This window comes from Bufo bufo, chromosome 8, assembly GCF_905171765.1.
Source record: "Bufo bufo chromosome 8, aBufBuf1.1, whole genome shotgun sequence".
Classification (NCBI taxonomy): domain Eukaryota; kingdom Metazoa; phylum Chordata; class Amphibia; order Anura; family Bufonidae; genus Bufo; species Bufo bufo.
Window position 1 is genome coordinate 80,834,068 of NC_053396.1, and position 144,179 is coordinate 80,978,246.

At 46.1% G+C, this 144,179-nt stretch overlaps 1 protein-coding gene across 1 annotated transcript; it reads left to right on the top strand.

The window, feature by feature from the left end:
* The first annotated feature begins 40,714 nt into the window (after positions 1 to 40,714).
* STEEP1 (STING1 ER exit protein 1) lies at positions 40,715 to 107,869 on the top strand. Its single transcript, XM_040405759.1, has 7 exons — positions 40,715 to 40,910; positions 71,925 to 72,042; positions 76,384 to 76,425; positions 78,594 to 78,732; positions 79,676 to 79,765; positions 79,876 to 79,968; positions 107,109 to 107,869. The coding sequence occupies exons 1-7, from the start codon at positions 40,787 to 40,789 to the stop codon at positions 107,169 to 107,171; spliced, it is 669 nt and encodes a 222-aa protein (XP_040261693.1). The 5' UTR covers positions 40,715 to 40,786; the 3' UTR covers positions 107,172 to 107,869.
* The last annotated feature ends 36,310 nt before the right edge of the window (positions 107,870 to 144,179 follow it).

The following is a 144,179-nucleotide window of genomic DNA, read 5'->3' on the forward strand; positions in this document are numbered from 1 at the left end:
AGCTCTGCTACATGCAGGTTACAAATACAGCTCTGCTACATGCAGGTTACACATACAGCTCTGCAACACAGTACACAGCACTGCTACATGCAGGTTACACATACAGCTCTGCTACATGCAGGTTACACATACAGCTCTGCTACACAGTACACAGCTCTGCTACATGCAGGATACACATACAGCTCTGCTACATGCAGGTTACACATACAGCTCTGCTACATGCAGGTTACACATACAGCTCTGCTACACAGTACACAGCCCTGCTACATGCAGGTTACACATACAGCTCTGCTACACAGTACACAGCACTGCTACATGCAGGTTACACATACAGCTCTGCTACACAGTACACAGTTTTGCTACATGCAGGTTACACATACAGCTCTGCTACATGCAGGTTACAAATACAGCTCTGCTACACAGTACACAGCTGTGCTACATGCAGGTTACAAATATAGCTCTGCTACACAGTACACAGCTCTGCTACATGCAGGGTACACATACAGCTCTGCTACACAGTACACAGCTCTGCTACATACAAGTTACACATACAGCTCTGCTACACAGTACACAGCACTGCTACATGCAGGTTACACATACAGCTCTGCTACACAGTACACAGCTCTGCTACATGCAGTTTACACATACAGCTCTGCTACACAGTACACCGCTCTGCGACATGCAGGTCACACATACAGCCCTGCTACACAATACACAACACTGCTACATGCAGGTTACACACACATCTCTAGTACAGAGCTCTATTTGATGGCTACAGTTCTGTACACTCTACCAGCTGCTGTGCACATCTGACCCCTCCCACACACGTGACTCGTCACATGGTCATGACATCATCACAGGTCCTTTGCCTTTCCAGCAGCTAGCAGCTCTGTCAGGTGAAGAGTGTGTGTAGTAGGGCATATTTTGAGTTAGGGAGGACGGAGTTTTGTCTGATGTCTGACGGAGTTTTGTCTGATGTCTGACGGAGTTTTGGCTGATGTCTGATGGAGTTTTGGCTGATGTCTGACGGAGTTTTGGCTGATGTCTGACGGAGTTTTGGCTGATGTCTGACAGAGTTTTGGCTGATGTCTGACGGAGTTTTGGCTGATGTCTGATGGAGTTTTGGCTGATGTCTGATGGAGTTTTGGCTGATGTCTGATGGAGTTTTGGCTGATGTCTGACGGAGTTTTGGCTGATGTCTGACTGAGTTTTGTCTGATGTCTGACGGAGTTTTGGCTGATGTCTGACGGAGTTTTGGCTGATGTCTGACGGAGTTTTGGCTGATGTCTGACGGAGTTTTGGCTGATGTCTGACGGAGTTTTGGCTGATGTCTGACGGAGTTTTGGCTGATGTCTGATGGAGTTTCGGCTGAGGGACGACGGAGTTTTGGCTGATGTCTGACGGAGTTTTGGCTGAGGGACGACGGAGTTTTGGCTGAGGGACGACGGAGTTTTGGCTGAGGGACGACTGAGTTTTGGATGAGGGACGACGGAGTTTTGGATGAGGGACGACGGAGTTTTGGATGAGGGACGATAGAGTTTTGGCTGATGTCTGAGGTCTGATGGAGTTTTGGCTGATGTCTGAGGGACGACGGAGTTTTGGATGAGGGACGACGGAGTTTTGGCTGATGTCTGACGGAGTTTTGGCTGATGTCTGACGGAGTTTTGGCTGATGTCTGACGGAGTTTTGGCTGATGTCTGACGGAGTTTTGGCTGATGTCTGATGGAGTTTTGGCTGATGTCTGATGGAGTTTTGGCTGATGTCTGAGGGAGGACGGAGTTTTGTCTGAGGTCTGATGGAGTTTTGCTTGACGGAGGATGGAGTTGTGGATGATGTCTGATGATGTCCTAATATGTATGCCGTACTCTTTAATATGTGTCACCAACGCATGTGTCTTCACTCCAGTGTCCACCTGTGATGTGATACGCATATAAATAGAGATGTCATTGTGTACATACATGACGTGTATATCTGTATATATCGGGTGTACTGGGCTTTGGTAGACTGATGGTTTACATTGAAGGTGTTTTCTGTGTTGTCATCTGCGTTGCCCTTTGTGACCGACAGCCCAGTACTGACTGCTAACATAACCCCTGGCTATTTCACTACTCCTTCAGGTAATGACTGCAGTCACTGTCCATTGGGGTGATTTACAGGGGTAGGAGAACTTCATATTTGAAGTCAGCTTCCTCATGTAGTGCTATTTTGGGGGTGGAGAGTGACATCACCACAGAATAACCCCCCCCCCCCCCAATACCAGTTGTCACTTCTAGCCCATGTGGAGCCCTGTCCTCTTCTTTAAAATCTCCCAAAGAAGACTTCCTCCACAAATTATCCTAATAGGATTTTACCCCAGTTAGATGGATCGTAAGAGGCTTCCCTACACTTCCACACACCGCCCCATACAGTATAATGTCTCCTTGTGGCCCACCGCCCCATATATTAAAACGTCTCCTTGTGGCTGCCCCATACAGTGTAACGTCTCCTTGTGTCTGCCCCATACAGTGTAAGGTCTCCTTGTGTCTGCCCCATACAGTGTAACGTCTCCTTGTGTCTGCCCCATACAGTGTAACGTCTCCTTGTGTCTGCCCCATACAGTGTAACGTCTCCTTGTGGCTGCCCCATACAGTGTAACGTCTCCTTGTGTCTGCCCCATACAGTGTAACGTCTTCTTGTGGCTGCCCCATACAGTGTAACGTCTCCTTGTGGCTGCCCCATACAGTGTAACGTTTCCTTGTGGCTGCCCCAATACAGTGCAACGTCTCCTTGTGGCTGCCCCAATACAGTGCAACGTCTCCTTGTGGTTGCCCCATACAGTGCAACGTCTCCTTGTGGCTGCCCCATAGAGTATAATGTCTCCTTTATCGCAATAAATTTCTTAATATCGTTATAGTGGGAATATTTTTGTACGTATTTTATTTTATTTTATGTCATTTGACTACTTTGTCTATTACATTTTCGGGTGAAATTCACAAATTTTTGGGTGTGATGTACCTCTGCTATACCTAGTAGACAGGTTAAAAAATTTTACTAATTTTTTTTACATTTTCGGGTGACATTAAACACTTTTTTTTCTGTCATAGACCCCTGCTGTACCAAGTAGACAGGTTAATAAATTTCACAAATTTTTCTGTTACATTCTTGGGTTGACATTTTACAATTTTGGACGTGAGAATAAACCCTTAGTCTGCATAGGTGACAGGGGATAAAATTTCAGAAATTCTTCTTTAATTGATGCGCGCCACCTCCTTTCATTCAATGCTTAAACTTTAATAATTTGTCCCACATTTGCGCTTCAATAACTTTTCCCATATTTCCGCTCAATCCAATTTTTTTTTTATCCATTTATCTCCCTTGGATGTGGTCTCTCTTTCTCATGCTCCCTCTCTGGTGTGGAACCCCGATTCGCCGATAACCGCAATCAACATGGTAGGCTCAGAAAAGAACATCGAAAGTTGATAGAGAAGATATCCAAATGGATGGTGGACGTCACAGGGACGTGCGATCAGGCAGAAGTTATCTAGAGTCAACAAAGCGGCAGCAGGGCCTCTCCTGGCTAACGTTTCCAAATCCAAAATACCACAGTGACCGTCCCTATAATTTTTTATTAATTATTCCAATAACAGGGCATCTTAAAAGTACTGTATTGTTATTTATCATCACTACCTCCCCGAGTCGGGAGTGGGTAATTGCCGCGCGCCCCCTCCTTTCCTTCAATTATTCCGTTTTAATAGCTTCTCCCACATTTTCGCTCAGTCAAAATTAAATTTCATGCATTGATCTCCCTTGGATGTGGTCTCTCTTTCTCACGCTCCCTCTCCGGGGTGCAACCCTGATTCGCCGATAACCGTGATCAACATGGTAGGCGCAGAAAAGAACATCGAAAGTTGATAGAGCAGATATCCAATTGGTTCGTGAACATAATGGGGACATGCGACATGGTGGGGCAGTATGTTTGCACATGCCTACACGAACGTACTGATGGTTCTGCCCCCTGCAACTTCTGGGTCTCCAAATTGGGCACATGGCCTGAACTTGCCCTTTACGCCTTGGAGGTGCTGGCCTGCCCGGCAGCCAGAATATTGTCTGTACATGTGTTTAGCACGACTGGAGGGGGTTATCACAGGTTATATTTCCCAATGTTTTGGGGGTGTAGCCGAATTAAAAAAAAGGAAAATAAATTTAAAACCAAAAAGCAGTGTAGGCTACCTCCTCCTCCGACAGCACCACTTCCACCTACAACACCACATCCACCGCCTCCTCAACCTCCTACTCCATATGGACCTCGTCCTCCTAGATCAAGATTATTAGTTTTAATTTGTACATATTTTAGGTTATTTGAAGTCATTTCCCTATCCACATTTGGTTGAAGAGCACTTGCCATGGTCTTAACCACATTTTGTTAGCATTTGCAGCCCTCTAGCCCTTTCCGTGACATTTTTAGAGCCATTTTAGTGCTCAAAAGTTCGGGTCCCAATTGACTTCAATGGGATTCGGGGTCACGTTCGGGTCAAGTTCGGGTCCCGAACTCGAACTTTTTTGTGAAGTTCGGTCGAGCCCGAACATCAAGGTGTCCGCTTAACTCTAGTCACCTTCTGTTTTATTTTTTGGTACCAATAATTCTGAGCAAGCTCTTTTTCAGACTTTGTGGAGAATTTAAATCGTAACGGTATCGGTCTAAAATTCACATATGAGTCCAGTACAGATACCCTTCCCTTTCTGGATATATCCATTTCAAGAAAGGGGTCGGACAAACTCTCAACCACAATTTTCAGAAAACCCACTTCCACCAACTCCATCCTACAGGGAGTGCAGAATTATTAGGCAAGTTGTATTTTTGAGGATTAATTTTATTATTGAACAACAACCATGTTCTCAATGAACCCAAAAAACTCATTAATATCAAAGCTGAATATTTTTGGAAGTAGTTTTTAGTTTGTTTTTAGTTTTAGCTATTTTAGGGGGATATCTGTGTGTGCAGGTGACTATTACTGTGCATGATTATTAGGCAACTTAACAAAAAACAAATATATACCCATTTCAATTATTTATTTTTACCAGTGAAACCAATATAACATCTCAACATTCACAAATATACATTTCTGACATTCAAAAACAAAACAAAAACAAATCAGTGACCAATATAGCCACCTTTCTTTGCAAGGACACTCAAAAGCCTGCCATCCATGGATTCTGTCAGTGTTTTGATCTGTTCACCATCAACATTGCGTGCAGCAGCAACCACAGCCTCCCAGACACTGTTCAGAGAGGTGTACTGTTTTCCCTCCTTGTAAATCTCACATTTGATGATGGACCACAGGTTCTCAATGGGGTTCAGATCAGGTGAACAAGGAGGCCATGTCATTAGATTTTCTTCTTTTATACCCTTTCTTGCCACACCACGCTGTGGAGTACTTGGACGCGTGTGATGGAGCATTGTCCTGCATGAAAATCATGTTTTTCTTGAAGGATGCAGACTTCTTCCTGTACCACTGCTTGAAGAAGGTGTCTTCCAGAAACTGGCAGTAGGACTAGGAGTTGAGCTTGACTCCATCCTCAACCCGAAAAGGCCCCACAAGCTCATCTTTGATGATACCAGCCCAAACCAGTACTCCACCTCCACCTTGCTGGCGTCTGAGTCGGACTGGAGCTCTCTGCTCTTTACCAATCCAGCCACGGGCCCATCCATCTGGCCCATCAAGACTCACTCTCATTTCATCAGTCCATAAAACCTTAGAAAAATCAGTCTTGAGATATTTCTTGGCCCAGTCTTGACGTTTCAGCTTGTGTGTCTTGTTCAGTGGTGGTCGTCTTTCAGCCTTTCTTACCTTGGCCATGTCTCTGAGTATTGCACACCTTGCGCTTTTGGGCACTCCAGTGATGTTGCAGCTCTGAAATATGGCCAAACTGGTGGCAAGTGGCATCTTGGCAGCTGCACGCTTGACTTTTCTCAGTTCATGGGCAGTTATTTTGCGCCTTGGTTTTTCCACACGCTTCTTGCGACCCTGTTGACTATTTTGAATGAAACGCTTGATTGTTCGATGATCACGCTTCAGAAGCTTTGCAATTTTAAGAGTGCTGCATCCCTCTGCAAGATATCTCACTATTTTTGACTTTTCTGAGCCTGTCAAGTCCTTCTTTTGACCCATTTTGCCAAAGGAAAGGAAGTTGCCTAATAATTATGCACACCTAATATAGGGTGTTGATGTCATTAGACCACACCCCTTCTCATTACAGAGATGCACATCACCTAATATGCTTAATTGGTAGTAGGCTTTCGAGCCTATACAGCTTGGAGTAAGACAACATGCATAAAGAGGATGATGTGGTCAAAATACTCATTTGCCTAATAATTCTGCACGCAGTGTACATTGGAGCAGTAGCCACCCCACCCCTCTTAAGAGGGGTATTCCATGTGGCCAGTACTTGCGCCTAAGGCGCAACTGCTCTAAGAGGACGGAGTTTAGGAAGCAAGCGGATGACCTCAGGGCTAGGTTTCTTGGGAGGGGGTACCCGGATGAAGTGCTTAAGAATGCCTATCACAGGGCCTCTATGACAGCTCGCTCTGAATTATTGGTACCAAAAATAAAACAGAAGGTGACCAAAAAATCCGGCTGATTGCTACGTATGACGGCTGTGCTGATCATACAAGGGGGATCCTTAAGAAGCATTGACCCATTCTTTTAATGGACCCGGACATCAGAGAGATGATACATGAGTATCCAGAGATCACATTTAGAAGGGGTAATAGTTTGAGAGACCTCCTCGTTCACAGCCACTACACCCCTGTTCTCCAGCAGGGAACTTGGCTAGACCGTAGACCTGTTGGCTGATTCAAGTGTAGTAGCTGTATAGCTTGCAACATCGTACAAACTGGCAGGACGTTTTACAGTAATAACCTACAATGAACATTCCCTATTAGGGATTTTATCAACTGCAGAATTCAGGGTGTGATTTAAAAGATTACCTGTGAGTGTAATAGGGAATACATAGGTAAGACTAGATGGGAATTACGCAGGCGACTGGGTGAGCACCTTGGTGACATCGAGAACAGAAGGGACACGGCGGTGTCCAGACATGTTCACGAATGTCACCAGGGTGATCCAAGATGTATTAAGGCCAAGGGAATTGAAAAGGTTGGACGCCCTATTCGCTGCGGGGACTGGGACCGTATTTTACTACAATGTGAAGCTCGCTGGACATACACATTACGTACAGTCTCACCCAAAGTCCTGAATGAGCAGCTTAATTTCAGCTGCTTAATCTAAATTACATGGATCCTGCTCTCATTATAATCCCCCCCCCGATGCCTGCCTGTCTGCTCTCCTGTCTGCTCTCCCTCTCGTGCGCGCGCTCCCCTATCTTCAGGCTCCAAGTGCCCCACGTGATCACTGTAGACTTGCCGCAGATGGCAAGTCTACAGTGATCACGTGGGGCACTTGGAGCCTGAAGATAGGGGAGCGCGCGCACGGGAGGGAGAGCAGACAGGCAGGCATCGCGTACGGCGCATGCGCGATTCTGTTACAGGATCGCGCTTGTGTCCGCAAGAAAGACGGGCGGCGAATGAGGAGGACGGCGCATGTGCAGGATTCACAAGCGCGGTCCCGGCGACTGAGCCAGCTGTCAATTGCAGAGCATAGAGGCGGGGTTAGGGCAGGGGAGGTACAGCCAGAGGTGAGGGAAGGGCTACCCCCTTGACTTGTTGCGTGACTGTTGGAGCAGGAAATGTGAACTTTATAAGACGATTTTTTCAAGAATAAACAGCGCAGGAAAGCGGCACTAACATGTATAAGAACACACTGAAGATAATCTATAAGGTACTGTTGCTAGTTTATAAAGTGAAAATGAGGTGAAAGGTTCGCTTTAAGGGTGAGATACTTGCTCGACTTGGGAGTAAACATGCATGTGCGTGCAGGCCGTGTGCCCAACTGGACTTTCTCAGAGAGCTTGCCACCCCGTTCACAGATGCGCAATCTGATTCATCTTGTGAGGAAATGACTGCAGCCTGAGGAAAGTACCCCAGGTCAAATTGTAGAGAAAGTTTTCCTGGATAAGTTTATCAGGTCAGTACCCCCCAAGATCCAGCGCTAGGTTGGACAAGGAGGACCTACAACTGCTGACCAATTGGTGAGTCTCGTGGAGCAGTACAGTGCAACAGAGGACCTACTCCAAGCATCTTCCAGGTATGCTAGCCCGAGGGACAACAGGTCACCGAAGTCTACTGGTAAGACTGTACCAACTGCTAGAGAGGTGAGAAATGCTTTAAGGGGAGATGGCTCAAAGGGGGAGCCATCTGGGCCACGTTCTGCTGGGACCTGGAGGTCCAAGCCAGGGTACCAAAGTGGGGAACAGGGCCGTATACAGTGCTGGCGGGGTCATGAATTTGAACATGTGGTTGCTAATTGCCCCCTCACAACTGAGCCAATGGACTGCAATATGTCCAGACGTATTTCTCTGTTTGCACAACCCGTGTATTCTGCAGAAACTGTGTCTAAGTTAGAACCTCAAATGTGTACTGTGTCCATAGGAGGTTGTACAGCTGAGGCGCTGTTGGACTCTGGGAGCTTGGTGACCTTGGTACACGGTTCTCTGGTAAACCCTGGGACATACAGCGGACATACTGTTGGGGTACTATGCATACATGGAGTAACCAGAGAGTACCCAACTGCTCGGGTCACAATATAAACTCCATGTGGTGTATCATGTCATGAAGTGGGTGTGGTTAAATCACTAATGCATAGTGTGATACTGGGAAAAGACTTTTCCCTATTCTGGGAATTATGGCAGAGCAGAAATGTAACCTGTGGAAAAAATCTGACTGATAATGTGTGTACTGAGGTTACCCCTGAACCATATGACCCAGATTCTGAGGTTCCCGCAGTAGGGGTGACCACTGACAAAGTTGATAATTTTCTTCTAGCCGTTCTAGCTGGTGATACTGAAGATGTGGGGGAGGTTCCTGATATGCCTAATTTAGAGGTATCTCGTGACAATTTTGGGACTGGTCAGCTCAGAGACCCCACTTTGACAGGATCAAGGGAAAATATGAAGGTGTTAAATGGTGTACCACAGTATCCAGGTGCTGATCTTGAGTTTCCCCATATGGCTGTTAACCAGGATCTATTATACCGGGTAGATAAAATACATGGGATAATTGTTGAGCATCTGGTGGTGCCTCAACCGTATCGCAGACTGGTATTGGATCTAGCACACACGCATGTGCTGGGAGGTCACCTGGGGTCTGAAAAGACCAGAGAACACATCCTCCAGCGGTTTTTTTGGCCAGGGATTTTTTCTGAGGTACAGAGGTTTTGTGAATCCTGCCCAGAGTGTCAACTAACCTCTCCTGTGTCACATTTAGGAAGTCCTTTGGTACCCTTGCCCATTATAGAAGTACCATTTGAAAGGGTGGCCATGGATTTGGTAGGCCCTGTTGTAAAGTCTGCACGGGGACATCAACATATACTTGTAGTGTTAGATTACGCCACACGTTATCCTGAAGCAGTGCCTTTACGAAACACCTCTGCTAAGCTTATTGCCAAAGAGCTCTTTTACATGTTTTCTCGCACAGGCATACCATAAGAGATGCTTACGGATCAGGGGACTCCTTTCATGTCCAAGGTCACTAAAGAAATGTGTAAGCTCTTGAAGATTAAACACCATCGTACTTCCGTGTATCACCCTGAAACTGATGGCCTAGTTAAAGGATTTAACAAGACATTGAAGGGCATGTTAAAAAAAAAAGTGGTTAGCAAGGATGGAAAGGACTGGGATTATTTATTACCTTATTTGATGTTTGCAGTTCGGGAAGTACCGCAGTCCTCAACAGGTTTCTGCCCATTTAAGCTCTTATATGGCAGACACCCACATGGTCTCCTTGACATTGCTAAGGAAACTTGTGAACAGGAACCCACCCCTTACCGAAGTGTAATAGAGCATATTGCTCTCATGCAAGACAGAATAGCTGCTGTCATGCCCATCGTCAAAGAACACTTAGAGCAGGCTCAAGAGGCACAGAGTTGTGTCTACAACCAGTCAGCTAAAGTTAGAACCTTTAACCCCGGTGACAGAGTGTTGGTGCTAGTGCCCACTGTAGAAAGTAAATTCCTGGCTAAGTGGCAAGGGCCATACGAGGGAATAGAAAAAGTGGGAGAGGTAAATTACAAAGTTTTCCAGCCTGGTAAAAGAAAACCTGAACAATTATATCATATAAATTTGCTCAAACCTTGGAAGGACAGAGAGACTCTGTCAGCAGTGAGTTCCCCTGGCAGTGTTGCCCCAGAGTTGTTGGCAAATAAGATAAACAACTCTTGTAATAATACTGTAGGTGTGCATATTTCAGAGTCCTTGTCCAAGTTTCAAATGCAGGAGACAAAAGAATTTGTCTCAAGAAACACTGATGTGTTCTCAGATTTGCCTGGGCGCACTTCAGTTATCAAACATGACGAGTCACTGAGCCGCAGGTACGAGTTCACTTGAAACTATATAGGGTACCTGAAGCTCGGAGACCAGTTATATCTGAAGAAGTAAAAAAGATGTTAGAACTTGGGGTGATTGAAGAGTCGCAAAGTGAGTGGTCCAATCCCATAGTCCTAATCCCAAAGCCAGATGGTACAGTGATATTCTGTAATAATTTCCGAAAATTAAATGAAGTGTCAAAGTTTGACGCATACCCAATGCCGAGAGTGGATGAATTAATTGAGAGACTTGGCCATGCAAGGTATTTCTCTACTCTTGACCTAACCAAGGGGTACTGGCAAGTGCCCCTTACTGACAGTACTAAATAAAAAACGGCTTTTGTCGTTCCAGAAGGCCTTTTTCAGTATGTCACCATGCCCTTCGAGTTACATGGGGCTCCAGCAACCTTCCAAAAGTTAATGGATGTCATCCTTAAACCCCATCGTAGATATGCTTCTGCTTATCTAGATAATATCATCATTTTTAGTGATGACTGGGAAAGTCATTTACCAAAAGTGCAGGCGGTGTTGGATTCCCTCCGGGCAGCCGGGTTAACAGCAAACCCTAAGAAGTGTGCTTTAGGTCTTGAGGAAGCACGTTATCTAGGGTATATAATTGGGAGAGGTGTAATAAAACCTCAAGTGAATAAGGTAGAAGCCATTCAAGATTGGCCCCGGCCCATAACCAAAAAACAAGCGAGAGCCTTTTTGGGAATTGTGGGGTATTACCGTAGGTTTATCCCAAACTTTGCTAGTGTAGCAGTACCCTTGACAGACCTCACCAAGGGAAGTAAGTCGGCCATGGATAAATGGAGCACAGAAGTTAAGAGTGCATTTCAGGAGTTAAAGTCTGCCCTTTGTAGACAACCAGTGTTAATGACCCCAGATTTCAAAAAGGTGTTTACTGTACAGACTGATGCCTCTGATGTTGGTTTAGGGGGAGTCCTGTCACAGGAGGTTTGGGGAGAAGAACACCCCGTTACATACCTGAGTAGTAAACCTACTCCTGTGGAGAAAAATTATAGTATTGTCGAATGGGAATGTCTGGCAATTAAATGGGCTCTAGAGACTCTAAGATATTACTTGTTGGGTCGACAGTTCAGGTTGGTAACAGATCACTCCCCCCTTACATGGATGAGTCAGACCAAGGAGAGAAACACGAGAGTAACATAGTAACATATTAACATAGTACACAAGGCCGAAAAAAGACATTTGTCCACCCAGTTCGGCCTGTCATCCTGAAAGTTGATCCAGAGGAAGGCAAAAAAAAAACTGAGGTAGAAGCCAATTTTCCCCATTTTAGGGGAATAAAAAATTCCTTCCCGACTCCAATCAGGCAATCAGAATAACTCCCTGGATCAATGACCCCTCTCTAGTAGCTATAGCCTGTAATATTATTACACTCCAGAAATACATCCAGGCCCCTCTTGAATTCCTTTATTGTACTCACCATCACCACCTCCTCAGGCAGAGAGTTCCATAGTCTCACTGCTCTTACCGTAAAGAATCCTTTTCTATGTTTGTGTACAAACCTTCTTTCCTCTAGACGCAGAGGATGTTCCCTCGTCACAGTTACAGTCCTGGGGATAAATAGATGATGGGATAGATCTCTGTACTGATCCATGATATATTTATACATAGTAATTAGATCTCCTTTCAGTCGTCTTTTTTCTAAAGTGAATAACCCTAATTTTGATTATCTTTCAGGGTACTGTAGTTGCCCCATTCCAGTTATTACTTTAGTTGCCCTCCTCTGGAACCTCTCTAGCTCTGCTATGTCTGCCTTGTTCACAGGAGCCCAGAATTGTACACAGTACTCCATGTGTGGTCTGACTAATGATTTGTAAAGTGGTAGGACTATGTTCTCATCACGGGCATCGATGCCCCTTTTGATGCAACCCATTATCTTATTGGCCTTGGCAGCACCTGCCTGACACTGGTTTTTGCAGCTTAGTTTGCTGTTTATTAAAATTCCTAAATCCTTTTCCATGTCAGTGTTACCGAGTGTTTTACCATTTAGTATGTACGGGTGACTTGCATTATTCCTTCCCATGTGCATAACTTTACATTTGTCAGTGTTAAACCTCATCTGCCACTTATCTGCCCAAGCCTCCAATCTATCCAGATCCCTCTGTAGTAGTATACTGTCCTCTTCAGTGTTAATTACTTTACACAGTTTAGTGTCATCTGCGAAAATTGATATTCTACTATGCAAGCCTTCTACAAGATCATTAATAAATATATTGAAGAGAATAGGGCCCAATACTGACCCCTGAGGTACTCCACTAGTGACAGTGACCCAATCTGAGTATGTACCGTTAATAACCACCCTGTTTTCTATCCCTCAGCCAGTTACTTACCCACATACAGACGTTTTCTCCCAGTCTGAGTATTCTCATTTTATATACTAACCTTTTATGTGGTACAGTGTCAAATGCTTTGGAGAAGTCCAGATATACGACATCCATTGATTCGCCGCTGTCAAGTCTAGAACTTACCTCCTCATAGAAACTGATTAAATTAGTTTGGCATGACCGATCCCTCATGAAGCCATGCTGATATGGCGTTATTTGCTTATTTCCGTTGAGATGCTCTAACATAGCATCTCTCAGAAAACCTTCAAACAGTTTACCCACAACAGATGTTAAACTTACCGGCCTATAGTTTCCAGGCTCTGTTTTTGGACCCTTTTTAAATATTGGCACCACATTTGCTATGCGCCAATCCTGTGGGACATTCCCTGTCAGTATAGAGTCTGCAAATATCAGAAATAAGGGTCTGGCTATGACATTACTTAATTCCCTTAGGATACGGGGGTGTATGCCACCCGGTCCTGGCGATTTGTCTATTTTAATCTTTTTATGTCGCTGTTGTACTTCTTCCTGGGTCAGACAGGACACTTTTAATGGGGAATTTATTTTTACATTCAGCATTTCATCTGACAGTTTATTTTCCTCAGTGGAGAAAAAAATATTTAACAGCTTTGCTTTCTCCTCGTCGCTCTCTGCGACTCCCCCCTCATTACTCTTTAAAGGGCCGACACCTTCAGATTTATACTTTTTCACAAGTTGGTTTCTGACTTTACAAAACTTTGAATTTTTGGTTGAGCACAGGTCAGGCAAACTGCAAGGGAATGCCGATGATCTATCCAGAGCACACTGTTTGGTGAGTAAAAGTGTTCGGCCCCACAGGTTCGAACAAAGGGGGAGGGTATGTGAGACAGTGACTGGAAAAGTAGTAGAGAATCGTTATATTTCACCTAGGTTTCTTTCATATACCTTGTACTAGGCTACAGGAGGTGGATATCTCAACTAGGAAACCTGGGTGAGATATCAGAAATCCAGGAAAAGATGGTCTGTCTTAGCAAAACATAGTTTGCTGAGGACTTTGGTAAATAGAGTTGTCGGGCCTGGATTTTAATGGAATTAGGATGCAGGTTGGTAGCGGGGCTCCTCATTCCCTTCCTGTCCAGAACAGGTTTCATATAGAGCTCTCAGCCAGGTGATGGAGCTCAGCTCATTTCTGGGCTATAAAGGTTTGCACTATGAGCATGTCTGGGTGGGGGACTGGTTCAACTGACTGGATTTCACCATTGCTGCTGAAGTCTGCAAAAGCAACAAAAAGGACACTGAGTCGTGTGGCTGGTAGTAGGCCGCTCGTATAGAAAGGGTAATTTTATGTTAGTTAGTGCTCAGCCGAGCAGGAATTTATTTTGTATCTTGAACTGAATGTAAAGGCCTTATATTTTGCTTGTGAACGAGAATAAAGAAAACAGGCAAATCCCTGTGTCAACTGTGCCATTGTGTCACTGTCTCTGACTGCTGTGCCTACCACTATTGAGCTGACCCCCACAATTATATATATATATATATATATATATATATATATAAACAAAATGGCTGCACACCATTCTACATACAAACGATAGAGGTAAGAAATGGGGGTCATTCTAAGTAAAAGTGCTACAATATCTACTATAAATGAGTTAATGGAAGCTCTTAGAGCACATATTTGATCAAACGTGTGTCGGGCCCATCTACCAGGCATCAAGGTGGCTTCCGCAGATCGGTCCCTAACACCAGTGTACTGCCTCTCTTTGGACTTGGATTGGTACTATTTTGGCGTACATGCGACTTTTTTGATCACTTTTATTACCTTTTTTGGGAAGTAAGGTAGGCAAAATTTCAATTTTCTCATAGTTTTTATTTTTATGGCGTTCACCATGCGGGGAAAGTAACATGACCGTTTTATAGATCAGGTAGTTACGGACGCGGCAATACCTAATATGTGTAGTGTATTTTTTATTTTTTTATTTTATTCAGTGATAAATGTTTTTTTTTTTTATTAACTTTTTTCACTTTTTTTTAAACTTTTTTTTGACCCAGACCCACTTGGTTCTTGAATATCCAGTGGGTCTGATGTCTGTATAATACAGTACAGTACCCTATATAGGGTTCTGTACTGTATTTTACTTACACTGAACAGATCTCTGCTTTTAGCATAGATCTGTTCAGCACCATGGACAGCAGGACGCCTGAGAAGGCGTCCTGTTGCCATGGGAACCTTCCCCGTCTGCCACAACTTCGCAGACGGGGAAGGGCTGCGGGGGGCTGTCGGGGGGCTCTCTCCCTCTCCATCGGGGGGCTGCAAAGGCACAGCAGCCCCCCGATGGGAGAGGGAGGGAGCTCCCTGACCGATGACAGTTAACCTTTTCCATACCGCGGTCCGTACGGACCGCGGTATGGAAAGGGTTAAACGGCTGACATCTGCACAGATGTCAGCCGTTTATACCAGGGTGTCAGCAATGTGCTGACACCCTGGTATAACCACTAGAAGCCAACGAATTTTCAAGGGGAGGCGGGCAGGGGATCGCGATCCCGCCTGCCGCACCGCCCGCCTCTTGCAACGCCCGCACCGCCTGCGACACCCCCCCCCTGCACCTCCCACCCACATAAATCATGCAGGGGTGCAGGGGGGGCGCAAATCGGCATTTTGGGCATTTTAAAAGTTTCTGATCCCCGCGGTCAGGGACCGCGGGGAACAGAAACGGCAGAAATCGCAGCAAACCGCAGGTCTGAATTGACCTGCGGTTTGCGGCGATCACCGATACGGGGTGTCACATGACCCCCCCGGTGTTGTGACAGAATGCCGGCTGAATTATTTCAGCCGGCATCCCGTTGCGATTAACCCCCGCGGCGCCGGAATGCCTATTTAAAGTTAGGACGTACCGGTACGCCCTGAGTCCTTAAGGACTCGGGAAATAGGGCGTACCGGTATGCCCTGCGTCCTTAAGGGGTTAAACAGTTCTTTAGCCCAATAAAACAGTCAAACAAATAGGGCTCATTCACATAAGGCACAGAGGATATTGATCCTGTTTGTGATGCCAATTTTATACAACATGTCAGTCCACAGGGGTAGAACACGTGAGGTTCACGTTGGGCCGGAATGTACAAACATTTCATCGGTAACTCACGCTTTAGCAGACGCCTCCCTGGGCCAGCAGTGCAGTGAAGGGGAGAACGGCACTGGATTCTCCGGGGCACACTCTATTACAGGGGACACCGGCCAGGTGGTGATTGAGGTGCCCTTGATGGTGATTGGATTTCTGAGTGCTTGTGCGGCTGGGCCCCTGACTTAGGTAGTGTCGTGACGCCAGCACCTTGATGGTGCAAAATGTTGAGTGGTAGTAGGATGACGTTAGAAGAATGAACTTTACTATAACCAGGTCCTTGATAACAATTTACATCCAGTAATAAAACAGTCTCTGCTACACATGCTAATTGGATATGATGAATCTTAGTAACAGTCTGTACATGCAGTTATGTCTCAGGCCATCATAGGTAGTTATGTACTCACTGATATTCAGCTCTTTGCCTGGTTCTGTTTCTCCAGCTTATTAATGGTGAGGCTGCTGGAAGCTAATAGATACTTCACCTTGAATCCAAAGGTCCTTAAAGCCTGGTAAAAGGGCTGTTGTCCTTTGTGTCTTCATCCACTCTCTCACCTGAACTAACTTCCACTAAACACAGCAAACAGCTGCACTCTCACTCCTTCAAGTCCTACTCCTTCTCTCTCTACAACTAGGCCTGAACTGAGGTATATATATATATATATATATATATATATTTATATATACATACACACACACACACACCAGTGCTATCCCCATCTAGTGGTGGAATGTGTGTAGTGCACCTGACAGCCTGGTAACAGGGATTTCCCATAAGAAAGCAATACAGTATGCTATAACATGTGACACAATAAGCTTTTGCAGTGCCCACGTACACTAGTGGGACGCTGCAGACAGAAAGTAAAAAATGCAAATGTGATCGCACACTACATCCAGCACTCTGCCCTCCATGCTGGACGAGACATTGGTTTATATTTTGGCCAAAGCATAGTAAGCCACTCACCGCGTCAAGGTTGTCTCATGAGTGATGCCATGGACCAGGAGTTCTGTACGGATATGGACACATGGCACAGCCAGGCTGCATTTGGACATGGCCATGTACTCTGCAGCGCGATTATATTAACTGATTAGAAATCGTTTTTTTATTTGTTGTTCATTGTTACTGGCCACGTAGAAATCTGCAAAACCAAATCAGTTAGCATATGGGCATATGATGTGGCAGCTGAGTACTGTACATCCATACAAGCTGCAGAGGGAACATATTAACTGATTAGAAACAAGTAACTTACTTGCCGTTCACTATTAATGGTTGTGCAGTTTTGGGAGTTACCTGGCAGCCATTAAAGGGGTTTTCAGAGACTTTTATACTGATCATCAGTATCTGATTGGTGGGGGTCTGACACGGGAAACCCACTGATCAGCACCGATGCCTTCTCACAGCTCACCAAGCACAGAGCCGTCCATTGTATAGTGGCTATACTTCAATAGGGCTAAGCTGCACCTAGGCCATGTGACCAATTTATGTCACATGGCCTAGAGAAACCTGTGAGAAGGCCCCGACGCCACTGCGAGGAACGGTGCCTTCATAAACAGCTGATAATTGGTGGTCTCGGGTGACAGACCCCCACCAATCAGATACTGATGACCCTATCCAGATAGGCCATCAGTTAATAAATCTTAGAAAACCTCTTTAATCCCTTCCTGACCAGTCTCTTACTAGTACGGCGCTGGCAGGATCTTTAAAGATGGTTCCTGCTCCTGAGCGGAGTGGGCTCCATAGCCGCAGGTTGTCTGCTGTTTTATACTGGCATTATCCTGATAATGGCATCTGAGCACATGCAAACCCAGAAGTGCCCGGATCCAGGTATGTTCCGGCTCCCTCCAGCGGCGATCGGAGGAGCCGGAGAGTGTTTGCAGCTGTCATGGTCTTACCTGCTTGCTGCTCTCCTTCGTTTGACATGTGCTGGCGGCCATCTTGGTTTCTGGGTTTCTTGTAGCCTTCCACCCTGCGGTTCCTCCTTCCCCTGGGAGGAGCTGGATGCCTAGCTCATATATATAGGAGGTCTGTGGCTTCAGTTCCTTGCTTGGTCCCAGTGGCGTACCAAGGGGGGGGCCCCGGGTGCCACTCACAAGGGGGGTGCCAGCCGCGACTGAGGATAAAAAAAAAAAAAAAAAAAAAAAAAAAATGTGGCGAGTGGGCCGGCCCAGGCGTGGCGCTGTGATAGGGGCAGGGCTCCAGATGGTCTCTCCCTCCCCCTGTGCTGCTGCCGCCGCGGCCAATAAGAAGAGGGACAGGGCCGGGGGAGGGGCTGTGGCCACTGCGCCACCAATGAAGATAACTGAGCTGTTAATACAAATACAGGAGGCGGGTGCTGGAATCACATAGCGGCACCCGACCTCTGTGACAGGGAGCTGCGATCAGCTGCAGTTAACCGCTCAGGTGCCGCTCCCTGTCATAGAGGTCGGGTGCAGGCTATGTGATTCCAGCACCCGCCTCCTGTATTTGTATTAACAGCTCAGTTATCTTCAGAGTGCCCCCCCCCAGTATAATAAACATTGAGGGCGCCCCCCCCCCAGTATAATAAACATTGATTGCGGCGCCCCCCCCCAGTATAATAAACATTGAGTGCGGCGCCCCCCCCAGTATAATAAACATTGATTGTGGCGCCCCCCCCCCCCCAGTATAATAAACATTGAGTGCGCCCCCCCCCCCCCAGTATAATAAACATTGGTGGGCAGTGGGCAGTGGCAATGAGGGTTAAAAAATAAAAAATTAACTCACCTCCTCCAATTGATCGCGTAGCTGCTGCCGGTCTCCTTGTAATTTCTTCAGGACCTGTGGTGACGTCACTGAGCTCCAGCCTCTATCACATGGTCCATTACCATGGTGATGGATCATGTGATGTATCATGTGATGAGCTCAGTGACATCACCACAGGTCCTGCGTCCTGAAGAAAGTACATGAGACCGGCTGCTACGTGATCAATTGGAGGTGGTGAGTTAATTTTTATTTATTTTTTTTAACCCTCATTGGCACTGCCCACCAATGTTTATTATGTTGGGGGGGGGGGGGGCGCACTATGCCACCAATGTTTATTATACTGGGGTGTTGGGGGGGGGGGCACTGCACCACCAATGTTTATATGTTTATTATGCTAGGGAGGGGGGGCGCACTGCCCACCAATGTTTATTATGTTGGGGGGGCACACTGCGCCACCAATGTTTATTATGTTGGGGGGGCACACTGCGCCACCAATGTTTATTATGTTGGGGGGGCACACTGCGCCACCAATGTTTATTATACTGGGGTGTTGGGGGGGGGGGCGCACTGCACCACCAATGTTTATATGTTTATTATGCTAGGGAGGGGGGGCGCACTGCCCACCAATATTTATTATGTTGGGGGGGGCACACTGCGCCACCAATGTTTATTATACTAGGGTGTTGGGGGGGCGCACTGCACCACCAATGTTTATATGTTTATTATACTAGGGAGGGGGGGCGCACTGCGTCACCAATGTTTATTATACTGGGGTTTAAGGGGGTGCAGGTTTTTATTTTATTAAGGAAGGGTTAAGGGGTCTATTAAGGGGTGGTTAATGGGTTTTATTAAGGGGGGTTAATGGGTTTATTTCGTTAAGGGTGTGTGCAGAGGTTTATTTTATTAAGGGGTTTTATTTTTATTTATAAATATTATTGAAAACATTGAAAAAAGTTTGTGCATGTTTTCTTAACTTTCTTGGGGGGGGTGCCAAACAAAGGGTTCGCCCCGGGTGCCAAATGCTCTAGGTACGCCCCTGCTTGGTCCTCTTGTGTTCACATGCTTCTAAGACTGCTGCTGCTTCTGGTTCCTGATCCTGGCTTCGTCTGACTACCCTGCTGGTTCCTGATCCTGGCTTCGTCTGACTACCCTCCTGGTTCCTGATCCTGGCTTCGTCTGACTACCCTGCTGGTTCCTGATCCTGGCGTTGTCTGACTACCCTGCTGGTTCCTGATCCTGGCTTCGTCTGACTACCCTTCTGGTTCCTGACCTCTGGCTTCGCAAAGACTCTGCTCGGTTTCACCATCCGTTTGGACTTTTGCTTTACAGCTTTATTTTCAATAAAGCCTTCTTATTTTCACTTATCTCTTGTTGTACGTCTGGTTCATGGTTCCGTGACATTAGGACCAAGCCATGAATTCTGACGGTACAGGGCCATCCTCGCTACCCACGCTGGTTGCCAGACTTGATCAGCAGGATCACCTGTTGGGTCGGTTCGCTGTGGCGTTGCAAACCCTGCTTGAACGCACGGCTCATTTCGCTCCCGTTGCCGATGGGTCGGTTGTCGCTCCTGGGCTCGCTCCTACTGCCGCTCCAGTTGTTGCGCCAGAGTCTACCCCGACACCTGTTGTTGCGCCTGCGGTGTTTCGGGGTATGACCGGTTCTGCCCCTCTTCCACAGCGCTTTGGGGGAGAGCCAACTCAGTGCCGAGGTTTCCTTAACCAGGTGGGCATTTATTTCGAGTTGCTGCCACATGCCTTTCCTACTGAGAGATCAAAGGTGGGCTTCTTGATCTCGCTGCTCTCGGACAAGGCCTTGGCCTGGGCCAGCCCTTTATGGGAGAACAACAATCCGGTGGTTGCCGAGTTTTCCGGTTTTGTTGCTTCTCTTCGGAAGGTATTCGATGTGCCGGCTCGTGCTGCCTCTGCTGCGAAGCTCCTTATGTCCATCAGACAGGGTTCACGATCCGTAGCTGAATACGCCATTGAGTTTCGTACCCTGGCAGCAGAGGTGGGCTGGAATAATGAGGCTCTGGTCGCTGCTTTCTCTCATGGTCTCTCGGATGCCTTGAAGGATGAGGTTGCAGCTAAGGAGTCTCTTATTTCTTTCCTGATTTTGATTGACACCAGACTCAGGGAGAGACCTTCCTTTAAGGAGAACCTGCGGAGGTCTTCTAACAGATTGGTGCCTACGTTTGCTGTCCCACCCGTGCCTCCCTCTCCTCCCACGCCTCCTGGGGATGAATTGTCTGGGGGTGAACCCATGCAGCTGGGGTTTGCTCGCCTGTCCGAGGGGGAGAGGGCACTCCGGAGACGCGAGGGCCGATGCATGTACTGTGGTCTCGGTGGGCATTTTCGGTTGGCATGTCCGAACCGTCCGGGAAACGCTCGTACCCTGAGATCCTGTCGGGGGCAGATCTTGGGTGGAGTCTCCTCGTCCCCGGTTTCCCGTGTTGACAAACCACTGATCACTGTTGTCCTCTCCTGGGTCGGGGGCTCGGTGACGACCCAGGCGTTGGTGGACTCTGGTGCTGGTGGTTTGTTCATTGATAGTGTGTTCGCTGCCGCCAATTCCATTCCTCTGCAGGCTCGAGGTTCCCCACTGGCTCTTGAGGCGATAGACGGCAGACCCCTTCTGCCGCCACACGTGACTCATGAGACCCTTCCAGTGGGGATAGCCATTGGTGCCGTTCACAGAGAGTCGGTCTGCCTCCAGGTTATTTCGTCTCCACACTACTCGGTGGTCTTGGGGTACCCCTGGCTCCAGAAGCATAATCCGACTTTCGATTGGAGATCGGTCGAGATCCTCTCGTGGTCACCGCAGTGTGGGGCTAGTTGCATCCATAGGTCTGTCAAGTTGCTGTGTACTTCCTCAGACTCTCTGTTGCCTCCTGAATACGAGGAGTACCGGGATGTATTCGATAAGGTGCGCGCGGTTGCCCTACCTCCGCACCGCCCATACGATTGTGCCATAGAGTTACAATCTGGTGCCGTTCCTCCTCGTGGCAAAGTCTATCCACTGTCGGTAGCGGAGAATGAGGCCATGGAGGAGTACGTGAGGGAGGCGCTTTCACGCGGACACATTCGCAAATCTTCGTCCCCGGCAGGGGCTGGATTTTTCTTTGGGAAAAAGAAGGGCGGTGAGTTGAGGCCTTGCATCGATTACAGGGGTCTCAATCGCATCACGATCAAGAACGCTTACCCGATACCCTTGATTTCCGAGCTGTTCGATCGCCTTAAAGGGGCCACGGTCTTTACCAAACTTGACCTGAGGGCGGCATATAACCTGGTAAGGATCAAGGCAGGCGATGAGTGGAAGACCGCGTTTAACACCAGGACCGGTCATTACGAATCCTTGGTTATGCCCTTTGGGTTGTGCAATGCGCCCGCAGTCTTTCAGGAATTCATCAACGATGTTTTCCGTGACCTGTTGCAGCAGTGTGTGGTAGTCTATTTGGATGACATCTTGGTATATTCTGAATCCATGGAGGCCCACATTCTGGATGTCAGACGAGTGTTGCAACGGTTACGAGAGAACAAGCTGTTCGGTAAGCTTGAGAAATGCGAATTTCACCGATCCCAGGTAACCTTCTTAGGTTACATCATTTCCGCTGAGGGGTTCTCCATGGATCCTGAGAAGGTTTCGGCTGTCTTACAGTGGCCCCAGCCCAGTGGTCTTCGTTCCCTGCAGCGCTTTTTGGGCTTCGCCAATTATTATCGGAAGTTCATCAGGGACTTTTCCATGCTGGCCAAGCCTCTCACGGATCTGACCAGGAAGGGCAGTAATTCCCAGGTCTGGCCGCTCGAGGCCATCCGAGCTTTTGAGGCCCTAAAGTCCGCCTTTGTGTCGGCTCCGATTCTGTCGCATCCCAACCCTGGGTTGCCCTTTGTCCTCGAGGTGGACGCGTCTGAGACGGGAGTAGGCGCCCTTCTGTCTCAGCGTAGAACACCAGAGGGTCCTCTGCTTCCTTGTGGGTTTTACTCCCGGAAACTGTCTTCCGCGGAGTGCAACTATCAGATTGGTGACAGGGAGTTATTGGCCATCGTGCAGGCCCTTAAAGAATGGAGGCACTTGCTCGAGGGTTCGGTGGTTCCGGTTCTCATCCTGACGGACCACAAGAATCTGACCTACCTTTCTGAGGCCAAGAGATTGACACCACGTCAGGCCAGATGGGCTCTGTTCTTGTCACGTTTTAATTACGTGGTCTCCTACCTACCCGGTTCCAAGAACATCAGGGCGGATGCCTTATCACGGCAGTACTCCGAGCTGTCCAGGGAGGAGTCGATTCCGACTTCGGTCATACCTCCGAATCAGATCCTGGCCGCCATTCGCACCAGCCTGACCTCTCCCCTGGGTGAGCAGATTTTGGCGGCTCAATCTGGTGCTCCCTCTGGGAGACCCAACGGCAGATGTTTTGTGCCTGAGGAGTTGCGCACTCGGTTGTTGCGAACCTACCATAACTCCAAGACCGCAGGGCATCCTGGAAAGAATCAGCTGTCCTGGGCTGTTTCACGTCTGTTCTGGTGGCCTTCCCTACGTTCCGACATCGCCGCATATGTAGCGGCATGCTCCGTTTGTGCCCAGAGTAAGTCCCCTCGGCACCTTCCGTTGGGCCTTCTGCAACCCATAGCCACCGGGGAGCGCCCATGGTCACACCTGGGGATGGATTTCATTGTGGACCTCCCTGCATCCCGAGGCCATACGGTCATTCTCATGATTGTGGATCGGTTTTCCAAAATGTGCCACTGTGTTCCTCTCAAGAAGTTACCCTCTGCACAAGAGTTGGCCACGATTTTTGCCAGGGAGGTCTTCCGGTTGCACGGTTTGCCTAAGGAGATTGTGTCGGATCGGGGGAGTCAGTTTGTGTCCAGGTTCTGGCGCGCCTTTTGCTCCCAGTTGGGGATTCATCTCTCCTTCTCCTCGGCCTACCACCCTCAGTCCAATGGGGCCGCAGAACGATCCAATCAGGCCTTGGAGCAATTCCTTCGTTGCTATGTCTCCGATCACCAAGACAATTGGGTTGACCTCCTGCCTTGGGCTGAGTTTGCCAGGAACACGGCGGTGAACTCTTCCTCTGGGACGTCTCCCTTCATGGCCAATTATGGGTTCCAACCTGCCGTGTTACCGGAGGTATTCTCTCCCCAGGATATTCCGGCTGTGGAGGATCACCTTTCCGTCCTACGTGCTTCTTGGGTACAGATCCAGAAGTCCCTTGAGGTCTCTGCGCAGCGCCAGAGACTCCAGGCGGCTGATCGCAGACGAGCGCCTGCTCCTCCCTACCAGGTCGGAGACCGTGTATGGTTGTCCACCCGCAACCTCAACCTTCGAGTGCCCACTCCCAAGCTGGCGCCTCGCTTTGTTGGTCCCTTCCGAGTGCTTCGCAGGGTAAACCCGGTAGCCTATGCCCTTGCGCTTCCTCCTGGCATGCGGATCTCCAATGTGTTTCATGTCTCCCTGTTGAAGCCACTGGTGTGTAATCGTTTCACTTCCTCGGTTCCTCGGCCTCGTCCGGTCCAAGTGGGCAATCGTGAGGAATATGAGGTGAGCAATATCCTGGACTCACGCCTGGTCCGCGGTCGGTTGCAGTTTTTGGTCCATTGGCGTGGTTATGGTCCAGAGGAGCGTTCCTGGGTTCCCTCCGCAGATGTCCATGCTCCTGCCTTGCTCCGAGCCTTCCACGCACGCTTCCCTCAGAAACCGTTTTGTGCTCCGCGGAGGAGGGGCCCTTGAGGGGGAGGTACTGTCATGGTCTTACCTGCTTGCTGCTCTCCTTCGTTTGACATGTGCTGGCGGCCATCTTGGTTTCTGGGTTTCTTGTAGCCTTCCACCCTGCGGCTCCTCCTTCCCCTGGGAGGAGCTGGATGCCTAGCTCATATATATAGGAGGTCTGTGGCTTCAGTTCCTTGCTTGGTCCTCTTGTGTTCACATGCTTCTAAGACTGCTGCTGCTTCTGGTTCCTGATCCTGGCTTCGTCTGACTACCCTGCTGGTTCCTGATCCTGGCTTCGTCTGACTACCCTGCTGGTTCCTGATCCTGGCTTCGTCTGACTACCCTGCTGGTTCCTGATCCTGGCTTCGTCTGACTACCCTTCTGGTTCCTGACCTCTGGCTTCGCAAAGACTCTGCTCGGTTTCACCATCCGTTTGGACTTTTGCTTTACAGCTTTATTTTCAATAAAGCCTTCTTATTTTCACTTATCTCTTGTTGTACGTCTGGTTCATGGTTCCGTGACAGCAGCAGCACCTGTCATTGGAATGACACGGGGCTGCTGCATAGTGTTTCCCATGGAGCCCCTGTCTGTAATGCATTGAAGCCTGTGTGAATAGAAATCTAATGAGTGATGGTTATTATTCCCTATGGGAACAAAAAAAATTCAAATCACCCCCCTTTCCCCAAAGTAAAAAATAAATAAAATAAATGCACATCAAGGGATTCACCACGTGCGAAAATGCCCATACTATAAAAATATTTCCCCCATATGGCGGAATGGAAAAAAAAATAATTTCAAAATGGCCAATTTGCCGTTTTTGGTTGCTTCATTTCCCACAAAAAATTCAATAAAATGTGATAAAAAACAAAACAAAAAACATACAAACCCCAGAATAGTATCAATAAAAAGGACTGATCACACCGCAAAAAATGAACACTCACACAGCTCCATACACATAACTGTAAAAAAGTTATAGGGGTCAGAATATGGCGACTAAAAAAAATAAAACAGATTTTTCAATCAGTGTCAAAACGCAACAAGAACTATACATATAAGGTATGACCGGATTCGTACTGACCTGTAGAATGTAAGTCACTGGTCAGTTTTATCAAACATGGAACGTCGTAAATAAAAAACCCGTAAAACTGTGGTGGAATTGTCTTTTTTTTCCAATTCCACCCCACTTGAATTTTTTTTCCTGCTTTCCCCGCTACATCATATGCAATATAAGGGTCCATTCACACGTCCGTTTTTTCTTTCCTGATCTGTTCCGTTTTTTGCGGAACAGATCTGGACCCATTCATTTTCAATGGGTCCTGGAAAAAATCGGACAGCACAATGTGTGCTGTCCGTTTCCGTTGTTCCGTTCCGCATGTCCGTTTAAATATAAAACATGTCCTATTCTTTTCCGCAAAATTCGGATCCTGGTACAATACAAATTCAATGGATCCGCAAAAAACGGAAGACATTCGGATGTCATTACGTATGTCATCCGTTTTATGCGGATTCCGTTCCTGGAAATTACATTTAAAAATTTTATTTTTTCAAAGAAATCCAAACAACTTTATTTGCTTATTGAAATTTATACATGTTTCCGTTTTTTGCGGATCCGCAAAAAACGGATGACATACGGAAACATTTTCAGGAACAACGGATCCGCAAAAAACGCACCGAAAATCGGGATATAGAAAAATACTGACGTGTGAATGTAGCCTTGAATGGTGGCGTTGGAGAACTTGTCCCGCAAAAAACAAGTCCTCAAAAAACAAGCCCTATGTGAACAGGAAAATAAAAAAAAGTTATGGCTCTGGGAAGGCAGGGAGCGCAAAACGAAAACGCTAAAATAAAAAAGCCTCCAGGGTAGATTGGGTTAACAATAAACACTGAATAAACAAGTTGGTTTCAATCAGTTAAAACGACCTCGCTGTGGCTTGCAAGCCTGCACCATACTCCGCAACACTGCGGATGCGCAGTAGCAGAATGGGTGTTTTTGTATCTTTAAGACTGGGTTCACATATAGGGGGTGTGGGGATTCGCTCTGGTAGTTGGGATAAGCGGGTGCAGTACAGAGGCAAAGTACAAGTTCATAATTCAAATGTTCGTGTTTATTCACACATAAGGTCAAACAAAAACACTCTTTGCAAGGTTGGTGTTTGTTCACACCAAGTAGAAAGTTTGTGCATAACAAATAAACCTCACCTTGTCAGCGGTTCTGCTTCCAGCAGTAAAAAATGCAGGCTTTAGGTGGCCTGCTCTCCCAACACACAGGTCTTTTCAGCCCAGCACAGGGCTCAGTTCCCACACCAGCGATTGCCAGAAGTCTTCTGTCAGAGAGAGGAAATCACTCACAGCTGACACTACTGGATGTTTTTTTTTTTTTATAGGCCAGTCAAGACCCGGCCTGGAACGTGGGGAGTAGTCACTCATAGAGATGGCCCGAATAGTTCGCCGGCGAATAGTTCCCGGCAAACATAGCTTGTTCGCGTTCGCCGCGGCGGGCGAACATATGCGAAATTCGGTCCGCCCCCTATACATCATCATTGAGTAAACTTTGACCCTGTACCTTACAGCCAGCAGACACATTCCAGCCAATCAGCAGCAGACCCTCCCACCTCCCGGACAGCATCCATTTTAGATTAATTCGGAATCTGCATTCTCAGTAAGAGGAGGGAAAGTGCTGCTGCTGCTGATTCAATAGGGAAAGCGTTAGCTAGGGCAGTGTTCTGTGTCCACAGACTCATCTGCTGTAAGGACAGCATCCTGACAGCACCCCAAAAAGCCCTTTTCAGGGCTGGTACATCAGTCTGCTTTTTTATATATATATATATATATATATATATATATATATACAGTACAGACCAAAAGTTTGGACACACCTTCTCATTCAAAGAGTTTTCTTTATTTTCATGACTATGAAGGCATCGCAACTATGAATTAACACATGTGGAATTATCAACATAACAAACAAATGTGAAACAAATTAAAATATGTCATATTCTAGGTTCTTCAAAGTAGCCACCTTTTGCTTTGATTACTGCTTTGCACACTCTTGGCCTTCTCTTGGTGACCTTCAAGAGGTAGTTCCCTGAAATGGTCTTCCAACAGTCTTGAAGGAGTTCCCAGAGATGCTTAGCACTTGTTGGCCCTTTTGTCTTCACTCTGTGGTCCAGCTCACCCCAAACCATCTCGATTGGGTTCAGGTCCGGTGACTGTGGAGGCCAGGTCATCTGGCGCAGCACCCCATCACTCTCCTTCATGGTCAAATAGCCCTTACTTTTAAAGTTTTCCCAATTTGTCGGCTGACTGACTGACCTTCATTTCTTAAAGTAATGATGGCCACTCATTTTTCTTTACTTAGCTGCTTTTTTCTTGCCATAATACAAATTCTAACAGTCTATTCAGTAGGACTATCAGCTGTGTATCCACCTGACTTCTCCTCAACGCCACTGATGGTCCCAACCCCATTTATAAGGCAAGAAATCCCACTTATTAAACCTGACATGGCACACCTGTGAAGTGAAAACCATTTCAGGGGACTACCTCTTGAAGCTCATCAAGAGAATGCCAAGAGTGTGCAAAGCAGTAATCAAAGCAAAAAGTGGCTACTTTGGAGAACCTAGAATATGACATATTTTCAGTTGTTTCACACTTGTTTGTTATGTATATAATTCCACATGTGTTAATTCATAGTTTTGATGCCTTCAGTGTGAATCTACAATTTTCATAGTCATGAAAATAAAGAAAACTCTTTGAATGAGAAGGTGTGTCCAAACTTTTGGTCTGTACTGTATATATATATATTGCAGTTGTCTGCCCGTGTGTGAGAGGCTGCAGGCTCAGTCACATACAGTACTGTGTGCACACCATTCATACAGGGTGTGACAGAAAATACCTCGCAGATAAAAAAAATTCTATTTAATATTTTTCTGTGATCTAATCCCATTTGCAAGCCCGTGTGTGTCAGGCCCACACAGACTGTATTGTGGCCACTGGCTAGTGGCTAGACCTCCACTTATACCGTTACAGGGTGTCATTTACTCACAAATACCTCGCAGACAAAAAAAAATTCAATTGAATTTTTTTCTGTGATATAATCACAGTTGCAAGCCAGTGTGTGTCAGGCCCACACAGACTGTACTGTGCCCACTGCCCACCACTTATATAGGGTGGCACAGTACCTTGCACGCATAGTAACACTTATCTAATAAAAAATGACAGGCAGAGGCAGGCCACGCCGCAGGGGCCGTCGTGTTCGTGGTGCTGTGATTTCCACTGGCCCTGAAATAATAATGGCCAGTGTTCAGAGGCCACGTACCCTGAACCCAAAAAATTCTGAGAAAATAGTTGACTGGCTTACACAGGACACCCAATCTTCAACAGCTTCCGCTAAGAACCTTGACGCACCATCCTCCTCCAGCTCAGCTTTGGTCACCTGCTCTCAAGTTACCACTCTCCCGCCCGCCGCCACCACCACCACTACCACCACAGCCACCACAGCCGCTTCACTTGATCCCTCAGAGGAGTTATTTACACATCATTTGGATGAAATTAGTGATGCGCAACCATTATTGCCAGAGGATGGAGATAACAGGGATATGTCTCAGTCAGGCAGCATTACACACATGGACGTACAGTGTGATGATGATGATGATGATGTTGTACCCGCTGCTGCTTCCTTTGCTGAGGTGTCAGATACAAGTAAAGTGGTTGATGATGACGATGTGTCCGTAGATGCCACGTGGGTGCCTGCTCGAAGAGAAGAAGAAGAGGGGGAAAGTTCAGAAGGGGAGACAGAGAGAAGGAGGAGACGAGTTGGAAGCAGGGGAGGTCGTCGCAAGGAGCTAGTGGCACAGTCAGACAGCATGTATTGGCACCCGGGGTCAGCCAGCCAGCACGCCAATCAACACATGCTGCTGCCACCACCAGAATGCCGTCATTGCAAAGCTCAGCAGTGTGGCATTTTTTTTGTGTGTCTGCCTCTGACAACAGCGATGCCATTTGCAACCTGTGCCAAAAGAAACTGAGTCGTGGGAAATCCAACACCCACCTAGGTACAACTGCTTTGCGAAGGCACATGATCGCACATCACAAACGCCTATGGGATCAACACATGATGACGAGTAGAAGCAGCACACAACCTCAAAGCCACCATCCTCCTCCTGGTCCAGCATCTTCAGCCACGTCAACCACTGTTGTCCTCCTTGCCCCCTCTCAACCACCCGCCACTCCGCCTCTCACCTTCAGCAGTTCCATCTCATCTGCCCACAGTCAGGTGTCTGTAAAGGAAATGTTTGAGCGTAGGAAGCCAATGTCCCAGAGTCACCCCCTTGCCCGGCGTCTGACAGCTGGCTTGACGGAACTCTTAGCCCGCCAGCTTTTACCATACCAGCTGGTGGAGTCTGAGGCCTTCAAAAAATTTGTCGCTATTGGGACACCACAGTGGAAGGTACCCGGACGAATTATTTTTTCAAAAAAGGCAATCCCAAACCTCTATTCAGTGATTGAAAAGGAAGTCATGGCATCTCTGGCATACAGTGTTGGGGCAAGGGTCCATCTGACCACTGATACCTGGTCTTCAAAGCACGGTCAGGGCAGGTATATCACCTACACTGCGCATTGGGTCAACCTGCTGACGGCTGACAAGCATGGAATGCGTGACTCTGCAGCGGAGTTGGTGACACCACCACGACTTGCAGGCAGGCCTACTGCCACCTCCTCTACTCCTCCTACTCCATCCTCTTCCATAACCTCCTCGGCTGAGTCCTCTTCTGCTCCGGCGTCTGGCTGCACATCAACTGAATCCCCCCAGCTCCCCAGGGGCTATTCCACATCCCGGATACGACAGTGTCACGCTGTCTTGGGGTTGACTTGCCTGAAAGCAGAGAGCCACACCGGACCAGCACTCATGTCCGCCCTGAACGTACAGGTGGATCAGTGGCTGACCCTGCACCAACTGGAGATCGGCAAAGTGGTGTGTGACAATGGAAGCAATTTGTTGGCGGCATTGAATTTGGGCAAGTTGTCACATGTGCCGTGCATGGCACACGTGTTGAATCTCATCGTACAATGCTTTGTGTCTAAGTGCCCAGGCTTACAGGACGTCCTCAAGCAGGCAAGGAAGGTGTGTGGCCATTTCAGGCGTTCCTACACGGCCATGGCGCACTTTTCAGGCATTCAGTGCCGAAACAACATGCCAGTGAGGCGCTTGATTTGCGACAGGCCGACACGTTGGAATTCAACACTCCTAATGTTCGACCACCTGCTCCAACAAGAAAAAGCCGTAAACGAGTATTTGTATGACCGGGGTGCTAGGACAGCCTCTGCGGAGCTGGGAATTTTTTTGCCACGTTACTGGACGCTCATGCGCAATGCCTGTAGGCTCATGCGTCCTTTTGAGGAGGTGACAAACCTAGTCAGTCGCACCGAAGGCACCATCAGCAACCTCATCCCATTTGTTTTCTTCCTGGAGCGTGCCCTGCGAAGAGTGCTGGATCAGGCCGTAGATGAGCGTGAAGAGGAAGAGTTGTGGTCACCATCACCACCAGAAACAGCCTTGTCATCATCGCTTGCTGGACCTGTGGCAACGCTGGAAGAGGAGTGTGAGGAAGAGGAGTCAGAGGGGGAATGTGGCTTTGAGGAGGAGGAAGAATAACCACAGCAGGCATCCCAGGGTGCTCGTTGTTGTCACCTATCTGGGACCCGTGGTGTTGTACGTGGCTGGGGTGAAGAACAGACCGTCAATGACATCAGTGAGGACGAGGAACGGGAAATGAGTAGCTCGGCATCCAACCTTGTGCAAATGGGGTCTTTCATGCTGTCATGTCTGTTGAGAGACCCTCGTATAAAAAGGATGAAGGAGAACAACCTGTACTGGGTGGCCACGCTACTAGACCCCAGGTATAAGCAGAAAGTGGCGGAAATGTTACCAACTTACCGAAAGTCAGAAAGGATGCAGCAGTTCAAAACAAAACAAAAAAATATGCTTTACACAGCTTATAAGGGGGATGTCACAGCACAACGGGAATCTAACAGGGGAAGAGGTAAAAGTAATCCTCCTCCTATCACGACCACAGCGGCAAGGATAGGACGCTTTACAGATGTGTTGTTGATGGAGGACATGTAGAGCTTTTTCAGTCCTACACATCGCCACAGCCCTTCGGGATCCAGCCTTAAAGAATGACTCGACTGACAGGTAGCAGACTACCTCGCCTTAACTGCAGATATCGACACTCTGAGGAGCGATGAACCCCTTGACTACTGGGTGTGCAGGCTTGACCTGTGGCCTGAGGTATCCCAGTTTGCGATAGAACTTCTGGCCTGCTCCGCTTCAAGTGTCCTGTCAGAAAGGACCTTCAGTGCAGCAGGAGGCATTGTCACTGACAAAAGAAGTCGCCTCGGTCAAAAAAGTGTTGATTACCTCACCTTCATTAAGATGAATGAGGCATGGATCCCGAAGGGACTGACAGTGGGGGATACGTTTGACTAACAAAGGGCCTGATGACATGCCTTGGCCTCAAAATGGTCCCCACGCTGCTGTATTTAATGTCTGCATACCGGATGACTTTCGTGAATTCTCCGCCCCCAACTAGGGTTCAAGCCGCAATGTTTTAGTCACCTTTCTGCCTTGAAAACATCCATTTTTCCGGCCGCTGCTACAACAGCGGCTGCAACAATAACATTATTTATCTGGCCTCTGGTGCTGCACTGTGGCTGCAAAAACAAAACAAAAAAAATAGGCACATACAAGTGTCAATTCCCCTTCGTGATCATTACCTTGTTGTGGTGAAGAGGCTTGCATATCACAATGAAGCGATCATCACCTCTATGAGTGGGTTGGCAATGTTGCCACACCCCAGATGATAAGGCCGTTGCTTCATTATGATCAGACCAAAAGCGATCGGCTGGATAATTTTTCATAGAAAAAACATACATTTTTTTCTATTTTTTTTTTAAGTTGTATGGGTGGGTTTTTAATACATAAAATAAAAAAATCATAATAAAGTCTCTTAATAGTTTATTAGAAATAATGCAGACAATTTAAAAAATCCCAATCAATTCCAATACAAAGCAAGTACAAAGCTCAGAACTAAATTATTTAGTCGTAATGGTTCGTTAATTCGACAATGGTAATCAATTCGACACACGTCCCCGGATAGGGGACGTAACAGGGATTAAACTGATAGGAATAGTACTAGTTAAGACACCACTCATATAGGGTGTCACAGCACATTGCTCCGTGCACGCGCAGTGCCCCAACTTGGGAATGAGTAAGAGGACCGACCAAGCTGGTTTTTCCATCTCCCGGTTCCTAAAATCAATTCATTTTGGTGTATCAGAGTTTGGTTTGTCACTGTAAAGGCAGTTTAAGGTACCCGGCCTAAATTTTTTTTCACAAAAGGCAATCTCACCCTGATATGGGACGTAACAGGGATTAAACTGATGAGAATAGTACTACAGAAAATACCACTCATATCGGGTGGGGCAGTAAATTGCACGGTGCAGACGCAGTGACCGTGGCGTGGATTCAAACAAAGGGGAGGGAGCCAGCATTTTTTTAACCATCTCCCCGTTCGAAAAATCTATTTAATAATTTGACCCCAGATTGGGGACGTAACAGGGATTAAATTGATGAGAATAGTACTACAGAAAATACCACTCATATCCGGTGGGGCGGTAAATTGCACGGTGCAGACGCAGTGACCGTGGCGTGGATTCAAACAAAGGGGAGGGAGCCAGCATTTTTTTAACCATCTCCCCGTTCGAAAAATCTATTTAATAATTTGTCCCCAGATTGGGGACTTAACAGGGATTAAACTGCTGAGAATAGTACTACAGAAAATACCACTCATATCCGGTGGGGCAGTAAATTGCACGGTGCAGACACAGTGACCGTGGCGTGGATTCAAACAAAGGGGAGGGAGCCAGCATTTTTTTAACCATCTCCCTGTTCGAAAAAGCTATTTAAAAATTTGACCCCAGATTGGGGACGTAACAGGGATTAAACTGATGAGAATAGTACTACAGAAAATACCACTCATATCGGGTGGGGCAGTAAATTGCACGGCACAGACGCAGTGACCGTGGATTCAAACAAAGGGGAGGGAGCCAGCGTTTTTTTAACCATCTCCCTGTTCGAAAAATTTAATTCACCTTTCGGGGACCCTTGGTGTTGTACGTGGCTGGGTGGAGGAAGAAACCTTCAATGACATCAACGGGACTTGGCTAGCTTGGTATCCAACCTTGAACAAATGGGGAGTTTGCGGTTGGGCAAATGGACTGTTTCCCGTATGTTTGCGGTGCATTAAAAGGGGAGTTTGGTCTGTCAATGTCTGTGAAGCGGGCGTAACCCTTACACTACCTGATCGATACAACATCATACCTGATCGTATACACACACTGGATGTTTTAAACCACGTTGTTCAAAAAAAATTGGATTGTTAGGTGATTTATGCCCTTTATGGATTAAAATCCAACTCTGCGTCAACTACATAATTTTCCATGGGAGTTTTGCCATGGATCCCCCTCCGGCATGCCACAGTCCAGGTGTTAGTCCCCTTGAAACAACTTTTCCATCACTACTGTGGCTAGAAAGAGTCCCTGTGGGTTTTAAAATTCGCCTGCCTATTGAAGTCTATGGCGGTTCGCCCGGTTCGCCCGTTCGCGAACATTTGCAGAAATTCGCGTTCGGCGTTCGCAAACGGAAAATTTTATGTTCGCGACATCACTACCCACCCATCACTTTTACTACTCCAAATAAGAGCCGTCCCGGATCAGCTATACAGCCCTACTAAAATAACAAAGTGTCAATCAGCATTAGCTGCTGCTGACACCTGAAAATACCAGCTCTTAGGCCTCTTTCACACTTGCGTTGTCCGGATCCGGCGTGTACTCCACTTGCCGGAATTACACTCCGGATCCGGAAAAACGCAAGTGTACTGAAAGCATTTGAAGACGGAACCGTTTTCCAAATGCTTTCAGTGTTACTATGGCACCCAGGACGCTATTAAAGTCCTGGTTGCCATAGTAGGAGCGGGGAGCGGGGGAGCGGTATACTTACAGTCCGTGCGGCTCCCGGGGCGCTCCAGAATGACGTCAGAGCGCCCTATGCGCATGGATGACGTGATCCATGCGATCACATGATCCATGTGCTTGGGGCGCCCTGACGTCACTCTGGAGCGCCCCGGGAGCCGCACGGACGGTAAGTATACTGCTCCCCCGCTCCCCGCTACACTTTACCATGGCTGCCAGGACTTTAGCGTCCCGGCAGCCATGGTAACCACTCTGAAAAAGCTAAATGTCGGCTCCGGCAATGCGCCGAGACGACGTTTAGCTTAAGGCCGGATCCGGATCAATGCCTTTCAATGGGCATTAATTCCGGATCCGGCCTTGCGGCAAGTGTTCCGGATTTTTGGCCGGAGCAAAAAGCGCAGCATGCTGCAGTATTTTCTCCGGCCAAAAAACGTTCCGTTCCGGAACTGAAGACATCCTGATGCATCCTGAACGGATTTCTCTCCATTCAGAATGTATTAGGATAATCCTGATCAGGATTCTTCCGGCATAGAGCCCCGACGACGGAACTCTATGCCGGAAGACAAGAACGCAAGTGTGAAAGAGCCCTTACTTCACCGAGGCCAGGAACCTTAGAGACACATACCTTCAGTCAACGACGGACCCTTGCGCCTTCCTACATACCTTCCCCCTTTTTTTTACCCTGTGGGGTGAACACTTGCCAAACAGTGTACCTGGGACAGGGTATCTGCGTTTCCCTGTAAGCGGCCTGCCCTGTGTTCCACTAAGAACTAGAAGTTCTGTAATGACAAGAACCATCTGGTGACCTGAGCTTTTCTCTCTTTGGCCTGGCTCATCCACTTGAGAGGGGAGTGGTCGGTCACCAGACAGAACTTTCTCCCGAACAGATAACAGCAGAGAGACTCGAGTGCCCATTTGATGGCCAGGCACTTTCTCTCCACTATACTGTACCTAGTCTCGGCTGGGGTGAGTTTGAGGCTCAGGAAAACAGCGGGATGTTCCTCCCCATTGATTTCCTGAGAGAGTACAGCTCCGAGGCCTACTTCAGAGGCATCGGTCTGTACCACAAACTCCCTCTTGAAGTCAGGCATCATCAAAACCGGTGACCCGCACAGGACCGACTTCAACGAAGAAAAAGCCTCTTCCGCCTGGTCATTCCAACGGACCATCACGGACTTCCATCCCTTCAAGAGCCCTGTCAACGGAGCCGCTAAATTGGCAAAATGGGGAACGAACCTCATATAATAGGCCACAATTCCCAGGAACGACTTTACTTGCCTAGTGGTGACAGGTTAGGGCCAATTCCGAAACGCCTCTATTTTATTCACTTGGGATTGGATAACTCCACGTCCAATCTACACCCGGCGCAGGCGCATTGAGGATGGAGTGGCCGCCTCTCAGTGTGCCTGCGCAGATTGAAGATAGGTACGGCCGCGGCGCAGGCGCCAGATATTGAATGAAAACAGGCAGGGCCAGCACAGAACGATTCCGTTCCCTGGCCCTGTCAATCAACAAGCGGAGGGGGCGTCATTACGATCGGAGGATGCGGCTGCTACCAGCAAGTAGCCGCCCTACTTGCTGGTAGCAAGGTAATTTACATATTATAAAAATCGATTTTTAGCAAATTCTACTGAACGAAAATCATTAATTAGCTTATGTATGCTGAGATCGCAGTGTAGGGATTATTAGTAAAGAAAAAAAAAAAAAAAACGGTTTAATGGGGTGACAGAAGCCCTTTAAAGTTCCGGACCCGAGCCTGCCGATTATAGACCCTACTCTGGGCTCGCTGCGCTGCCTCCATATGCTCCCTGACCAGAGGCAACACTGTCTCTATTCGTCCTTGCATCTGGGTGACGTACTCAATAACACTTTTGTGCGGTGTGGGTTGCTGTTCCCATGCTTCTTTGGCTATGTCTAACAGACTGCGAGGGTGTCTGCCATATAGCAGTTCAAAGGGCAAGAAGCCAGTAGAGGCACCTCTCGCACTGCGAACATGAGAGAGGGCAGAAGGACCCAGTCTCTCCCATCCTTAGACACCTGCCATGCCCTGCTCTGACGATGTGCGGAGGTCGGCCAGAATAGCAGCACGTGTTTAGTTTTGTTTTGGAGTCGTGCTGGACCCGCCTCCCATCAGGTGCACTGGGTGGGGTCATTGGTTTAAATATCACTCTAGTCCAGTGTTCTGAGCGGGTTATAGAAATCAGTCTGGCCTTGGAAGCAAGCAAGGAAGGAAGGTTGTCTGTTCCAGCTCAGAAAAGATAAGTGTGGTTTCAGTTTTTGTTGATTGCTGTCTAGGTTGTGTTTGTGTCATCTTTCCCATCCAGGTTCTGTGTGAGCAGGCTGCTCCTTTTCCCCTTTTCACCATCTCAGGGAATCTAGGGTGTTTTAGCCCAGGCACGAGGACACATCATTCCTACCTTCAAGGTCTGAATGTGGGCTGAGCAGTGCAGGGAAAGAGGTCAGGGTTTAGCTAGGAGGTGACCCTTCCCCTGCTTCTTGCCTAGAGCCTGGTTGTTTGTTTATCTGTGTGTCTGAGTTCCCCGTCCGCCGTGACAGCACCACTCTTTTTAACATTTTTTTTAACGTTTCATTAAATTTCTCTACCAGGCCATCCATTTGCGGATGATACACGGACGTCCGAATTTGTTGTATTTGGAGCAATTTACAGACTTCCCTCATGACCTTGACCATAAAAGGGGTCCCTTGGTCAGTCAGAACCTCTTTAGGTAGTCCCTCTCGGGAAAACATCTCCATTAACTCCTTAGCTATGAGTTTGGCTGATGTATGTCGCAGTGGCACCGCCTCCGCGTACCGAGTGACGTAGTCGAGGACGACCAAGATGTGTTGGTGCCCTCTAGCGGACTTCAGTACTGGGCCTATGAGATCCATAGTGATTCGCTCGAACGGGACCTCGATAATCGGGAGAGGTACCAGGGGAGTCCGGAAATGTGGCTGAGTGCTATTTATGTGGCAGGTTGGGCAAGATTTACAAAACTCTTCTACCCCTCTGAACACACTGGGCCAGTAAAACCGCTGTAGTATCCGGTCCTGTGTTTTCTGCCATCCCAAGTGACCCCCAAGAACATGTTGGTGGACAAGCTTTAATACGAGCTTGCGATATGCCTTTGGCACCACCAGCTGTTCAACATGCTCACCCCGTATTTGGTTTACCCGATACATCATTACCTGGTGAACGACAAAACGGGGAAACATCGAGTCGGCCCCAGGTTTTTGTGGTTCAACATCAATTATTACAACATTCTCCCAGGCCCAGGATAAGGTTGGGTCCCGGTGTTGTGCAGTTCCGATATTTTCACAGGAGACATTGAGGTCTGCCAATTCAGGACCCGACAGCAAGTCCTCAACGTCTCCTACCAACACACTCAGCGGGGTTGTCTCCCCCTCTTCCACCGAAGTGGCGATCACCCCTACTGCGGGCCCTTCGGCCTCGAGTTCCCAGGGTTCTGGCCTCCCGCCCGAGCCAGGCAACTCTGCTGGAGTTACCCCTGACTCAAGGGCATCAATAACTCTCACTGCCTGCCACAAAGCCAGGAAGCCCGGAAAGTCTCTCCCTATTATTAGTTCATAAGGTAAAGTGGTGGCAACGGCCACCTCGTGGGTCCACCTGCCACCTCCCGTGGATACAGACACCAGGGCGGTGGGATAGTCCTTTAAATCTCCATGTATGCACACAACCCCGATTTTTCGGCCAGTATACTCGTTGGGCTGCACCAGGGTAGCTCTTACCAGGGACACCAGACTCCCTGAGTCCAACAAAGCCACTGCCAAAGTGTCTCCCACTTCTACGTGGCACAGGTGGTTTTTGTCTATAGTCTCTGAAATACCTGATGCACACAGCCTCCTTGCGTACAATGAGTTACGGTATCCATAGTTAGTCTCCATAGGTTCCCCCCGATGGGGACAGTCGGCCCTTACGTGGCCAGGCTTCTGACACCGCCAGCATACTATTGGAGCCGGGTCTACGGTGGGTACACCCCGGGTGGGCTTGGTTGGCACAAGTCTCTGGGTCTGGGTTGGAGATTGCTGGAGTTTGGCTGCCCCCCTGCCAAATTAACCCCCTTTCAAATTCCTGGTAGCCTCATAGCGTTCCACCAGGTCCACCATCTCAAGGGCATTACCAGTAGACACCTGGCCGATCCAGTGCTGGAGGGGGTACGGCAAAGCCCTCCAGAACACATCAGCCAACAGACGGTCCAAGGGTATAATACTGGGGCCTCGCGGGCTCAGCCGGTTTAAACTCCCACTGATGCACCCGCTGTGCCCGTAATAATACATTCACCCCCAGTCTCGCCAGGATCTCACCCTTTACTGTCGGGTAATCAGCCGCTTTATCATCCGGTAAGTCAAAATACACCTGCTAGGGTTCAGACGCCAGGAACGGAGCGACGACCTCAGGTAGCTTCTCTCTCACGGCTACCTTCTCGAAGATCACCAAATAGGTCTCGACGTTGTCTGCGGGGGTCATCTTGGGGATCGCCGCACAGACCGCTTTCCGGGCATAGTGGACGCTCTGGGATGCTCCTGCTGCTTGTAAAGCCATCACATGTTGTAACAGCAGCTGGTTTGTTTCCTGTTGTTGCTTATTGGCCTCCCGCTGTTGCAGGTTAGTTTCCACGAGGGCTTTCACGACAGCTTCCATTTTGTCGAGGGACATGGGTTGTAATCTCGCTGGTTTGATGTAAGACATACAACCGTGCCCAGAAAAAGAAAAATATTTTGGCCTTCACGCCAGCCTCACTGCAATTCCCACATCCTCCACCAATTGTGGGGATTCGCTCTGGTAGTTGGGATAAGCGGGTACAAAGGCAAAGTACAAGTTCATAATTCAAATGTCCATGTTTATTCACAGTAGTCACCCACCCATCACTTTGACTACTCCCAGTAAGAGCAGTCCCGGATCAGCTATACAGCCATATTAAAATAGCAAATTGTCAATCAGCATTAGCTGCCGCTGACACCTGAAAATACCGGCTCTTACTTCACCGAGGCCAGAAACCTCGGTGACTCATACCTTCCGCCAACGACGGACCCTTGCGCCTTACTACAGGGATCATTTATCAAACTGGTGTAAAGAAGAACCGGCTCAGTTGCCCATAGCAACCAATCAGATTCCTCCTTTCATTTAGCAAACGAGCGGTGAAAAATGAAAGGTGGAATCTAATTGGTTGCTATGGGCAACTAAGCCAGTTCTACTTTACACCAGTTTGATAAATGACCCCCATAGTTTTTATGGTGATTTTGCTGCATTTCTAGGCATGCATCTTGTTGTGTTTTACTGTACTTAAACTCCAGCTGCTAGGTATGAGGACAAGCATACATATTAAATAGCTGTCGACCAGACGATCTTTCAGCCCGGCTCCTGTACACAAAGCACATATGGCTTGGCCAAACATGTATCTGTATTCAATCAAAAAAGGGGAGAAAGTGCTGCCGACTAAACTTGGATCAGGTGAAAATATTCCCTTCTCCCGATCCTCCTTTCCCTTGATATTGTCTGTCGGGGGAGAGTTGGGAGCCCACCGCACCCATTAGGGTACTTTCACACTAGCGTTATTATTTTCCGGTATTGAAATCCGGTAAGGAAAAAACGCATCAGTTTTGTCCTAATGCATTCTGAATGGAAAGCAATCCGTTCAGTATGCATCACGATGCCTTCCTTTCCGTCCCTTGTACGGTATGTGACCGGACAAAATACCATAGCAATACCGCACTTGTTGACTTGTTGGTTCTGGCATTAATTTCTATACAGATGTATTAATACCGGATCCGGTACCAAGTGTTCCGGAAATTCCCGCATCGCCTTCTCCGGTTTTCCGGTCTGCGCAGGCGCCAGGCTTTGGATCTTTGAAAAATTTAAATACCGGATCCGTTATTCCGGATGAATCCGTCTAACGGATACGGAAAAAAAGCCCTTGTACACGGCTTGCCTGATTCAGCAGGTAGTTCCGGAATCAAAAAACGCTAGTGTAAAAATACCCTTAGACTGTCGGCTGTGTCCAGGGGCCATAAGTCTACGGGAATTAGGGAACATTGTGTAAGCGTAACTTCTTTTATCAATTGACCATTATTATCATGCTGCAATTCTTTTCATATACTGTATACTAAGAAAACACTTCTTCTGCTTCCAGTGATATATGCTTACATAACATATCATGTCTCCATTTTTACAACTTTTTCCTGATTGTTTTCTGCTTCACATTTGTTATTTCTATATCACAACAAAATACACGCACACAAATACAGACCTAGACACCACTTAATGTTATTTTTTTGTGGTGTCAATAAAGTTGTAAGAGCGCGTCAGGGGTGACGTCATATCTCAGCGACTATTGTGAGACGGCTCTATCCTGGCTGTAGCTGGTTCGGTCACTGGGCTAGGAAGCAGTTTCTTGTCCCGCGATGCCTAAGGTGGTGTCGCGGTCGGTGGTTTGCTCGGACACACGTGACCGGGAGGAGTATGACGATGGAGAGAAACCATTACACGTGTATTACTGCCTGTGTGGGCAGATGGTGCTTGTGTTGGGTGAGTTGGCCTGGCTGGAGCTCAGAGCCAGATGGTCAGTGGATACTGAAGCTTTAGTAGTAGTTTTCTGTGCATGATGACCGCTTATAATAACAGCGGGTAGAAACACCAGATCAAGGATCAGCAACCTCAGGCAGGTGTTCCGAAACTGCAACTCCCACAGTGCTCCTTTCACTCTATGGCAGTTAGAAGAACAGCCGAGAATGTTTGCATGCTGGGAGTTGTAGTTTCACAGCAGCTGGAGTGGTGAAGGTTGCTGACCCCTGTGCTAGGGTCTTGGCTATTATATGCTCAGGTGCCGGCTTGGCGTGCGCAGGCCAGGTGCCGGCTTGGGGTGCGCTGACCAGGTGCCGGCTTGGGGTGCGCTGACCAGGTGCCGGCTTGGGGTGCGCTGACCAGGTGCCGGCTTGGGGTGCGCTGACCAGGTGCCGGCTTGGGGTGCGCTGACCAGGTGCCGGCTTGGGGTGCGCTGACCAGGTGCCGGCTTGGGGTGCGCTGACCAGGTGCCGGCTTGGGGTGCGCTGACCAGGTGCCGGCTTGGGGTGCGCTGACCAGGTGCCGGCTTGGCGTGCGCTGACCAGGTGCCGGCTTGGCGTGCGCTGACCAGGTGCCGGCTTGGCGTGCGCAGGCCAGGTGCCGGCTTGCAGGTAACATAGCAGCCCGAAAAAAATAAGCTCAAGGACATCAACATGCCCAGCAGTGCCAGGTACTTATATTGTAATGTCAGGACCAGTGAAAGTCTCATGAAAAAAAAAAGACCAAGAAGAATGTTGTAGAGCCCACTGTATTTTTTTGCACAATGGACATGCAGAGGGGGACACACAAGGGACAGTGGTTGCATGTTAGGGGCAAAGTTTTTTTTTTTTTTTTTTAGAGCCCATTGTATTTTGTCACACAGTGGGCTTTATTGCTAGTTTATTAATATTGTATTTTTTGGATTATAAGATGCATCTAGGATTTGGAGGAGGAAATATATTATTATATACTTAAGGAGGACCTTGGGTCCTAACATTGTAAAATAACTATCTGGACATGTAGAGCGGCGCCCAGGGATCTCACTGCACTTACTATTATCCCTGGGCGCCGCTCCGTTCGCCCGCTGTGGCCCCGTTACCTTCTCTCGCGCTGTATGGTAATTGCTACTATCGGTAAGCCAAGGCGGAATCTGCCCTGTTTCTCCCTGGGAACGCCCAGGGAGAAACAGGGCAGATTCCTCCTTGGTTTACCGATAGTAGCAATTACCATACAGGGCGGGAGAAGGTAACGGAGCCACAGCGGGCGAACGGAGCGGCGCCCAGGGATCTCACTGCACTTACTATTATCCCTGGGCGCCGCTCAGTTCGCCCGCTGTGGCTCCGTTACCTTCTCCCGCCCTGTATGGTAATTGCTACTAACGGAGCCACAGCGGGCGAACGGAGCGGCGCCCAGAGTGAGATCCCTGGGCGACGCTCTACATGTCCAGATAGTTATTTTACAATGTTTGGACCCATGAAAGGTCCTCTTTAATAATAATCTTTATACAGTGCCATCACATTCCATAGCGCTTTACAATTCAGAGGGTTCATGTGCAAAACAAGACATCACAGAATTACTGGCTAATATACAACTGAAACACTAGGAGTCAGGGCCCTGCTTGCAAGAGCTTACAATCTATGAGGAAGTGGAGGTGACACAAAAGATAGTTGATTGTTAAATTAAGTAGTCTAGCGATCTTTGTACTGAAATGTAGGGTGTAGGCCGAACTGCATGTGCTAGTGCTTTGGGTGTAGGACTGTCAGAAGATCGAGTTCAGGTCTAAAGAGTTTAGGGGAGAGGAAGGGGGTTTACTTGGGTAACAGTCAGTTTAAGAATCTCGATAAGCCTGCCTGAAAAGATATGTTTTTAAGGCACGTTTGAAGGTAGGGAAGTTGGGATTTGACCGGATATTCCGGGGCAGAGTATTCCAGAGAGTAGGTGCAGCTCGAGAAGGGTCATTAGAATTTGAATTCAAGCGGTCCTTAGAATTTAGACTATAAGACGCACTGACACTTTTCCGTCACTTTTGGTAGGAAAAAAGTGTGTCTTTTAGTCAGAAAAATACGTTAATTACCAAATTGCCACTGCAGCCAAAAATACCATAATTCTACATTTCTCTAACCTCGGTATGTTAGATTCCTAACACATCTTGGTGTGTTAGGAATCTGTCACAAACTTTGTGAAAAATTGGAGATAAAGTAGTGCTGCACTATTTTGACTGGTAAAATGGCAGGTCCTATGATAAAAGTCCAATGGACCCAATTGGGTACCATTTATTACGGAACAGCGGATGTGAACCCACTGTGCCACTGACTCGCAATACTCCAGAGGAGCGTGACTAAGCAATTACCCGGATTTCACTAGAGCCTCAGATGGTGAAGATAGGCTTGACCGTCGGTAGTTGCCAGGGGCTACTATTGAGCGTAAACTTGTCAGTAACAGCTGGTTCAGGAGGTACCTGCGAAGGTACAGACGTAGTAAACCAGGCAGGGTCATGACCAGGAACAACAAGACAGGAAGCGGAGGATGATGCAGAGATGTAATCAAGATGAGCAAAGGGTCAAGGCAGGCGGCACAGGAGCAAGGTCAGACCATCCGAGTCGGCAACAGGAGAGGCGATGCAAGCAGGCTGGGATAGGACATAAACCAAGTTAGGAACACGAGTGGTAAGCAAGCTCTTTAGCACAAGATTAGGACCTTGACACTAAGGCATCTGGCTAGAGGGCTGAGCTACTAAAGTACCTGCAGGATAGGTTAACAAGATCACCTGACACAACTCAGCCCCGCCCCTGCCACAACCGAAGCCGAGTTCAAGCAGTGTTCAGGTTGAATGGAAGTTGTGGAGCGGAATCTTCAAAGGTAATACTAACCACACAGGCAGAACCCAAAGCTGCAGCAGAGACAGGGAAGCACAGACCACGATCACAGATGAGCACGGTGCCCGGAACCGCGACTGTAAGCAGGGGTACAGCGTCGCACAGAGGACGCTGTTGCATCATTCGTGTCCTGCGATTCCATTATTTCTGTTCTGCTCTCAGTAGTGAATGTGCTCTGTACAACGGTTAATTTTTACATTAAATGGGGTTATGACCAGTATTAACCCCATAAGGACCTGCTCTGTACATGTACGGAGGGCTGTTTGGGCGGGTGCAGGAGCTGCGCCCGCCTGATCAACCATAGGGATCTGGCAGTCACTGATAGCCGGACTGCTGCTGTATGTGAAAACACAGATGCCAGCTCATTTAACCCTTGCACGTGCAAGATCCTGCCGGGTTGCGGTGGGGCCATCAGGCCCCTACGCTGATGTGACGGGGACCCGATGGCAGGGAAGGCAGCCCGATGCCTTCTGTGACAGCCCGTGAGATCCAGGGGGCAGGCTGTAAGTGTATTACAGTGTGTAATGCACTTAATTTGAGTGCCGCGGTTCTATATATTATACATTAAGTAAATAGTTGTTTATTTATCCATCCAGAAAAATGGGCTAAGGCCAACGTTTCGGTCTCATCCCGAGACCTTGTTCACGGCCTAAAGTAAGACAATAATTGTAGTACATATATTCTATAAGGTTGTACACAATCCTGGATATATAGAGATTTACGTCAGAGTATATTAATATAAATATCCATAAAGCGTGTAGTAATATAACAAAATAATAATATGTAGAGATAAAGATAATAAAATAAGGATGCAAAATACACAAATATGTAATAATACTTGAACATCATATACCAGAGAAGACCATTAGAAATAGAGGTCAGATGCAGAGTGACACAAAGGTCAGGAGATTCCTAGTATACAGTTGGAACCTGTAAAAAGAATTTATATCTCTATATTAATATAGGTTAGTCTTAAGGGGGACACTATATGTGTATATGCATATATATATATCGATATTCACATGCTAGTTGTGGGCCACTGTAGTATAGAAATGTTGTTATTCTATTAAAGCATTGTCCAGAAAAGTATAGTCCAAAGAAGTGCCACAATATCAAATGCCAAAATATGTCTGTGGTCGTTCCTGGATGTCACCGCACTGCGCCTATTATACAGACCAAAGGGGGGGCCCAAAGCAAAGAATAAGGCACATCTATAGTCACATACCTGAAGAAAAAGAACGTCTGGTGTGGAGGATGGCTTGTATCAAATGAGCCGCAACCTATGAAATCAAATAGCTGCGCTCGGTGTGGATCGCCGTACGCCTGGCGTAATCGCGGCGATGCACGTGAAGTCACGGGACGTCTCGCGTCATCGCGCATGCGCAGTAGCGCAGATGAAGCGATTAAGGGCATGGGCACTCGGTACTATTACTAGAATAGAGACATCAGCAAAAAAGGGGGTCAAACATGTAAATATTGATTGCCACTTGTGATAATAAGCTATAGGGGGACTAGTATATAGTAATTTGGCACTATTAGAGCAAAAATTCATAAAAAAATGTAAAGCTTTATTTGTAGAGGGCGCCTTATCTGCATAGACTTGAAAGTGGTATATTGGAGAAAGAAGGTCCCGGAGACAAATAGAGTTCCTCTATCAGCTTTCCTTTAATATTCACATAAAGTTGACAGACGTCACCACCCTCCACATGACATAATATTAATAATATTATGTCATGTGGAGGGTGGTGACGTCTGTCAACTTTATGTGAATATTAAAGGAAAGCTGATAGAGGAACTCTATTTGTCTCCGGGACCTTCTTTCTCCTTACCTGCAGCCTGCTACGGGAACACTCCCCTAGGGCCACTGGAGCCGGGACCATATATTCTACTACGGAGGTGAGCTGGATCATATGTTTATCCAAAGTGGTATATTGGCCTGCTCTAGGACTGTCAACATAGCTACGTATGATTTTTCCCCTTGTATTCCTCAATCATGTTTTTTTTTTCCCCTCCCTTAAAGGAGAATGGACAATTGATACTTTGGACTTGACCCCTTGGATTCGTTGAATAATCTACCATAAAAGCACTAATAGGGTTGGTTAAGCTAAAGTGATAAGAAGGAGAAAAGGGGGAAGAGGGGAAAAAAAAAGTTAATTTCTCCTTAATTCCTCATCTTTCTTTGGCCCTTTTAAGCTTTTTCTAATCACATATGTCAATGGGTATCTTGCTATGGACTTTTTGTTTTTGAGATTCTAGAGATCATGGACATTACGCCTTTTGCTTAATTTACGGATAAAATTAATTGATATTGTGTTTAATATTTCAAATTGGCCCAAAAAATTAGAAGGTGGAGGTGTTTGGGTTTCAAGTGGAATTTAAAAAAAGAAAAGGGAAGGAAGTAGGAAACAAAAAAGAAAAAGGGGAGGAAGAGAAAAGGAGGAAAAAAAGGGGAGGAGGGAAGAATAAAAGAAAGGAAAATTAAATAAACAACATAAAGAAAAAATAGAGATGGCAAAACAATTAGGAGGTTAAAGAGGGAAACCCCAAATAAATCTGGAGAACCCCCATTTCCCCAGGAGCAAATAAGCCTGGTCGCACTAAACAACAACTAATAACCAACATGAACATGAATAAACAACGGAGTTCCCCCAAAAATGCAAAACATAAGAGGGATATTGAAGCCCAAGATAGGGAGGGGTCCTTTTTACACTTAGAAGAACATAATTGTTCCAATGGCTCAAATAAAGAGAAGGGAGAGATTTCCCTGAGTGGAGAGAGAGGCTCCAGGGTAAACACGGAAAAAGGAGAGGTCTGTAGGACTGTGGAGGATAAATCGCCCAATCTGGAGGAAATAAGTATAGGTGACAAGAAAAATAAAATAAAAATAATCCTAGAAAATAAAGCGATAAAGAGCAAATTAGTAGATATGGAAAACAGATCCATGAGAGTAAATTTAAGGTGCTTGGGTTTCCCAGAGGGAGTAGGACAAGATGTAGCCCCTTTTATGCAGAATTGGTTCACAGGAAAAGTTGGGGAAAGACATCTCAAGATGCATAGATTTTGTCGAACGAGCCCATAGTGTCCACAAAAAGCCGCCAATAATGGTCAAACTATTAACAGCTAGAGATTGAGATGAGATACTCCGCAGGGCAAGGAAGAATTATACAAAAGAGACACAGCAAGAAAAGAATAGATTTATAAAAGTAAAAATAGAACTATGTAAGAAGGGTATCTCAAGTGGAGAGAAAAAAAACTTTTTTTTAATACTTCGGATGAAGTAAGAGTGGATGGGGAAAAGCGTATACTGAAGAATTGTGCTGGGCTTGTCGTCAGGGAGGGAGTTGACTGCTTGGTAAGGTAGCCAGGTGTATGTTTAGCCCACTGGTTCAATTGGGAGGAGGGGGGGGGTAGGCTTTTTAAAAAAAAAATTGGTGCAGTGGTGGACTCTTACCCGGATCCCCGTTTATGTCTCCTAGTGGAGAGAACACTCTCTCACACAATATTAAGCCCTATTAGTACCTAAATTATGCGTGTAGTTTCATGGAATATTAGAGGCCTTGGCACAGGGTTGAAAAGAATTGCAGTATTTAATGTGATTTAATAAGTTTTTACCAGGAATAATATTCCTGAAAGAGACGCACCTAACTAAAGAAAATAGTATAGGTTTAACCGCTTTACGTCCGCCCATAGGATATAAACGTCCTATGGGTGGACGTCTATTTCTGAAAGCACGTTTTAGAACGTCCTTTCAGAAATAGCAGCTGCACGCTAATCGTGCAGCTGCTGATCGGGTTGCCCGCTGTCAGTGACAGCAGGGCAACCCTAAGACAAGGCAGGGACAGTTCCCAGGTGTCCCTGCCTTCTAGATCGCTGCAGACACAGCGCTCACCGAGCGCTGTGTCTGCAGAGAAGGAAGCGCTGTGCGCTTCCTGTTCCGGCCCGGCGGTCATGTGACCGCCGGGACCGGAGCGTGCAGGAGCTGTGTGAGGTCTCTCAGAGACCTCGATCAGCCCTGCTCTGAGGCTGTACAGCGCTGGATTGCTGCTGTATAGCCTCTCTAGGGGTGCATTTGTCCTGTAACTGGGGCTACATTGTCAGCCCCAGTTACAGGAGAAATCAACAGTGAAAAAAAAAAAAAAAAAAAGTGAAGTAAATGTCCCCCAGAGGTCTTGTATGACCTTATGGGGGACGAAAAGTGTAAAATAAAAAAAATAAAAATAAAGGGTTGAAAATAAAAAAATAAAAAAAAGTTTAAAAAGTCCCCAAGTAAGGAATGAAAAAAAAAAAAAAAGTATACATATTAGGTATTGCCGCGTCCGTAAAAACCAGCTCTATAAAAATATCACATGACCTAACCCCTCGGGTGAACGCCGTAAAAAAAAAAAAAAAAAAAAACTGTGTCAAAACAAGCAATTTTTGTCACCTTGCATCACAAAAGGTGCAACACCAAGTGATCAAAAACGCGTATGTCCCACAAAATGGTACCAATAAAACCGTCACCTCATCCCGCAAAAAATGAGCCCCTACATAAGAAAATCTCTCAAAAAATAAAAAAAATATAGCTCTCAGAACATGGACACATTAAAACATAATTTTTTTGTTTCAAAAATGCTATTATTGTGTAAAACTTTAATAAATGAGAAAAAGTATACATATTAGGTATCGCCACGTCCGTAATGATCTGCTCTATAAAAATGTCACTTGACTGAACCCCTCAGGTGAACGCTGTAAAAATAAATAAATAGAAACTGTGCTAAAACAACCAATTTTTTGGTCACCTTGCCCCATAAAGTGTTATAATGAATGATCAAAAAATCATATGTACCCAAAAATAGTACTAATAAAACTGGCACCTTATCCCCTAGTTTCCAAAATGGGGTCACTTCTTGGGAGTTTCTACTGTAAGGGGCTTCAAATGGGACATGGCATCTAAAAACCATGTGGAGTTCCTTTTCTTCTGCGCCCTGCTGTGTGCCCATACAGCAGTTTATGACCACATGTGGGGTGTTTCTGTAAACCGCAGAATCTGGGTAATAAATATTGAGTTTTGTTTGGCTGTTAACCATCGATGTGTTAAAGAAAAAAATTGATTAAAATGGAAAATCTGCCAAAAAAATGAAATTTAAAAATTTGATCTCCATTTTCCTTTAATTCTTGTGGAACGCCTAAAGGGTTAACAAAGTTTGTAAAATTTGTTTTGAATACCTTGAGGGGTGTAGTTTCTACAATGGGGTCATTTATGGGTATCCACTATGTAAGCCCCACAAAGTGACTTCAGACCTGAACTGGTCCTTATAAAGTGGGTTTTGGCAATTTTCTTATAAATTTGAAGAATTGCTTCTAAACTTCTAAGCCTTCTAACGTCCTAAAAAAAATAAAATGACATTTCCAAAATGATGCCAACAAAAAGTAGACATATGGGGAATGTTAAATAATAAATATTTTATGAGGTATCACTTTCTGTTTTAAATGCAGAGAAATTGAAATTTAGAAAATTGCGAATTTTTCTAATTTTTGGGTAAATTTGGGATTTTTTCATAAATAAAGGTGAAATATTTTGACTCAAATTTATGATTATCATGAAGTACAATGTGTCACGAGAAAACAATCTCTGAATGACTTGGATAAATAAAGGCGTTCCAAAGTTATTACCACATAAAGTGAGATATGTCAGTTTTGCAAAATTTGGCCTGGTCAGGAAGGGGGCAAATGGCCCAGATGGCAGGTGGTTAAGTAAGCCATGGGTACAAAAGGCATTCCATTCAGTGTTCTCTTCATACTCCAGAGGAGTAAGCATTTTCGTTCACAAAGATGTTAAAGGGAACCTGTCACCTGGATTTTGTGTATAGAGCTGAGGACATGGGTTGCTAGATGGCCGCTAGCACATCTGCAATACCCAGTCCCCATAGCTCTGTGTGCTTTTATTGTGTAAAAAAAACGATTTGATACATATGCAAATTAACCTGAGATGAGTCCTGTCCCTGACTCATCTCACGTACAGGACTCATCTCAGGTTAATTTGCATATGTATCAAATCGTCTTTTTTAAACACTAAAATCACACATTGCTATGGGGACTGGGTATTACAGATGTGCTAGCGGCCATCTAGCAACCCATGTCCTCAGCTCTATACACAAAATCCCGGTGACAGGTTCCCTTTAAAATAAAAATTGAAGAGATAGTAATGGATATAGAGGGCTGATATGTGATAATGGTCTGTTCATTGGAGAACAAACCTTGGATAATAGCAAATGTATACATGCCTCCCCCTTTCACAATGGAAATCTTAATAAAAATTCAAGGTTTTTCGATAAATAGAGGTAATAGGGTACTATTGTTAGTAGGTGACTTTAATATGGTTATGGATGAGAGAATAGATAGATGTAGATTAGAAAATAATAAGGAATTTGGTATAAATTCAAGATTAAAAACACACTAGAAAACTGGAATGGGTTGACATATGGAGACTACAAAATCCTAGGGTCAAGAAATACTCTTGCTTCTCCAAAACCCATAAAGTCTTATCAGAAATTGACATGGCTATAGTTAATAAAAAAGCAATGTATGATATTACAAAGGTCAAATATGCACAACGAGGAGTATCTGATCACAATCTACTAACGGTTTGTATTAGGGAGGAGAAGGAAGGGAGTATTGGGTGGACTAAAGTCAAACTAGGATGGATTAATATTAAGGGAAGTCACGATAAGATTCAAAATGAAATTACAGAATACTTTGACAAAAATGTATCACGGCGGATAATTGGGTGGTATGGGAGGCTGGAAAAGCCTTCAGGAGAGGGATTTTTATGAAATATACTTCCATATATAAAAAAGAAATCAGATGGAAAAGTTAGAACAGGAGGTTACCAACCGTGAAAGAGAATATGTGGAGAACCCAACAGAACAAAAGTATCAGAGGTGGTGCGAGAAACAAACTAAATATAAAGATTACTTGTTCCTCCTGACTTAGCAACAGCAACAAAACGATATAAAAGACCATTATATACAGGGGCATTCCCCTGGAAAAAGGTTAGCAGCACAGAGGGGAACTAACTATATTTATAGTTTGATAAATAACCAGGGGTGAGAAGTTAAAGAACAATTGGAGAAAAAGCAAATACTGAGAGAATATGTTGAAGATGTTTATAGAAGTAGAATACATCAAGAAAAGGGGGAAATGGAAAGGGAGGTTGGATAGTGTAATCAATCAGATAGAAATCGATTGGTTGGTAATAACTTTATCTCATGGGTTGAACTGTTATATACAGATATAAATGCTAGATTAATCGTTAATAATGAACTGACAGACTCATTTCAGATCAGGAAAGCGGTTAGGCAGGGGTGTCCCCTATCTCCCCTTTTGTTTGCTATAGCATTGGAACCACTGGCCTCGACAATAAGACAGGACAAAAGGATAGTTGGTTTGAAAGGGAACCTGTCACCAGGATTTAGTGCATAGAGCTGGGGACGTGGGCTGCTAGATGGCCGCTAGCACATCCGCAATACCCAGTCCCCACAGCTTTCTGCGCTTTTATCGTGTTAAAAAAACAGTTTTGATCAATATGCAAATTACCTGATATGAGTCCTGTGTCCGAAGATGAGTCAAACGGAAAGGAGCCCAGCACCGCCCCGCGTCCTCCAAATCTCCTCCTTGCTGGCTGACGTCAGAGCTGGAGCGCCGGAATCTCGCGATGCGCGAGCTAGCGCATGCGCAGTGTCGGCATCATGTTCATTCCCTGTACTGGCATCAGCACAGGGAACGAACTACGCATGCGCTAGCTCGCGCATCGCGAGATTTCGGCGCTCCTGCTCTGTGACGCCAGCAAGGAGGAGATTTGGAGGACGCGGGGCGGTGCTGGGCTCCTTTCCGCTTGACTCATCTCCAGACACAGGACTCATATCAGGTCATTTGCATATTGATCAAAAAGTTTTTTTAACGCAATAAAAGCGCAGAGAGCTATGGGGACTGGGTATTGCAGATCTGCTAGCGGCCAGGCCATCTAGCAGCCCACGTCCCCAGCTCTATGCACTAAATCCTGGTGACAGGTTCCCTTTAAGTTTGGGAATCGTGAGGAAAAAATTTCAAAGTACGCGGATGATTTGATGTTATTTTGTGGGGTCTCATGATTCATTGCCACGTATTTTTGAGATATTCGAGGAGTTCGGAAAGGTAGCAGGGTTAAAGATTAATTGGACTAAATCGTCCTGTATCCCCCTAGACCCACTAGGGAAATTTGCACCTGGGCTTCTGGAGGTAAAAAAGGAGGGGGAGAGTGTGAAATACCTAGTCCACATAACAGCTAACCCACAGGACTACATAAGATTACATTTAAAGGGAACCTGTCACCTGGATTTTGGGCATAGAGCTGAGGACATGGGTTGCTAGATCGCCATTAGCACATCGGTAATACCCAGTCCCCATAGCTCTGTGTGCTTTTATTGTGTAAAAAAACCAAAACTATTTTATACATATGCAAATTAACCTGAGATGAGTCCTGTCCCTGACTCATCTCAATAAAAGCGCATAGAGCTATGGGGACTGGGTATTGCCGATGTGCTAGCGGCCATCTAGCAACCCTTGTCCTCAGCTCTATACACAAAATCCCGGTGACAGGTTCCCTTTTGCCCCGTTAATAAGCAAAATAAGAAGGAAAGTACAAATATGGAATAAGTTGCCTATTTTAAAGGGGTTGTCCGGGATCATTTTTTATTTTTTTTGTGTACTCCCTATTAACAGCTGAATCAAGGTCCCCCCATATGTTTTTAAGTATTTTCACCATTTCTACATGGCTCAGATGGTCCCCTCACGCTTTCTTTACACCTATGTTTAATTTTTCCTATCTTCCTGCCGCACTGCACTGTGGTTCCCAGCGCAGCGTGGCATCACGTGGTTTCAAATGAATATCATCTCCGCCGTGACTCCGCCCCCTAATTAATATTCAGTGCTCTGCCTCTTTCTTTCATAATAAAGCGCCCTGCCTGGTACGTCACCGGACCAGATGGGCGTGACTTAGCGCAGTTGGTTTCCGCCTTGTTACTGCCCATCCAGGCACTTTGAATAATTCATGTGGCTGAGGATGACGTCACCGGGCTCCCTGCGAAGCGGAAGAAGAGGCTTCACTCGGCAGAAAGGGACCCGGTTCGTCACTGAGTCTTGGAAACACAGCGCTTCCGGCTGAGAGTTGGAGATTTGAAAACTGGGCATTAGAAGTGTCGGGTAAAGGTAGGACAGGCACGATTGTAACATTTAGGGCATTGTTTTACACATACTCCACTCTTCCCAATCCCGGACAACCCCTTTAATGGCAGGTAGAGTCTACTTTATTAAAATGTGCTTACTCCCAATGATAAATTACATAATATGGAACTCCCCGATTAATAATACCAAACATTTATGAGATCTTAGAGAGCCTTTTTAGTGAATTAATATGGAGGAGGCGAAGACCTAGAATTAGAATGCAAATTTTACAGCGTCCGGAGGATTGACAGTCCCCAATTTGAAACTCTATTTTGTGGCTGGTCAGGTTAAGAACCTGCTGTCGTGGGAGGGAACCCCAATGTACAAGGCGGTAATAGGTTCTATTGATAAAAGTTGAACGGGGGTATATGTCAAGTATTGGAGACGGGTATTCATTTACAAGAGCAACAAAACCTGGATGATGTAAAAGCTTTATAGGGAACCCTTCATCAACTTTATGCTGCCCATACTAACGGCAGAATAAAGTAGAGACAGGTGAGTTGTTCAGCGGTCTGTCATTTATAAGTTAAAAAAGTGGTTGCCGAAAACCAACATCACAATCATTGCAGACTGAGCCTGGAAAAGAGTCACGGCCACCTGAGAAGAGTCATGGTTATTCATGTATTCCTGCTCTCCCGCCCACCTGCTGATTGACAGTCTAATACCTAGTTTTCTCCCTTTCTCTCTAGGAGAGAACTGCGAATTATCTGTAGATGGGTGAGGAGAGCAGGAGCTTATGAATAAGCATGACTCTTCTCAAGTAGATTTGACTCTTTTCAAGGCCTGTGCTTCAATGATTATGATGCTGGTTCTTGGCAACCACTGACTTTTAGCTCATGAGTGACACACCGCTGACATCTGCATTTCTGTCGCTAATTTATGATGCCCTCAGTGAGGTAAGCAGAAAGTTGATGGCAGGTTCCCTTTATGGAAGGATACAGAGTTACATGATGCCTTTATTATGGAAAATTTAGAAGAACTAGGAGACATTGAAAGGCAGATTTGGCAGAAATATGGGGTACGTAGACTAGGTCACATTTGGAAAAATGGGGATATAGTGGAGTTTCAAGAATTAAAGGAAACATATGGATTATCTGATAAGCTTATTTTTTATTATTTCCAATTAAAACATGCTATAAGATCAAGGTTGGGAAAGGGGCTTTATATTTAGAGACTCCCCTTTCTGTTACTAAAGATTGCAAAGTCAACAGTAGAAAAGAAAATAATATCTGATATATAATATTCTGGTACAACAGAAGTTTAATAAAGAGGGTACCATTACCGGGATGTAAAGAGATAGTAGTGTATGATATACACCTACTATGGAATTGCAGGTATATGCAAGATTTTTGGAATAAAATGATTATTCAAATTGAGAGGTTTTACCCGGTGGAGGTACCTAGGACTATTGAGGTATGTGTCTTGGGGGATAAGCGAGATATAGGGAATGTTAAATATCAGGAGTTAGTCACTAAACTACTCTTTCAGGCAAGGAGATGCATAGTTAATGGCTATGAATGCCCTAGAGGGGACAGGAGTTCGGGAGAGTACTATAAAATGAGGACTGTTTAAAGAAATCCCTAATGTAATGGTTGAATGTAATAAAGAGTATCTTACTAAAAAAAGTCAAAAAAGCTATTTTTTGTCACTTTACATTACAAAAGTGTATATGTACCCTAAAATAGTACCAACAAAACTGCCACCTTATCCCGTAGTTTCCAAAATGGGATAATTGTTTTGGAGTTTCTACTCTAGGGGTGCATCAGGGGGTCTTCAAATGTGGCATGGCAACTTAAAATTATCCCAGTGAAATCTGCCTTCCAAAAACCATATGGCGTTCCTTTCCTTCTGCTCCCTGCCGTGTGCCCGCACAGCAGTTTATGACCACATATGGGGTGTTTCTGTAAACTACAGAATCAGGGAAATAAATATTGGGTTTTGTTTGGCTGTTAACCCTTGCTTTTTTACTGGAAAAATGGATTAAAATGGAAAATCTGCCAAAAAAGTGAAATTCTGAAATTTCAACAACATTTTCTTTAAATTTTTGTGGAACACCTAAAGGGTTACCAAAGTTTGCAGTACCAGTTTTGAATACCTTGAGTGGTGTAGTTTCTAAAATGGGGCAATTTATTGGTGGTTTTCACTATGTAAGCCTCACAAAGTGACTTCAGACCTGAACTGGTCCTTAAAAAGTGGGTTTTGGAAATTTTCAGAAAAATTTCAAGATTTGCTTCTAAGCTTTCTAACGTCCCAAAAAAGAAAATCTAATGTTACAAACATGAAGTAGACATATGGGAAATGTAAAGTAATAACTATTTTAGGAGGTATCACTATCTGTTTTAGGCCTCATGCACACGACCGTTGTGTGCATCCATGGCCGTTGTGCCGTTCTCCGTTTTTTTTTTCGCGAACCCATTGACTTTCAATGGGTCCGTGGAAAAATCGGAAAATGCACCGTTTTGCAGCAGAGACCGTGATCCGTGTATCCTGTCCGTCAAAAAAAATTATAAAATCCTGTCCTATTTTTTTGACTGACAACGGTTCACGGACCCATTCAAGTCAATGGGTCCGTGAAAGAACAAGGATGCACACAAGATTGGCATCCGTGTCCGTGATCCGTGGCCGTAGGTTAGTTTTTATACAGACGGATCCGAAGATCCGTCTGCATAAAAGCTTTTTCATAGCTGAGTTTTCACTTCGTGAAAACTCAGAACCGACAGTATATTCTAACACAGAGGCGTTCCCATGGTGATGGGGACGCTTCAGGTTAGAATATACTAAAAGAACTGTGTACATGACTGCTGCCTGGCAGGTGCTGCCAGGCAGCAGGGCGCAGCCCCTACCCCCCTGTAGTTAACACATTAGACCGCAAAAAAATACGGTCGTGTGCATGAGGCCTTAAAAGCAGAGAAATGTAAATTATCAAAATTGCGAATTTTTACAAATTTTTGGTAGATTTGGTAATTTTGTATAAATAAAAATGAAATATTTTGACTCAAATTTACCACTATCATGAAGTACAATATGTGACGAGAAAGCAATGTCAGAATGGCTTGTATAAGGCTATTTGCGGCAGAGTGATCCGGCAATCTGCATGCAAACGAACAGCATTTGTAGACTGAGACGGATGCTGATCCGTCTTACAAATGCATTGCAAGGACGGATCCGTCTCTCTGGATGTCATCCGGAGAAACGGATGCTTTATATATATATATATATATATATATATATATATATATATATATATATATATATATATATATATATATATATATATATATATATATAAATATTTTCACATTTTGGTCTTTTTTATCCGGCACTAATACACTGCTCAAAAAAATAAAGGGAACACTTAAACAACACAATGTAACTCCAAGTCAATCACACTTCTGTGAAATCAAACTGTCCACTTAGGAAGCAACACTGAGTGACAATCAATTTCACATGCTGTTGTGCAAATGGGATAGACAACAGGTGGAAATTATAGGCAATTAGCAAGACACCCCCAATAAAGGAGTGGTTCTGCAGGTGGTGACCACAGACCACTTCTCAGTTCCTATGCTTCCTGGCTGATGTTTTGGTCACTTTTGAATGCTGGCGGTGCTTTCACTCTAGTGGTAGCATGAGACGGAGTCTACAACCCACACAAGTGGCTCAGGTAGTGCAGCTTATCCAGGATGGCACGTCAATGCGAGCTGTGGCAAGAAGGTTTGCTGTGTCTGTTAGCGTAGTGTCCAGAGCATGGAGGCGCTACCAGAAGACAGGCCAGTACATCAGGAGACGTGGAGGAGGCCGTAGGAGGGCAACAACCCAGCAGCAGGACCGCTACCTCCGCCTTTGTGCAAGGAGGAACAGGAGGAGCACTGCCAGAGCCCTGCAAAATGACCTCCAGCAGGCCACAAATGTGCATGTGTCCGCGCAAACGGTCAGAAACAGACTCCATGAGGGTGATATGAGGGCCCGACGTCCACAGGTGGGGGTTGTGCTTACAGCCCAACACCGTGCAGGACGTTTGGCATTTGCCAGAGAACACCAAGATTGGCAAATTCGCCACTGGCGCCCTGTACTCTTCACAGATGAAAGCAGGTTCACACTGAGCACAGGTGACAGACGTGACAGAGTCTGGAGACGCCGTGGAGAACGTTCTGCTGCCTGCAACATCCTCCAGCATGACCGGTTTGGCATTGGGTCAGTAATGGTGTGGGGTGGCATTTCTTTGGAGGGCCGCACAGCCCTCCATGTGCTCGCCAGAGTTAGCCTGACTGCCATTAGGTACCGAGATGAGATCCTCAGACCCCTTGTGAGACCATATGCTGGTGCGGTTGGCCCTGGGTTCCTCCTAATGCAAGACAATGCTAGACATCATGTGGCTGGAGTGTGTCAGCAGTTCCTGCAAGACGAAGGCATTGATGCTATGGACTGGCCCGCCCGTTCCCCAGACCTAAATCCAATTGAGCACATCTGGGACATCATGTCTCGCTCTATCCACCAACGTCACGTTGCTCCACAGACTGTCCAGGAGTTGGCAGATGCTTTAGTCCAGGTCTGGGAGGAGATCCCTCAGGATCCCGCCACCTCATCAGGAGCATGCACAGGCGTTGTAGGGAGGTCATACAGGCACGTGGAGGCCACACGCACTACTGAGCCTCATTTTGACTTGTTTTAAGGACATTACATCAAAGTTGGATCAGCCTGTAGTGTGTTTTTCCACTTTAATTTTGAGTGTGACTCCAAATCCAGACCTCCATGGGTTGAAAATTTTGATTTCCATTTTTTTATTTTTGTGTGATTTTGTTGTCGGCACATTCAACTATGTAAAGAATAAAGTATTTCAGAAGAATATTTAGTTAATTCAGATCTAGGATGTGTTATTTTTTTGAGCAGTGTACATTTCAATTGATCCGGAATTTTGGACGGAGAGAATACTGCAGCATGCTGCTGTATTTCCTCCGTCCAAAACGCCATTCAAAATTCATGGGGATGAAACTGATCAGTTATTTTCCGGTAATGAGCCCCTATGACGGAACGCCGTGCCGGAAAAGAAAGACGCTAGAGTGAAAGTACCCTAAGTAAAAGCGTTTTAAAGTTATCACCACATAAAGTGACATGTCAGATTTGTGAAAAATGGCAGGGTCCTGAATGGGTTAAAGTTATCCCCCATTTACAGGATGGGGCATAACTAACCGATCGCTAGAGGTCCAATCGAAGTGACCCCCATCGATCCTGAGAATGGGTGTTCCATGTCCCCATCTTGATGGAGCAGCAGGCTGAGAATGGGCCCTGCCACTTCATTCTTTCCCTATAAGACTACTGGAGATGGCTAAGAACCTCACAATTATTTTGGTAGCCCAACAAATAAATCAGGGCGTTTATATCACCATGTGTATTGGTTATAATTAGTTGATCATGAGAACGGGGATCCCATACCCGGTTATCTCTGAAACCTCCATAGAAATGAACCGGCCACTCCGTACGTTTTGGGCTACAGAATAGGAGATAACTTCATATAAGGCCTCATGCACACGACCGTATTTTTTTGCGGTCCGCAAAACGGGGTTCCGTTTTCCCGTGATCCGTGACCGTTTTTTCATCCGTGGGTCTTCCTTGATTTTTGGAGGATCCACGGACATGAAAAAAAAGTCGTTTTGGTGTCCGCCTGGCCGTGCGGAGCCAAACGGATCCGTCCTGAATTACAATGCAAGTCAATGGGGACGGATCCGTTTGACGTTGACACAATATGGTGCAATTTCAAACGGATCCGTCCCCCATTGACTTTCAATGTAAAGTCAGGAGTTAATATACCATCGGATCGGAGTTTTCTCCAATCCGATGGTATATTTTAACTTGAAGCTTCCCCATCACCATGGGAACGCCTCTGTTAGAATATACTGTCGGATTTGAGTTACATCGTGAAACTCAAATCTGACAGTATATTCTAACAGAGGCGTTCCCATGGTGATGGGGACGCTTCAGGTTAGAATATACTAAAAGAACTGTGTACATGACTGCCCCCTGCTGCCTGGCCGGCCCCCCCCCTCCCTCCCCTGTAGTTAACTCATTGGTGGCCAGTGCGGCCGGCCCCCCTCCATCCCCTGTAGTTAACTCGTTGGTGGCCAGTGGGCCCCCCCTCCCCTGTAGTTAACTTGTTGGTGGCCAGTGGGCCTTCTCCCCTCCCTCCCCCTCCTAATTAAAATCTCCCCCCTATCATTGGTGGCAGCGGAGTGTACCGATCGGAGTCCCAGTTTAATCGCTGGGGCTCCGATCGGTAACCATGGCAACCAGGACGCTACTGCAGTCCCGGTTGCCATGGTTACTTAGCAATTTGTAGAACCATTATACTTACCTGCGATCTCTGCGAACGGCCGGGAGCTCCTCCTACTGGTAAGTGACAGGTCCGGCCGGGAGCTCCTTCTACTGGTAAGTGACATGACCTGTCACTTACCAGTAGGAGGAGCTCCTGGCCGGACGCAGAGATCGCAGGTAAGTATAATGGTTATACAAATTGCTAAGTAACCATGGCAACCGGGACTGCAGTAGCGTCCTGGTTGCCATGGTTACCGATCGGAGCCCCAGCGATTAAACTGGGACTCCGATCGGTACACTCCGCTGCCACCAATGATAGGGGGGAGATTTTAATTAGGAGGGGGAGGGAGGGGAGAAGGCCCACTGGCCACCAACGAGTTAACTACAGGGGAGGGAGGGGGGGGGGGCCCACTGGCCACCAACGAGTTAACTACAGGGGAGGGAGGGGGGCCGGCCGCACTGGCCACCAACGAGTTAACTACAGGGGAGGGAGGGGGGCCGGCCGCACTGGCCACCAATGTGTTAACTACAGGGGGAGGGGGGGGGGGCTGCCCCCTGCTGCCTGGCAGCACCTTCAAGGCAGCAGGGGGCAGTCATGTACACAGTTCTGTTAGTATATTCTAACCTGAAGCGTCCCCATCACCATTGGAACGCCTCTGTGTTAGAATATACTGTTGGTTCTGAGTTTTCACGAAGTGAAAACTCAGCTATGAAAAAGCTTTTATGCAGACGGATCTTCGGATCCGTCTGTATAAAAACTAACCTACGGCCACGGATCACGGACACGGATGCCAATCTTGTGTGCATCCGTGTTCTTTCACGGACCCATTGACTTGAATGGGTCCGTGAACCGTTGGCCGTGAAAAAAATTGGACAGGTCATATTTTTTTCACGGCCAGGAAACACGGATCACGGATGCGGCTGCAAAACGGAGCATTTTCCGATTTTTCCACGGACCCATTGAAAGTCAATGGGTCCGCGAAAAAAAAAACGGAAAACGGCACAACGGCCACTCGTGTGCATGAGGCCTAACTGGAATGCAGCTTCTCTGGTTGTAAAGACCATTAAGGGGTTTAACATCATTTTACTGTTTTATCATTTTGTCCCCCTAGGGAACTTGAAGCTGGGATCATTTGATGCAGGGCTCCAGATAGCGACCAAAATGGTCGCAAATGCAACCTAGAATTTCTAAATGGCGACAAGACTTTGTAGTCTTGTCACCATTTGCACCTAGACCTCTGCCGCTTTCACATTACTGACATGGCACGCACTGCTCTCAGCGTGTGCCATGTTCTCAACAGCACAGGGGAGAAGGAGGCCGTCCCTCCCCCCTGCACCGCTGCTGCCACCAATGGACTGATAGTTGGGAGGAGGAGGGGAGGGGCTGTGGCCACTGCGCCACCAATGAATATCGTTTATGCTTAATACAGACGCAGGCTGCGGGTGCCGGACACATCCCATACCCAGCATGGGATATGTCCGGCACCCGCATGGCAGCCTGCGTTTGTATTAAGCATAAACGATATTCATTGGTGATGCAGTGCACCGAACACCCCCTCCCCAACCCCAGTATTATAAAGTAAAATCATTGGTGGCGCAGTGCACCCCCCAATCCCCCCATCCTCCAAGTATTATCATTGGTGGCAGTGGCAGCTTCTGATCGAAGCCCCAGCAGTGTAATCCTGGGGCTCCGATCGGTTACCATGGCAGCCAGGACGCTATTGAAGTTCTGGCTGCCATAGTCAGCTCCATGCTGCTGTGTGCACAGGGCACAGAGCAGCAGGGAGAGTGTGATGTCCTATTCACCCTGATAAAGCTCTATCTGGGTGAATAGGACAAGGGATGAAAGATCCCAGGTCCTAGCCCATAAGGGGGTAAATGGGTATTAAATAAAAAGTGAAAAAAAACAAAAAAGTAAAAAAAACAAACACCAAAATATTAAGTTCAAATCACCCCCTTGCCCAATTTTACATATAAAATATACAAACAATAATACAAAAATACATATTGCCACACCCGAAAAAGTGTGAACTATTAAAATATTAAAAATATCTCCTATGCGGTGAACGCCGTAACAGAAAAGAAAACTAAAAAACGTGCAATTTGCCATTTTTTTTATTCACCTTGTCCCTTGGTCCAGACGTTCCATAAAATCTGGAATGCACGCAGCTTTTTTGGTGTTTTATTTTTTTCACGTGGTATCGAGTATCGCTATGGTATCGAAATAGAGTCCAAATTTTTGTATTGTGACAACCCTAGGTAAGACGTGTGTTTTTTTTTTTTATTATACCGTAACAGGGGTGTGGAAATAAAAAAAAAAACTACTTGTCGAAGGACTAAAGTGGGGGCTCAATCTACTTGTCCCTCATGACCATCTACTTGTCCTGAACTTATACTAACGTTATACTGTATGGGGGCGGGGGCCACGAGGCGATGTTATGCTGTATGGGGCAGGGGCCACAAGGAGACATTATGCTGTATGGGGGCAGGGCCAAAAGGAGATGTCATGCTGTATGGGGCGGGGGCCACAAGGAGACGTTATGCTGTATGGGGGGGGGGGGGGGCACAGGGAGATGTTATACTGTATGGGGGTGGGGGCCACAGGGAGACGTTATATTGTATGGGGGCGGGGGCCACAGGGTGACATACTGTATGGGGGCAGGGGCCACAGGGTGACGTTATACTGTGCGGGGGAAGCCGCTTGGTGATGTTTTACTGTATGGGGCACTAGGGCAGCCCCAAGGTGACGTTATACTGTATGGGGGCAAGAGGGAGACGTTATACTGTATGGGGGCCACAAGGAGACATTATAGTTTATCAAGTGCCACGTGCAGTGCAGATTGCAGGCAGGGCCAGAGCCTCAGAAGACAGACAGCACAACCTTTATTTCTGACACCCCTGCAGATGAGCGTTCCTCCCGGAGCCTGTCCACATCGCAGCTCCCAGCCTGACCTGCAAGCGCTGACTGGGGTCACATAGCATTATACTGATTTATGATGCTATGTAACCCTTACAGTTCTGGAATGTATTGGATAACACTGACATAATACTGTCAAGTAAACGGAACACCGGCACCTGGTGCTGTAATGGCAGCGGGGCCCGGTGCAGTCACTGTATTCTGTTACACCGGGCCCCGCACACTGTAAGGCCTCATGCACACGACCGTTTTTTTTTACGGTCCGCAAAAACGGGGTCCGTTGTTCCGTGACCGTTTTTTCGTCCGTGGGTCTTCCTTGATTTTTGGAGGATCCACGGACATGAAAAAACTGTCGTTTTGGTGTCCGCCTGGCCGTGCGGAGCCAAACGGATCCGTCCTGAATTACAATGCAAGTCAATGGGGACGGATCCGTTTGACGTTGACACAATATGGTGCAATTTCAAACGGATCTGTCCCCCATTGACTTTCAATGTAAAGTCAGGAGTTAATATACCATAGGATCGAAGTTTTCTCCAATCCGATGGTATATTTTAACTTGAAGCGTCCCCATCACCATGGGAACGCCTCTATGTTAGAATATACTGTCGGTTATGAGGTTACATCGTGAAACTCATATCCGACAGTATATTCTAACACAGAGGAGTTCCCATAGTGATGGGGACGCTTCTAGTTAGAATATACTACAAACTGTGTACATGACTGCCCCTTGCTGCCTGGCAGCACCCGATCTTTTACAGGGGGCTGTGATCAGCACAATTAACCCTTCAGGTGCCTCAGTTGCAGAGAACAGAACCTCTAGGTGTAATGGCAATGCCCCCATTGCTCCTAGAGGCTCATTTGCATATATTAAAACACGTTTTCTCAGCAATGCGGGCACATATGAACATGGGACCAACACAGATGCCTTCAGCTGCCATGTACACATGCAATAGATACTAGTTTCATAGGCACGGGTCTGCTGACAGATGCCATTTAAGACCAGCGTTTTCCATGCTGGTTTTAAGTCCCTCTTTGCGGCCTGAAAAAGCGCCAAAGTTTGGATCTTAATCCTGCAAGCTGTGCGACAGACTTGGCGCCACGCCTGCCCCCTTGCTGGCCTAGATTTAATCCATTTTCCACCGCAAAAAAATTGCATGGAAAATGATAAATGAGCTGGGCCCACTTGCTTCCTCACCCACGCAACACCCACTTTTCTCACCACTTAGGAAAAGTATGGTCTAGGATCACTAATACTAGATAATAGGACAGGCAGACAACCCAAGTTGTTCAGGATCCGCCATAGAGCGTGTTAGTGCACTAGAAAAGAGCTAGGTATCGATGAGGTGCGGGCCCGGATCCAAACCAACTATTTGAATGTATCCTAAATTTCTAGGTTGGCGTTCACACCCTTGGGGATCAGTGTATCAAACGCAGATACTTTTCTGGATTTAGCCCCCATTCCCTTCCGACAGACTGAATAGCCATGAAAAGTCTACCTTCCAATTCTGATTATTATAATGGAAGAAAGGAATATCCCTCGGTGCAAGGAACCAACCAGATGCGAATGGCGTATCTTCAGAAGTATTTATTGCAAACTCACTACGTGTTTCGGGGACAAAATCCCCTTCATCAGATGAACAGTGTTGCATCGATGAGGGAGATTTGGTCCCTAAAACACGTAGCGAGTTTGCAATAAATGCTTCTGAAGATAAGCCATTCGCATCTGGTTGGTTCCTTGCGCTGAGGGATGTTCCTTTCTTCCACTTTACATTAATCCTTTATGTGGGCCTTGGCACGCTCATCTGAGAACACCTGCATCCGTGGCTGCATACCTACCTACCTATTGGGGATTGATTTTATCTCTGACACTTCTACAATAGTGTTGTGCCTATATATACACAACCGTTCAAGGTGAGCCTCCTAAATTGGAGTTTATTCAATTTCTCATACGTCTTCACCCTATGGTGCGCCCTGTTTTCCTGTTTATACAGCAAACACCACGCTTGTTCATTTAATTCTGATTATTAGGGCTTATGCTCATGGCCTTTGCTTGGCCGTGCCTGTATTGTGGCCTGCAAACAGCGGGTCCGCAATATTGCCGTATGCACCTTGCATCACGGATGCGGACCCATTCAAGTGAACGGGTCTGGATTCGGCTGCGGAATCCACATGGATGTTGCCTGTTCATTGGGTACACAAATTGAAGTCCCCCAATGCACGAAACGGCCGATCAACCGCCGTGTGTATGAGCCCTTATATTGTTTATAAAGTGAACCAGTATACAGGTTCTTCTCAAAAAATTTGCTTATTGTGATAGTTCATTATTTTCTGTAATGTACTGATAAACATAAGACTTTCATATATTTTAGATTCATTTCACACAACTGAAGTAGTTCAATCCTTTTCTTGTTTTAATATTGATGATTTTGGCATACAGCTCATGAAAACCCAAAATTCCTATCTCAAAAAATTAGCATATCATGAAAAGGTTCTCTAAACGAGCTATTAACTTAATCATCTGAATCAACTAATTAACTCAACACCTGCAAAAGATTCCTGAGGCTTTTAAAAACTCACAGCCTGGTTCATTACTCAAAACCGCAATCATGGGTAAGACTGCCGACCTGACTGCTGTCCAGAAGGCCATCATTGACACCCTCAAGCAAGAGGGTAAGACACAGAAAGAAATTTCTGAACGAATAGGCTGTTCCCAGAGTGCTGTATCAAGGCACCTCAGTGGGAAGTCTGTGGGAAGGAAAAAGTGTGGCAGAAAACGCTGCACAACGAGAAGAGGTGACCGGACCCTGAGGAAGATTGTGGAGAAGGACCGATTCCAGACCTTGGGGGACCTGCGGAAGCAGTGGACTGAGTCTGGAGTAGAAACATCCAGAGCCACCGTGTACAGGCGTGTGCAGGAAATGGGCTACAGGTGCCGCATTCCCCAGGTCAAGCCACTTTTGAACCAGAAACAGCGGCAGAAGCGCCTGACCTGGGCTACAGAGAAGCAGCACTGGACTGTTGCTCAGTGGTCCAAAGTACTTTTTTCGGATGAAAGCAAATTTTGCATGTCATTCGGAAATCAAGGTGCCAGAGTCTGGCGGAAGACTGGGGAGAGGGAAATGCCAAAATGCCTGAAGTCCAGTGTCAAGTACCCACAGTCAGTGATGGTCTGGGGTGCCATGTCAGCTGCTGGTGTTTGAACTACTTCAGTTGTGTGTAATGAATCTAAAATATATGAAAGTCTAATGTTTATCAGTACATTACAGAAAATAATGAACTTTATCACAATATGCTAATTTTTTTAGAAGAACCTGTACCACTAATTTTTTTAGAAGAACCACTCTTGATGTTCCTGAAATGTTCCAATATCCGCTTTTTAAGTGGTCTGGAGTTTCTTCCAATATATTGCTCGGTAGACGGGCATTGGATGAGGTAATAACCCCCTGCTATTACATGTCAAAGTTTTCATTTATTTTCCATTTAACCCCTTCCCGACACATGACGTACTACTACGTCATGGGAACCACTGCGTTCCCTCAATTTGACGTAATAGTACGTCATGGTGATCGCGCGATTACTGCAGGGGCCCCAGCAGTCCCTGGTAGCCGGGCCCCTGCTGTATCCGCCAGCATCGCTGTAAAAGCCGATGCCGGCAGATTAACCCCTTCTATGCCGCGGTCCGCGCTGACCGCGACATAGATGGGTTTTGTGTCGGGTGAGTGAGTGCATCGAGTCCCCGCGCTGCTGTGGCGGTGACCCGATGCGTGACAAGGCAGCCCGATCCCGTGCAGAGGCTGCCCAATGCCTTGCACGGCATTGGGACCTGCCTTCTATGGGTGCCGAGGAGATCCAGCCTCAGGCTGGGTCTCCTAGGCAACCTGTTTGTGTACTACTCACTGTAGTACACAAACAGGCAATGCATTACAATACAAATGTAAGTAATAATTGTAAGGGCGCATTCACAGACCATAGTGTTTTGTGGATCCGCAAAACACGGATGCCGGCCGCAATTTGCGGCGCCACGGATGCGGACAGCACACAGTGTGGTGTCTGCATCTTTTGCGGCCCCGTCGAAATGAATGGGTCTGCAGCCGTTCTGCAAAATTGAGGAACGAATGTGGACTAATTCATACGGCCATCTGAATGAGCCCTTACATGTAGGTGAACATTTAAGTTCAGGCTGTGGGATCACTGGTTGGGACCCCCTTGATACTGTTGTCCTCTGCCCACGTTCTGCAGCACAGCAATCTTCTTACATTAACATTAGCTGTGCCACTTCTGCCTGTGTAGCTTTCGCTCAGAATGTATTTATATTTTCTGTGACGCCAGTGAATGGATTTGCCTTTCACCTGATAATGACGTCTTGTGAACTTGGCTCGTTGGGCAAGCCGCAGTTGAGGTGTGCGATGGTGTAATTGGATTTGAGTGCTTGTTTGTGGCTAGGATGCGCTGCTCGCTGTGCTGCAGTAATTATTTCATATATGACCCAGCTCCGCGTCGTGCCGAGAGCGATTCTCATCTCAAAATCTATGTTAAGCACAGACCTTTTAGCGGTAATGACCAGAACCTCTGCTGTAAACAGGAGATAATGATCCTCGCTGCACTCCGGAGAACTCAAAACTGTAACCCCTTTCAGTCCTTGCAAATGTTTTTTTAATCATATTAGTGCACCCGTTTTTTTCTATCAGTTTTATTTCTTCTATTTTTGGTATTGAAATGGAAGTGACTCTCATTTAGACTGTATTACACTTGTGGAAAGGATGTAGCGGACCCCACAAGTGGTACAGTATTAACAATTCTGTAAAACCAAAGTTTATTACAATGTAGTCACAGGTAGGGAATGATGTGAGAGGAAATGTTCAATAAAATGATGTGAAATGCGTTGGTCCTGTGTATTGTAATGTAGTATGGCATCCAGTATTTGTGACTAGGAGTATGGGACAAGTAGTGTGTTTTCCTCGCCTCCTTTTTTCACTTGGTGCTTTAAAAGGGTAACCCTCTGAAATAGGTCATCAGTTTCTGATCGGTGGGGGTCCAACTCCTGGGACCTCTTCCAATCAGCTGTTTGAGAAGGTGCCACAGGCCTCTCGCACATCACCAAGCACAGAACGGTACATTGTATATAACGGTTCTGGGTGTTACCATTCCCCTTGTATTCCTACCAGTCAGTACTGATTAGGCAGAGTTAGGCCCCTAACTGGTAACCACGCAGTTCTCCATTTTTAAATTTCCAGGAGGAATAACAGAGTAACGACTTAATGCAGATTAAGAAGAAAAGATGCTGCAAAATAGTTGTTTCTCGCCCATTCCATTGGGGGACACAGACTATGGGTATAGCCTAGGCCACCACTAGGAGGAGACACTATTCAAATAAAGAAGAAAGCTCCTCCTCCACGGGCTATATCCCCAGGCTCCAACTGGAGGACCTCAGTTTTTGCTTAGTGTCGGATAAGGAGGTGATATTTCTGCTCCTGCAGGGTTGTCCCTGTAGACTTTCTACTCCTGTTTATTTTTTTTCTCAACAGAGGATGCAGGGCCGCATAGGGCTGCCCTGGTCTTTCAGTGGAGCGAGCGCCGGGGGTCAAAAAGTGACTTGGTCTCGGCGGTCCATGACACCTTTGATATCCAGGGGGATCCTCCTTCCACTAGTAGCCAGGAATTCCCCCTTTTCCATTCCAAGGCGGTTGCATTCCCCATCCATGGCGAATTCGCAAAAGTCCTTTCTAAGGCCTGGGAACACCCTAATCACCGTTTTTCTGCCACAAGACGCATGGATACTCTTTATCCATTTCCGGCAGAAAACGTGCAGCAGTGCCCCCCCCCCCCCCCCCCCTTCAAGGTCGACCCGCCGGTGGCCAGATTGGCTAAGAACACGGCCATACCGGTCTTGGACGGTTCCTCCCTACAGGACTCAGTTGACAGGCGTTTGAATTCTCTTTCCAAAGTCATCTTCACTCTGGCGGGCACAGGTCTGCGGCCCGCGTTCGCCTCGGCCTGGGTAGCCAGAGCGCTTTCGGTATGGTTGCAGCGCCACCATCAGGACCTCGCGGAGCAGGATGCTTCTGCGGACACCTTGAACTTTGTCCTCCAGATGTCTTGGGCGACGAAACTCCTCTGTGAAGCTTCCTTGGATGTTAGCACTCTCTTTGCGCCTGTTTCGGCCCTCTCGGTCACGCAGCGCAGGGAGGTCTGGCTGAAGGTTTGGGACGCTGACGCTTCCTCCAAGCGTTCCCTCACTAACCTCCCCTTTGCGGGTTCCAGGCTTTTTGGTGCTAAGCTGGATGAGATTATCTCGGACGCTACGGGAGGCAAGATCACCCACCTGCCCCAATCTAGATCTAAGCGCACCTTCAGAGCTTGGTCCTCTATTCCTAGGAACCAGTCCTTTCGTCGCTTCTCCTCCTCCAGGTCTGCGACGGCCCCCTATTCCGGTGGCTCTCAGGACTCCCGCAAGAAGCCTTCCTTTAAGCCCCAAACTTCCTGGCGCCCGCGGGCACAGTTCCAGGGGAGTTCAGCCTGCCCCGCGGGTCCCAAGCAGTCCTCCGCCTGAAGGGGCGCCCCCACCTCTTGCGGTGGGGGGCCGACTGCTCTCCTTTTAGCAGGTTTGGAGAGCTCACATCCAGGACGCCTGGGCCCTGGAAATTGTAACCTCCGGTTACAAAATAGAATTTGTTTCCAGACCTCCGGAACGTTTCTTCCCTTCTCGTGTTTCGGGGGACCCGGCCCGGGCCTCGGACCTTTTATCTTAGCGCCGCTCATGGCGCTTCTCCGTACCAGAGGCATATCTCTGTTGCCCTACCTGGACGACATACTGATAAAGGCTCCCTCTCTTTCCCAGGCCGAGGACAGGGTCCGAATCACTGTTCAGACTCTGGAACAGTTTGTCTGGCTGATCAACTTCCCGAAGTCCTCTTTTAAACCTTCCCAGAGGGTGACCTTCCTGGGGATGATTATGGACACCACGGCAGCCCGGGTATTCCTTCCGGATTCCAAGTCCTCTCGGATACAGGAGTCGGTGTCTCGCCTTCTTCGCTCCCGGTGTCTCTCCATCCGGGAGTGCATGCAGGTTCTGGGGCTGATGGTGGCCTCCTTTGAGGCCTTCCCCCAGTTCCACACTCTGCCTCTGCAGCAGGCGATCCTGTCCTTCTGGGACAGGACATCGCGGGGTCTGGACTCTCGGATCCACCTGCCTCTTCGAGTTCGCGCAGAACTCCCGTGGTGGCTGTCCTCTCAGAACCTGGCTTCAGGGAGGTCCTTCCTTCCAATCTCCTGGACGGTTGTCACCACCGACGCCTGTCTCCTGGGTTGGGGTGGCGTTCTCCGGGCGCGGACGGTTCATGGGGTTTGGTCAGCGGTGGATGCTTGCCTTCCGATCAACATACTGGAGCTCAGAGCAATTTTCTTCTCCCTTTCTCATTGGACTCCTCTCCTAGCGGGTCATCCGGTAAGGGTCCAGTCGGACAATGCCACAGCCGTGGCTTACATCAATCATCAGGGCGGGACCCGCAGCCGGATGGTGATGCAGGAGGTGGAAAGGATCCTCCAGTGTGCGGAGGCTCACGTTCCAGTACTGTCGGCAGTGTACATCCCAGGGGTCGACAACTGGATGGCAGACTTTCTCAGTCGCAACAAGGTGGATCCGGGAGAGTGGTCTCTGCATCCGGATGTATTCGAGGACGTGGACTTGATGGTGTCCAGGCTCAACAACAAGGTTCCCACATTCCTGGCCCGAGCTCGGGATCCGGAGGCGTACGGGGTGGACGCTCTGGTGGCTCCGTGGCAAGATTTTGCCCTCCTCTGTCTTTCCACCACTGCCTCTACTCCCAAAGGTTCTTTGCAGGGTCGCGGCAGAAGGGATTCCGACCATCCTCATCGCCCCGATTGGCCTCGCCGCGCCTGGTCTGCTGGTAGACGTTTCGTGGCTTTTTACTATCAGGGAGGACCTGCTGTCTCAAGGACCGCTCTTCCACCAGAATTGACAGTCGATTCGTTTAACGGTGTGGCTGTTGAGACCGCCATCCTGAAGAAGAGGGGCTTCTCGGACTCTGTCGTGAAGACCATGATCAAAGCCAGGAAACCAGCTTCCTCCCGTATATACTATCATACCTGGAAGGCCTTTCTTGCCTTTTGTGAGAAGCTAGGCGTTTTTCCCCTTCGTTTCTCCGTTCCGGTGGTCCTCTCCTTTCTCCTGTCGGGCCTTGAGATGGGAATGTCCCTGAGCTCCCTGAGGGGGCAGGTTTCGGCTCTAGCCATTTTCTTTCAGCGGTCCCTGACTCTGCTCGGTCCTGTGCGGACCTTCCTGCAGGTGGTGGCGCATTCGGTTCCTCCGTATGTTCCTCCCCTGCCCCCCTGGGATCTCAATCTGGTTCTGTCTTCCCTCCAGACGGCTCCCTTTGAGCCTCTGAGGGAGGTTTCCTTGAGTCTTCTCACCTGGAAGGTGGTCTTTTTGGTGGCCATCACCTCTATCAGGATGGTGTCGGAGCTGGCCGCTCTTTCCTCTAGGGAGCCCTTTTTGGTCTTCCAAAGGGATAAGGTGGTGCTGCGTCCGGTCCCTTCTTTTTTGCCCAAGGTGGTCTCTGCCTTCCACCTTAATGAGGACATAGTCCTGCCCTCTTTTTGCCCCTCCCCGGCGAACCCCAAGGAGCACGCTCTCCATTCCCTAGACGTTGTCCGTGCTTTGCGGGTGTACCTTTCGGTTACTGCCACCTTCCGCAGTTCGGACTCCCTTTTCGTGGGGTCGCAAGGGTCTGGCAGCCTCCAAGGTAACTGTGGCTCGGTGGATTAGGACGGCTATTGCCATGGCCTATCGTTCCCGTGGCAGAGTTCCCCCAGTTGGGGTTACTGCACACTCCACCTGGGCTAGGCGTGATCGAGCCTCTGCATCGCAACTTTGTAAGGCGGCCACCTGGTCGTCCTTACATACCTTTACAAAGTTTTACCAACTGCACTCTTTGGCATCGGCTGATGCTGCTCTTGGGCGCAAGGTATTGCAGGCTGTGGTTCCTGTTTGACCGTTGGACGTTTCCCTCTGGAGGTGCTGATCTTTTTCCCACCCCATGGACTGCTCTGGGATGTCCCATGGTCTGTTTTCCCCCAATGGAATGGGCGAGAAAAGGAGATTTTTACTTGCCTGTAAAATCTTTTTTTTGTCTTTTCCATTGGGGGACACCGCTCCCACCCATTCTTGTCTGTTGCAGGAGGGGTTGGTTCAATTATGTTGGGACCTTATGGTTAACAGTTCGATGGCGGTATTCCTTTGTTCTGGTTTTCTTTTGCAAATTTGTTTGGTCTCCTTCTCCTATTGCTTTTGCACGCACTGAGGTCCTCCTGTTGGAGCCTGGGGATATAGCCCGTGGAGGAGGAGCTTTCTTCTTTATTTGCACAGTGTCTCCTCCTAGTAGTGGCCTAGGCTATACCCATGGTCTGTGTCCCCCAATGGAAAAGACGAGAAAAAGATTTTACAGATGAGTTTCACAAAAAATCTCCTTTTCCTGAAGAATAAAAGCACATGTCAATAGAGGTGACAGGTCTTTTAATACTGCTGATTTCACCCCCCCCCCCCCCCCCCCCCCGTTACAACTTTTAGCTGGTAATGTTTCTGTACTTTATGTATGTATGTATGTATGTATGTATTTATCCTCCTCTGCTCTTCTGTTTCAGACTGCCAGCTAGAAAAACTTCCCATGAGACCTCGGGACCGAGCGAGAGTTATTGATGCAGCAAAACATGCTCACAAGTTCTGTAACACAGAGGAGGAGGAAGCGGTCTATCTGCGCAGGTGTGTCCCCTGGGCCTCATTCTCTGCGCTGCAGTCATTTAGGTTATGTGCATTTTCTGTCGCCATCCACGGCAGTTTTTGTGCCCTTCCCTATTTTGTGCTGTGTAAACGGCTTGTGTCTCAGAGCAGAAAACCATCTGATCGTCTTTTTTTTTCTTCGCCATGACATGTGTACCAGAGTAGAAGCGATTACTGCCAGGCGGTGTGACTGACATATCTAACATCAGACAAATGCCATAATGACGTGAGGAAATATGGAAATGACTCGGGAGCCCTAACATGGTACCATTATTTTCACACACAGTCCTGTTGGCAGTGGACAGTGGGATGGCTCTTGTCATTTTGTGTCATCCAGTTCCCTCAGTTCTGTTCAATTGAATGCATGCTCCAACCTACGAGCTTCTTTCCACAGATATTGCTGTTCTCTGCAACATAAGGGGTTTACCACACAAGTGAAAAAATAAAATATATATAAATTATATATATATATTTTAACTATAGTAATGCAAAAAACTTTGCTTTGCTCTCCAGTGTACTTTTTACCATGTTTAGCTTCTTTACTTACCTCTTTGCAGCTCTAGTCTCTTCCCATTCTGTGGGTGGGCAGCAGCTTGTCCCATGTGACCATCAAGCACCTGCATACACCTACATGTTGAGAGGGGAGAAAGTCACTGCCAGACTCCTGACAGCGGCTTATCGCCCTGAAAAATGAAGGATCTAGGTGCCAATATTCACTTCTCTCCTCTGATATCTGGAGAGTCTTGAGCTCCCCACACACATTAGACTGTTGACTGAACCAGATGTTCTCTGCAGGTTCGGCTGACATTGTGCTAATGTGTAGGGGGACCTTTAGTCCCATTCTCTTAAAACTGGCTGAGCTACAATACCAGGTATAGCACATGGGTGAGAGCTGCACAGTGGTACAAGCCTTTTTGGCCACGTCTGTAGACCTACTGTGAAAGTTAGGTCCACACAATAAAAAAAAAAGCTCCAGCAATAGAGGATCCCTCAATTTTAACAACCTATATGTGACTGTTCTATGTCATTTGTAATATATAAAATGGGTGTGTGGATTACTGAATATGATTTTTCTTCTGGCTATTTATAAAAAACGTTCTTTCCAGCGCCCTGTGGAGGAAAGATCTTTAGGTAATACTTATAAGTACCTTACTCTGCCAATGCCAGAGTCCCTGCTCATCTGCCACTGTATGTGTGCGCTTCTTTTCCTGTTCAGCTGCAATTACTACTATGACCCATCTGGTTGGGACCCGGGCGGAAGAGCCCTCAGCCTGTGTGAGCGCAGTGGGAATAGCAGCTTCGGCAGAGCAAGGGACTGGTAATTGTTAGCCTAAAGATCTTCTTTCCACAAGTCATTAGATAGAACAGTTTTATTAATAGCTCACAGAATCCTTTTAAAGTCACTCCATGTATTCTACTTCCTGTCCTGGCTCTTTAACCTTTAGCAGGACAGAAAGGCTTGATTGTCTCATGCGGACCATTCACTGTGGCCAAAGAGAGTTCCCCTTTAGTGACTCAATAAGAGTTTCCCAAATTACACTAATCAATGTAGCGCTCTTCTGTGGGCATCTTTACTTTGGTCTATCAAGAGAACCATTGGGCTCTCATACTGTTACACTGTTACATTCTACAACTACTGTTATCATGAGAATTACCCTTCAGATAACCTCTTTCCCTCACAGCTGCAGTATAATTACCTATCTATATGGGACATCTCATCATTTGTGGTAACTGCTACAGTGTTTTGTATTTCCAATGGCATAGTACTGCTGAAATGAAAAAGAAATCCCCCTGTCCCTTTTAAGATTGTTTTTAGAGTTATCTATACAAATATATTATTACATAGGAGTTGTCTTATGATTGTGTGTAGTCTTTCTGGCATAGTTATTTTTCAGTTTTTTTAGATCTGGTCTCTAGGGAATTAGCCCTTGGCAGACACTGGCATCTGTATTTCTGCTCTACATGGGATCTGCTTGAATGAGCGGTGTGCTAATTCCTATTAGTCGCAGTAGGAGGTATAATTGAGCTGCTCTTCCTTGGCAGTGTACGTCCTCCCGTCATTTATTTATCAGCCGATTGCCCTTGATTACTAAAGCCAATTTCCTCTCTGCTTCAAGTGAACGCAGATCAAAGAAAACTTCAGCAAGACTGACACAAATAGCAGTGTAGAAATGTGGCATATGTATGGACGAGCTTCTTAATCTCCCTCGGGCTAGACGCCAATTATGAGACCCTGCTTCATGACACACACACAAATGATTCCGAATTATGTAGATTAAATTAGATTACCATTGATCTAATTGGTGTTATTTACAGCATCTTTGTGTTACTTTGTCAGCTCATCATCGTGCAGACGGAGAAAACCGTAGCCGCCTCTAAATGGCTCATTGATCTGTGTGTAGGCTTCTTACACATGAGAGGAGTTGGCTGATTTTGGCTGACCAACGTTCGAAAATGTAACTTGTACAGTCATTCATGATGGCGTGTTTTATCTGCCAGGTTGAAAAATGTCGACCATGGTTTGGTGAACAAAGTGTTTGGGTGAATTTAGACAATTATGCCAATCATTTGCCACTTTGCTAAATGTAAAATGCGGAAGGCACACGGCCGGTATCCGTGTTTTGCGGACCGTAAAACACATACAGCAGTCTGAGCCTTTAAAGAGGAGCTGTAACCTCCCCTGATGTGTCTGTTTTAACAACTGCTTATACCCTGTGTAATAACAATTCTGGAGCATTTATTCTTATGGCTCTATGATGTGCCAATCCTTTATTATTCCTGCTAGAAGTTATGAATGGATTACTAGCGGTTTGCAATGAAGGGATGGGCCCCATATATCCACAGGACCCCAATAACTGTGACAGCTGCTGTTCGGAAACTAAAGATGATACAAAATCTCTGAAAACATATTTTGTTCAATGCAATCTATAAAAAAGTCTCTTTGGGCGGATGGGAGCACAGTCTATATAAACTCATGGAGGAACAGACACATTAGATTGTGTTCGAAACGCGTAAATCTGGGGGGGAGTGGGAAGGAGTGCCACGGTGTTTGTATATGACAAGTTTGGTGGAATAAAGACCGGGACCGGAAAACCTTTACTACGAGTGCTGGAGCTTTCTTTCTCTACATAACATAAAAAAAGCTTGCTAGTACCTAGAAACAGGCAGCAGTCCCTTTGTTTCAGCAATAGGTGTTTTCTACTTTGGAAAATCCAGTTTATTTGGCATGCCAATGAGCCAGTATGGTGCCCAGAGGGGCGTCACTCTTGCAGGAAGGAGCCCAGGCATGCCTCCTGCCAGTGCCCAAGCTCACCCTCATGCTGGGGGCAGAGTTATGGCTTGAATGTGATGTAGGAGGGGTGAGTGGACACATTGTGGCAGGAGTCGTGCCAGGGCTCTTTCCTGCAAGGGTGACCCCCTCTGGGTACCTTACTGGCTCATTTGCATACCAAATAAACTGGATTTTCGGCAAGCATCCAACTGGAAATGAGGAGCTCCATCCTGCGATAGTTGACAGATCTTCCTCTATCTGTGGCATATGCCATTCCCTTAACATTTCCAGGTAGGATTGGTCAGTGTAGTAGTTCTGTACTAATCAGCCGGGTAGTCTTTTTAGGACTATGCTCGTACACTGCTCAAATCCTGGTTACTGTCTCTTCTGACGTCTTTGGGCGGTCCAGACTTTATTCATGACATAAACCGTCAGTAGTTTCGAATCGTTTCATCCAATGCGAAATTCAATTTCTATGTAGAGCGCATTTACCTAATTTATTCATAAAATTTCTTTCACAACAGACCCTGTTCTTGTAAATTTCAACATGCAAAAAGCTTTGTAATGTCACCATCTTAAACCTGACCCTTTTTGGACAGGACAGGTTTACCCTAACCTTTACACAAAGGAGCAGTTTTATGAAAACGGTCCAAAAGAAAACTGATTTCTTTTCTTTCTTTTTTTTTTTTTCTTCCTGTAGCAGCCAACCACAGCACAGCTTTCATTTTTCAAGAGCAGAATGTGTGGCCTTTTACTGTTGCATGGTCTTTTTGAATCACCCTGTATGAAGGCTGTGTACATATCTGCTTTATGGTGTATAAACCACAAACCGTGCCAGGTCTTCTGCACGACTGACACTGACCTCCGTCCATCGGGCCCCATAGACATCCATTGGGCCCTGTCAGGCTCGGCCAAGGTGTCAGCTGTTTTGATATATGTAATTGGATGTCTGAGTGAGGCCAATGAAGATGTGAACACAGCCTATCGTTAGAAATAATTCTGTATATGTTTAATATAAAAGTATTGTTTTAATATTTTTTGCTTTCTTGCAGACCCGATGGCATTGAGCGTCAGTATCGGAAAAAATGCAGCAAGTAAGCAGTTCATAAGATGTGTTTATGCAGTTTTATAGACACATTGTAAAGTCCTTCTTGTTTCCATGTCAGGGCAGTAAAATGCAGTCTGTTCCTAGAGGATGAGATGAGCCAGAAGTTTCTTTCAGCAGCTTTTCCCCACTCCCCGTTCAGGATACATGCATTCACGGCCTGTTGGGCATGTGTATGACAAGGTCTGGAGAGATCAGTCCAAGAGCTATCTAATGTGTGGGGATGGCCTAAGAAGGCAAATTCTTCATGCAGTAGTGACTAATATGAAAGCCGCTTACTACCAGTTTTAGGGAGACCTTGAGAAGTAGACTGGAAATATTACTCTATTCTGTGAGAATATTATGTGGTTACAATTAAGGATGAGCGAACCAGTTTGGACTAAACTTTGCTATTTTTTTTTTGGATGGCAGACGAATATTTTCTGGTTCGATTCAGACGAATTCGCTAAAATGGCACTTGGCTCCATTATATTGCACATGTCGGCGGTAAAAAAGCACTACGGAGGAAGTGGGGTCAGATGTGACCCTGAGAGGAAGTGGGGTCAGAGGGCTTGCAGACAGCTTGGATGAGCCAATCGGTGCTGCAGCAGGCAGGGAGGTGCCCTAGCAGAACATCATTCTGTGCTGGGCTGTGATTGGGTCTTAGTGCCTTCAGAAAAGCCATCTTAGAGATCATGCACACGAACGTATTTTCTTTCCGTGTCTGTTCCGTTTTATCGTGGACCTTATACGGAACCATTCATTTCAAAAGGTCCGCAAAAAATATGGAATTTACTCTATTTCCATTCCGCAAAAAAATAGAACATGTCCTATTATTGTCTGCATTACGGACAAGGATAGTACTGTTCTATTAGGGGCCAGCTGTTCCTTTCCACAAAATACAGAATGCACACGGACATCATCCATATTTTTTGTGGATCCGTTTTTTTACACACCGCAAAATACATATGGTCGTGTGCATGAGCCCTTAGGGAGTCAGGGACAGTGAAAAATCAATCAAGGCACAGCCAGCCTCCACTTCTCTCTTCTCACTCCCTGGCTGACAGATTCCCTTCTTGTGCCTATTCTACACACACTTTTAGTTATTTATTTTTTTGGCTGGGGGAATTTGGAATAAACGAGAACTGTACAACATGTGTTCTACCATCAATCTAGCATAGCATATAGAATACTAGCGAGAACTCTGTCACGTCATCTCACATTTATTTATTTTAGTATACATCAGTGATTCAGAACGAAATATTAGGGCTCAATCCATTTATTATCTCTTCCAAAAATTATTTTGTATTTTTTTGGGAGGGGAGGGTGTCATTGATTGTAATTAATCCAGCATGTAGGTGATCAGTACAGCAATACACAGGCTAGGGCAACAATTTACCTGTGAGTGTTAATGTGATATTATTTTATACCCACACAGTTGGAACGTTATTTTTGGGGGGATTGTTCAATTTAATGAAACCAGCATATATTATGTGATTACTACAATATACAGGGTAGCGCACAAAAGTATCTGTGAGTCATAACAATTTTAGGCCTAAATAAGTTTCCCTTTATTTCTGTCTTCATACATTTCCGATCATTTTTTATTTATTTTTTTGGGTGGGGGTTGATTATTTTCAAACTATCATATATATCTAATTACTACAGCAATACCCAGGGTAGTGCATGATATTATTGGAGATGCCTAAAAAAGTCAGGGCTACGGAAGGGTTCCAAACAAAAGACCTAGAGCTAGAATGTAGGTAGTAGCAGCACCAACTATCCAGCCAAAAGTAGTAGTAGTAGTAGTAGTAGTAGTCAGCACAAGATGAATGAGAGGGCTGTATGAGCCCAGCATTACATATAGTAATTAGAAGAAGATGCTGGGAGCTGGAAATAACTTTCTATGATGAGGACGGGGGCTTCTTCAGGGTCCTTTACAGTACAGGAGAAAAAGAAAATGGAGCCACACTCACCTGATGTCCAGAGTAGCTCATCCTGGTACAGATAGAGAGCAATAGATGACTTGTAGTACCGAACTGTACTGATAAAGGAGATACTAGACAGGTGTACAGGTGACTTGATGTTTTTCCTGGTGTACATTTTATGTTTCAGTTCTGTGGTGTTGACTAGTACTGAAAACGTCTTCATTTCCTTTACTATTGTGCTCATCCACAGGTGCAGCCTTCCTCTGTTTTACCAGCACCAGAAAAAGAATGCCCCTGCAACTTTCATCTTCAATGGTGCCCTGGTCAAGTTTGGACAAGGTTTTGGCAAAACCAACATCTATACCCAAAAACCTGATCCACCTAAAAAGGTACATTATCTATACCAGTGATGGCCAAACTGTAACCCAAAACCCATATATTTATCACAAATTACCAACACTGCAATTTAACCTGAATCCTACAGTCCGATATAGTATATCTTTCATGTACTTTATCATTTAGCTATAATAGCCTGCCTACATTCAGTTCATAGTGTGCCCTGCAATGATGAATGGCAGGAAAAGTCTAGGGCATATTGGTACGCCGTAGACTTTTTCCAAGCTGTGGATGCCCACAGAGAGGGTTCTGAGTGCTGCCTCTGGCACCCGTGCCATAGGTTCGCCACCACTAAGCTATACTATTAAGACAGCTAATGTCTCGAGTTAAAATTGATGGTTGTTGTAGCTATAAAGTTCAGCTGGGGTGGAGATACTATGTTTTTTCAGAACATCGTCTTGTATAAGGCAGAGATGACATTAAAGGGGTTTTCCCATCTCAGACAATGGGGGTATATCGCTAGGATATGCCCCCATTGTCTGATAGGTGCGGGTCCCACCGCTGGGACCCGCACCTACGCCTCCATTCATTTCTTTGGGGCCGCCAAAAATAGCCGAGCTCTGGCTCTGCTATTGCTGTCTGCCCCATAGAAATGAATGGGAGTATGGGCCGCGCATGCGGGAAATCTGGGGTCCTCCAGCCACAGCGCTCCCCGCTTCGTTCTCGTTGTAGGTGCGGGTCCCTATGAGACAATGGGGGCATATCCTAGCGATATGCCCTCATTGTCTGAGATGGGAATACCCCTTTAAGTGGTCAATGTTCTGTTCCTTCCCTGAGGCATTGAGCGAACACGGCGGCAGTACTGCATTTAGGCAACGTTCAAGGACAATTTCCTGTTATGGTCAGATGTGGTGCTAAATCTCTAGGCAAGCTTTACATCCAATAATATATTATTTTAAGTTTCTTTCATTAATAAAAATTAATTTTCTTTGTTAGGTTATGATGACGAAACGCACCAAAGATATGGGCAAATTCAGCTCTGTTACTGTATCCACTATTGATGAAGAAGAGGAGGAGATAGAGGCGGTAGGTGAAACCACTTACAATGGTGTTAGCTATTTCCCTTCTGTCTTCAGGTTGTCTTTAAACTCAAGTCACCTGTGCATTGGTTCTTCTAATTTATTCTAATCTTGCAGAGAGAGGTGGCAGATTCCTATGCCCAAAATGCAAAAGTGATTGAGAAGCAATTGGAGAGAAAAGGCATGAGTAAGAGAAGACTGCAGGAGCTGGTATGTATGATTGGTATAAGCCTCTCTGCCTTCCATGTGCTCCTTACAGTAACACAATGAACAAGGGTGGATAAAACAGGTTACAGTTTAAGCATATGATGTGCCCAATATGACCGTCTGTTTCTCCTTTGCAACCCCTTTACTACTTGGTGGTTAGAGGTGCAATGGATGTTGTTTTACTTTTTGACGCTATGATTTCTTTTCTTTTTTTTTTTGGTATTTTTTTTTTTACTCATGGCAGCAGAGTTCATAGATCTAAAGTCTGGTATTGCGTCCTAAATATGTACATAAAATTCCAGTGGACGTAAATTAGCTTAAGGCTTTTTTTTATATATATATATATATATATATATATATAAATAAATATAAATAAGCTCCGTCTCCGGGGCGCTCTGATTGGATGCGCTCGCAGCCAGGGAGAAGATAACCGCGCCCAGGAGAGATACAACTCCACGCCTAGTGTAACCGAGTCGCCTCATTAGCATATGAGGCGCCAAAAGATACGGGGACCACAGCAGACAAACGGGGGGTTCTTTAGAAAAAAAAAAAAAGTGCCAAGACATCAGTGGGGGCCGCACTATAAGGTAGGATAATAATTAGATTAAAGCTATCCAGGTGAAAGGTCTTCTTTAAATAGCAGGAAAGCTATTTTTCTGGTGCTATCTCCGTGATGGAGCTATCTCAAGTCCCCTTTATTGATGGTTTACTTTAACTTGTACATATAAAACTGTACGTTTTATGTCAGGGAATAGGTTATTGATTTTTCATTTTCATTTTTATTTTTTTGTATTGTGTGTGACATCCACAGTTTGGGTAGCAACTGTTTGTCCTATTTTACTCTAGAAGCCAAACTCTATCCCCAATAGGGCATGTAGACGACGTATGAACCAGAACAAATACCTAGGGGGAGATTTATCAAGATTGGCGCTTTCTGCGCCTGCCTTGATAACCTCTTTGCAGCCTGAGGATGCAACTAATTTATGACTAGGAGCACGCCTCGTCTTAAATTAGGCACATCCTTCTACAGTCCATGTGCCTGACCAGAAGTCTACGACAGCTCAGAGCTGCTGTAGACTTCTGACTTAATTTACACCAGAAAACTGGCATAACGGAAGATACATTTGCAGTCGCTGGCCACGCCACTATTTAGAAAACTTGGGTGGACGGAGAAAAAGGGAAAATGCCAAAATGTTTTTAAAAGTCACACCTACGACTTTAACGCCACTTTTCAGGCGCACTGGGAATGATAAATCTCCCCCATAATCTCCTAATGTGTCTTTGTTTTTTTTGTTGTTTCATAAGATATCACAATTGCAGAACATGAAGAAAATACAATAGAAAATCAGGGCATTGTTCTCTCAGGCTGCAGCCATGTCTTCTTCACTCTGATGCTAGTGCACATGAGCTAGGAAGTTTAGGAAGACGGGGCTGGGATTGGTCTGGATAATTTTGGTCTACACAGGGAGTGCGGCCATGGAAAGTTTGGTAATGTATGGAGGTATGCTGGAAACTACATATATAGTATGTAGTCACTGTTGTCTCTATTATAAGTATGGATATACTGCAGACAGAATGTGGCCTCCATTACATTTTGCAGAAGTTGTTGCCCATATTTCCTAGACTGCTGAATTCCAAATTTGCATAGTTATGTAGTGATAAATCCTTCATATAGTAGACCAACTTGCCTTTCAGAATTGTGGAACGACTGTCTAGCTGCATTGGTGACAATACATTCTAGTACGGTATTAGAACAAAGTTTTATGCGAATCGACTTCTGATGTTTCATCCAAAGTCAATTCGCTCATCCCTAGTGACAACTGATAATATTGCTCTGTTGTCATATAATACGTTTGGCGGACGAGGTTATGGAGCGGGTCCCTCCGCCTAAGCTCCCCACGTTTGGCGGACTTAGTAGCGGCTGTCCGTGACACCTGTAATCTCCAAGGGGATTCTCCTCTACGCGGGAGTTCCCCCCTTTTTGTTTTCCATCCAAGAAGCCATAGGTTGCCGCGTTTTTTCCTACCCATGAGGAATTTCCGCGGTCATACCCAGAACCTGGGACAGGATCATCCTTTTACAACTGAGCAGTGTGGAGGGCTGGTCTTCTCCCCTAGGGTGGATCCTCCAGTGTCCAGGATCACGGCCTTCCCTGTCCTTACCGGCTCCTCTCTGCAGGATGTTCTGGACAGGCGCCTAGATTCTCTCTCAAGAGCCATTTATCTCTGGCAGGCACGTTAGGCCAGTGTTCTCCCCAAGTGTGGTTGCAGAGCCACCACCTGAACCTGGCGGAACATGATGCGTCTACTGACACACCGGATTTGGTTCTCCAGGTGTCTCAGTCTTCCAAATTCATTTGCGAGGCTTCCATTGATTCCCTATTTACCCGCATTGCAGCCCCCTCGGTCATTCTGCACAGAGAGGTCGGGTTGATAGTGTGGGACGCTGACGCTTCTCCAAGTGTCCCCTTACTAACCTCCCCTTTGAGGGTTCCAGGTTATTTAGGGCTCAGCTGGACGAGTTCTTCTCTACCGCTATCTGGGGGCAAGAACTCTCACATTCCACACCTACGTCCTAACGTCCCTTTCGAACCGGGTCCTCCGGTTCCAGTACCAGTCCTTTTGCTGCCCCGCCGCTGGGGGGGCTACAGGACTCCTGCAGGAACCCCCCCCCCCCCCCCCCCCCCCCCCCCCTTCAAGCCCCAGCCGTCATGGTGTCCAAGGGCGCAGTCGGCCTCCCTGCTACTTCCACAGGTTTGGAGGGCTCATGTTCAGGACGCCGGGGCTCTACGAATTGTAACGTCGGGTTACAAGATAGTTTACATCCAGCGTTCCGGGGGATCCGTTCCGCGCCTCGGATTTCTGGATGGCAGTTTCTTCCCTTCTGGACCAGGGGGATTATTACCCCGGTTTCTTCAGAGGAACAGGGCACGGGTTTTTTTTTCAGACCTGTTCATCGTTCCAAGGAAGGAGGGGTCGGTGCGTCCGACCCTGGATCCGAAGCTGCTCAAATTTTTTCCTCCGGATAAAGAGCTTTCGATTCGTATCCCTCCGCTCCGTTATTGTTTAGCTTCTTCAGGGTAATTCCTCGCATCCGTAGACTTCCAGGACGCCTGTCCGCATGGCCCGATCGCAGAATCTCACAACGATTCCTGCGCTTGCCATGGGTGGCCGACTCTATGTATTTTTGTCGCCCTCCCTTTCGGGTTAGCGACTGCCCCTAGGGTCTTTACCATGATCCTAGCGCCTTTCATGGCTCTTCTTCGCACCAAGGACATTTCTTGGCAGCCTTACCTGGAACAGCGTTCGGATCACTGTTCAAATGAAACAGCTCGGATGGTTGATCGACTTGCACGATCCTTCTCCTCCCGTCCCTGAAGCTCTCCTTCTGGGGATATTTTTGGATGCCTTGACCGAGAGATTTTTTCTTTCAGACTACTAGGTCTTCTGGATCCAAATGGCGGTGTTGATCCTTCTGCGCTCCCCGTGTCTCTCCTTTCGGGAGTACCTGCGGGTCCTGGGTCTTGTGGTGGCCTCTTCCGAGGCCGTACCATATGTCCAGTTTTTTCTCACACTCTGTCGCCGCGACAGGAGATCTTTCCCTCTGGGACGAGACCTCTCGTGGTCTGTACGCTTACATCTGCAGGTGGCGCGTTCTGTTTTTTTCTACAGGTTCAGGAAGCTCTTTTTTTGTGGGCTCCCTATGAACCTGACAGCGGCAAGATCGTTACTCCCGTTCTTTTCCTGGACCACTGATGCCTGCCTCTGGCTGGGGCGGCGTTCTCCGGTCCCACACGATCCTGGGGGTTTGGTCGGCGACGGAATCGTTTCCCTATCAACATCCTTGAGCTGAGGGTGAATTACTTCAGCCATCAAGGTGGGACCACAGCCGGACAGTGTGGTCAGCGGTATTCCTTCCGGGAATAGGCATCTGGGCTGCGGACTTTCTAAGGCTACTTTCACACCTGCGTTAGGTGCGGATCCGTCTGGTATCTGCACAGACGGATCCGCACCTATAATGCAAACGCTTAGATCCGTTCAGAACGGATCCGTTTGCATTACCATGAACAAAAAATAAATAAAAATTTGTTCATGATAATGCAAACGGATCCGTTTTGACTTTACATTGAAAGTCAATGGGGGACGGATCCGTTTGAAAATTGAGCCATACTGTGCCAACTTCAAACGGATCCGTCCCCATTGACTTACATTGTAAGTCTGAACGGCTCCGTTTGCCTCCGCACGGCCAGGCGGACACCCGAACGCTGCAAGCTGCGTTCAGGGGTCCGCCTGCTGAGCGGAGGACAAACGGTGCCAAACTGATGCATTCTGAGCGGATCCGCATCCACTCAGAATGCATTAGGGCTGGACGGCCGCTTGTGAGAGCCTTCAAACGGAACTCACAAGTGGAGCCCCGAACGCTAGTGTGAAAGTAGCCTAAGTCGAAGCAAGGTGGATCCAGGCGAGGGTCTCTGCATCCGGGTGTCTGCGATGACGTGCGTGGCAGGTGGGGCCGTCCGGATGTGGATCTGATGTCGTCATAGATTCAACAACAAGCTCCCAGGTCTCCAGCTCGCGCCCGAGGTCCGAAGGCGTATGGGGTGGACGCGCTGGTGTCTTCATGACAAGTCTTCAGCCTCCTCTGTCTTCCTTCCGCTTCTCTTCTGTCGAGGGGTCTACGCAAGATTGCGGTGGATGGGATTCCGACCGTCCTCATCACCCCAGATTGGCCTAACCGTGCATGGTTCTCAGACGTGGCTCGGAAGCTGGCGGATGCCCCATGGCTTCTTCCCGTCAGGGAGGTTCTACTGTCTCGGGGTCCTCTCTTCCTCCGGATTCTACGGTCTCTTCGTTTAACGGCGTGGCTGTTGAAACCGCCATCCTGAAGAAGAGGGGATTCTCTGATTCGGTGGTTAGAATCATGATCAGGGGAAGCCGGCTTCCTCCCGGATTACTATCGTACCTAGTAGGCCTTCATGACTTTTTGTGAGAACTCAGGGTTTTCTCCCCTTCGCTTTTCTATCCCGATGGTGCTGTCTTTTCTTCAGTCCGGACTTGAGTTGGGACTGTCGCTGAGTTCCCTGAAAGGTCAGGTTTCGGCGCTGCCTTCCTTTTTCAAGGGTCCCTTGCTCTTATGGGTCCTGTGAAGGTTTTTCTTCAGAGGGTGGCACATTCGGTTCCCGTATGTTCCCCTTTTGCCTCCTTGAGATCTAAATTTGGTCCTGCGCGCTCTGCAGACAGCCCCCTTCAAACCTCTGAGAGAGGTCTCCCTGACCTTTCTCACCTGGAGAGTGGTCTTCCTTGTGGCCACATCTCCCATCAGACGGGTGTCGGAGCTGGCCGCTCTTTCCCGCCAGGAGCCCCTTTCTGGTTTTTCTCCAGGATACGGTTGTGTTCCATCCAAGGGTTCCCTCCTTTTTGCCCAAGGTGGTCTCTTCTTTCCACCTTTAGCAAGGATCTTGTCCTGCCCTCCTTTTGCCCTTCTCCGGCAAACTCCAAGGAACGCGCTCTACACTCCCTGGCTGTCGTCCGGGCCTTGGAAGTGTATCTCACGGCTACCGCTTACATCCGCAGTTCTGATTCCTCCTTGTGGTTCCCGAGGGACCTCGTAGGGGTCTGGCGGCCTCCAAGGTCTGCTCTGCTGTTATCACGCTCGTGGTAGGGTTCCCCCGGCTCGGATTGCCGCTCACGCCACTAGGGTGGTGGAGGCTTCCTGGGCGAGGCGCAATCGTGCCTCTGCGTCTCAGCTGCGTAAGGCGGCCACCTGGTCGTCCTTACGTTCCTTTACGAAGTTTTATCAGCTGCATCCATGGCTTCGGCTGATTCTGTCTTTGGCCGCAGGGTTTTACAGGCTGTGGTTCCTGTTTGACAGTTGGACGTTCCTCCTGGATGTTTTTTCCCACCCCATGGACTGCTTTAGGACGTCCCATGGTCTGTGTCCTCCAATTGAAAAAAGTACGAGAAAAGGAGATTTTTTGTGAAACTCACCTGTAAAATCTTTTTCTCGACTTTTCCATTGGGGGACACAGCTCCCACCCATTCTGCCTGTTGCAGTTCAGTTTGTTTTTTGTTGGACCTTTTTAGGCTTGGTCCGATGGCTTCCGTTATTTTTTCTTCTCTCCTTCTCCTACTGCTTTGCAACGCCTGAGCTTCTCCTGGTGCAGTCGGGGGGTATAGCCCGAGGAGGAGGAGCTCTTTTGTATTTGCATAGTGTCCCTCCTACTAATACATCTAAGCTATACCCATGGTCTGTGTCCCCCAATGGAAAAGTCGAGAAAAAGATTTTACAGGTGAGTTTCACAAAAAATCTCCTTTTCTAAAGACCAGAAAAGGAAGTTCACTACTAGGCATATCTGCAGTCATGACTTTTTGATCACTGTTGCTAAATTCTTTGGGGGGCCAAGATGACAAAAAAAATGGTGAATAACATGTTCATTTTTTTTTTCTCCCCATTACAATGTTCTCCACACAGGAAATTATTTTTAATATATATTTTAATAGTTCAGACATTTTCAGATGTGGTGATATCTAATGTTTATTTTTTTTTTTATTATTTATATATTTAAATTAGGGAAAAGGGGAGTTATTTAAACTTTTAATTTTTTTTTATAATTATTTTTTTTTAACTTTTTATGTATTAACTTAAAGATCATGTCAGAGGTCACAAAGTACCTTCACTTAAAGGAGATTCTTATTGTGCCATATTTGGACAACTTCCTGATGGCTTCACCCTCAGAAGGAGTTCTACGATCACAAAAATGCTTTACCACCTTGGGGTGGATTATAAATGTAAAAAAAAATCAGACCTGTCTCCAGATCAAAGAAGGCCTTTTCTGGGGGTACTCCTAGACTCTTGTCTGTTAATATCTTTTTTACCTCTAGAAAAAACGGAACCGTCTAATTCAGAAAATCTCTCGGTTCTGCAGCCAAAAGGTTTTCCTCCATAAGGAATATCATTACCATCCTAGGTCTTTTGCCTGCAACAATCCTGTCGGTCAGATGGGCTCAAAGTCGCACGAGGATCCTTCAGGCCTTCCTCCTATCTTCCTGGGACGGTACCAATTCCACTCTAGAAAAACGTGTTCTCATTCTCAAATCCGTAAAAGAATCTTTCATGTGGTGGAGAATAGAAAATAACTTGCAGACAGGGGTCTATTGGCGCCAAGAAAAACAGATGATCGTGACCACAGATGCCAGCAGTTCAGGATGGGGTGGTCACTCAGAAGGGAAAGTAGTTCAGGGCAAATGGGGAAAAGATATGTTAGATTCTTCGTCCAATCTGAAAGAACTCTCAGCTATCTACAAAGTCATTGTCTCCCTTCACACACCCTCATCTCCAAAGCATGTAAAAGTGTTGTTGAACAATAACACGACAGCCTACTTGAACAAACAGGGAGGGACCAGAAGCCGTTCCCTAGGGGCAGTGTCTCGAAAAAAAATTCTTTGGGCGGAAAAGAATCTTATATCCTTAACAGCAGTTCATGTGAAGGGAGAGAACAACCTAATAGGAGACTTCCTCAGCTGCCAGACTTTGAAGGAAGGAGAGTGGTCCCTGAATTATCAAATATTTCAGCAGATCTGGAAAAAATGGAAAGTCCCGGATCTAGATCTATTTGCCGCAAAGGACAACAGGCAGACCAGAAAATGTTGCTCCCTCTCCCGACAGGACCAGCCGTTATGGGTAGATGCACTTTCCCAACCATGGCCGAAGACTCTTCTTTATGCTTTCCCCTCCTTCAGTTTGATTCCAAGAGCTCTAATAAAGGTGGAGGAAAAAGGGACTCTGGTAATATTCATTGCTCCATTTTGGCCAAGAAGGTCTTGGTTCCCCTTCTGCTCAGGCTGTCTGCAAGGATATTCTGGACTGTTCCATCAACCCTGGACCTTCTCCATCAGGGTCCGGTATTTCATCCCAAAATAAACCAACTCAACCTGACGGCCTGGAGGCTGAACGCCTAGCTTTAAAATGAAAAGGTTTATCTGATGCTGCAATTTCCCACGATGATGTTGAGTTGAAAGCCTAGAATTTATTTAAGATCCTGGAACCTCTTTTTGTCCTTTTCAGATAATCACCTTTCTCCAGACATTTCCACAAATTTTTAGTTTTTTGCAGGCAGACTCCCCACTAATTAAGCGTTTTTTGAAGGGGGCTATGAGAAGTTTTCCCATTTTCCGTTCCATCATTCCACCATGGGACCTGAACTTGGTCCTCTCAGTCCTGATGGAACCTCCGTTTGAACCAGTTGAACAGATTTCTCTAAAACTTCTCATCTACAAAACGTTTTTTCTTGTAGTCATAACGACTGCTAGGAGGGTTGGAGAAATCCAAGCTTTCTCTTACAAACCTCCATATCTTATGATTCTGGGCGACTGCATAATCCTCAGCCACTGCCCTTCCTTTCTTCCTAAGGTAGTTTCCAGGTTTTATTGTGAGCAGGAAGTTTTGTTACCTTCTTTCTGCCCGTCTCTGAATACAAATATAGAGAGAGGAAATTCCACAACCTGGATGTTAGGAGTGTGTTATCTTACCTGAACACCACCAATAACTTCAGACTTTCATATCACCTCTTCCTCCAATATCAGGGTCCTAACAACGGTTAGGCAGCCAGCAAATCTTCTATAGCAAGATGGATCAGAGATACGATTGCCTTTGCCTATGTTCAGAAAAATCTTCATCCTCCTACCGGAATAAGAGCTCACTCGACTAGGGCTGTGTCATCCTCCTGGGTGGAGTCTACTTCGGTAGACCAGATTTTCAGGGCAGCTACGTGGGCATGCCCTATGACTTTTTTTCAATCATTTCAAACTCGATATTCTCAAAAACCAGGACTTGTCTTTTGGTCACATTCTTTCTGCTATGGTCCCTCCCTAGAGCTGATTACTCTGTTAATCCTCCTGTAAGTGCCGTTGTGGAGGTGCCGGAAAAGTGTTAATTACTCTTACCGGTAATTGTTTTTTCCAATAGCCTCCACAACTGCACTGGTGTTTTTCCCTCCCTTTTTATTTTCTTTTTCAAATGATATAATTTGTTTAATATATGTTTTGTCCTTGCATCACTTCCGTGTCCTCTCTTATTGACTGAATAGGTAAGGGGAGGAGGCCTTTTTAAATCATGTACTTCTGCGTTTTCCTGTCCTGGGGGCGGGGACACCCTCCTGTGAGTGCCGTTGTAGAGGCTATTGGAAAAACCAATTACCAGTAAGAGTAATTAACCCTTGTCTAACTCAAAGGCATCCTTTTTATGAACCAGCACACAGTTTATATTCCAGGTGAGGCCATACCAACGCTTTGTATAGTGATAATATTATATTTCTGTCCCACGAGTCCATACCAAAATTCTGTTGGCCTTAGAGACAGATGATTGGCATTGCATGCTGTTATTTAGTCTATGATTTACTAATAAACTCAGATCCTTGTACATGTACATTTGCTTGGCTGTTCTCAGAACTCCTATAGAAATGAATAGAGCATGCTGGGAGTCGTAGTTTTACCACAGCTGGAGTGCCGGAGGTTAGCCATCACTGCCCTAGAACATATTCTGCATGAAAATAGTTCGCCCCCAGGTGCATAACTAACACATTTATATTGAACCTCATTTGACAAGTGGAGGCTCAAACAGTAATTTAAGTCAGCTTGTAACTTATTAACATCTTCATAGACTCTACCGTATTACAAAGTTTGGTGTCATCTGCAAAAATAGAAACTGCACCATTAATCCCATCCTTTATGTCATTAATGAATAAGTTAAATAATAGCGGACCCAGCGCAGAACCTTGGGGTACACTGCTTATAACCGGGGACCATTCAGAGTAGTAATCATTGACCACAACTCTTTGGGTACGATCTTAAAGCCAATTTTCATACCAATTACAAATTATATTTTCTAAACCAATAGACCTCAGTTTACCCAATAGGTGTCCGAGCGGAACAGTGTTGGACGCCTTTACAAAGTCCAAAAACACAATATCGACAGCCTTCCCTCTGTCCAGGCTTCTGCTCACCTCCTCATACAAACAAATCAGGTTAGCCTGACAGCTTCTGTTCTTAGTAAAACAATGTTGACTATCGCTTATTATATAATTGACAGTTACGTCAATCCTGTATCTTGTCCCATAGTAGGCCCTCAGACATGAATGTTAAGCTTACTGGTCTAAAATTACCCGGTGAAGACCTAGCACAATTTTTGAAAATGGGCACACATTCTCCTTGCGCCAGATTCTTGGTACAATGTCATTACAGAATCTGTAAATATTATTATGTTAATAGTTTATTTTTATCAATTAACAAAATACAAAGTGACTGAACAAAAGATAAATCTAATCAATATTTGGTGTGACCACCCTTTGCCTTCAAAACAGCATCAATTCGTCTAGGTACTCTTTGCAGGACCTTGGCAGAGAAGTTGTGTCAAACTTCTTGGTGAACTAACTAATAGAGTTGCACTGGGTATCGAAGTTTCGATACCCAATCGATACTTTTAGACTCGGATCGATACGAAACCTAGTATCTGTTAGAGAACATGGCACGCGCCGCTCTCAGAGCGTGCCATGTTCTCCTCAGCAGCACAGTGGAGAAGGAGGCAGTCCCCCTCTCCCCCCTGTGCCGCTGTCACCAATGGGAGTTTAGTCCTGCGGAGGAGGGGAGGGACTGTGCCACCAAGGAATATAATTAACACATTAATTTAAGTGTAGGCAGTGGGTACCAGCGGCGGTATAACATAACCGGCACCCGCCCTCTATGACAGGGCGATGCGATCCCCGGCAATTAACCCCTCAGGTGCGGCAGTGCGCCCCCCACAACCCCAGTATTATAAAATATATAATTGTTGGTGACGCAGTGCACCCCCCCCCCCTCCCTTTATATTAAATCCAAGGTTGTGGGAATAAGGGAAGGGTATAGGGGGTTAGGGTATTACAATCCATAAGGGTGTGGAGGATATAAGGGACAGTATGGGGGGCTTGTATATACAGTCCATAGGGGAGGGGGGTATAGGGGCAGTATAAGTGGTATACAGACCATGTGGTACCATGTTCCTCTCCATTGGTGGCAGGTAGTGACGTATCGTGCGGCTATTTGCATGGTTGTCGTCCCCCCCCAGTAGGATGTAGTTTCCTCTCCTCATCTGTGAAATCCGGGATGCGGGCGGAGAGTCTCTGGAAGTGGGCAGTTCTCATGGGTGTGTATTTGCTGCAGTGTAGCCGGAAGTGGGCCTTATCCTCCAGGGCCCCCTGGTCACAATGTCTACACAGGCTTCCATGTCTGTCTGTGCCGCCCTGTCTCTATCTCCAGGCTGTGGACACTCAGACGGTACAGGCTTGGGGTCTGTCTGTCTTTGTGGTGGTGTAGCCTATCCAGATAAGGGGCCATTGTGTACTCCCTCTGCAGTGCTTGGTAGACGGTGGGTTTCTGGGAGTTTAGTCATTCATCTAGGTATCTTTCCTTGCAGCTTTCTATAGTCTTTCATTTGTGCTTTTGTCAGGCTGTGTTGGTGGTCTTGGCTGGGCTGGCTTCTGGCGCTTTGCTTCAGAGCGCATGGTATGGCCTCGGCTTCCTGGCTCAGTGAGGCTTTATGGTGGTAAGTGCTGGGGTTACTGTTCTGTATGTGCGTCCAGTATGAGAGCACCCTCTGCTGGATAGTCAGCAATGGTGGGAATCTGCCTAGCTCTGCCCGGCATGCTGAGTTCGAGGTGCTGGGATGGACTTGGAGAAGATACTTGCAAAACTCTAGAGGGAAGACTTCTGTTGGGCTGGAGTCCCATTTTGATTGGTCAGGGTAGGTGTCCGGGCCCCATACCTCACTGCTATAGAGCAGGATTGGGGTGATGATGCTGTTGAATATTTTTGCCCAGATTCTCACCAGTGGTTTTAGGTTGTAAAATTGTCTTCTGATGGCATAAAAGGTTCTGCTGGCTTTTTCTTTCAGGGCCTCTACTGCTGGCTTAAAGCTCCCTGACTGGTTAATCTCCAGTCCCAGGTAGGTGTAACTGTTGGTGGTCACCAGTGTGGAGCCATTTAGTATAAATGGGGGGTGGAGGTTTTATTTAGATTCTTCCTCTGGAACACCATCACTTTTGTCTTTGGGTTGATGGACAGTGCCCATGTGGTGCAGAAACTCTCCAGTACTGCCAGGCTATCCTGTAGGCCTCTCTTTGTTGGGGAGAGCAGCAGGAGGTCATCTGCATACAGCAGGAACTTCACCTCGCGGTCATGCAGGAAGAGGCCTGGTGCTGAGGAGGATTCCAGGGCTGCAGCCAGTTGGTTAGTATATATGTTAAAGAGCGTTGGGCTCAGACTGCAGCCCTGCCTGACTCCTCGACCCTGTTTGAAGAACGCGCTTCTCTTCCCATCCACTTTCACACTGCATTGGTTCCCGGTATATGCACTCTTGATGACATTGTAGGTTCTTCCTCCTATTCCGCTCTCTAAGAGTTTTAGGAAAAGGCCTGAGTGCCACACAGAGTCAAACGCCTTTTTAAAATACACAAAGCAAGCGTGTATTTTGGTGCGTGAGCTGTGGTCATGGGTCTTGATGAGACTGTGCAGTGTGTAGATGTGGTGTGGTGGTTTGGCATGAACCCAGCTTGGCTGTTGCGGAGTATGTCCTGTTGTGTGAGGAAGGAGAGGATCCTTTTATTGATGATGCTGTTAAACAGTTTCCCCGGTGTGCTGGTGACACAGATTCCTCTGTAGTTTGCTGGGTCATATTGGTCCCCATTCTTGTAGATGGGTGTTATGAGGCCTTCGCTCCAGCCCTGGGGAAAGGAGCCCGCCCTCAGGATGAGGTTGAATAGTTTTGTGAGTGCCTCATGTATGTCTAGGGGGGCTGTATTTGATCATCTCTGGCAGGATGCCATCGGTACCGCTGGTCTTCTTACATTTTATCAGCTTTATTCTTTCTCTTATTTCCTGCACTGTGATTGGTGTATCCAGAGGGTTTTGAAAGTCCTTGATTGTCTCCTCCATGTCCTTCAGTTTTGCGGCTATTTGTTTCCGTTCCAGGGTTTGGGCATTTCCTGGGATGTTTTTGTAGATGTCCCTGCAGTAGTGGAGCCAGATGTGGCCATTTTGGATGTGAAGAGGGCTTTTCTTGGGCTTTGTGCCGATATGGTTCCAGGTCTCCCAGAATGACTGGTCTTGGAGGGAGTCCTCCAGCTGTTGGAGTTTGTGGGAGATGTGGCTCAGTTTTTTTTGTCTGACGGTGTCTTTGTATTGCCTCTGTAGGTGGTCATGGGTTTCCCTTAGGTCCCGGTTGTTGGGGTCTCTGTGCCTTTGGTTAGAGGCTGCTCTTAGAGAATTACGTAGAGCCTTGCATTCACTGTCAAACCATTTTTGGGACTGTTTATTGGTGGATCTCTTGGAGTTGGTCTGCTTGAGGCCAGCTAGTACTGTCATGGTATGTAAGATGTTGCTGAAGTCCTTCGCTGCACGGCTGACACCTTGTTGGTTTAGTTCATATGGGTTGGTATGAAAGTTTGTCAGCAGTTCTTGGATTTTGGCTGTGTTGGTCATGTTGGTGTATTCGGTGGCAGACTGTTTGGGCCATTTGAAGGACGGTGGCAGTTTGTAGAGACCGGTCTGGTGAGGTTGCTGTCTGGTTGGCTTATCGGTGGATTTCAGGTACAGCAATATTTGGTTGTGGTCTGATAGGTGTGTTTCAGGGGTGACTATGAGGGCATTGATGTTTATGGAGTCTGTGATGGCATAGTCTACCACACTGCTGCCTACATGGGAGTTCATAGTAAATCTCCAAAGGAGTCACCCCTTGTTCGCCCATTCATTATGTATAGGCCGAGGCTCCGGCACAGGTTCAACAGGGTTTCCCCCCTTGTGTTTACTGTCTTGTCGTAGCTGTTTCTTGCTGTCTGCATTGGTTCCTGGTAATGGCTCTCTCCTCCAAGTATGTATGTGTTCCCCTCAGGGGTCAGATAGTCCTTCTTTGTGCCTGTTCTGCCGTTGAGGTCTCTATAGATGAGCACTCTGCCCTGAGACTGGAAGTGGCTGGTTTCTCTTTGTAGGACCTCATAGATGTCAGGTTTGTAGTAAGGGGGCTCTTTTGGGGGGATGTATGCTGCACACAGGTACATGTCAGACTGACAGGTGAGGAGGGAGCTGTTTGTTTTTATCCAGATGTAGCTGTCTCCTCATTTGATTGCTTTGATGTGCTCTGTAAGCTCCTCCTGTACCAGATTAGTATGCCTCCTGAACGGCAACCCTGTTTAATGTTCTTGTTTTTCTGGGAAGATATGGAAAATTCCCTGTATCCCATGGGTGCGAGAGATTCATCCTCTGCCTGGGTCCATGTCTCCAGGAGGATTTGAATATCAATGTTTTCGAGTCTCTTTTTAAAGTCTGGATCATTCATTTTGGATCCAAAAGCTGAGGCATTCAGCTCTAGGATGTTCCAGCTACTGATGACTAGTGATTTCAGTTTGGGTTGGTCTACCTTGTAATGAGCAGGATTGTCATAGGACTCAGTATTATTGGGGGGAGAGGGCCATTGTGAGTGTGGCATCAGTATGTTATATAAATTGCTACATACAGTTCTGATCTCCGCCATGTTCCTGCCATCCCTTGCTGCTTGTTGCCATTGTGGGGCAAGCGGTTTCCTCCACATTTGCCGTGCTTGTGGGCGCTCTCTTTGGTAACAGTTTATTTGAGTTTGCCATCTGTGTGTTGGGTTAGGTGTTGTGGTCTCTGGGATCTATAAAGTACCATGTCCTTAAGCTCCTTTGCAAGGTGGCTTGTTAAGGTGCTTGTTGTCATACAGATGGTGGGCTGTGATTGTAAGGTGCTGTGCCAGTTGTATGTCTGGTGACGATCAGAGATTGGCGGCCAGCTCTGCATTAATCCGTTGGATTGTTTGGTGAGGGATGTCTTTTCTTGGGAGCAGAGAAGATAGAATAATCTTTGTGCTGGGGAATTTTAGCTGTGTCCTTTTTAACCATTTGTGCCAATTTGTCTACAGTGAAGGTAATTTACTGATTGCAGGCGTTAGCCCCTGACTTCTGTGAAACATTAGAAACCTGGCAGCTATGGCACTCACTGCATTCTGGATTATTATAACTATTATAATCATTGATGGTGCACTGACCACAGGCGCCCCCCCATTGTTATATTCATTGGTGGCAGTGGCCACAGGGTCCCCCCCTTCATTGGTGGTGCAGTGGCAGTTCTGATCGGTTACCATGGCAGCCAGGACGCTTATGAAGCCTTGGCTGCTATGGTAAGCTCCCTGCTGCTTCGTGTACTATGCACAGGGCAGCAGGGATAGTGTGAAGTCCTATTCACTCTATTATGGTGAATAGGACAAGGGATTAAAAGATCTCAGGTTCTAGCGCCTAAGGGCGCTAATAGTAAGTAAAAGGTAAAAAAAAAAAAAAAAAACACACCAAAATACTAAGTTTAAATCGCCCCTTAACCAATTTTACATATAAAATATATAAACAATAAAAACATAAACATATTACATATCGCCACGCCTTAAAAAGTGTGAACTATTAAAATATAAAAAAATATCTTCTATGCAATGAACGCCGTAACAAACAAAAAAAATCAAAACTGCACAATTCCAATTTTTTTTGTCACCTTGTCCCCCCAAAAATAGAATAGGACTGTTCTATTATGGGCTGGACGTTCCATAAAATGCGGAATGCACGCTGCTTTTTTGGTGTTTTATTTTTTCCGCGTGGTATCGAGTATCGCAATACTACTTTTGTAGTTTTGGTATCGTGACAACCCTACTAACGGTTCTCCTGTAGATGTACTGTATGCTTGCTCTAATCCTTCTGTATCTTCATGCAATCCCAGACAGAATCAGTGATGTTGAGATTACGACTCTATGAGGGCCATATCATCACTTCCAGGACTTGTTTTTCTTTACACTGAAGATAGTTCCTAATACCTTCCATAACTCCACCGTACATGTACAGTGGAAGTCGGAGCTTTATTTATTATAAGCCCAATCCAGAATGCAGTGAGTGCCATAGCCGCCAGGTTTCTGCTGTTTCACAGATGTCGGGGGCTGACGCCTGCAATCAGTGAATTACCTTCACTCTAGGCAAGCCATGCAACTGCAATGGGGCTTGTGCTGAAGTCGTCCTTCTTCAATGCAAATTATTTGACCCTGAGTAGACTGTCCGATCCCCTGAAGACGCCAGGTTAGCTGGCGAAACATGTCGGGGGACAGTCATTGAGGGTGTTTTTAGAGCAGGGGTGTAGCCTATAATGTATTCAGCTATAAGTGTATTCAGCCTCCTTCCTCTTCACGATGTAAAAACACAGTATTTTCAGGCAGCTGCCACTAAGGGGAGCTCAATGCAAAGAGATTATTTCAGCTTCCAGTAAATTGGAACTGCATTATTTTCTGTGTACTGAGCTCACCCTAGTGGTGGCTGCTGGCAGACAACCAGCTTTATAATATAAAGGAAGCAGGAGACTTCTCAATGTATTTTGCCAGTTGTCTGGTGTAAATACATTGAAAAATATGGTATTCAGAATGAGCACCATATTAGGCGCCTATTCCGCTTTTTCCAACATAGAAGTGGGTGAGGAGGCGGCAGACTTTTTTCATTACATTTTTCTCGCCCAGTTTCCTTGGGGGACACAGAAGACCTTGGGTATAGCTCATCTCCCTAGGAGGCGTGACACTAAGTGAAGACTGTTAAGCCCCTCCTCCCCAGCTATACCCTCAGCCTGGAGAGAGAGACTGCCAGTTTTTGCTTAGTGTCCAAGGAGGCAAGACACTCCCTGCTCTGCAGGGCTGGTTTCTCCTTGTTTAAATTTTAGATTTTTACTTTTTTCTTTTCTTTTTGTTCCAGATCATCAGGGACAACAGAGACGCACTAGACCTCTCTGTTTCTCCCGGGGTTGAGCTGCGCCAGTGCCGGTCACCCGCACGGCTGCCTCCCCCACAGAAGGCAAGGTGGATCAGGGCAGCCCAGCTCCCCTACATCCCGCCAGCGCAAGGGTCGCCCGCACGCCAAGTCCCCCTTCCAGCGTCCTGCCACTACGGTGCCAGTAGCTGAAGGGGCGACCCTGCTGGAACGGACCGAGGGTGAAGACGTCTATGGTGAGAGATTGGCTGCTCCAGCCCAACGTCCCCGTCCCCCCCCGGTCTCCTGCGTGCCTGACCCTATACTGGGCCTATGGACCCTTCTGTCCCTGCTAGACCTAGGCTGGCCCCTGGGCTGCCGCAGGGCGACATTCTGCTCCCTCTCTCCTGGCCTCCATAGGTCATTGGCACCCTTCTCCCTACAAGAAGAATGCCTGGGGAGCTGCAGAGGTCCGCAACTAGCTGCCCCTGACTGAGGGGTTATGCAGGCGTCCCACCCTCACAGGCACCCGGTCTCAGGGTCCCCCTCCCTCTTACCGGCTACTGCTTCAGGGCCAGAGCCTTGCTGCTCCTGACCCTCCTCTGCCCTCACGGGCACCGGCCCAAGGGCAAGGTGGTTGTGGCTGTTGGCCACATGGTGCGCTGTTATAAGCCAGGGCCCGCTCCATGGGTAAAATGGCTGCCGAGCGCAGGGTCCTCGCTTCTGGGCAGCGGGGTGGGCACCCGCGGCCTGCAATATGAGCGCTATGCTTCAACAGCCCCAGGCCGACCGTCGGAATATTCCGGTCGGCCGGGCACCGCAGGCTTTACGGCCGCGATCCCGGCGCTCTATCCGGGTCCCCGCCTCTTCCGGCCCGCGGGGTGGGCACCCGCGGCCGGCATGTGCATGCGCCGCTTCGTTCCCCGGCCGGTACTTGAATACTGTGCGGCCCCGGTCAGCCGGGCGCCGCTAATAATTTAGGCCCCGGCTTCACGGCCTACAATTACTAGGCCTCTGTTGGAGGGGGCTGGAACTTCTCCAGGCGGGAATTCTTCCCGCCGGGAGGTTCCCCCGCCCCCAGGGGATCGCAGCGCCGCCCTCCAGGCCGGATCCCTGTTAACCCTTTGGGTACAGGCCGGCTTCAGATGGCCTGTATGGGTGCCCCCAGGGGATCGCAGCGCCGCGGTACAGGCCGGCTTCAGATGGGCCTGTATGGCTGCCCCCAGGGGATCGCAGCGCCGCCCTCCTGGCCGGATCCCTGTTTAACCCTTTGGGTACAGGCCGGCTTCAGATGGGCCTGTATGGAACCCCCCAGTGCCCCTGTAGGTGGCTCCCCTTTTCTGTTATATATATATATATATATATATATATATATATATATATATATATATAAAAAAAAAAAAAAAAAAAAAAAAAAAAAAAAAAAAAAAAAAAAAAAAAAAAAGAATTTTTTTATATATATAACTTGTGGGCTGCGCAGGACGCTGCAGCCTCATGTCAGTACATGCCCCCCTTCCCTAGGCGGCATGTCGCACTCCCCGGCTGCGGCGCTGCCAGGGTCATTTTACCCTTCTAGCCCTCTCTCACGATACGGCGCTGGTCAAGTGCATGCGGCCTTTTCTGTAGGCAGCATTCGTCACCCTCTTTAGTTATGGTACTGCCATGTGCGGGACCCCCCTCCTGGGCGGGATACTGTACTCTCCCTGGCTACGGTTTGGCCTTGTGCATGATCCCCCTTTCATTGGCGGACTACTGCAGTTTCACCGGATACGGTGCTGGCCGTGTGCACGACCTCCTTCCATAGGCGGAACGCTACACTCTCACTAGATTCGTTGCGATCTGTGCATGACCCCTTTTTTCTTAGGCGGAATACTGCACTCTCACCAGATACGGTGCTGGCCATGTGCACGATCCCTTTCCATTGGTGGAACGCTGCACTCTCACTGGATTCGTTGCCGATCATGTGCGTGACCCCCTTCCATAGGCGGAATGCTGCACTCTCTGATTTCGCTGACGCCCATAGGCATGACTCCCTTCCGTGGACGGCATTTGGCACTCTCACTGAATTCACTGCCAGCCATGTGCATGACCACTTTCCATAGGTGGTATGATGCACTCTCATTGGATTTTCCCTGTGGCGGCATTCATACACTCCCTCGGTCGGTGATGTTCTCTCGCCGGTACGTTGTTGGCCATGTGCATGAACCCCATACATGGCGGGGTGCTTGCACTCTCACTGGATCCGCTGCCGGCCATATGCATGACCCCTCTTCCGTGGGCGGTGTACGCACTCTCACTGGATTCGCTGCCGGCCATGGGCACGCCTCCTTCAGGTGACATGCACACATTCTCACCGACTGATCGCACTCTCCCTGGATGCGATGCTGACCGTGTGCATGACCCCCCCCCCCCCTCTTTTCTGGGCGGCATACTACACTCTCACCGGATACGTTGCTGGCCTTGAGCATGGCCCTCTAACATGGGTGGAACGCTTGCGCTCCCATTGGATACCGTGCTGGCCTTGTGCGTGACCATCCCTCATTCCATGGGCGGAATTTTGCACGCTCACGAGATCCAAGGCTGTCCTTGTATGTGCCGTATTGGACTTGCACATGTTCCCCTTCATTGGGAGTAGTTACACTCTCACGAAGTTTCGGTGTTGGGTGAGTTGTTGCACACTCACTTAATGCTAGGATAGCCCTGTGCATGCCCCCCTTTCACTAGGTGGACCTCCTGCATTCCTGCTGGATACTGTGTGGCTATGTGCATGGCGCCCTTCGGGGCGAAGTATGGTATGCCCTACTTCTCTGACGTAGGTACGGCCTTGGGCATTCCCCCCTTTTTTTTTTTGGGGCGGGCTTTTGCACCCTTGCCGACTGCAGTTTGCCAGGTAGATACTGTGGCACTCTGGCTGGCCTTCGCTGAGTGATATTTTGGCAGTGAGTGGACGTTTTTGTGCGTTGTTGGGCCGTGTATACCTTCTCGTCCCGTAGGTGGGTTGGCCTTCTCACTGCTTACGGGGCTACTCGTACGTATCCCTCCTTTCCTCCTGCGACATATTTTTTTCTCTTGGGAGACGGTGTTTGCAGCAAGCCTTGCACTATTCTCTAAAGAGATCATTCTGTCCACCTGTGTAAGCCTAAGGTGTTGTCCAACAAACAATAAATGAATGCCTTATAGATAAGTAGACGGCCTCTACCTGCTCGCTACTGCTCCGAGCTGGGCGGTGCTCATTCGTCTTCCCGCAGCATTGTTTCCCTGCGCTAGTGGTCACATAGTCGAGAGTGCTGTCTGCAGCGCCCTTTGCATTCTATGTTGGCTCTGGTGGGACTACGGTCCCCTCGCCTACTACTATTTCCTTCTACCAGGTTCGGGCCGCTCTTCTTGGGAAAGGTCACCCAACTTCTCTTGGGTGCTCGCTTACCCAGGTCCGGAGGACATCCACCTTGAGTTCTTCAGGATATTCGCCTTCTGCGAAGCGGTGAACGGGGCGTCTCAGTGTAGCGGGGTCCTGCTTTTGAGCTGTCCTATGGCTTCTCTATGCCCACTCCTCCTTTCTTTTGGAGGGTGTTATCCCGGCCTCTGTCTCGACTGCCTTTTCTCGCCGGTTCTGTTTGGCTCCCACTCGGTACGGATCTCTCCGATGTGGCTTCTGTTCCGGCCACGCTTCAGAGGATGTTCCTTCTCTGCCCTCCCCTCTGGGAAGAGCATGGTTGTTCAGGTGGATGGTTCTGGTGTCTTGTCCACACTGACTGTACTAGCTGTGTACCTATCTAACGGGTCTACCGCGTTCTGTCCTCCCGCTGGGTGCAGATTGCGTTTTTTCCATTCTAGGCAATGTTTCTGCTATGGATTTACCTTCTCGGTAACTTGGGAGGACTACCATTTAGTCCGTCTTCCTGTGGTGGCTACATCGGCTTGGGCTTTAGCCTGTCTTGTCCTGGCATCGGGCGGTTGCTGGGCGGACCCTTCGGTTCCTGTCCGTCTGCTCCCCCACTCCGGGTGGATACGGGACAACATTGTTCGGGGCCGACGGGACCAGTTCTACTGACCGTTCTGCCCGTGTTACTGATCATTGGGTTTTCGCCCGCTTGCCCAGGCGACTCTAGTGAGCTCGCTAGTGTTCGCTTCTAGCCGAGTTTTCGTCCAGGATCTGTGGTAGGACTTAGGACTTTACCTGGGGTTCTGTGGGAAGCTGGGCGTTCCCCCACTCTGCCTTTCTCTCTCCATGGTTCTGTCTTTCTCCAGCCCGGCCCTGGGGCTGGGACTCCGTTGCTTGAGGTATCAAGTGTCGTTCCTGTCCTTCCTCTTTCAGCGTTCCCCGACCCTCTGGGCCTGTCAGGAACTTCTTCCATGGAGCGGCTCTTGGGTTCCTTTGTACTGCCCTCCGTTACCGTCCTGGGAACCACATACTGGGCTCTTGGCGCTCCAATTTTTCCTTGGAGTCGTTACAGAAGTCCTCTGTACTCCTTCTGTCCTGTACGGTTGGGTTTCTGTAGCCATCGTGTCTCTGACTGGTGCCTGAGTGGCGGCCCTTCTTGTTCCGAGCCTTCTGTCTTCCCCCAGGACAGGGCTGTTCTCCATTCCGTCTCTTCCTTCCTTCTGAAGGTGATGTTTGTCCTTCATTTCATTGAGGCAGTCGTCCTCCCCTTCCCACCCCCGGGAACGGACACTTCACCGATTTGGACGTTTGTTTGGGCCTTGCAGTTTTTTACTTGGAGATCTCCGACTCTTGTCGACGTTCGGTCTCTTGTGTTCCCAGGAGGTCCGCGCAAGGGTTGAGGGCCTCCAGGGTGGCTTTCCTCCGCTTTCTCAGTGTGGCTCTTGCTGTGGTTGTCGCACCAAGGGCAGGGTTCTGCTTTTGGTGTCACCATTCATTTTGCCAGAGCTGTCGGTTTTTCCTGGGCCGGAGGCATTAGGCTTCGGCCATGCATTTGTAAGGTGGTCACTGGTCTTCCTTGCACACCTTACCGAGTTCTACAGGGTGCATACTCGGCCTTCGGCGTATGCTGCCTTGGGCCGCCTGGTCTGCAGGCGGCGGGTTTTTTGTTGCCTTCGGGTGCTTCGCCTTGGTGCTGTGGTCCCTCCCCCTTTGGACTGCTTTTGAACGTCCCAAGGTCTTCTGTGTCCCCCAAGGAAACTGGGCGAGAAAACGAGATTTTTGTATAACTTACCAGTAAAATCTCTTTCTCGCTCTTTCCTTGGGGGACACAGCACCCACCCATTCTTTGTTCTTCTCTGACTGTTTCCGAGTTTGTTTTACCCTTTGGGTAGTTGGCTTGTTGGTTCCACTTTTTGGACTTTGCCTTTTCTCACTACTTGGACACGCAACTGGCAGTCTCTCTCTCCAGGCTGAGGGTATAGCTGGGGAGGAGGGGCTTAACAGTCTTCACTTAGTGTCACGCCTCCTAGGGAGATGAGCTATACCCAAGGTCTTCTGTGTCCCCCAAGGAAAGAGCGAGAAAGAGATTTTACTGGTAAGTTATACAAAAATCTCGTTTTTTTACAAATAAAACCCATACATTTGTCACAGATCTGGAACGTTTGTACTTTGCTTTGCCTAGGGGTTGATTATCACACACGTATTGGGAAATTGGGGGACCTATTAGATCTGTGTACACCCCTGTCTGCGATCAATGATGACATCGATTCAGTGCTCCAGTCTAAAAATAAAATAAACAGGAGCCACTGGCTCCTAAACTGAAAAAGTTGGAAGCGAAATTAAATTTTTAGTCGCCAAATTGAAAATATATATAATTATAATTTAAATGCCACCTAGAGTGCCCCACACTGCCCACACAGTAGTAACTTCCCACCTCACTGCCCTCATGTAGTAATTCTCCCACACTGCCCCCATATAGTAATTATCCCCACACATAGTAATTACTTCCCCACTGCCCCCACAGTAGAAATATGCTCCACAGTAGTAATTTCTCCCCATACTGTCCTCTAGTGCCCCCCTTATGGCTAGTAATGTCTCCCAGTGCCCCCCTTCCGGCAAGTAATGTGCCCCCCTTTCGGCCAGTAATGTCCCCCCACTGCCCCCCTTTCGGCCAGTAATGTCCCCCCACTGCCCCCCTTTCGGCCAGTAATGTCCCCCCACTGCCCCCCTTTCGGCCAGTAATGTCGGCTCTTAAAAATAAAAATCTAAAATCTTATACTCGTCTGTGTCCTTTCGCTGGTGCTCACTAGCTGCTGGTATGGCCCGGGATGAGGTGTGTAGCCTGTAGCATAGGTGATCGGCGGTGGGGCAAGGAATTATTGGCTCCCATGCCCCGTCGCAACGTTCAGCTACAGCACGGCAGCCCTGTCGCAAATGGGAGACAAGGCTAAAAAGTCTTGTCGCCATCTGTAAATTTTAAGACGTGTTCGCCACCTGGAGCGTTGTGATTACAGACGTTTGACCCCCTCAGATGCTCTGTTCTGTTGTGACCACAGCATCAGAGGGTGCTTTCTCCAGGAGCGCTGTATACTGGGGCCCAAACAGCTCACCATAGCGGTGATGAAGGGAGCTCTTTGTTCCTTGTAATAGTTTCTGTCCATCTGAATGATCAGAGGCTGTCAGAGCAGTAGTTCTATGGGGTAAGCAGTTGGCAGGGCTCCATAGATACATAACACAAGTCTGCAATGGTAATTCATTGCAGTCTATGGGACAATTGATCTAACAGTCGCATGTTAAAGCCCCTTAAGGGAGCATAAAATATGCATAAAAAATATTAAAATATAAATGTATTTATCCTGTATGGTGAAATCTGTAACTTAAAAAAATTCTAAATGACAGTGTTGATATTTTTTTTTGGTCCCTCCCCCCCAAAAAATAAATAAAAAGTGATCAAAAAGACATACATACTCCAACATGGTATCACTGAAAACTCTAGATCGCCCCACAAAAATTGAGACCCGAAACAGCTTGGTAGACATAACTATTAAAAAGTTATGGGGGGCAGTATATGATGCTGTAAAGCATTAAACCACAAATAAAACTATACAAATGTGGTATTGCTGTAATCTTACTGTCCCAGAAAATGAAGAGAACAGGTCAGTGAAACCCCATACTGGCGGAATTGTTGCTTGTGTGTTTTTTTTTTTCCTGTTTTTTTTAGCTTCCCACTAAATCGTATGCAATATTTAATGGTGTCATTAGAAAGTGCAACTTGTCCCGCAGAAAACAAGCCCTCGTATGGCTAGGTTAATGGAAAAATGGTATGGCTCCAGTAAGGCAAGGAGTAGAAAACAAAAATGGAAAAGAAGGGCTGTATGTTTGAGGTTGTTGCCCTGCTACAGAAAAAATTGGAGCCAGTCAGATGCCACCCAGTTGATATTTCAAGATGGATGGGTATCGGCCTGTATTTCTCGGTACTGAAGACACCATTAATCCTGACCACATTGATGACCATAGACACAGTGGTCGGCTAGGAAAACACGAGACTGATCATGCTTACTTCCCTTGAAATTGGAAGATGTCCAGCAGTGCCATCAGCTTATAACTGGCAGAAACCAGTGGGTCCTAGGCACTTTCTTCTAGTTCTGAGCTTTTTAGCATTTTTCTACCACCTACCTAAAACTTTTGCGTAGTACTGTACATATATTCAATACATGACTTTGGGGTTCATTGTGAATGATCAGTAGAATAAAGTGGCTGCAGCGCTTGGTTATCTACAGTCCTATTTTAATGAATTTGAGCTACCGGTCAGTGCCCCACCGATCACACATCGATGGTCCAAGTATGTGAGTTTGTATATCTTGGCAAGAATATCAACTATTACCTCATTTTTACAGCATGCAATCTGTCATGGGGAGAATGGGGTGTCAGTACTTTGTGGGTCAGTACTTTATTTAGAAGGTGTAGTATGGGCAAGTGGTATACTGCTTGTAACTGTGAGATTTGTACTTCATGGAAGCCTTATGGCAATTATTATGTGTGCATTTAGAATACATAGCATCCCCCCCTTTTTGGATGATAGATGTGAGAGTGTGCATTGGGCATTTTGAGACCTCCCTCATACAGGGAGTGCAGAATTATTAGGCAAGTTGTATTTTTGAGGATTAATTTTATTATTTAACAACAACCATGTTCTCAATGAACCCAAAAAACTCATTAATATCAAAGTTGAATATTTTTGGAAGTATTTTTTAGTTTGTTTTTAGTTTTAGCTATTTTAGGGGGATATCTGTGTGTGCAGGTGACTATTACTGTGCATCATTATTAGGCAACTTAACAAAAAACAAATATATACCCATTTCAATTATTTATTTTTACCAGTGAAACCAATATAACATCTCAACATTCACAAATATACATTTCTGACATTCAAAAACAAAACAAAAACAAATCAGTGACCAATATAGCCACCTTTCTTTGCAAGGAGACTCAAAAGCCTGCCATCCATGGATTCTGTCAGTGTTTTGATCTGTTCACCATCAACATTGCGTGCAGCAGCAACCACAGCCTCCCAGACACTGTTCAGAGAGGTGTACTGTTTTCCCTCCTTGTAAATCTCACATTTGATGATGGACCACAGGTTCTCAATGGGGTTCAGATCAGGTGAACAAGGAGGCCATGTCATTAGATTTTCTTCTTTTATACCCTTTCTTGCCAGCCACGCTGTGGAGTACTTGGACGCGTGTGATGGAGCATTGTCCTGCATGAAAATCATGTTTTTCTTGAAGGATGCCGAATTCTTTCCTGTACCACTGCTTGAAGAAGGTGTCTTCCAGAAACTGGCAGTAGGACTGGGAGTTGAGCTTGACTCCATCCTCAACCCGAAAAGGCCCCACAAGCTCATCTTTGATGATACCAGCCCAAACCAGTACTCCACCTCCACCTTGCTGGCGTCTGAGTCGGGCTGGAGCTCTCTGCCCTTTACCAATCCAGCCACGGGCCCATCCATCTGGCCCATCAAGACTCACTCTCATTTCATCAGTCCATAAAACCTTAGAAAAATCAGTCTTGAGATATTTCTTGGCCCAGTCTTGACGTTTCAGCTTGTGTGTCTTGTTCAGTGGTGGTCGTCTTTCAGCCTTTCTTACCTTGGCCATGTCTCTGAGTATTGCACACCTTGTGCTTTTGGGCACTCCAGTGATGTTGCAGCTCTGAAATATGGCCAAACTGGTGGCAAGTGGCATCTTGGCAGCTGCCCGCTTGACTTTTCTCAGTTCATGGGCAGTTATTTTGCGCCTTGGTTTTTCCACACGCTTCTTGCGACCCTGTTGACTATTTTGAATGAAACGCTTGATTGTTCGATGATCACGCTTCAGAATCTTTGCAATTTTAAGAGTGCTGCATCCCTCTGCAAGATATCTCACTATTTTTGACTTTTCTGAGCCTGTCAAGTCCTTCTTTTGACCCATTTTGCCAAAGGAAAGGAAGTTGCCTAATAATTATGCACACCTGATATAGGGTGTTGATGTCATTAGACCACACCCCTTCTCATTACAGAGATGCACATCACCTAATATGCTTAATTGGTAGTAGGCTTTCGAGCCTATACAGCTTGGAGTAAGACAACATGCATAAAGAGGATGATGTGGTTAAAATACTCATTTGCCTAATAATTCTGTACAGGGTGTATAACAATTTGGTTTGTTCACATCCTGCTGGGAACTGGATGTTTTTACCTGACGTTTTTCACTGATATGTTGTAAATTTCATCTAGTTTCTAGTGATTTAAATATAGGCCTTCAATGCATGTTTTGGATAAAAAAAACTTTGAAGGGGTTGTCAGTTTTTTATTTTTTTATTTACTAAAGTGATATTGCAGTGCACTGCTCTGTCATCTTGTGACCTATTGTTTGGCTGTAGCAGCCAAACACTGGCCTGAGCAGTCTATGGTACGGGACTGCTGAGCCCAGTGATTTGCTCCAGCGGGCATAGGTTGATGACAGAGCTGCACCACTTCTCATCATTTTAATGTTGATACCATGTAATCAGTCGCACAATATGAAAAGTGATATGATTTTGTTTTTTAATAAGTTATTAATAGTGTCTATGTAAAACAGTCTTTTACAACTGGATTATTATTGGGACTTTTTATCATTGCTGTGATCACCACAAGCTGGTCTAGTGAAGCCAGAAGAGACATTGAACAGATGAATTGGCCTTTACTGGTCCCATTGATACTGTAACCAGTTGCTGCATCTTATGTTAATGTAACCTGTATAGACATTAAGTCAATTATGAAGAGGCTCATGATGGTCAGAATTGCTGCAGCTGGATTGCCAGAGTAGACGTGACTTATGTTCCAGTCCTGCAATGCCACAGGGGCTTTATGAACACCAGACGTTTGGTTCAAGGTACAATTTATACTTATTAACTGATGTTTTCTTTCCATAGGCTGAATTAGAAGCGAAGAAGGCCAAAATGAAGGGAACGCTGATTGACAACCAGTTCAAATAGGAAAGACAGACTGAAAGTGATTTAGAAGGACCTGCCAGCCGTCACATATTGCTTACTTGCAGCATGACAGGTGCATGTGGCAGGTATAGCCACCGTCTAGCATGTCTCAATGGAGTATGCCATCCCAGATGACTGAGGCTGTTATCTGTATAAAATGGACCAGAAAATATTTCTGAGACTTAGGAATTCTCTCCATTTTTTTGATGGATGAAGCAGCTATTTAACTTTTTTTTTTTATTACCATGGAGTTTAAATTCTCTATTTTCACAGATTTTATGTCTCTTGTTTGCCTTCTTTTTTAGTACCTTTAGGTTCCTTGGATTCCCTGGGCTCTGCTGAGAAAGCCAATTTCATCTTCAGCATGGGTACAGGTCATGCCATCAATAAACCTTGGCAGGAGTATAAAATTCTAGAATGCTTTACCCCCTTACATTTGCAGCTATTTTGGGCCCTGAGTATAAAGCTTTTGTATTTTTCCTATGATATAGCTGGATGATGGTTTGTTCTCTTTGCAGGATGTTATCATTTTAATTGCACTGTTTTGGGGTGCATATGCGTTTTGCTGGATCCGTCATTGATCAGCAAAAACGCTTCCGTCATGATAATACAACTGTCTGCATCCGTTCTGAACTAGTTTTGTAATTGAATATTCTATTGATTAATCGTTGGATACTCTAATAACAAAAAACTAATTAAAATAACTTTTCTTTATAAAAAAAAAAAAAAATTGTGTCAAATTACTCGATTCAATCCAGTAATCATTTCAGCCCTATTATGAATGGATCCGGATTTATAATCGCCATGACGGATCCTTCACAAAAGCCATTGTAAGTCAATGAGGATAGAATTTTTTTTTTCCCGTCACCATTGATTTACATAGATTTTCCAGTGTTTTTCTGTCAGCGATGGGAACTCAAACAAACAGAACAGAATGCATTCTAGTACGTTCAGTTTTGTCCCCATTTACAATGAATGGGGACAAAACTGAAGCGTTTTCTTCTACTATTGAGATCCTATGACTGATCTCAATAATGGAAAGGGAAAGCGCAGGTGTGAAAGTAGCCTAAGGGCTCTTTCACACTTGCGTTCTTTTCTTCCGGCATAGAGTTCCGTCGTCGGGGCTCTATGCCGGAAGAATCCTGATCAGGATTATCCCCATGCATTCTGAATGGAGAGAAATCCGTTCAGGATGCCTTCAGTTCCGGAACGGACCGTTTTTTGGCCGGAGAAAATACCGCAGCATGCTGCGCTTTTTGCTCCGGCCAAAAATCCTGAACACTTGCAGCAAGGCCGGATCCGGAATTAATGCCCATTGAAAGGCATTAATCCGGATCCGGCCTTAAGCTAAACGTCGTTTCGGCGCATTGCCGGTGTAATAAGCTTCAATATTATTTTGAAATAAAAGTAATGGCACCCTTTTTTGAAGCCATATACTGTATTTGCTGTAACCAGCTCCTGTGGCAGGCTATTCCAGAGATTCACAGCCCTTACTGAAAAGAATGCTCGTCGTCTCTTATGACTGAATCTTTTTTTCTCCAGGTGTAGACAGTGGCCCCTTGTTTTTTAAGGGATTTAACAGTCTGGCTTCTCTCTTTTTGTATGGTCTGTTTATATATTTGTACAGGTTAAGCATGTCCCCCCTTAATGTCTTTTTTTCAAGACTAAACAAATTCAGTTCTTTTAATTTTTGCTCATATCTGAGATCTTCCAGGCCTTTTATTAGTTTAGTTGCTCTCCTTTGCACGTTTTTGAACTCCAACGCATCCTTTTTATGAGCTGGTGCTCAGAACTGAACTGCATATTCCAGGTAAGGCTGTTCCAAAGCTTTGTATAGTGCAAACATTACATCCCTGTCCTTAGAGGCCATACATCTTTTACTACAAGAAAAAGGTTTGTTGGACTTAGAGGCAACCGACTGTCATTACATGCTGTTATTTAGTTTATGATCTACTAATACTCCCAGATCCTTCTCAGCAAGTGACTCTCCCAGGTGCATCATTTTTACATTTATCTATATTGAACCTCATTTGCCAAGTGGAGGCCCAAACAGTAAGTTTGTCCAAGTCAGCATGTATCTTATTAACATCTTCCATAGACTGTACCATATTACAAAGTTTGGTGTCATCTGAAAAAATAGAATTAGCACCATTAATCTCATCGTCTGTCATTAATGAAGAAGTTAAAAAATAGAGGACCCAGCACAGAACCTTTGGGTACACCACTTATAACCGGAGACCATTTAGAGTAGGAATCAGTGACCGCAATGCTTTATAGCCAATTTTCAATTCAGTTACAAATTATATATTTTCTAAACCAATAGACCTCAATTTACCCATTAGATGTCCGTGCGGGACAATATTGAATGTCTTAGCAAAGTCCTAAAGCACAATATCCACAGGCTTCTACTCCCCTCCTTATAGAAACAAATCAGATAAGTTTTACAGCTTCTGTCCTTAGTAACTGTTGGTTATCACTTATATTATTTACTGTTACATAGTTCTGTATTGTAGTCCCGTAGTAGGCCCTCAAACATTTTTCCCACAATGGATGTTAAGCTTACTGGTTTATAATTTCCTGATGAAGACCTAGCGCCCTTTTTGAAAATGGGCATCACATTCGCCTTACGCCAGTCCCTTTAGTACAATGCCTGTCATTAAATAATCTGTCAATAGTATGAACAGAGGCAAAGCAATAACTGAACTGAGCTCCTTTAGAACTCTACGGTGTAATCAATCCAGACCCAGGGCCTTTTTCATTTTTTATTTTTTTAGCATATTAAAGCCCATATCTACAGTCAGCCACTTACATATTTTATTTGAGGTATTTGCACCAGTGGCACCACTCTCATTAGATATCCCCTCTTTTGTATTATGTATATAATATTCTTTAATATTATTCTTTAGGACATCCACCTACCATTTATTTGATCATTGGTACCTGTATGGACCACAACAGCTGGGTCATCCCTAGACTCTCCCAGTAATTTATCGACCCGTTCCACCACATGCTGAACCCTGGCACCAGGGAGACCGCAAACCATTTGGTTGAGGCAGTCTTGGAGGTAGCCTATTCTGTCTTCCTGATTACAGAAGCCCCTACAACAGGGATGGCCAACCTGCAGCTCTCCAGCGGTTGCAAAACTACAACTCCCAGCATGCCCAGACTGCCTACAGCTATCGGCCTACAGTAGGGCATGGTGGGAGTTGTAGTTTTACAACAGATGAAGAGCCGCAGGTTGGCCATCCTTGCCCTATAACCATTAACTGTCTAGCCCTACCTGCTCTACTATCCCTGACTATTAGCTGGGCTGTTCTCCCAACTGTTAGGGACAACAGTATCTGCTTGGGCTGCCATTTCTGAAACTGACACCCTTCCATCATCACCCAACTTGGCAATTTTGCTTGGAAGCACAGAAACAGGTTTGGCCTCTTCTGGGATCCCTTTCTACTCCTTACTACATTACTTGCCTATTCCAGCTGATCCACCACTTGATCTCCAACTTCCATATCTACCCCACTAACTGCTTTTTCATTGAGCAGCATGCTCCTCTCAAGATTGTCAATTGCCCTCAGTGTTGCATTTTGCTCTTCCAGCATACTCACTCACATCTTTCATAGCGGTATTCACCCTGAAACTACTGCTTCAGTTTTGCATAAATAAGGCTGACTGTGCACTGAAGGAAACCTCCAATATTGCTAGCCATTATCCCAGTTATAAAGATGATTAAAAAAAAAGTACATTACTTACAGGTACTTTTGTGCCTTGTCTTTAGCTCCTTGTCTTAAACTTCGGTTCCTTAATTCCACTTATTCACAAGCCACTTAGTGTAGCAAGCCCTTTTTTTTGGAGGCGGGACTAGAATAAAAACAGTAATTCAGCAAAGGTATATTTGGTTTGGATTGTATGGTATTCACCATCCTTATACATAACATGATACATTTCTTCTGTGGGTAGATATTACTGCAATACCAAATGTGTTTTATGTTCTTTTTTTTTTTGCACAATAGTTTGTTTCAATGCATTCTGAGAATCACAACTTTATACATTTTTTCGGGATAATCTGTAGTTTAGTTTTTTTATTTTATTTTTGGTCATCACTAGAGGTTAGTGAAGTTATTAAAAATTTGACTTGGACGCTTTGCTGAATTTCGCCAAGAAATTTGATTATTTATTAATTACTTTACCAGAAAGTGCTTTAAATAAGGTCTATCTCAGACTGCAGTTCAATTGCAGGGAGAATGTATCTTGGTGTACATCAGTGTGCATTGCACCAAAATGCATAGCTAATCTTTTCTGGTAGCAAAACAGTTACTGTGTGTCAGAATGACAGGCAGGGCTAAAACAAAAATAAGCAGCACACCATAGGGTGAGTATGTCAGGACTACGTATTATTAGAGCTCCATAAGTTGGAGGCTCACCTGTATAGGTTGTGCTTGATTAGGCATAACTAATGTATGCGTATCCGGACCGCTAAAGTTGTATGGGATGCAGCCACAGTTACACGGACTTCAAGGATGGGTGTCCAGTCTTCCAAGGAGATAAGTAGAGTTTAGAATGATGGATTGCCAGGCTCGAAGGACCACATCAACTGCCGTGCGATCAATGGATTATTTTTATTGAAAAAAACAACACATTTCGGAGATAACATACAGCAGATATATATATATATATATATATATAATCAAATAGAAAGCAGGACTGCACTCCAAAATGTGATGAAAAAATCAAAGCTGTTTATTCACCCATGTTATGGCAAAGTTTGCGACGTTTCAGCTCTTGCGAGCCTTTCTCAAGCATGGAGACAGTGAAAGTGAGCACATTTAAAGCATTACAAAAAGTGTTCCACCCATCAGGGTGTGGTTACAATCATCTTAAATTACAGACATGTGATACAATTATAAAGTGCATATTTAGCATAGTGACTAGTGTTATACGTTCTATCATACCAGGATACCATCCCTCTTATATAGAACAAAATATATGTAGAACTTGTGTTCCAATTAGAATCATAAAACAGTGCAGACATACTGAATGGGGATCCCAGGAGTGAAATTCGGAAAGCCATGGAGCCCACATATACCATCATGCTCCCTATGCGTCTCGATCTCCTCAATGCGCATGCCCAGAGTAACAACATCATGTGAATCACAATGTCAAAATAGTGCGCATGCGCTCTATAGGGTAACATCTACCAGCGCCATTTTGGTTCAGGGAAGAATGCCCTAGATGTCCGCTCTATGTTCGTCACGTGAATAATAACCATACAGAGTATATACTCAAAGTCGTGACCATAGAACGGAACACATAGAAAATGTGCAGCAGACCGCAGCAGGGATCTCCTACAGGTGCCAGCATCAGGACCGGGATCCCCACCTCTCGGGAGGGACACCAGACCTTGGGGCCGTGTACGTCGGAGGGGGACATCTCCATGAGCCCCACCGACCTACCTAACCCACTTGCTGGAAAAAGCGGTCATAGAGGGATTGTCCCTCAACATATACAGAAAACAGCATCGCACTGTAGCTTAATAATGTCTCTGGAATAGCGCATATACGATAGGACACTGTAGTTGGTACTGGGCTGCATCGCTTCCAACAAATTAAAGTCCAGGGATCCGCATCCAGCATCGTGAGGGTTAAAAATTCTAAAAGGCAAGAAAAAATATATATAAGTTTCCAACTTTATACTCTATTACGTTTGCAGTTGTATATAGTACTTTCACAATTCTCCGACACTATTACAAGTACGGGGAAAGTGTAACACATAAATGCATGGAAAAAGGGGGCAAGTAACAGATCACTAGGCACCTATCTGAACTCTACATTTAATCCTCTGGGGTGCAAGCTATCTAAATCATAAATCCACCGCAATTCCCTTTTCTTGAGAATAGCTAGACGGTCTCCACCTCTCCTAGGAAGTTCGACATGGTCCAGTATCCAGCATCTTAGATCCCGCTCAGTGTGCCCAAGGGATCCAAAATGCCTGGAGACCGGAAGATCAGCACGTTTTTTTCTTATTGAATTCCTGTGATTGTTCAGTCTTAGTTTTAATTCTGTGGACGTTTCCCCAATATATATTAGGTTACACGGGCATGCTAGCACATATATTACATAAGAAGATGAACAATTTAAATGGAACTTGATGGGATATTCTTTATGTGTAGAGGGATGTATGAAGGATCTAGCTTTGCATATATAGCGACAGTTGACGCAATTGAGACACGGATAGCAGCCATGTCCCGATTTAGACAATGTTCGCTGTACGCTAATTTTCTTAGGGCCTACATCCGCTCTAACCAAGTGGTCCTTGATGTTTTTACTTTTTCGATATGATAAGAGGGGAGGAGACTTCAGTTCAGGTACATCTTTGATAGACCTGCCGAGGATGCTCCAATTGTCCTTGAGGATACGTCCCATCTCCACACTACACTCAGAGTATGTGGACATGAAAGGTATCCTCCGGATTTTCTGTGAGGCAGATGAAGTTTTTTTGGGGCTATTGAGTAAAATCTCATTTTTTTGATCATCCAGCAATCGGTGGGGGTAACCCCATTCCCTAAATCTACCTGTCATCATATCCAATGTAGATACTAACTCAGTCTGTTGTGATATAATGCGTTTAGCACGTAAGAATTGTGAGTGCGGTAAGTGTTTGATTAAACTACGAGGATGACTACTTTCATATCGTAGGATAGTGTTCCTGTCAGTTGGCTTGATGTATAGGCCTGTATTAATCAAACCATCAACCAATCTGACATTGGTGTCAAGAAAGGATAATTCTGTCTTGGAATAAGACACAGTATATTGGAGGTCAGGATCGATACTATTCAGATATGTATGGAACTCAACCAATTGTGTTTCTGTACCTGACCACAGGAGGAAGACGTCATCTATGTACCGCCACCACCCAATGACATATTGGAAGTGGTGGGATACATAGATGAAGTCCTCCTCCATGTGCCGCATGTAGATATTTGCGTACGTTGGGGCCACATTGGACCCCATCGCAACGCCACGTTTTTGACTGAAAAAGGTGTCCTGGAAAAGAAAATAATTATTTTCCAGAATAAGCTTCAGCAGGATATTAATAAAATATTTTGAATGTTGTGTGATGGACGACCCATCCAGATATTTGTTGACAGCAGAAATGCCCTTCTCATGTCCTATTGACGTGTACAAAGATACAACGTCAAAGGACACGAGAGTAGCAGTCTGTACATCTGCAGCATCAACAGATCTCAATTGTTGCAAAAAATGCCCAGTGTCCTGAATATATGACTTTCCAGCCGTCGAAAATTCTCGCAGGATCCTATCAAGAAACATAGCGATTCTACTAAACACAGAATCAGTACCAGAAACGATGGGGCGACCGGGGGGGTCCACAAGGGTTTTGTGGACTTTGGGCAATATATATAAAACTGGAGTAACGGGAGAAGTAACCGTTAAATACTCCCTTAGCCCTTCATCAATGATGCCCCCGGCCACCGCATCGGACAAAATATTTTTGGTGGTATTCATAATCTGAAATTTAGGATCATTCTGCAGTACACCATACACATCTACATCACACAGTTGATGAAAATATTTTGTCCGATGCGGTGGCCGGGGGCATCATTGATGAAGGGCTAAGGGAGTATTTAACGGTTACTTCTCCCGTTACTCCAGTTTTATATATATTGCCCAAAGTCCACAAAACCCTTGTGGACCCCCCCGGTCGCCCCATCGTTTCTGGTACTGATTCTGTGTTTAGTAGAATCGCTATGTTTCTTGATAGGATCCTGCGAGAATTTTCGACGGCTGGAAAGTCATATATTCAGGACACTGGGCATTTTTTGCAACAATTGAGATCTGTTGATGCTGCAGATGTACAGACTGCTACTCTCGTGTCCTTTGACGTTGTATCTTTGTACACGTCAATAGGACATGAGAAGGGCATTTCTGCTGTCAACAAATATCTGGATGGGTCGTCCATCACACAACATTCAAAATATTTTATTAATATCCTGCTGAAGCTTATTCTGGAAAATAATTATTTTCTTTTCCAGGACACCTTTTTCAGTCAAAAACGTGGCGTTGCGATGGGGTCCAATGTGGCCCCAACGTACGCAAATATCTACATGCGGCACATGGAGGAGGCCTTTATCTATGTATCCCACCACTTCCAATATGTCATTGGGTGGTGGCGGTACATAGATGACGTCTTCCTCCTGTGGTCAGGTACAGAAACACAATTGGTTGAGTTCCATACATATCTGAATAGTATCGATCCTGACCTCCAATATACTGTGTCTTATTCCAAGACAGAATTATCCTTTCTTGACACCAATGTCAGATTGGTTGATGGTTTGATTAATACAGGCCTATACATCAAGCCAACTGACAGGAACACTATCCTACGATATGAAAGTAGTCATCCTCGTAGTTTAATCAAACACTTACCGCACTCACAATTCTTACGTGCTAAACGCATTATATCACAACAGACTGAGTTAGTATCTACATTGGATATGATGACAGGTAGATTTAGGGAATGGGGTTACCCCCACCGATTGCTGGATGATCAAAAAAATGAGATTTTACTCAATAGCCCCAAAAAAACTTCATCTGCCTCACAGAAAATCCGGAGGATACCTTTCATGTCCACATACTCTGAGTGTAGTGTGGAGATGGGACGTATCCTCAAGGACAATTGGAGCATCCTCGGCAGGTCTATCAAAGATGTACCTGAACTGAAGTCTCCTCCCCTCTTATCATATCGAAAAAGTAAAAACATCAAGGACCACTTGGTTAGAGCGGATGTAGGCCCTAAGAAAATTAGCGTACAGCGAACATTGTCTAAATCGGGACATGGCTGCTATCCGTGTCTCAATTGCGTCAACTGTCGCTATATATGCAAAGCTAGATCCTTCATACATCCCTCTACACATAAAGAATATCCCATCAAGTTCCATTTAAATTGTTCATCTTCTTATGTAATATATGTGCTAGCATGCCCGTGTAACCTAATATATATTGGGGAAACGTCCACAGAATTAAAACTAAGACTGAACAATCACAGGAATTCAATAAGAAAAAAACGTGCTGATCTTCCGGTCTCCAGGCATTTTGGATCCCTTGGGCACACTGAGCGGGATCTAAGATGCTGGATACTGGACCATGTCGAACTTCCTAGGAGAGGTGGAGACCGTCTAGCTATTCTCAAGAAAAGGGAATTGCGGTGGATTTATGATTTAGATAGCTTGCACCCCAGAGGATTAAATGTAGAGTTCAGATAGGTGCCTAGTGATCTGTTACTTGCCCCCTTTTTCCATGCATTTATGTGTTACACTTTCCCCGTACTTGTAATAGTGTCGGAGAATTGTGAAAGTACTATATACAACTGCAAACGTAATAGAGTATAAAGTTGGAAACTTATATATATTTTTTCTTGCCTTTTAGAATTTTTAACCCTCACGATGCTGGATGCGGATCCCTGGACTTTAATTTGTTGGAAGCGATGCAGCCCAGTACCAACTACAGTGTCCTATCGTATATGCGCTATTCCAGAGACATTATTAAGCTACAGTGCGATGCTGTTTTCTGTATATGTTGAGGGACAATCCCTCTATGACCGCTTTTTCCAGCAAGTGGGTTAGGTAGGTCGGTGGGGCTCATGGAGATGTCCCCCTCCGACGTACACGGCCCCAAGGTCTGGTGTCCCTCCCGAGAGGTGGGGATCCCGGTCCTGATGCTGGCACCTGTAGGAGATCCCTGCTGCGGTCTGCTGCACATTTTCTATGTGTTCCGTTCTATGGTCACGACTTTGAGTATATACTCTGTATGGTTATTATTCACGTGACGAACATAGAGCGGACATCTAGGGCATTCTTCCCTGAACCAAAATGGCGCTGGTAGATGTTACCCTATAGAGCGCATGCGCACTATTTTGACATTGTGATTCACATGATGTTGTTACTCTGGGCATGCGCATTGAGGAGATCGAGACGCATAGGGAGCATGATGGTATATGTGGGCTCCATGGCTTTCCGAATTTCACTCCTGGGATCCCCATTCAGTATGTCTGCACTGTTTTATGATTCTAATTGGAACACAAGTTCTACATATATTTTGTTCTATATAAGAGGGATGGTATCCTGGTATGATAGAACGTATAACACTAGTCACTATGCTAAATATGCACTTTATAATTGTATCACATGTCTGTAATTTAAGATGATTGTAACCACACCCTGATGGGTGGAACACTTTTTGTAATGCTTTAAATGTGCTCACTTTCACTGTCTCCATGCTTGAGAAAGGCTCGCAAGAGCTGAAACGTCGCAAACTTTGCCATAACATGGGTGAATAAACAGCTTTGATTTTTTCATCACATTTTGGAGTGCAGTCCTGCTTTCTATTTGATTATACTATTGGGGATTGCCGTTGCCCCCTTTTGGACATTGCACCCGCTTGTCAGGTTGGTGCTCCCGTTGGACTTTCTTTTTTTTATATATATATATATATATATATATATATATATATATATATATATATATATATATATATATATATATATATATATATATATATATATATATAAAGGGACGCCCAAAGATCCACCCCAGGACCAAAAGCACTAAAAAGAAAAAACTCAGGCAAGGATGCAGAGGAGGCAAAGGTAAAATAAAAATATGGATTTAACCACCACCTCCACTGCTACTACAACGAGGGAACCCACCAAGATTTTTAACCTATCCTCCTACATTTTATCTAGCAATGAAACCTCAATCCATTCCAAAGGGCTTTCCTTTTGCCGAACCTCAAAAATCAATGAATTTAATCTGTTTTAAGATTTAAACACTTACATTCACAAACTTACTCTAAAGAGATACTTTTCTATTACTACAAACATGGTTCAGTCCACTGACCTACCAGTTCCTATGCACACCACTACCAGTACAGAAGCCATACACACTGGGCTCAATCTATGGTCGAACTTCTTTCCAGTGCACCACAAGGGTACTTTTCTAGACACCTACCAAAGTAGTAACACCTTCCCTAGTAACAGACGACTTCAGGAACATCAATCATAATCTAAAACTCCCCACTAACCTTAGAAAACTTGAAAAAACAGCACTGAGGTCCTTAAAGATAACTTTAACCTGGTCATTTGTAATGCAGACCAGGGAGGCAATATAGTCCTGCAAGACAGAAAACTTAATTCTTTAGATTCCTGTCTGATACAGATTCTGGACCATGACCCCTCTGCCCAGTACCTGAATGAAGTAAGTGCACTAGTCAATAGGGTGGAGTCCAAGCAAATTATAGACCAAAAAAAATGGGAGTATATACTGATAGAATGTAGCAAGTACAGTTTTTTTTTAGTTTTTTTTTTATCATTTAACTAAAATTTATAAAGACCTTGCAGGACATTACCTGGAAAAACCATTGGCTGACACTTGATGTGTCAGCCCTCTACTTTAATATCCCTCATGAGCTTGGAGTAGAAATGTGTTTTATATTTCCTACAAAATGACCTTGCTATGCCAACCAAACGGAGCGAGTTTGTGCTGAAAGGTAGTTGTTTGGCCGACCCTTGCTGTGTCCGCTCAGCCCATGGGGTGGAGCCCCTGTCTGTTGCCGGGTGTGCACATTTCGCGCGCCGCTCCCACCTGCGCATAGTCTCTGTGGTCCGGCCGATGCAATGCCCTAATCGGCTGTGCGCAGGGGTTTGAATCGGCGCTTTGCGCCTGCTGGGCGGCAAACTTCGTCTTCCTGGGCAGGGGGGATGCACTCTGGTGCAAATTCTTCCCGACCTGCTCCCCCTACCCCAGAAGCATGCTGAGCCCACCCCCGGTCCTCAAAATGGCCTTAACCCTTCCTGCCCAGCCACCTCTTTAGGCCGGCATATCTGGGGATCTACTCCTAGTGCAAGGTTGGTAATGCGGGGGAATTTAACCCTTTCCTGCCTCTTGTGCACTTGAGGCTGGCATCTTAGTTAAAAAAAATATATAAAGATGTGCGCCATACGGGTCCCCCTCCTTAGCCCTCACTACCGCAGGACCAACCTGTCTGTGTGGTACCACACTGGGCCCGTGTCCTATCTCAGATAAGGAGGACCTCTCATAGTTCCAAATCCGTCCTCCGGTGCCGTTTGGTTGATAATTCTCCACCTTCGCAAATCCCGTGGAGGACAGCTGAAGTATTCCCAATCCACCCTCCGGGTCGTTTGGTTGATAATTCTCCACCTGCGTAATCCAGTGAAGGATCTCTGCAGGATTTCCAATCCGTCCTCCAGGGCCATTTGGTTGATAATTCTCCACCTGCGCAATACAGTGGAGAACCTCTGGAATTCCCAATCCACACTTCGGGGTCGTTTTATTGAATGTGCTGGTGGAGAATTATCAACCAGAGACCTGACATTCCCAGTCCACCCTCCTGGGTCGTTTGGTTGATAATTCACCACCTGCGCAATCCAGTTGGGGACAACTGGAACTTCCCATTCCACCCTCTGGGGTAGTTTGGTTGATAATTCTCCACCTGTGCAATCCACCCTCCGGAGTCGTTTGATGAATCCGGTGGAGAGACCTCTAAAAGTTCCCATTCCACCCCCTGGGTAGTTTGGTTGATAAGTCCCCACCTGCGCAGTCCGCAACTGCCAGGGGCAGGATTCTGAGAGGTAGACCTAACGGACCACAGCAGATCATCTTTCTCCTCGAATATCCCCACACCCCCTCCCTTTCTCCCCGGGTCACGCTCAGATGCACCCTCCCTCACAGGAGTGGGTCTGTCCGAGGAGGGGGGGGGGGGGGGAGAATCACTGATTCAGACCCTGACATGAATCAGAAGCCATCTCCCAAGATTGCGTCTACGGTGGCCAGCAGTACTTGTATGCATTACCCCCTTCCATAGGCGGAGTAATTGCGCTACTTGGGGATACAGTACTGGCCTTATACATTGTCCCCTGCCATAGGTGGACTTAGTACAATAACACTGGTTTCAGTGCCGGACGTATACATTCCCCCTTTCTGTAGGTGGCGGAATTGCATCTCCACTGGGTTCAGTACCTGCCATATTCATTAGCCCCTTCCATAGGTGGCACAATGACATTCTCACTGGTTACAATGTGTGCTGTATGCATTACCCCCTTAGGTGCTAATTGCACTCCCACTGGGTACATGACTCACCATATGCACTAGTTCTCGCCGTGGGCATTAATCCCCCTTCATAGGTGGGGTATTTTCCCTACCACTGGCTTAAGTACTTGCCGTACGCATTCCACCTTCCATAGGTAGGGTAATTGCACCACCATTGTATACGGTCCCGACTGTCGCGCTATCCTTCCATAGGCGGAATGTTGCACATCACTGTGCTTCCTGTTTGCAAGTGATCCACTAGCGGGGGAATAACTAAACATCTACAGATGCTGCAATTCAACTGCGCCACGGCTCTAGGTGCCTTCGTTTATTTCACAAGGGGGCGTGGCAACAGTCGGTACTCAACGGTGCCCAGTACTCTTACTCTAGTGCCATACGGGTGCCGCCAGTGGGTACAGTGGCTATTCCTCATTGTATCCTCCTGTTCTTTTGGTGCTGGTTTTGGGCATGATTATAACATCCTCTGTCTTCTCAGGGGGGTTTCCTAACATCACCTTGTGTCCTAGAGACCCCCATCTCCATGGGCCTCCATTGTTCCAGTCTGTCTTGATATTGTGCACATCAATACGTAGTGCGTACACCATTGCACATACAGTACAGACCAAAAGTTTGGACACACCTCATTCAAAGAGTTTTCTTTATTTTCATGACTATGAAGGCATCAAAACTATGAATTAACACATGTGGAATTATATACATAACAAACAAGTGTGAAACAACTGAAAATGTCATATTCTAGGTTCTTCAAAGTAGCCACCTTCTTGCTTTGATTACTGCTTTGCACACTCTTGGCATTCTCTTGATGAGCTTCAAGAGGTAGTCCCCTTAAATGGTCTTCCAACAGTCTTGAAGGAGTTCCCAGAGATGCTTAGCACTTGTTGGCCCTTTTGCCTTCACTCTGCGGTCCAGCTCACCCCAAACCATCTCGATTGGGTTCAGGTCCGGTGACTGTGGAGGCCAGGTCATCTGGCGCAGCACCCCATCACTCTCCTTCATGGTCAAATAGCCCTTACTTTCAAAGTTTTCCCAATTTTTCGGCTGACTGACTGACCTTCATTTCTTAAAGTAATGATTGCCACTCGTTTTTCTTTACTTAGCTGCTTTTTTTCTTGCCATAATACAAATTCCAACAGTCTATTCAGTAGGACTATCAGCTTTGTATCCACCTGACTTCTCCTCAACGCAACTGATGGTCCCAACCCCATTTATAAGGCAAGAAATCCCACTTATTAAACCTGACAGGGCACACCTGTAAAGTGAAAACCATTTCAGGGGACTACCTCTTGAAGCTCATCAAGAGAATGCCAAGAGTGTGCAAAGCAGTAATCAAAGCAAAAGGTAGCTACTTTGAAGAACCTAGAATTTGACTTATTTTCAGTTGTTTCACACTTGTTTGTTATGTATATAATTCCACATGTGTTAATTCATAGTTTTGATGCCTTCAGTTTGTGAATCTACAATTTTCATAGTCATGAAAATAAAGAAAACTCTTTGAATGAGAAGGTGTGTCCAAACTTTTGGTCTGTACTGTATATGGTGAGTACGTTTCAGTGAGTCAAGTGTTTCACTGACTCTGTATTCTCTATCCACCACGCCTCCTTCTCTGGGAAAGTGGTTGTGCTGTCACTCTGGTTTAGCTACTACAAGCGTGTTCTCCTCCACAGGTGCAGCTTTTTCGCTAATGCTAGAGTTCGTGGTCGCTGCAGTGGGACATCCCCTTAGGTAGGGGTCCTACCCTGGCGCTAGCTTGGCAGTTGCTCCTGTTCAGTGCCTTCCAGGTAGAGTTTTTAAGGTTAGCTCTACTTAAACTGGGGCAGTACGGTACGTGGCTTCTACGGATAGTCTCAGGTCTCCCCCCTTAGTTGTGCGCTGACGGGGCAAGCGCTAGCTACTACTATGGGAGTGGTATTGCGTTACCACTGCATTCTTGGGTTCTTACTGCTCAGGTCTTTGTCAGGTGATGGAATCTTCTAGCACTGAGTTCAGTGGCCCCCTCCTCTGCTGGGGTATGGGGCTAGCAATACAGTGTGACTCCCCTTGCCTGGCTTCCTACGTTACTACCTTCCCTCATCTGCATTTGCACGGGGAATTCGTTTGGTGGCCTTCCATTCCAGACACGCTCCGGTCCCGACTGGTGGGCTGTGGCGCCCTCCACATCCCTCCTTCTACAGGGACTCCTTCCATTGGTCCGAGTGTGCTAACGGTATCTACACGAAAGCTTCCCACCTTTCTCTCCCGAGCAAGAGTTCCGGAATCGGAATCTGGCAAGAGATTCACTATGGTGAACAACTGCTGTGGTGTGAAGGACACATATTTGGGCGGGCCCTGGGGACGTATTAGTGCCAGGGCTTCCCTAAGGGTTTCGCAATTGCCCCTCTCTAGATCTTGCATGTTTCTTTGCAATGCAGTAATCTGAGACTGGAGGGCGGTGTTTGGGTTCTGTGCAGCAGGACTACCCTCGTTCCATGGTGCCAATTGGGGAGGGGTGGGAGTCCTGGTGTCCGACACAGATTCTACCGCCTCTTCAGACGGCGTTTGATCAGGCTCTTCTGTCTGACCTCCCACCATTATGGGTGTGGGGGTCGTGATCTGATGGGGAATTATAAAAGTGCCATACGGATTTATCATCGGGTGCAGTGTAGAGACCACCGGGACACTAGGGGTGACAGGGGGATCCGGGCCAAAGCACCACAGGCTAGGCACGTATTACTTACTGGAGGCGGAATTCTGTTGACCGCACACTTTACAAGTCCAGCCTTTTTCCTGTCTGACGGCACCATCATAGGGTGGTGGCTGCTCTCGCCCAGTTAACATACCGGGTTTACAGTAGTATCTCCGGCTGCTTTCATCATAATTTAGTTCTCCCCCCGTCTTTTCAAATTCCTGACTACAGTCCAACCACACACGGACGGTATCGATTAACTTTTCGTCCTCCAACTTCCCTCTTTTCTCTTTCAACAACGTCTGCCACGTAACAGGGCAGTGTGCCACCTTTTGGTATGTTATAAATTTTTTCTAACTTGCTTAAACATTTAACAAATCGTTTTCCTCGTTTGTCCGCCACGTACTGCTCAGGGCAACGGTAACCCTTCGGGACATTCCTTTGATTTCCCATCGTCTCTCGCACCTACTGGAGCTGTCTAAAGACCTCTGTTTTAGAGTAATCACTGAACTTGATGACCTTTGAGTCCCGGTCAAGCACACTCTGGGCTACCGCGGACCGCTCTCTCCCTTCTGTGATCGTCCCCTTTTTGGAGATTTGAGTCAGATGCTGGGCTGCACTCCGATACAGGCTAATAGGAGAACTCTGTGTCTCAGTCAATGATACTTGTCAACAGAGTCTTCACAACTTATAAACGCAACACAGTACATCAAGACTCTAAAACATCTTTCCTCTCTCTGTGGAGGCCTTTGTAACCTATACTTGTATCAAGTGCTTAGATATCTCTCTAGTCAGACCTTCGACTCACTGGCTAAGTCTGACCTCCTCCTCCCCATCTGTGATCCGTGCAGACTCCTCTGGCTGTCCCGCGATACAGGCAATTAAGGTAGACTTTGGATATCTAACGTTCAACACAGATACTCAAGGTTCTCCCTGTTTCTACATAACGAGATAACGAAATTTACTACACATCAAGTTATGATCAAATACATGGGGTTCTTACTTTCATGCCCTCGCGGACGTCCCAAGCTGACACGGCACCCCTCCCTTAGACATGCACGGATGGACTACACCAAAGGACACATGGAGGTAAGATAAGACAGTTTTCTTACCTCTTATCATGGGCCTGCAGTACCGTGTCCGTTAGTGAGGTCCTCCTCGTCTGATCTCTGGGGGTGCTGGATCAGTGGATCCTATCCTCGAGCCCCACGTTGGGCTCCAACTGTTTTGGATCTGATCACTAGTCGGTAAAGTTGATGTGCTGGTCCAAATTATAGAAGTAGGTTTACAGGCCTGGAGAGAAATGACACTGACACACGCAGGTGAGAGTCGACGCATTTCTCTGGTTTATTGTGGAACAGCAGACAGTGTATAGGACAGGAAGGAGTGGGGGGGGTGTAAGGTGGCGTATATCTTTCCTATTGGCTATAAACTCTGTATTTTCTGTCACATCTATGTGCAAGAGGAAGTTCCCCCCTACCAGATAGGGGAAGCTGCTACTTTCTGTCACTTTGAAGCTGCTTGCTTTAGCTGAACGGAAACCGTCTTGTGACACATGATAAAGCAAAGAGCAAGATTCTTGTTATAGGCATTGACTGGGTGCCTGACTGCCATTTTAACTACAGTATCTTTCTCAACAAGCAAGTATCCATTTTGTATCACTAGTCCATAACACTAGTAGTGGTGCGGTGGAGTAGAGCGGTTGCGGAAAGTGGCATGTGGAGTTCTGGCGTGACCAGACAAAGTGGAGACGGCCTGGAAGTGATGCCGTGGAGCGGAGAAGGAGGAGAGACACGTGGATCCTCAGCAAGGTGTTGTCACGGTAAGTGGGGAAAGGAAGAACACCAAATAAACAAACTACAACAGTAACACTGACTAGGCCCCAAAGCTAGTGAGGAGGGGGATGGTAACCTCCTAGTTATCCCTGAGCCTCTCCCTGATTGCTGACAGTATGAGCAAATCCTAATGGTGGAAGAACTAATACACAAGAACCTAAGACCTGCTGAAACTATCACAAACCCTAAATTTGGGAGCGAGGATGAGACTGCCGGGACCTTCCCCGTGAAGGGACCAGAGTCTACCTGAGACCTAAACACACACACACACACACAAAGTAGAAACAGAAGGACTTAGCTCGAGATGAGTAAGAAGCAGGAGAACCTCTAACAACCAGCGTAGAACTCCAGAAGGAAGTAACAACTGCAAGGTCTGCAGTGAGAGGCGGGCTTAAATAGAGCCACCAAACGGCAAATGAGCAGAACCTGTGGAGAGGTGAGATCCTGCCCACAACAACAGACAGCAATGAAAAACAAAGACCTGTCAGATATAGACTTGCAGCACGTGAGTCTATGATCTCAGACCTCTCACAAAGCAGGCAGTGACAGGTGTTTGCAGAACCAGTCTGTGACTGCCTCTGAAAAATGTCTCGGGAGGAAGCAGTGTAGTGGAGCGGAGAAGGAGGAAAGACACGTGGGTCCCCGGCAAGGTGTCTGCAGACTCCATCTGTGATTGCCTCTGAAAACTCGTTTGAAGCAGAGTCGCCTGAGAGCCGTGGCTGGATCCAGGTAATTACTGGGCATGGTGATAATGTATCACTGCGGATGGTGGGCTAAGTTAATGAATGCTATATGTGGAGATCTTACAGCCTAAACACTGGTCCCGGTTCCCGTAATATCTGCCCGCATGCCCCCTATTGCAGCACAGTGTATCACTTAAGGGGCAGTGTACTCCTAGAAGCTCAAAGTGGGGGAAATATCCCGTGCATGGGGTGCAGACATAGTCTCCCTTTTATTGTTCCCTAAATAATCAACAGATCTTTAATGTACTCAGCAAAACAACATTTATGTATTCAGCTATATGTATTCAGCTAAGTGGAGGGTGGAGACACATGGAAAACTTTTTGGGAATATTTGTACTGAACTTTGATAAGAGATCTCCTCTATGGGCTAACTGAACATTGTGGACTAACTTTCCCTCTATTGCTAACAAGTACAGTACTGTGGATGGTGGGCTAAGTTGATGTAAACTATATGCAGAGATCTTACAGCCTAAACTCTGGTCCCGGTTCCTGAAATATCTGCCAGCATACTCCCTGGTGTAGGACAGTGTACCATATAGGGGCAGTGGGCTCAAAGTCAGGGGAAATATCCCATACATGGGGTGTAGACATAGTCAACCCTTTATCTTTTCCCGGTAAAATTAACAGATCCTTTATGTACTTAGTAAAACAACATCAATGTACTCAGCTATATGTATCCAGCTAAGTGGAGTGTGGTGACACATGGATAACTTTTTGGGAAGGTTTTGTATTGAACTTTGATAAGAGATCTCCTTTACGGTCTAACTGAACATTGTGGACTGACTTTCCCTTTATTTCTAACAAATACTATGTTGTAGCTTAAAGTTAAAAAAAAATCCATTACCCCAGTACTAACATTTGTTGTATGTATACATGTTTGATCAGATGAGGTGCTGAGGTGTGAAAGATCCTGGGGAAGGCTATTTGGGTTGAGCTGGTGCTTAGTTAACGACTGTCTTTAATACTTAAGATATACTGTCTTGACCTGTCCCGTCTACCCCCTCCACGAGGCATTGCGTCAAGGGAGAAGGAGAGGGAAGGAAGAAGATTAGCGGAGGGGATTAAGACAGATAAATTAATAGTGGATGGCAAAGCACACGGGGGGGGGGGAGAGGGAAACCTCAGATTAATTTGGATGTCTCTATTTCCCGATACAAAAAAAGGAGACCGATCCAGACAGCAGTTGTTAACTTGAATAAACAAATGAGCTCCCCTAAAAATGCTTAGTTAAGGAAAGAGGGGAAAACTCAAGAAAAATAAACCTCTCTTTCTCTGACCGAAAAAGATAATGCCTCTGGTGCTATGGGTGGAGAGGTGGAGGAGGATTTTCCGATTGTGGAGAGAGACTCCAGGAGGAGTTTAGCAGGAGGTAATACTGGCTCAACTAATGCTGAGAAAGTTCCTAGCCTACAGGATATCTTCTTTGAGATTAAGAAATGTAATATATCAATTATCGATCTCTCTCTCTCTCTCTCCAAGTGGGGAATGTGAATGAAAAAGTAGAATTACTGTGGCACACCGAGCATGAGTGCTTGGCCTGTGTTCTGGGGACTCGGAGCTCCCCTTTATTCAAACAAATAACTGTCCCTTCTCTCTCTCTTCCCCCACATCCAAAACCAGACCACCGCCATAAACTTCTTAGTCCCTGACCCAGAGGTGACAAGGATCACTGGCATCCACAACACTTTATATAAACATGCCTGTATAGTGGACAGCTTCAAAGGGGTTTGTTACTTTATGATAGGGCATGCTAAGTTGCATTCTGGAGGGTGGGGGCAAGCTGCTCTCCACACCTCGCTGTCACCGGGAAAATCCAAAAATCTTACTCCGGTCATAACTCGAAGATACAGCTCAATAGAGATTATTGAGGTACGCCATTTTAACGGTCAGGAGCCACTTATGGTAAATTCTGGCTCAGAAAATCAGTTCTTCTGATTGGGGTCACGTGGACACCCTGTGTTTGGTACCCATGTGAAACCAATACTGAGAGCTGAAAAATGAGCCCACAATTATCGGGCGGGCATTCTCCTGTGTAGAGTTCTGGGCAGAAATCCATTTTGACCAGATTTCAGCGTGACTGACCGTTCATAAATCACAGCCAACCTATATGTCACGCCCTAAAGGTGTGTTTACAGACTGCCTGGACCAATTCTTATAAAGTGGACAGAGCAGATTGTACCGGATTCCCCATTTTGAAGCCAATCTGATTGAATGAGTATCCGTGTCTTTCTGTCTTGCCTCAGGACCTGATAGCTGCAAGTCTCTGTGTGAGTAAAGTAGGCGTCAGTTTTCTTTCATCCTTTTTATTTTAAAAACTGTTCTGTGTATATTTGTATGCTTCAGTTTTTTTACATCTTTCAATTTTTATTAAAACCAATTATTTAACCTAGCACAGGCAATATTTTTTAAGGCAATTAGAGTTCCTAATTTTTAGCTACCTGTTTGCTTTAAAATGCAAATCTCAGAAGTTTTAGTAGTTGCTAGAAGGAACTGGCAACAATTTGATCTCCCGTGCAATCTGGTAGATTGTAGGAAGCAGGGTGATCAAATTCGATAGTGTGTGTAGTGTCAGTACTTGTCCCGATTGACCGCTGGTACCTGATCCCGGTCTGATCAGGTACTGCGACCTGGGGAATCGGGCAAGATCGTGACAATTACTTTGTGCTGATTTGCCCAAATATAAGAACAGATTAGATGTACTTGAGAAAAGAGTATCGGACATGGAAGATATGCTGCAAAAAATGGTCAAAGAGAGGGGGGAAATAATATCTGAAAATAAAGAATAAATTATTGAACTTGGAGAACAGAGCTAGAAGGTCCAATATAAGGTGCGTGGGATTCGAGGAGGGTATGGAAGGGCAAGATGTGGCTTTGTTCATGCAAAATCAGTTGTTGGAAACATTTGGACAGGATGTTGGTAGAACGAGCACATAGAGTACACACAAAACCTCCCCCTCCAGGTATGAGATCTAGGCCAATATTGGTCAAGCTACTATCTTCCAGGGATAGGGACGAGATTTTGCGCAGGGCAAGGAAAAAAGGGAAATTGGAGCACAAAGGGGATCCTGTGATGCTGTTTTCAGACTATGCAAGGGAGACTGTGCAGGAAAGAAGTAGATTTACAAAAAATAAAAAGGAACTACGTAACAAATGGATTAAATATTCTATGTTATTTCCTGCAAGGCTACGTGTCGAATGGAAAGAAAACAAAACAGTTTTTTTTAATACTCCTGAGGAGGTCAAAAGCTGAATGGACCCATGTTTAGTAGATAGGTGCTGAGACTGGGGTCTGGGAGGGAGAGAATGCTAAGAATAGAGAGCTAGTGGTTTGCGTGCAACCACTGGGTCAACTGGTTTGGAAGTTTGGTTTATTTATTTATTTTTTCAGGAGGTGTCTCCCCTCCCCCCCCCCTTTTTGGATTCTGCCTGCCTGCCTGTTTTATCTTTAGATCCATAGAGAATCTCCTCCGTAGATGTACTCTTCGAAAAAATATAAAGTAAAAGATGCGTATAGTCTCATGTAATATTAGAGGTTCAGGTACCGGTGCAAAAAGAATAGCAGTATTTAATACAATTAGAAAAATTTTACCATCAATTATATGTCTCCAGGAAACGCATTTACCTAAAGAAAATAGTAAAGTACTGGAGGAGCCCTGGGTGCAATATGCATATATCACTCTGGACTCCAAATACTCGAGAGATGTAAGTATTCTGATCCATAAAAAAGTTAAAATAAAAGTGAACAAAGTATTAACAGATAAGGAGGGGCTATATGCAATAATAGACAGCATATTGGAAGGTAAACCCTGGATAATTGCCAGTATATACAGGCAAAACTCGAAAAATTTTAATATCATGCAAAGTTCATTTATTTCAGTAATGCAACTTAAAAGGTGAAACTAACATATGAAATAGACTCATTACATGCAAAGCGAGATATTTCAAGCCTTTACTTGTTATAATTTAGATGATTATGGCTTATAGCTTATGAAACCCCAAAGTCACAATTTCGAGGTACTCTTTGCTCAGGGGTATATGGATTAATTAGCTGACTAGAGTGTGACACTTTGAGCCTAGAATATTGAACCTTTTCACAAAATTCTAATTTTAAGCTGCATTAATGCAATTCCTTTTAATTTGCATTACTGAAATAAATGGACTTTTGCACGATATTCAAATTTTTCGAGTTTCACCTGTATATCCCTCCCCCATTTACTATGGAAGTATTGATTAAAATTTACGAGTTTTCAATTAGTAGAAGTAATAGAGCCCTTTTAGTTGTAGGCAACTTTAATATGGTTATGGATGAAAGTAAAGATAGATGCAGAATGGGAGGGAATAAGGGGTCGCACGTTAAATCTAGATTGAAACATATTACAGAAGAATTAGAATGCGCTGATATTTGAGGATTGTTAAACCCTAGAGGAAAAATATTTTCATGTTTTTCTAAAACTCACAAAGTGTTATCACGAATTGATATAGCGATGGGAAATAAGAAAGCGATGTATGAGATTGACAGAGCTAAATACACACAAAGAGGTGTGTCAGATCACTGTCCATTATTGGTGAATATAAGGGAATAAGATATGGGAAGGGGTGTATGGTTTAAAATCACGATAGGGTGGATAGATAAGAGAGCTACAAGAGGAAATATTAAAGGAAAATGGGGAATACTTCATAGTGAATGAAGGATCAGCAGATAAAAAGATAATTTGGGAAGCTGGCATCCTTATGAAACATTCTTCCATATAAAAAAAGGAGAAAAAAACATCTGAGTGAGTTAGAAGTGGAAGCTAGTAAATGTGAAAGGGAATATGTTGAGAACCCTATAGAATATAATTAGCAGAAATGGCATGATGCACAGACTAGATATAAAAACAAGCTATAGCTGAACAACAACAACTTGATAATGTAAAGGGACAATTTATAATGGGTCATCTGCCGGGAGACTTGCTTCTATTATCACGGCCCAGAAGGGTGTTAATTACATCTCTAACCTAGAGAATGGATATGGCCAAATAATTACAGATCAAATGGGCAAGATGCATCTATTGAGAGAATACTTTAAGGGTATATATAACAGCAAATTAGCTGAGGGAATGGAAGAGATAAATGAGTTCCTGGATGCTATGGAAATTAAAAGTCTATCAGAAGAACAGAGAAAGGAACTGGATGCTGAAATTAGCGTGGAGGAAATGAACAGGTTGCTTAATGGTATAGTCAAGAATAATTCCCCAGGGCTAGACGGTATTCCCTTTGAAATATATTATATGTTTAGGGAAGTGTTGTCCTCTAAGCTGCTTGAGATGTGGAACGCTTCTAAGCAGAGCAGTATATTACCAGATTCACTACGCGAAGTTTGTACGGTCCGTAGTTTTGAAAAAACACGCCCGTGTGCATGCGGCCTTACTGTTAAGGTTAGAAGATGGGATTGTATTACGACTGTATGTGGGTGGGGTCTGAGCTATCAGATACTGTCCAGCTAAGCAGAGATGTACCTGTCTAGTGAAGGGACGGTATTGGGTGTACAGCTGGTTCGTCTCCCTGGGATGCACCCTGGGTGACTCTAAATCAGTGTTTCCCAACCAGCGTGCCTCCAGCTATTGCAAAACTACAACTCCCAGCATGCCCGGACAGCCTTTGGCTGTGCAGGCATGCTGGGAGTTGTAGTTTTGCAACACCTGGAGGCACGCTTAGAAACACTGCTCTAAATGAACCAGCAAATACTGGCGGTGCAGGCAGCCTAAATCTAATAATTCCAACTTAAAGCATTAAATATTTTTAGCAGTTTACTTGAGTAAATTATTTTCAATACTATTATTGTTAAAAATTGGAATTATATGCTTGCATTTTTCTCTCGCAGCGGATGTTGGGTCGGGGCTACGACCGCACCTGGTCCCACGCCGAGAAACAGAGGATAGTGCGGGAGTTGGCCTATGAAATGTGGCGCCAAATGGGTCGCAAACACCGCCGTCTGGCCATTTTAAAAAAATGGTCAGACATGAAGCGAAGACAGCCCCGTTTCATCAAAAGAATCCGGGACGAAAAATGCCCAGGTACATACGTAAATAACTTTTGTATGTTTTGCCAACACTCTGTAATGTATACAGTGCTAAGCAAAAGTATTCACCCCCCTTGACTTCTTTCTTTTTTTTTGTTGACTCACCCCTTGGAATTAACATGGATTGTTTTGAGGATTTCCATCATGTAATTTGTAGAACATGCCCACAACTTAAATTGGTTAATTGTAAAGCATACAACTAAAAGGACAAAATTACAGAAAATGTCAATGTGCATAACTAAATTTTAATATATATATTGGGACCAACCTGGGTAAGGTTATTTTTACTATATTATATTTAAAAATGCCTAACTAGGCAGACAAACCTATCTTGACCCAGGTATTAAAACTTCACTTTTATTAAGGTAGTTCTAAAAGTATATATATTGTATATGTGCAACATGCACCCTTTAGTTGAACAAGGACAAACCAAAGAATGAAAAATTAAAAAAACAAAGCACCTCAACTCTGATGACAGTAATACCTGCACTGAATAAGGGAAGGGGAGATGTGCACTATCTCTCACTAAATATCCCTATAAGCAAGGTGCTCCTGTCTCTGGGGGAGCTACACACTGCCTTAACACCGTCAGCGGTTCACTGCACACTGAGGATAGTTGTCATAATAACCTTGAAAGGTGGCGTGGGAAGGGGAGCACTGCCCACTGTTCATATATGTCGCATAAAGCGTTTCATTTATTCTCAGACTGAAGTGGTAAAATGACAAGGACCGCACAGAGACACAGTGTACAGCAGCGTGTGCTCAAACCAACTGAATGGTTAAACTGCACCAGACACCATCGGCTACATAACCGTTGAGTTTTGGTGACCAGTGAAGAGGTACAATGCAGTTAAAATCTAGTACTGCCCCCCGACATGTTTCGCCAGGATTCTGGCTTCTTCAGGGGAAAATTGGTCGCTGCCCATTCACAGATGAATGTGTTAGTTTATTTGTCCCTTTGTTCTATTGTGTTAGTGATGGGATTAAGAAGTAGCCGACTCTGGTGTAGAGAAGTACAGGGTGGGCCATTTATATGGATACACCTTAATAAAATGGGAATGGTTGGTGATATTAACTTCCTGTTTATGGCACATTAGTATATGTGAGGGGGGAAACTTTTCAAGATGGGTGGTGACCATGGCGGCCATTTTGAAGTCTGCCATTTTGAATCCGACTTTTGTTTTTTCAATAGGAAGAGGGTCATGTGACACATCAAACTTATTGGGAATTTCACACGAAAAACAATGGTGTGCTTGGTTTTAACGTAACTTTATTCTTTCATGAGTTATTTACAAGTTTCTCTTTGTTAACCTCGGCAACATGTCAATGGCTGTAAACACGTGAGGAGGGGATAGAAATTGTGTTGATGTCTGGTGAACGCAGTAACCGGGTCATTGCAGCAGATTTCAATGCAAGACACCCTACGAGACCACCCATCTCCCATGCTACAGTTAGCAAACTGCTTGCTAAGTTTCGTGAAACTGGTTCAGTGTTGGATTTGCCAAAATGTGGACGCGTGAAATCTGTCTCTAATGAAGAAACATCAGTGGCTGTCCTAGCTTCATTCAGCAAGAGCCCACAGCGTAGCATTCGCCGCATGTCACTGGAGAGTGGCATTAGTCGAACATCCCTTCGGCGGATATTAGATACTCACAAATGGCACCCTTACAAACTCCAGCTACTGCAGCATCACAACGAGGATGACCCAGATCGGCGCACTGAATTTGCAGAATGGGCAAAACAAAAATTGGAACAGGACCCTCAGTTTACGCAGAAGATTTTGTTCAGTGATGAGGCAAACTTTTATGTGAATGGTGAAGTTAACAAACAAAACCACCGCTATTGGTCTGACACTAACCCACATTGGATAGATCCCTCCAAGACTGTTGGAACAAAAAAATTGATGGTATGGTGTGGTATATGGGGTACAAAGATAGTGGGGCCATTCTTCATCAATGGAAACCTCAAGGCCACTGGATATGCGAAATTGCTACATGATGATGTGTTTCCCTCTTTATGCACTGAAGCTAGCACGTTCCCTGAGTTTTTCCAGCAAGATGGTGCACCATCACATTATGGGTGTCAGGTCCGAGCATTCCTAGATGAACAGTTTCCTGGAAATTGGATTGGTCGTCGTAAGCCAGTTGAATGGCCCCCAAGGTCTCCCGATCTGACCCCCTTAGACTTTTATCTTTTGGGGTCATCTGAAGGCAATTGTCTATGCTGTGGAGATACGAGATGTGCAGCACCTGAAACTACGGATACTGGAAGCCTGTGCTAGCATTTCTCCTGCGGTGTTGCTATCAGTGTGTGAAGAGTGGGAGAAGAGGGTTGCATTGACAATCCAACACAATGGGCAGCACATTGAACACATTTTATAAGTGGTCAGAAACTTGTAAATAACTCATGAAAGAATAAAGTTACGTTAAAACCAAGCACACCATTGTTTTTCTTGTGAAATTCCCAATAAGTTTGATGTGTCACATGACCCTCTTCCTATTGAAAAAACAAAAGTTGGATTCAAAATGGCAGACTTCAAAATGGCCGCCATGGTCACCACCCATCTTGAAAAGTTTCCCCCCTCACATATACTAATGTGCCACAAACAGGAAGTTAATATCACCAACCATTCCCATTTTATTAAGGTGTATCCATATAAATGGCCCACCCTGTAGATCATCCTATGATACACTGAGGAGATAATCCCATCCCATGGGTCTCCTCTCGCCCTATTGTTCCATCAAGACACTGTGAAGGGGATGTCTTTTTCATACTGTTAATTTTTGATTGAGTTATGCGTCATAAAGCTGGCAGCCACTGCAATTATATATAGATCCCTCCATATTGGAATTTCTTTATATCAAATGTTCTTAAGATTTTGGAGTTGTTGATCTAAAATCTGAACATTCTGTCATCACAGAAGTTCCTATTCCCTCCATTCGGAGAAGGCGATCGGCGGAGGCCGTAGAGGTAGTGGAGGTAGAGGCGGAAGAGGAGGAGGAGGCCGGACCCTCCCAGCCTATTGAGCCACCCCCACCAGATGTGGGAGAAGTGAAGGAGGTGGAAAGTGCTGTACCCTCCAGCACCACCCTATCTCAGGACTCGGAGGAAGAGGAGGTGATCACCAGCCCCTGCCAGGAGGGTAAATATGCGCAAATAGCAATATGATTATGTATCCATAACGTGTACATAAAGATTAAAAGGGCCAACAATGAGGCGACAACATACACTATAGTAATACAAAAAAAAGAACACTGGACAATAACTCTTTAATCTACATTAAAACCATTAACTTAACAAATAAATAATATTAAACTCAATAGAACTATCACTAACTAACAAAATAAAATTATACTGTACTGAAATATCACTAACTAATAAACTATATAAAGATCATAAATATCACTAAAATAAGGTAAACAATAGACAAACGGACATATTTTGTACCGCCGTGTTCATATCAATCGTCTCTATAAAAATATCCGATGATCTAACCCCTCTGGTGAACACTTTAAACATAAAAAAAAGAAACAATTTAAAGAAAATATTAATTTATTCAACCTAACATTACTAAAAGTGCAACACCAAACTATCAAAAAAGGCATATGCCCCCCAAAATAGTAATAATCAGTCAGTTCATTCTGCAGAAAATGAGACCCTACCATTAAACAATAGCCAAATAAAAATTATAATATGGCTCTCAAAATATGGAGACAGTAAAACATGAATTGTTTTTGGTTCAACAATGCTTTTATTGTCTAAAATAGAAATAACAAAAAAATAAGGAAAAATATTCGATCTGGCAGCATCTGTAACAACCAGCTGTCTAAAAATATCATACCAAATAACCCCTCAGGTGGACACCTTTTTAAACTAAAATTTTAAACTCTCCAAAAAGTCAATTTTCTGGACAACTTTTATCACAAAAAGGTGAAATAGCAAGCGATCATAATGTCAGATGCACCACAAAATCAAGGTTTAATAAGAGTTGCAAATAATGTGAATATATTTTTTTTCCAAACAGGAATGAAGACATTGAAGGCCAAATTGGCCAAAATGCAAAAGGAGCAGCGCAATGATATGCGGACCATTCAAGAGCGCTTGAAGGCCATGGAGGAGAGGCAACGCCAGGCCATGAAGGGGATGCAGGAGATGATCATCCTTTTGGAAAAGTTGCCATAATTTATTTATTTTTTCTAATAAGTTATATAAATCGTTTATACAGTTATAACGTGTAATTAGTTTTTTTGTAATATTGCTCTGTTTTAGTGTAATAGATCAGCCTAAATCAGTCAGAACTGACAGCAGTCGGTAAATACATGTCAAATACATATAGGGTCCATTCACACGTCTGTAAAATCGGTTCCACAATTAAGAGGAACGTTTACCGACCCATTGATTTTCAATTCCAGTCTGAAAAATTAGGCATTCACAGGATACAGAAGTAAGTGTCGACCATTACAGGCCCCAAAAATTAGCCGACAGGCGTTCACCTGACAGCAAATACATTTGTATTCTGTGGCTGGTGGAACATTAGGCATTCACAGGATACAGAAGTAAGTGTCGACCATTACAGGCCCCAAAAATTAGCCGACAGGCGTTCACCTGACAGCAAATACATTTGTATTCTGTGGCTGGTGGAACATTAGGCATACACATGATACTGAAGTAAGTGTCGGCCATTACAGGCCCCAAAAATTAGGCATTTAACGGACATAAAAGGCCTATTATGCCATTGTATTTACCGAAAACAGGGACCATAAATTGTTAAGGGTGGTGGCGGATATGGGCTGTCATGAGGAATTTGAATCAAACATGGTCTACTGGTCACATGTGTTGAATTCCTCCGAGTTCCATGCCTCATTCATTTTTAGAAATGTGAGGTAGTCAACACTGTCGTGAGCTAGACGAGTGCTCTTATCAGTCATGATCCCCCCCTACTGCGCTGAACGTCCTTTCGGACAGGACACTTGACGAAGGGCAAGCCAACAGTTCCATTGCAAATTGTGCAAGCTCTGGCGAGAGGTCAAGCCTGCCCACCCAGTAGTCCAGGGGTTTGTCACTTCTCAGAGCGTCTAAATCGGCCGTTAACCCGATGTAGTCAGACACCTGTCGGTCTAGACGTTCCCTGAGGCTGGATCCGGAGGACAGCTGTCGATGGTTCAGCTGAAAGAATGTTCTCATATCAGAAGTGACCAACACATCTTCAAACCGCCCTCTTCTTGCAGGTGCAGTTGGATTGGTACCCGCAACTGTTTCTCTGTGAGTGGAAATTCCTCTGCCAGAGCCCAAAAAAGCAGAATGCAGCATTTCTCTAAGCAAGGCCTGGAAGTGCTGCATTCTGACAGCCCTCTGTGATGATGGTAACATTTATGCCATTTTTTGTTTGTACCGGGGGTCTAACTACGTTGCCGCCCAGTTCTGGTCCTTGCCTTTGATGCTTTTTATACGGCGGTCCCTCTTAAAACACTGGAGCATGAAGGCCCCCATTTGCACTAAACTGGAAGCGGTGTAGTGGCCTTGCTCCTCCTCCTCATCCAGGATAATGTCGTCCTCGTTCTCCTCCCCCCATCCACGGACAACACCAGGGATCCCAGAAAGATTTAAAGCATGCTCTTTTGCTCCTACTCCTCCCCGTCACCATCTTGCTCTGACTCCTCTTCAGACTCCTGTTGTTGACTTGTCTCAGATGGAGTAGCCCCCCTGGGAATTCATCCAGTATTGCGACTTCCTAATCTTCCTGCTCCTGCTCCTCGACGGCTTGATCAATGACACGACGGAATTCACGCTCCAGAAAGAAGGCAAAAGGTACGATGTCACTGATGGCGCCCTGGCTGCGAATGACCAGTTTGGTGATCTCATCAAATGGCCCCAGAAGTGTGCACGCGTCGCACATGAGCAGCCACTGGCGCGGTGAAAAAAAAACAAGCTTCACAGAACCTGTCCTGCCGCAGAGTTCGTACAGGTAGTCGTTAATTTCACGTTTCTGCTGGAGCAGCCTATCGAGCATATACAAGGTTGATTTCCATCGCGTCGGGCAGTCACAAATAAGACATCTGACGGGCAGGTTGTGTCGCCGCTGAATTTCAGCAAGACGGGCCATGGCCGTGTAAGATCTTCTGAAATGGTCCGAGATTTTCCTGGCCCCCAGGGTATTTGACAACGAATCGCTGCACGACCAAGTTCAGGACGTGTGCCATGCACGGCACGTGTGTCATTTTTCCCTGTTTCAGCACGATCAGCAGATTGGCACCGTTGTTGCACACCACTTTACCAACTGTCAAATTGAGCGGTGTTAGCCACTGATCTGCCTGTGAGCGCAAAGCTGAAAGGAGTGCAGGACCGGTGTGGCTCTTGGCTTCCAGGCAGAACAGACACAGCACAGCATGGCAACGTCTCACCTGGCATGTCGAATAGGTTCAGGGGATCTTGGCCGGCGCAGCGGAAGAGACGGTAGCAACAGAAAAGGAGGAGTCAGCCGAGGAGGAGAGGGAGGATGGAGTAGTAGGAGGAGAAGAAGAGGCAGGCCTGCATGCAATCCATGGCGGTAAAACCAAATCTACACTGGTGCCACGGGTTACATGCTTGACTGCTGTCAGAAGGTTCACCCAGTGGGCAGTAAAAGTTATATACTTTCCCTGCCCATGTTTGCTAGACCACGTTTCTGTGGTCAGATGTATCTTGGCACTGACACTGTGTGCCCGAGCTACATTCACTTGCCGCTGAACGTGGCCATATAGCTTTGGGACGCCCTTCTGCAAGAAATATTTCCTTCCTGGGACCTTCCATTGTAGTGTTCCAATGGCCACAAATTTTCTAAAGGCCTCCGAGTCCACAAGTTTATATGGCAGTAGTTGGCGGGCTATCAGTTCCGACAAGTCAGCGGTCAACCATCGGGCAAGAGGGTTACCCGGCGTAATAATTTTTTTTGCGCTCGAACATTTGGGCAACGGAAGCCTGCCTTTTTCCTGACAAATGTGAGGACGGCATGATGGAAGGTGGAGTGGAGGACAATTGTGAGGAGAGAGGAGAAGGAGAAGAGGGTGGACGGTGAGAGCATGGAGTGTGGCTTTGGTTCTGACGGCGTTGCTCCCACTGGGCTCAGTGATGTGAGGCCAGGTGCCTTCTTAAGGCGGTCGTCTCTAGGTGGGTGTTGGGCTTACCGCGACTTATGCGTTGACTGTAAAGGCTGCAGATGGCAACACTATTGTCAGCAGCTGACACATTAAAAAAAGCCCACACTGCGGAGCCATGTGCCGGCGTACTGGGAGTGCAAGATGTGACCGTACATGGTTGATGGCTCGCTCCTGATACATTAGCAGTCTGGTTTGTCCCTCCTGTGCAATGTTAGTTCGGCCTGCTTCTCCTCCCCATCTCTCCCTCTGAACTCCCCTCCTCTTCCTCTCTTGTGGGCACCCACATTACGTCCATAGACACGTCATCATCGACGTCACCTTCCCCACCACTAACGTTAGAGATCTCGGAGTAGGCAGCAACCTCCTTGGGCTGATCTGGGTACTGTTGTCAGACTGCTCAGTGGCGGCTGTTGCTACCTCCTCTTCCTGATCCGATGCCAAGAATGGCTGCGCATCGGAAATGTCTTGTGATGGATCGGAAAATAATTCCTGTGACTCAAGTGGAGGGTATATGGTGGTGGTGGTGTCTTTGAGGGTGCACAGAGCAGAGAGTGAAGAGGGTGCAGATAGAGAGGATGAGGAGGGTACAGAAGCTGAAGGCTGAGTAAACCACTCAACCAAGTCTGGTGCGTCCTTTGACGCAATTGAACGCACCTTCTGCAACTTCCCGTTTTGGCCCCGGCCTGGTGCTCCTGCCATACCCCTACCACCCCTGCGGAAGGGCCTGCCTCTTCCTCTGCCTGTCATTTTTTTAATGACCCGGTGACAAAAGACTCTAGAGAAGTGCAGTGTATGTGGAAAAAGGTATATAACACCCTGCTTCAATATGTCGTTTTGGGGGGGACACTGGTCTATCACACCAGTTATAAAAACAAATTCCAGGAAATTATTTTACTGTGTGTAGCAGAGGTAACGCAGTGAAAGCGGATACATTTCTTCAGTACCTAAATACACTATTTGAGTAGTATATTCTTAGATAACACCCTGTTTGAATATGTTGTTTTGGGGTCAACTGGTCTATAATCACACCAGTTCTAAAAAAAAAAAAAATCCTTTAAATTTTCTCACTGTGTGTAGCAGAGGTAACGCAGTGAAAGCGGATACATTTCTTCAGTACCTAAATACACTATTTGAGTAGTATATACTTAGATAACACCCTGTTTGAATATGTTGTTTTGGGGTCAACTGGTCTATAATCACACCAGTTCTAAAAAAAAAAATTTCCTTTAAATTTTCTCACTGTGTGTAGCAGAGGTAACACAGTGAAAGCGGCTAAATTGCTTCAGTACCAAAATACACTATTTGAGTAGTATATTCTTAGATAACACCCCGCTTCAATATGTGCTTTTGGGGGCCACTGGTCTATCACACCAGTTATAATACTTTTTTCTAATTGCGTTTTTTCACTGCAGAACCGATCACCAGTTACAATGCTGCACAATACAAATCCACTATAATATGCTTTCTATATTAGAAAGTATATTATAAGTGTATTACACCCCTATATACTGCACACTAGAGTTGAGCGAACACCTGGATGTTCGGGTTCGAGAAGTTCGGCCGAACTTCCCGGAAATGTTCGGGTTCGGGATCCGAACCCGAACCCCATTGAAGTCAATGGGGACCCGAACTTTTGGGCACTAAAAAGGCTGTAAAACAGCCCAGGAAAGAACTAGAGGGCTGCAAAAGGCAGCAACATGTAGGTAAATCCCCTGCAAACAAATGTGGATAGGGAAATGAATTAAAATTAAAATAAATAAAATAAAAATGACCCAATATCAATTGGACAGAGGTCCCATAGCAGAGAATCTGGCTTAACGTCAGCAGAGAATCAGTCTCTTCATGCCATAGCAAAGAATCTGGCTTCATGTCAGCAGAGAATCAGTCTCTTCATGTCATAGCAGAGAATCAGGCTTCACGTCACCCACCACTGGAACAGGCCACTGTCACACATTTAGGCCCAGGCACCCAGGCAGAGGAGAGAGGTCCCGTAACAGAGAATCTGGCCTTATGTCAGCACAGAATCTGTCTTCATGTCATAGCAGAGAATCAGGCTTCACGTCACCCACCACTGGAACAGGCCACTGTCACACATTTAGGCCCAGGCACCCAGGCACCCAGGCAGAGGAGAGAGGTCCCGTAACAGAGAATCTGGCCTTATGTCAGCGCAGAATCAGTCTTCATGTCATAGCAGAGAATCAGGCTTCACGTCACCCACCACTGGAACAGGCCACTGTCACACATTTAGGCCCAGGCACCCAGGCAGAGGAGAGAGGTCCCGTAACAGAGAATCTGGCCTTATGTCAGCACAGAATCTGTCTTCATGTCATAGCAGAGAATCAGGCTTCACGTCACCCACCACTGGAACAGGCCACTGTCACACATTTAGGCCCAGGCACCCAGGCAGAGGAGAGAGGTCCCGTAACTGAGAATCTGGCCTTATGTCAGCAGAATCTGTCTTCATGTCATAGCAGAGAATCAGGCTTCACGTCACCCACCACTGGAACAGGCCACTGTCACACATTTAGGCCCAGGCACCCAGGCAGAGGAGAGAGGTCCCGTAACAGAGAATCTGGCCTTATGTCAGCGCAGAATCAGTCTTCATGTCATAGCAGTGTCACAGCCAGACAGCTGAGAAGCGCTCACAGGAGCTTCTCAGATCCTCCTCCTTGAATTTCTTTGTTTTGGTTTAGTTTCTCATCTCGTTAGTCTATCTCAGCTGTCATGCAGTTGGACTGATTGCTACCCTTTAAGTTCCTCCCCATAATGCAGTAGTGTGCGGCTGATACAACTTCCTGGAGTGTGTGTGCATGCTGTTCCCAGTCCCCAGTCCCCAGTCCTCAGTCGTCAGTCGTCTGCAAGATAAGTGCTGTTTATGTATTTATGATTTTGTCTTTTCTGGATCCAGGTGACCCTGACTTCCTCCGTGTCAGTGTAGGGAGCCGGTGGTCGTGTCCCTTCACTATTGTAGGGTCTTCAGGTAATAGATAGCCGAGGAACGTGGATATGCGGCCATCCACCTTTGGGGTGTTCGCATAGGCTGAGCAGTGAGGGAGAGCGGCAGGTCTATTGCAGGGGTCTCCCTTTGTTCCTTAGTTGAGGATCCAGAGAGACATTGTTTATATGGTATTGTCTTGTTTCCTGTACACCATCCGTGACATTATCAGCCGCCAAAACCGTCTCAAGCATGGATCCGGTTTCACTTTTGGCTGAACGCTTTCAGGGTCTTTCTTTGGAGGTAGCTGATCTCCGTAAGACTTTTTCTCAGTTTCAAGTGACCGGTTCAGCTTGCGTTCATGGAGTTTGTGCTGAGCCTAAGATCTCGCTCCCGGATACGTTCTCCGGGGGTAGTGAGAATTTTGTGCGTTTTAGAGAGGCTTGCAAACTCCATTTTCGCCTTCTTCCCCATTCTTCTGGTGATGAAGAACGGAGGGTGGGGATCATTATATCGCTGCTCAGGGGTAACGCTCAGTCCTGGGCCTTTTCGCTGCCGGAGGGGGCACGGCCCCTTCGTTCAGTGGATGAATTCTTTTTAGCCCTGGGTCAGATATATGATGATCCGGATCGTATTGCTCTGGCTGAGTCTAGACTACGTCTGTTATGCCAGGGTAAACAATCCGCAGAGATATACTGTTCAGAATTTCGGAGATGGGCAGCAGATACGGGTTGGAATGATGCTGCACTCCGAAGTCAATTTTGCTATGGTCTTTCAGAGGGATTGAAAGATGCATTTGCCTTTCATGAAAGACCTACCTCCTTGGATTCTGCTATGTCTCAGGCTGTTCGTATTGACAGGCGTCTTAGAGAGAGAGGAGAGATCTCTCCTTCCTGTCATACTCAGTCCCGCGACAGTGCAGCGGTCTCATTCTGTGCACAGGGGTCTCAGTCGCTGTCAGCCCCTTCTGAGCAGGAGTCCATGCAGCTGGGGTTGATTGCCTCTGACAATAGAAGATTCAGCCCGCAAGGGAGGGTTTGTTTTTGTTGTGGAGGTATAAATCATCTGGCAAATGTTTGTCCCTCTAGGAGATTCAGGCAGTTTTCTGGGAGTAATAAAGAGACAAAAAGGAAAAAATCTTTTAAAAATGTTCCGTCTGTTACTATTGGCAGGGTTGAGGCGGAAATTGAAGGTTTTCCGTTTGCTTGTAGTTCCCGTTTTGTCCTGCCTGCTAGGGTGGCGCTAGAGAGCAAGAGCATTTTTTGTGAAATTTTTGTGGATAGTGGAGCAGCTGTCAACCTCATTGATAATCAATTTGCAATAACTCATGGTTTCCAGGTATGCACTTTGGGAAAGGATATTCCTGTTTTTGCTATTGATTCAGCTCCACTTTCTCAGAAATCATTAAAGGGCATAGTTCACAATATCCGTTTAATTGTGAGTGATGCTCATGTTGAGGATGTGTCATGTTTCGTCCTTAGCGGTTTGCCTACTCCTCTAGTGTTGGGGCTACCCTGGCTCACTAAACATAACCCCACGATTGGTTGGCAAGCGAGGCAAATAAATGGTTGGAGTAACTTTTGCAGAGAGAATTGCCTCATAACATCTGTTTCTGAGGTTTCTACTAAGACTGTACCACCTTTCCTCTCTGAATTTTTGGATGTCTTCTCTGAGAGTGGAGTTCAGGGTTTACCTCCGCACAGGGAGTATGATTGCCCTATTAATCTCATCCCAGGCGCCAAGCTGCCTAAATCTCGTTTATACAATCTCTCCCAACCTGAGAGGGTCGCTATGCGGGCTTATATCTCTGAGAGTCTGAGAAAAGGACACATACGACCCTCGAAGTCACCTGTTGCCGCTGGTTTTTTCTTTGTTAAGAAAAAAGATGGTTCTTTAAGACCTTGTCTGGATTTCAGGGAGCTGAACAGTATCACTATTCGTGATCCTTATCCGCTTCCTCTGATCCCGGACCTGTTTAACCAGGTTGTTGGGGCTAAAGTCTTTTCCAAATTAGACCTAAGAGGGGCATACAACCTGGTTAGGGTCAGAGAAGGAGACGAATGGAAGACGGCTTTCAATACCCCTGAGGGCCATTTTGAGAATTTGGTTATGCCTTTTGGTTTGATGAATGCCCCAGCCGTTTTTCAGCATTTCGTCAACAGCATTTTTTATCATTTAATGGGAAAATTTGTATTAGTGTATTTGGATGACATTTTGATTTTTTCTCCTGATTTCAAGACTCATAAGGAACACTTACGTCAGGTCTTGCTCATCCTGCGGGAGAATAAATTATACGCGAAACTGGAAAAATGTGTGTTTGCGGTTCCAGAAATCCAATTTCTGGGGTTTCTTGTCTCCGCTTCTGGTTTTCGCATGGACCCTGAGAAGGTCCGCGCTGTGCTTGAGTGGGAGCTTCCTGAGAATCAGAAGGCGCTGATGCGTTTTTTGGGCTTTGCCAATTATTACAGGAAATTTATTTTGAATTATTCCTCTGTTGTTAA

What these genes read in the sequence shown, in the direction of transcription:
- STEEP1 (XM_040405759.1), top strand. Translation starts at nt 40,787, where the DNA reads ATGCCTAAGGTGGTGTCGCGGTCGGTGGTTTGCTCGGACACACGTGAC. An exon ending in GCAGATGGTGCTTGTGTTGG is followed by an intron (nt 40,911 to 71,924) that starts GTGAGTTGGCCT and finishes CTTCTGTTTCAG; the next exon opens with ACTGCCAGCTAGAAAAACTT. An exon ending in GAAGCGGTCTATCTGCGCAG is followed by an intron (nt 72,043 to 76,383) that starts GTGTGTCCCCTG and finishes GCTTTCTTGCAG; the next exon opens with ACCCGATGGCATTGAGCGTC.